The sequence below is a fragment of the Apus apus genome, chromosome 12 (assembly GCF_020740795.1).
Source record: "Apus apus isolate bApuApu2 chromosome 12, bApuApu2.pri.cur, whole genome shotgun sequence".
NCBI lineage: Eukaryota > Metazoa > Chordata > Aves > Apodiformes > Apodidae > Apus > Apus apus.
The window spans coordinates 20,318,673-20,458,457 of record NC_067293.1 but is presented as its reverse complement, the minus strand read 5'-3'; the positions used below and the strand labels follow the sequence as shown (position 1 = coordinate 20,458,457).

Below are 139,785 nucleotides of genomic sequence, written 5' to 3'. Positions count from 1 at the left end.
TTCTGGCAGGAATGAATGCTAAGCAGTTATAATAATATTGCTCATTGTCAGTTTTAGGCACCTCTGTAACACCCGGGCCCCAGGCAGAACTTGCCATGTGAGAAGGAGGCAAGGACTGTGTCCCAGGCATCAGACATGGGGGTGTCCAAGGGGGTGGTGGCAGAGGAGCCATGGGCAGGGCCCCCCACTGTCCTTGGGCTGCAGGAAGGCACCCAGGATGTGCACATGGACACACATGCAGCCACCACGGGTCACTGCTCCTCCTGTAAAGAGCTTGTTGAGCATCCAGGCTGGAGGGCTCAGGAAAAGCCTGGCAGGGAGCACCGCGGAGCCAGACCTCCAGCTCCCACCCTTTAAAGGATGAAAGCACAAGGGGAGGTGCCAGAATTCAATTTGCTCTGGCAGAGAGACACCTTCCCCTGTGTCCTGGCTGGTTTGTGCTGCTGCTGCCAGGGCGAGCTTGGACCAAGGAACAGAGACACGTTGGGGTGTGTCTGGTCCCGGTGACTCGCTGTGGCCAGAAGGGCTGAAGGTGGTGCTGGTGGGAGAAGGAACCACCAGCTCCTGCTGTCACCCCAGGTCCTGGCCTGGGTCCTGCTGTGGCTGCACAGGGAATCCTTTTCCTCTTGCTTCAGGATATGGATGGGGGGTGGGGGGTGGGTGTGAAGGAGGAAAAAAAGAGACCACTCAGCTAAATACCCTGGGTGGCATCAACCCCTCCTGGCCTTTCCTGCCCAGCTGGACAAAGAAGCTGTCTGGGGGATGGGTAAGGGATAATCCCATTCGTCTGTCAGGGAAGCACACAGACCTCTTTGGATAGAAGTTCTTCACAAGTCCTCAGCCCCACTTGCTTAGTTTGTGTCCATCCCCATTTTCACTCTGTTTCTGAATTTCCACATTCTGGACAGTCCTGAAGAAGCCTGAACACCACCCAGGAGGCTCAGCCCAGGGGCCTCCCAGTCTCACCAAGTGAAACTCACCATCCTGGAGACAGTCAAAAGTTTTCACCTAAACTGGAAGTGAATGGTGCATTTGTCCAGGCTCCTTAGTCAGTAAAATATGATCCTGGTGTTGAGAGTTCAGTCCATGCCAACCCCTCCACACCTCAAACCTCTAGCAAAAATTCCAGGTCTGCTCCCTGACATATCTGTCTTGGGCTGATTTTATTTTGGTGAGGTGATGGAGACCAGAAAAGAAAACAGGGTAGATGTTATTTTAGAGGAGATGGAAATCCTGCTGTCATCCAACAAGCTGGAGAAGACATCTCCCAACTTGTAGGTCTTGTTTTTGGGTAGTACATACAGAAATTGTTACTCTGAGCTATTACTAATAGTTACTCAGTGACACTGGAATTCCTGGGCATGGCATCACGCCCATGTTAACGCTCTTTCCACCATGCTGCCCTGAGCTGGTTGTGTTGAGGCCACCACTCAGGGCCTGCAGCCCGTGGCTGGTGTGCAGGAATGGGCTGTAAGCAGCAGCATTAGTCACACTGCTTCCACTTGGGTGGAGGAGCCTTGCAAAGCTGTCTCACCCTTGGAAGCATCTCCAGGGACTGGGTTGGCTAAAGTGTGATCAAAAGGTTCCTCTCAACTGACTCCTGCCTTGGATGGTGCCTTTTTGGGGTGGTAAAAACTTCTCATAGGCAAATTATAGGTGCTAAGAAACAGTCCTGCTCTCCTTCCAACAACACGCTGCTTTGCCTGTGACCTCACTCACTCTGTGACAGAGCCTGAAGGAACAGCCTGAAGATTTTAATCTCACCTCTAACACAGTTGTGCTGCATCCTTCCAAAAGCCGAGCAGCTCTGAGAGGTCTCCAAAAAGCCCCAAATCCCCAGAAGTCTTCTGCAAAGATGCTCAGGTTTAACAAGCATATATGAAAGTGCCATCATCCCTCCTGAAACAGTGAGGACTACTGTGCTACCAGGAAGTAAAAGTCCACCCCTGTGTAAGTCCTGGGGCACAGTGAGGCACAGATGATGCTCATCAGGCAGGTGAGGGCATCAAGGCTAAGGAGCCTTGGGCATGCTGCCACCCTTCTCATCACATCAGCATTTGGATGGAACAAGCAGCTCCTCTGCTGTCCATATTCCCAAGGATAGTCTGGGATCAGTGTGGGACACTGTAAATTTAATAGGCATTAGTTAGGAATAAAACAATCTCAGCAATGGATTTTTGTGGCTCCCCTGACAAATTTACAAAAATAACATATTTGTTTCTCTTGTCTTACTTTTTTTGCACCAAGGCCAAATCATTTCAGAAAGGAAAAAAAAATTAAATCAAACCAACCCAAATTTATTTTTCTTCAGGTTTTTTTTACAGTTAAAACCAAACAAAAATGCCTGTTGAATGTTTTTACCCTGCAGACTTTGCTACTGGGAAGCACCCAGTGCTGGTCTTTTCTATGGAATCCTCCACGAGGTCTCCTGACCTTGGAGCATCATGGAAAGGCAAGATGCAGTCTGCAGAGAACTGGGAGATCCCAGTGTGTGGGATCCTGTCTTCTGCCTAGTTCAAGAAGCACACCCAAAAAATCTGGAAGTGTAAGCACTTTGGTGGGAAGGAAATTATATTATTACAGGAGCTGTGTGTTGGGGGGAAAAAGAATCATAGACTCATAGAATAGTTTGGGTTGGAAGGGACTTTAAAGATCATCTAGATCCAACCCCCCTGCATGGGCAGGGACACCTCCCACTGGATCAGGTTGCTCCAAGCCCCATCCAACCTGGTCTTGAACACTTTCAGGGATGGGGCTTCCACAACTTCCCTGGGCAACCTGTTCCAGTGTCTCACCATCCTCACACTAAATAATTTCCTCCTGATCTCTAACCTAAATCTCTCTTCTTTCCATTTAAAACCATTACCCCTTGTTCACTCACTCCAAGCCCTTGTAACAAGCCCCTCCCCAGCTTTCCTGGAGACCCTCTTCAGGTACTGGAAGACCACTGTGAGGTCCCCCTTGAGCCTTCTCTTCTTCAGGCTGAACATCCCTAACTCCCTCAGCCTGTCCTCATCAGAGAGCAGCTCCAGCCCTTGGATCATTTTTGTGGCCCTAAAGAAAAAAGAAAAAGCAGAAAGAATCTCAGAAAAAAAATTAATGACAGTTAGATGTGTCAGGCTGTTAATTGTTTCCTGAGAAGAACTGGTGGAAGCTTCATCACCCAGGAAATGTAAAACTTTTCTCAAGGAAACAATGCAAACTGCTCCACAGGAACCAACTCTGTGATAGCCAAGCAAAAGACCCAGCAGCAGGTCTTTTCTACATTTAATTTCTGTGATGCATTTCTGGAATGCTGTCCACATGCCAAGCCACAGGAAAATCTTTGCACATTCCTAATGTAAAGAGTCCTTGCAGCAAAGTCCCAAAGCTTCAAGCTGTCCAATTCAGATTCCAGCAGCAGTGTAGGCTTTGCTCAGTGTTGAAAACTATTGGCTCCATGGTTATTTTCCATTCAGCTGCATCATTGCTTGGGTGAGAAATCCCTTGTAGAGGTGCAGCGTGGAGAGAGTATGGGTGTTGGATTCACTTCCACAGGGGCAGCTGAAACTTGGTTAAAGGCTGAAAGAAGCAAATTGACAGGTACCTCATGCACAGATAGGAAATACATACTCAGTTCCCCTTGTGGGACTGTCTTCCTTTATTACTCAAAGACTGCAGTTATTCATGAAAATGCCTGTGAATAACCCAGAACCTGAAAATTACAAAGGGCTAAAGGATTCCAAGAAAATCAAAGTCTCATCATGGGCAATTAACTCATCATTAAAGCAGGCTGAAAGAGGGCAATGATTAGAGCAATCTTATTTTGTCAGACTCCTTGAGCGTATTAAAGTTGACAAACTGCTTCAACAATTTGCATATAAGCTCAAGACAAGGTGGAGTGGAGCCGTGTGGCCATCCCAGACTAATCTAAAGCCTTTTGCACTATTTGTGTCTTTTGATGTGCTTTCCCTTCATGCTGTAGAATTCCAACCATCTCTCCCCAGTCTCAATCTCTCCAAGTGTGTGTCTGTGCTGTCTCTGTGTTCCTCTGGTCACTCTTTGCCCAGTGTGCAAAGGATGCACAGTGTGTATCTTGCAGCAGAAGTCACCTACGTAATTTCATTTCCTGGATAAGGATCTATAAAAAGCCACTTTCCTGGCATCAGGAAGCTCCCAAGCCCACCCTGTGCCCAGTGGGACACAGACACCTTGCTGCAAGGAAACCCTGCCACCTCTTTTTGTGAGACCAGTGACAGCACCTGAGTCCAGGAGCCAAGTGAAATATAAATTACAAGCCCTCAAAAGAGCAATTTTCCTGTCCCAGAGCAGGGGAATTGGATGCTGTGAGTTTTTCCTGTTTCCAGTGCTCAGCTCCTTTGAAGCAGGAAGAGGCTTCTGCCTCTGTCCCCCCCCTTGTTCCTTTGAATCACCCAACATTTCTGGCCACTCATGTGAGGTGCCACAGTTTTACCCTCTTGAAGAATGTGTGGTTTGCATTGGTCCACCCCTGTCACAGCCTGCTGGGGAGGGGAGAGGGGACCAGGAGGGGACAGAGGGCCTTGCTGGGCCACAGGCACAGGGCAGCCCCGGCACAGGGCTGCAGATGCAAGCGTCTCTTTTCCTTCTTTCCTCACACGGTTGTTTAGAACAAACCTCTGCAAAAGAGTAGAGATGCCTCCCTCACATCTTGTCTGGGTTTTGCAGTGGGGGCATACATGGAGCTGGATGGTGGCACCACTCACACACCCAGAGACATGGATTTGGGTGGGGTTAAGGTAAAACTCAGGGGTCCTGCCCTCTGCTGAGTTTCATCTCTCCCCACCCCAGGTTCAACAGCATCACCTTCTGTGGCAGCTCCATGGTGGCTCTGGAGAGCTGCACAGTGGAAACCATTTCAAGCTCCTGGGTGGCTGACACATGTACACCTCTTGCTGGCATGTGTTTTTTCTCCTACAAAGGCATTGTTTTGAAGTGCCATTGGAAATTATCTTGATTCTTGCAGAACATGGAGGAACCCCATCCTGTGCCACTGGCTATTTGAGGAGGAAAGAAGGAAAACAACAGCTCCAAGTACTCAAAATCTCTTGAGAAGTCACACATATCCCTGTCCCCTTTGCAGAGCCTCAGGCCTTGGTGTGTGTCAGAGCTATGGGGGGTACCATGAGATCAGAAGGAGGTCCTCAGGACCTAGAAACATGGCTTGGCAAATGACAACTCTTCATTTTCCTGCCCTGCTCCATCCAAACAGTCTCAACACTTTGTCCTGCCCTGGTCAAGATTCTAGTCTCATGTCTCCTAGAGAGAAGCCAGTCATACACAAGAAAACCTAAACCAGGACATCTCTCACAGAAGGAAGAGCTATAATTCAGATCTTCATGAATGATCTTTTATTCTAAACAATGAAATAGTTTCCACTCTTTGCTGTGATGAGCAATTGTACTTAACCCAACCTGCTCCCGAGTTTACTCAATGTCAAAGGCTCAGAAGACCTGCTTATCTTCTGAGCTTTTAGTATCCCTTAATGAAGGTGACTCTGTACCCCAAGCCACTCTCTCTTGCTTTATTACCCATCCCAGTAAATGGGAGCAGCAAGTTCTGAAGTATGGCTGTGTCCTGCAGCTGTTCCTTCATGTTTGTGGGGAAGGCTGAATAGTCACAGTCCAGCTCCAGTGGATGTATTTAGTGCTGGTAAAAAGAGTCTTCAGAGGCTGTGGAAGGCAATGGTTTTAGTACAGGTATATGGTTATGCCTGTGCAGCAGAGGAGCACTTGACACATCTATTTTATCTAACCAGCCAAGCAAACCTTGGCTGATTGTGCTGACTTCAGCTCAGGTTGAGCAGGTGACAGGCTGCATCAAAGTTGTAGCTGCAGCCCAAAGTCCTCTGGAGAAAGTAAAATAACTCTGATGCTCCTCCCAGCACAGGACTGCAGGGGCTACACCTTCACTATCAACACACCTCCTTTGTCCCGTACCTTCTTTACAAGCACAGTTTCAGGGGTGGTTTCACATCCTTCATGAGCAGCTCCCTGTGTCCCAGCAGAGATACAACCAGTCTCTCCTCCAGGAAGGTGTTCCTGGTTAGAGATAGGAAGAGTCACAGAATCACAGAATTGATTGGAAGAGACCTTGAAAGATCATCCAGTCCAAACCCCTGCCAGAGCAGGATCACCCAGAGCACATCACACAGGAACATGTCCAGGTGGGTTTGAATGTCTCCAGAGAAGGAGACTCCACAGCCTCTCTGGGCAGCCTGTCCCAGGGCTCTGTCACTCTCACAGGGAAGAAGCTTTTTCTGATATTTACGTGGAACCTCCTGTGTTCCAGTTTGTACCCATTGCCCCTTGTCCTATCACTGGACAACACTGTAAAAAGCCTGGCTCCATCCTCCTGACACTTGCCCTTAGTATATTTGTAAACATTGATGAGGTTGCCCCTCAGTCTCCTCCAAGCTAAAGAGACCCAGCTCCTCATAAGGGAGATGTTCCACTCCCTTCATCATCTTTGTGGCTCTGCCCTGGACTCTTTCCAGCAGTTCCCTGTCCTTCCTGAACTAAGGGGCCCAGAACTGGACACAATATTCCAGATGTGGCCTCACCAAGGCAGAACAGAGGGGGAGGAGAACCTCTCTTGACCTACTAACCACACTCTTCTCAATACACCCCAGGATCCATTGGCCTTCTTAGCCACAAGGGCACACTGCTGGCTCATGGTCATCCTCCTGTCCACCAGCACCCCCAGGTCCCTTTCTCCTACCCTGCTCTCCAGCAGCTCAGCCCCCAACCTGTACTGATACATGGGGTTGTTCTTCCCCAGATGCAAGACTCTACACTTGCCCTTGTTGAATTTCATCAAGTTTCTCCCTGCCCAACTCTCCAGCCTGTCCAGGTCTCACTGAATGGCAGCACAGCCTTCTGGTGTGTCAGCCACTCCTCCCAGTTTAGTGTCATCAGCAAACTTGCTGAGAGCACACTCTGTTCCCTCATCCAGGTCATTGATGAAAATATTGAACAGTACCAGTCCCAATACCGACCCCTGAGGGACTCCACTAGTCACCAACCTCCAACCAGATTTTGTCCCACTGACCACAACTCTGACTTCTTCCTTTCAACCAGTTCATGATCCAAGCCTTGGAGGGCAGGGGACACAACCAGCAAAAGGATGGATGTTCACATCCATCACTGGGTATAGAAAAGCAGTCAAGGAGCTGTCAGAGTGTCAGGTGGTTTTCTGAGGATGTGTGAAGGTGGTTTCAAAAGACCCAACAGCTTTGTGCTGCCTTGTTATGGGCTAATTTTATCCACTGGGGACTCACTGAAAGGGGCAAAAATCAGATGACAGCTGATCCTCTAAAGGAATTAAGAGAGCAGAATTCCTCCCGAGTTTCACCCAACACTTTACTGACCTCCTGCTCTAACACATTCCCCATTAGGGTTGCTGGTCCTAAGTCAATGGCTACGACACCGCTGACCAGCTCTGCACAGACAGAGGTGTCCCTGCTCGCTGAAGGACAACTTTACAGATTTTGTAAGATGATCTTTCTACGGACTGTTAGATCACTGATGCTACCTGTTCTGTGAAATGGAAGTTGAGAGACATTGTGTAACATCTGCCCTTTGATTTGCATCAAATATTGCAGACAGACCCCCACCTAGACCCTGAGGTACAGACCCACCCTCCAGGCACAACCAGACCTACAGTTCGTGGCCCAGGGCTTTTTAAATGGTTTCATTTTTTGTGGGTTTCCCCCCTCCCTTCTTTGCACTAGTGCCCTGCACTTCCTAGGATAGAAATTAGCAGGAGACAGATGAGCAGAAACATCTGTCAGCCAAATGGTTTCCCAAGACTGAAGCTCCAGTTTTCAGTCTATGAATGGCACTTTTCGTCTCCTGCCAGAGGGTGAGCCTGGATGGGTGCCCAGGAGTCAAACAAGAGCTGAGCAGAGAATGCATCAGCACAGCCAGTAATACAGGAAAATGCAGAATTTTTGTGGAATCTTCACTCTTTCCTGCTGGTTTCCTGCTTATTCCATGTGAGCAACAGAGACAGGTTTTGTACTGGAACCTGAAGCACAGCAGCTATTCTGGGATGACCAGGTTGAGAAAAATAGCCCAAGGATAACCCACTGCCACTGACCTGACTTCAACCTTCCTTGTGATGTATGATTCAGCTAACAACTGTTCTAATTTCCAGAAGCTGGGTCAAAGTTCTCTTTCTATTTTAGTTCTCCCATTGCTTTGGTAAAAGCCTGTCAGCCTCCAGCATGGGAAGGACAGGCAGGCTGGAGGACAGCATGGTGACCAGACCTTCCCACCTCACGCACACGAGCAGCTCGCCCTGCTGGAGTTTTCCCTTTCATGATTATAAAAGCTTCTGGGTTTTTGATATATGTTGACTTATGTGGCCTGTTAATCCAGGTAAACCTTGACCTGGAGATCTCTCAAACTTTTGAGATCTCTGAAAAATAACAAACACTTTTCAGTTGAGTTTTCTGCTGCTGAAGAATAAAAATTACGATGAATATTCACCAAGATATATCTTTCATTGTGCTTTAGACTTGGTACAGCAGTGAAATGGTGTGATTTATAGCAAATAAACTACATTACATGGTGTGAGCTCTGTCAGTGTGTGTTTTTATAAAGAGATTACGTTTATCTCAAAGCCAGAAGGCAACTTTCTCAGAGTCCTGACTGTATTTTGCACAGAAAGGAGGAAAAAAAAACCAACACAAACCTTATAAAAATACATCATACTGTAACTTTGGAATGGCTTACACTACAAAAGCCTGACCTACCGGAGAATACACCTCCATAAGACTAAATGAGTCTGTTTCTTCTGAAAGAAAAGCTTCCTTTCTTGTGAAAGAAAACAATCTGTGCCTCATTCCAAGAAGCAAGCAAACAAGTGAGTGCCAGAGGGATGGGAGGCTTGAGAAATAATTCACTAACCAACACTCTGTTATCATTATGGCTCAAATGTGATTAATTCCTGTGGAATTTTTTGTAATAATATTAGTCCTGGTGACCTCATTTGTTACACATGTTGCTGCCATTAGGACTCCAAAGTGTTAATGAAAAGATACTGAACTGCAAGCTCTCTGTGCTGTAACTGCTGTGCAGATCTCTGGATCTCCTCATCTGCAGCTGCTGCCCAATTCTTCCCCCTTGGCAGCTGAAGCTGCTGAAGAAAACCACTGGCAGTGATTCAGATGGTTTGGGGCTCAGGACTGGTCTGATGTCACAGCATGTTTAGATTTTGCTGCAGTTCCACTCACTGAGAAATCCCCACTTTGTTAAATTTTTTTTGTTTAATTTTGGCACTCTTTTTTTTTTTGCCATCTTTCATCACCCAGGTCAATTCTCTCCTCTTTTCCACCTTCTTACCACTCTCCTGATGGATTCTCCAGCCTGCTGACCTGGACTCTTCCTTCCATCTGCAGTCTGACTCTCACCTGAACTCGATTATTACAAAAAGCAGGAAATTAATTAAAACTGATTAAATCAGTTTAAAAATATCTTTTTTTTTGCCAAACCTATGAAGTGACCATTACAATTCCCTCTATACTGCTTAATTCTCATACATTTAAACAACATTTATCAGATACTTGGAGTCAGATGAATGCACTTTGCTGGAATTTGAGCTTTCCTCCTAAAAGGAGAGGATTCCTGTTTGGTGCCCAGGGCTGGGGAAGACCTTCTGACTGTGTGGTGGCAGGACTCAGGACTGCTGGGTGCTTCACAAGGTCTAGATAAATGCCCTGTAACCTGGTACCTTGAGCTACCTTGTTCCCTCTGCTCATTTGGCAGGCCTACTCTACAAGGTTGCTACACACTGACTTCAAAGAGGTTGTAAAACTCCTTTGGTGTCTGCATCATGAGATCCATTATCAAAGATCAATTTATTTGTCCTCCCAAGGACATTTTGTCCTGTTCCCTCAGTATGCTCAGCAAACATGACTCAGTGCACTTCCCTTGGCTTCATTTCATGTAGTTCTTTTTAATTTTAGCCTGTATCTGAAACCAATGGGATGAAACTGTGCAAAAGGACATTTAAGATTGCAACCCACTTAGAAAAATGTTGTAGCAGCAGGATCTGTAAAGCCTTGGCGGGAATTCCCAAGGTGAGGGGTTGGAAGTCCTGACCCAAATCATAGAATCCCTGAGCATGCTACCACTGATGCTACCTGTGATGCTTGAATGCTGTCATTCTGCTTGGAGAAAAGTCTCCTCTTGAGCATGTCCCATTCCTCCCTGGCCCTCTCACACAGTGTGCAATACTTCATTGCTCATGTTCTTTTGTATCAAAACAACCTTAATAGTAGGGCTGTTTTTGTGATGATTTCCACAAGGATATAAACACTACAGTGTTGGATTGTAGTGCAGCAGCTGTGGTCACTGAAAAAGAAGAAACAAAAAGCAGTGTAGAAAACCCAAGGTCTCCTGATGCTCTGGGATGTCCCAGTTGGCAGAGCAGAGTATAAACTGCATACTTCCCTGATCACGTCCCTCCAGCCTCAGTTGGTTCCCAGGCTGTGTCTCAGCTGCTGAACAAAACACTGCTAGCTTGAGACCTTAAGCACTGGACCAGTGATGGTCTGCCCTGCTTAATTATTAGCTCACACCCTGGCACTATGCTAGTCTTTACTAATAATACTCTCCAAAATTATGCCTGAACAGTATCATAAATGAGGAACCACTGCCAGGCAGCACAGGCCAGCATAGCCATACATGGGATGACACCTCTGCTCTGACAGGCTGCAGCCTGGGGTGTGCTCATCCTGTGCTTTGAAAGGAAGAAATTGCAAGAAAAATTCAGGCTTATGCCTCGGGACCACAAGGCCTCCACATGCTGGAGACCAGGGGCTAAGAACTTTGCAATGTGGACACAGCCAAATCCAGGCTACCTGACCTCTGGGCTCAGGGAACATAGAATCATGAAATGGTTTGGGTTGGAAGGGACCTTAAAGATCATCTAGATCCAACCCCCTGCATGGGCAGGGACACCTCCCACCAGCCCAGGCTGCTCCAAGCCCCATCCAACCTGCCCTTCAACACTGCCAGGGATGCCCAGCTTCCCTGGGCAATGGCCTCTTCAGTTCAGTGCTGTTTGCAGAGCTGGGTGCTCCTCACAGAAAATGAGTCTGGTCTTGGCTCCAGCATCTCCCTTGTGCTTGCCACATGCTTCCAGGTTTTTTTATGTAGCTAAAAATGTAGGAGAAGACCAACTTGCTTTCAAGCCTTGGTCACATTGTGTGTGTGTGGAAGTGTGTGTCTGACTAAAGCAAGAAAAGGTTTAAAAGACAAAAAGCCCCAAACTCTCAGGTCATGTGAAATAAGAATTTTTTTATTTTTTTTTCTATGGGAACATGATGCAAAAGCTTAAGAACCAGCAGCTGAAAGAAGAAAGTATCTGAAATATGCATTTATTTTATTCTTCCCATGTTTTGCATGTGAAAAATGCTACATATGGAAAGAAACTGGACAATTCTTCCACTTTATCAACTAGATGAAAGGAAATTTGAGGGGACCAAGCCCCACTCAGTATACATATATTTTATTGATCTCCAACAGGTAGATTGAAGTGAAAAAAATGTGGCCCTAAATAGAGAAACAAAATGTTTCAGTCCCTGAGAAAATGACTTTGCAAAACACATTTTCACTGACAAATTGCATCAGTGACAGTGCAACAGTGGGAGCCCAGGAAGGGGAGGTCCCACGTGAAGTGCAGATGATTCAGCTCAGGTGTCCTTGCGGAGCCATAATGTCTCCTCTTTTTGATCCTGCATCACCGTGATTTGCAGCTGCCTTCACTTTCTGCAGCCCTGCTGAGCCCCCGTTTGCACTTATTTATAGAGCTGGCTCTGCTCTCTCCCGCCTGGCTCCCCTCCCTCAGGATTTGAGCAGCTTGTGGGTCAGCTCGTTCCTCACCTCGCTTCACATCCTCTGTGCCCAGCACTGCCACCAGCCCCTTTCCTGTGGGACATTCCAGTGCTGAGCACTCACTGCCAGCACGACTGGCACTGCATCCGCACACTGGGTGCTGGCCGCGTGGCGAGGTCTCTCACTCACCCTTTTGCTCCTCAAGTTTTCCCTGTCCTGAAGCATTAGTAGCATAAAAGTTGTTAGATTGCTCATCCCACCTGGAAACACTCGCAAAGCTTGAGGGTAGGGCTTTTTACACGGGTCTGCAGCGAGAGGACAAGAAGTAATGGTTTGAAGCTTAAAAAAGGGAGATTCAGGTTGGACACTAGTAAAGAGCTCTTTCCTGTGAGGGTGGTGAGAGCTTGGCCCAGGTTGCCCAGGGAAGCTGTGGCTGCCCCATCCCTGGAAGTGCTGAAGGGCAGGTTGGATGGGGCTTGGAGCAACCTGGTCTGGTGGGGGGTGTCCCTGCCCATGGCAGGGTGGTTGGAACTGGATGATCCTTAAGGTCCCTTCCAACCCAAACCATTCCGTGATTCTATGGTTCTGTGACTGTAGCTGCCAGATAGTGAGAAGGACCTTTGGTAGGGTCAGGCTGAAGGATGCAGAGCTGTGTGGGGTGGGAAAGAAAGCAGAGGTGATTTCTGTGCATGGGCAGAGTTGCCCTGCTGCTGTGTGCCGGGCAGCTGCTGTGTAGGTCCTGTTCCCTGTCCTTGCACAGGCTGTTTGCTGTCACTTGCTTACAACTCCTAATGTAAGCTGGGAAAGTTGTGTGCACCTCTGTGTTTTGGGGTATAAAAGTGATAGAGGGATTCCTGCCTATGTCTTCTATTGAGGCAGTGATGGGGAGGGACCATGGATCACCTTTGGATGCCACACAGAGTATAATTCTAGAGGAGTTTTGCATGAGCTCCTGAAGAGGCCCGAGGAGGAGCCACCCAAATATGTAGGAAATCTGGAATCTTAAAGAGGAATCAGAAGGAGAGTAGTTACACTACATTTTGCAGTCATCTCCAATGGAGCCAAAGCTGGAAGACTTGACTCTGTGGCCCAAGCAGAAGGGAAGGATTTTCCAAAGGCCAGCTGAGGATAGGCAGCAGCTATGCTGCATCTTCTGGAGACAATTCAAGGCAAAAAGGGATCCAAATTTCTACATCAATGATGTGTCTAGCAAGGGAGCTAGGCTCTTAGCCTGCTAAGTTACATTAGGTGCCTGGCATCAGGCTGTGGCAGCAGTGGGAGTAAAAAGTTTTAAGTGTGTAAATTAGGAGCTGAGTAATTTAAAATCATCACTATATTTAAGATGCACTTTGTGGCCATGGAGGCCTGCGGCTGTCATCACAGTTCAGGGGTTGAACTTGAGGATTATTCATGTGATCCTGCACCCAGTACTTCAGCCATGCTGATTGCTGCCTTCTCAGCTTTGTGCTCGATAGCCTGCAAGTCCTCTGGGCCAGAGATTGCCCCCCCCCCCAGTCTGTTACAGGTCCTGACCACTCATGCAAATATAAATATGATTGCATTGCATTACAGTTCAGCAGAGTGATTGTGATAAATATACCCTTGCAGAAACTGAAACACAAGATGGATGAACTGCTAAGAGCAAGAGGAAGGTATTGCATTCAAATCTAATATGATAATGAATCCACACTGTGTGTCTGTCCAGTGATAGTACTAAATTAAAACTGCCTGCCTCTAGTTGGACATGGTAACAGATGGAGTTTGGGAGGAGGCATGTGCAGGAGAGGGAGGGTGCTGCAGTCCTGTTCAGGGCAGGTATTCTAAATATTTGGGGTATGACAGGCAGCTGTAGGCTTCAGAGAAAGATTTTAACTTGTAATTGCCATTAAGAACAGACATGGCTGAAAACAGGGCTGCAGAATGAGTCAGAGAAAGCGCTGATCTCCTGGTATCCATATTCTCCCTTACACACTCCCTGATGCACCTCCACAAGGCTTTCCCACTGGTTCTGTGACCTAAGAGACAGCAAAGACAGCACCATGGAGGGGATTAGGCAAGAAGCTGGTAAGGAAAGACCACCTCTGGTTACTTCCCCTGGGTGCAGTACCTGCATTTACCTGTTTTCTAGAAGCAGCAAAAACGTTTATTTCCTTCTGTACTCCCCTCCTGGCTTTTTGTCTCCAGACCCTAAAGACAACAATTTATTACTTGTGCCAACGTGAGCCGGGGAGCATTCGCACAAAAAGAACAGACTCTCCACTTCTGTGAGTTTGCTTTCTTGGAGTCCCTGTTGTCCTGCTGAGGAAGGCAGCTGCTGCCTGTGGGCCTGTAAAGCCTCCCCCTGCCTGGCTCTGGGCAGAGGCTTGGCGAGGGAACAGATGCTGAAGGAGGTGTCCTGTGCCCAAGCCTCAGAGCCACCAGCACCCCTGCTCAGACACCCCAGCAGCAGTGCCGGTGTCTGAGGGCACCTTGTGCTGCAGGGAGCAGTGATGGGATGAGAGATGAGGCAGGCAGCAGCTGTGATGGTTTTGATCACTGCTTGGTTTGGAGGTCCACAAGAACCAGGTTCTTCAAGATTACTGTAATTAGCAGGCCCTTCTTTGTTTTCTTTTCTTAATGCTGTCCAGGCAGATTGCTGTCGCTGACATAATCACAGAATCCTAGAAAGGTTAGATCTGGAAGGGACTTCAAAGATCACCTAGATCCAACCCCCTGCATGGGCAGGGACACCTCCCACCAGCCCAGGCTGCTCCAAGCCCCATCCAACCTGCCCTTCAACACTGCCAGGGATGGGGCAGCCACAGCTTCCCTGGGCAACCTGGGCCAGGCTCTCACCACCCTCACACTGAAGAATTTCCTCCTGATCCCTACCCTAAATCTCTCTTCAGTTTAAAACCATTACCCCTTGTCCTCTCACTCCAAGCCCTGGTAACAAGCCCCTCCCCAGCTTTCCTGGAGACCCCCTTCAGGTACCCCCAGAGCCTTGTCTTCTTCAGGCTGAAATAAAACCAAAGGTCATGTTTTAGCTGGTGGGAAGGCGATTCCCAAAGCAAAGAATTCAGAAGTGCTGCTTTTACTTCACTTGCAGTTATTCAGCTTTTGAGCTGCCTGAGAAAATCTCTCTGCTGCTGCTCCACGCTCCGCCTCCTGGGCCCGCCAGCAGACACAGGCCTGTGTTCGCAGTATTTTTACGTGGGCTTTAAAAATAAAACCCAGCCCCATCGACTGAAAAGTCCTCCTTGTACTTTCCTGACCAGCAGCTCTTTCCCTGGAGAGGCTCCGAGCCCAGGATTGCAAGGAATGTTCTCAGGCAGCTGCCACGGTACGGCCCCTGACGGAGAGGCCGGTGTCTGGGGCAGGGCCTCCTGGAGAGCGGGAAACGGCCCCGGGACCCCCGAGCGCCGGGACCCCGAGCCCCGGGACCCCCGAGCCCCGGGACCCCCGAGCGCCGGGACCCCCGAGCCCCGGGACCCCCGAGCCCCGGGGCCCCGAGCCCCGGGACCCCCGAGCCCCGGGACCCCGAGCGCCGGGCCCCGCGGGCGGCGGCAGCGCGGAGCAGCAGCGGCACCTGCCGGCGGCGGAGGGAGCTGCGGGGCTCCGGGCCGAGCAGCCGCCGCTGTCCTGGCTCCCCTCGTGTTGGAAATGAAATGCAGTGTTGTTTCTGCATCCTAGTGTTAGAAGCAGGGTGTTGGGGGTGTTTTTTTTATATATATACCCTAGTGTTAGGGAATAGAATAGTTTGTTGAAGAGAAGTGAGGTATCTGCAGGTTCCAAGGACACCTGGAGTGGTTTACGGTCCAAGCAGCTGAGGGACTGAATTGGGCTCCGTCTGGGGGATCCCAACGTGGAGCAGGATTTGTGGCCAAGATCAGACCCAACAAAGCCACCTCTATCTTGCTCCTCGGGGCAGGATGGCACCGGGGGGTACAGATCATTTTGGTGACTGGGAAGGCAGCCAAGGGGGCAAGAAAGGTCAGAATTATACCTTAAAAGGTAAAAAGTAACTTGCTGGAATGGAATGTGGAAACGGGGGGGGGGAACTTACAGGATAATTAGAAGTGTTGGAGATGCTGTAAACCCTGGAGTGCCCAGCCAGGGGGGAAACAGGGGAGGGAACTTTGTGTCAGGAATAGGCATATAAACCGTTATTCACCCGACTATGGGTGTGCCTGCTTGTTTAAGTCACCTGCTCTTGCCAGAGTGTAAATAAACTGTGCTTCGCTGAAGGACCCGTTTGGGCCTGTTCCTTGGCGCGACAGACGTTTCTCACACTAGTAACAAGCTTAGTAACCAGAGGAAAGGAGGCTGAGGGGACACCTCGGCCTCTACAGCCACCTGAGAGGAGGTTGGAGCGAGGGAGGGTTGGTCTCTTCTCCCTAGTAACGAACAGCAGGACAAGAGGAAACGGGCTCAAGTTGCACCAGAGGAGGTCTAGATCGGTTGTTAGAAGAAACTTCTTCACTGAAAGGGTAATTAAACACTGTAACAGGCTTCTCAGAGAGGTGGTTGAATCACCATCCCTGGAGGTGTTTAAAAGCCCTGTAGACATGGTGCTGAGGGACATGGTTTAGTACTGGTCTCGGTAGAGCTGGGTTAATGGTTGAGTTAGGCTATGGTTGCAGTCAATGATCTTAAAGATCTTTTCTAAGCAGAAGGATTCTGTGGTTCCCTGGCACCCTCTGTCTGCCTGTGCCCAGAGTGACATCCTCCTTCTGCAGATGACATTGTTTGTCTCAGCCACACACATCGAGCACTGACACTTGGGGCATGACAGCCTGGCAGCAGCTGGGCACAGTGGGCACAGGCTCTGGTCAGAGCTGGCCACCTTTCCATGTCCTCTGGTCTTGGCTAAAGTGTCTGTACTTTTCCCTCAGAGCTCCAACAGCACGAAGGTCAGAGGCGAGCAGGTTGTGTGGGTGTGCCAGGGCAGGCTGGTTTGCATGTGGGGAGGGAAGCAGAGTGATGCAAACAGTCCTGGGAAGCACAGGGCGCTCAGGGTGCAGAGCAGTGGGTTTTGGTGCAAGGTGAGCTCCCTGCCACTTTTCACAGACTCTTAGGGGCTGGAAGGGACCTCGAAAGAGCATTGAGCCCAGCCTCCCTGATAGAGCAGGATCACCTAGAACACATCACACAGGAACACGTCCAGGAGGGTTTGAATGTCTCCAGAGAAGGAGACTCCACAACCTCTCTGGGCAGCCTGTTCCAGGGCTCTGTCACCCTCATAGTAAAGAAGTTTTTTTCTGATGTTTCCATGGAATTCTGATGTTTATGTGGTGTTCCCCTTTCTTGCATCACTCACGCTAAATTTGGCTTTGTATCAACTAAAAGGTTACAAATCTGTAGGTAAAAGCTTAATACAAGGTATGTAAGCGATACACAGCAAAACAGCTTTAAAAATATTCATGCCCTATACAGCACTCCAAGAGCAGCTTTTTCCTTGCTGAAGAACCACATCTGCAGAGCCTACCCATCAGGCTAGAGATTTACCTGCTTAGAAAAGTGACCCTGCCTCACAAAGTTACCAAATCTGCTCCAGTTTTAAGACTCAATGTTCATGTTCACTCAGCCTTTGATAGGAAGCTGTGATACCAGGTTTGACCTTATCAAGAGTTGCTCTGTAGGCAGCCTACAGGGGCCTGTCTGGTTGTCTGCTGATACTTCAACCTCCTCAGGGGGATATTCAGTGCTTTGGCACTAATACCTTGCCCAGGCAATGTGCTCTGATGGGCAGTTTCTTGTCTCTCTTGGTGCCAAGTATAAGTTCACTGCCTGGATAAGGCTGGGGTGCTGCTAAAAATACACTTTTTATGTGCCTGGTTGGGTTTGTGCAATGTTCCATAAGGTGCTTTGAAATGAGATGTTACTTTGTTTATATATTTGAACTCTTCAGACTAAGAGTTTCCAAAGATCACTGGTGTTCACATCCTGGGATAAGACTAAGACATCAGGGTCAATAAAACCTCATTCCTTTCTTATGGCTGCAGCCACCTGAAGGAGTCTCTGATTCATACCTGACTGAGTAAAGAATGTCAAGCAACTCAGCTGCTCTGGCGAAGGGCAAGAAGTCCCCAATTACCACATGCTGGCATTTCAGCCTGTGTTCCTGCTGTAGGCAATATCCTCTGAAGCATTGCAGCAGGAAGAAGTGTGCTGATGGAATTTCACCAGAGTGGAAAAATTTCCTGCAATGTCTCAAGAGCTCCATCACAAGAGAGAAGATGTGCTGAAAATAGGTACTGGGTGCTGGAGATACTCTGGTTTGTTTGGTGGGTCTGTCCCAGTTCAGCTGTAGCATGGAGGCATCTAATATAATGAATAGTCTCTTAAGACTCTCAGAAGCAGAGATAGGGCTGCCCAGGTGACCAGGACTGCCATCTCTCAAAGTATGTCTCTCCTGGGAAGGGTGAAAAGCATTGCAGGCAGTCAAGGCAATGCTTATGGAACACAGGGCTCCCACTTTTACAGAGCTGGCAATGGTACCAACTCACACCAGTTTGTTTGTGCTTTTTTTGTCCTGCTGTGAAGGGGTCTGATGGAGCAGGAGAGGTGAGGTTTTGGGGACAATGGCTGCAAAGATCATCTGTGTCCAAATAGGAGAGGTTTGATGCAATGGTTACAGGGGTGATACCTGCAGTGTGATAGTGCAGGGACTGAGGCAGACACATGTTGTACAGCAAACCCCCCTTATATTTCTGTTACAATGGTTTTTGCAGCTCTGGCCTTGAGGAAGCACTTAATTGCCACAGAGGATGATGGCTGATGTAAATCCAACTGTCACTGTTGAGCAACACAGCTCACTAGCTGCGAGCTGGAGCCCAGTGGTCATGTACTTCCCTCTGACGATGACTTTGCAGGTGAAGGCAGGGGTGTTGAAATGCCCCCCCTGCACTCGCAGGGGGAGCGATGAGCTGCACATCTTCTTCCTCCAGGAAGCCCCAAGCGAAGGGTCCGGGAACTGCAAATGCCAACATCTTGGCTGGGCTGCAGTGGGAGTGCAGGACTGATAAACACCCTCTTGGTATTGTAGGGATTCCTGATACTGATGGTGTCAGGGTGTTCCTGCAGTTGTTCCTGAGGCTTAACTGAAGCGCAGAACATTTGCCCAGGGTCAGAGGACGGGCTGGCCACCCAACACCCTGCTGCTTGGAGCTCACCAGCAGCAGATGCTGAAGGAAGAATGGAAGAAGTGGGTAACTGGTATCTCTTCAGTGCAGGCCAGGCCTCCAGTTATCTGTGACTTGGGAGCCTTTCAGAAGTGGTGTCTCTGAACAGAAAAGGCCCGATGCATTTTTGTTCCCTGACTTCCCCATTGCCAGCAATGGCCCCTTGAGCAGTCTGAAATGACCACCTCAGAAGACCACTCTGCAAAGCTGCTTTTCCTAAAGTGTCCCCATGCAGGAGTGGGCCTGGTAGAGCTCAGAGACTGTAGGTGCAGAGCAAGAGCATGTGAGTTTAACACAGGCCTTTGCTTGCTGTGCCACGTAGTCATCAGCAGGGCTTTGTATCCAGGATGCTCATTTGATAAGATCTCCAGAAACTGGCAGCAGAGAAATGTGGCTAATAAATGTTTCTGAAAGTAATATGCAGAGAAAAGGAATTTAGCATGTTCTGTAAAAGGCAATGATCAGCATCAGAAGCACAATCACTCTCTGCCTTCATTATCTGTGAAAAAGAATGAGCACAATCCTGTCTTTTTAACACCTTAAACTCATTAATTTTTTTGATTATTAAAAAAATGTGAATTGATGGCTCTTTCTAGTATTTCGGGGCTGGATTCTGTTCTCAGGGACAATGTGTGTGGAGTAACTGTATTGACAGCAGCAGTGAATAAAGTGCAGCTCCATATCTCCTAATTTCTTTAAGACAAAGTCTCTCAGTCTTTCACACCCAGAGTAAGACTTTGCTCTTTGCCTAGTCACATAACAATATTATTGCAAGGGAAAAGATAGTCCTTTGAGGGAGTAAATATGGAAAATATGCTTTTATTTTTCAAAGATGTGCTGGAATGAAGGAGACAGATGGCTGCAATATGAGCTTATTTTGAGGCAAAACCTCTAGGCAGGGTTGTGATTCTTACTCAGCACCTGTGAACAGAGAATGGGTCTTGGCTGAACAGGGATGGCAGGGAAAGCAAAAGGAAGTATAATTTTCCTCTACTCATTTAAAAATCTAGATGTACTAATTAAGATGGAATAAGAATGAATCCAAGCTACCGAACCCACTTTACTTCTGACTGGTGCTATTTTTCTGCTTCTTTAGAATTACAATATTAACAATATTAACAACACAATATTAATTGTTATTCATTGTATGCTATTATTATTAATAGTGTGTGCTGTGTTTTTGGGTCATTCGATGGCTGTGACAGTTGGTGGGTTTTTCTTATCTGTCACTGTCCATCTGAAAAACAGCTTGAAACCTTCTGGTTTGTGTCTGTCTTTTTCTCTCACTCTCTTTTTTTTCTTAACCAGCAGTCTAAAATAAGAGTGACAAATGCATAATCAACCACAAACAGAAACATCCTCTGCTTGCTGGAGTCCAGCCTCTGACTCTCACCGCTGTGTGCCTGCCTGAAAAGGGGGCAGGAAGGGAGGGAGATGTCACAGAACAACTGGAAGGTCCACACGCTGTGTTGATTAGTTTTTTCTTTTCTCAATGAACTAAAGAATGGAAATGGAAACAAGGTGTTTGCAAGACTCAAAGCCCAGGTTAGCCAGCAAGGCAGGATTCAGCCAAGAGTGTCTTTGCCTAGAAGAACTAGCAAGCAGCAGACTAGCAATGAAGTCTAACATCCAGAGGCAGTCTGGTGGCAAGGATGCAATTCCTCTGACCTAACTTGCTGGCTGAAGAGGTTCCTCCCCAGTGCCCAGCTGCAGGGGATAAAGGCCAGGGTTGCAGGATGGTCTCCCCATTGAGCTCCTCCATCGTGCACAGCCCATCCTGCAAGGAATATTTGTATTTTTTTCTTGCACCATTGAAGGGGTTTTTAGTGCCTGGAGCTAAGCTGCAGCTGCATCAGCCATCTTCTAGAGGGAAGAAACCTGACAGCGCTCCCTGGAGAATCCAGCACTATGAGTGCTTCCAGTGCTCCTGGTCTCCCATTTCCTCCTGTCCTCCCCTCTCTCTGCTATGATCACCCCTGTGAAAGACCATCTTTGTTCTATTTTTCTGCTGTGTACATTCATGATAGGCTCACACTGGACCCCTCAGCTTCACCCAAACAGGACCTGCAATGCTGAGAAGTGTCAGAGTTCAACACCTGGACAAGTACCCCAGGGTGGTGTTTAGGGCTGACTGCTGGAGGGTTTGCTGAGGGCTTCTTCATAGCCCAGGGCACTGACACCCTGCTGCAGCTGCTATGCACAGAGACAGCTCAGGAGAAAGACTATTAGCAACTGGTTCTTCAAGATTTAAGCTGGAAACTATCCAAGACCCAAAGATGGAGGAAAACAACCTGAAAAAGATACTTAAAACTGTTAGCTGATGCAGGACTAAATTATATTCTTCACCTAGGAAGAGAACGTGAGGGTAGTGTTTGGTATTTTTGATGTATGACTCGTTTGTATTTGCATCTCTTCATACACTGGCTTCAAAACCAATAGCCTCACATCTGGATGCTGCTGAATGGCAGAACTGGGTTAGCTGAGCAAACTGAAGGGACAATCACCAATAACTGGAACTGGGCCTGACTTAGGGATGTATAGCTTTGATGGCTTCATCAAGAGGTTTAGTGGTGGACATGGCAGAGTTAGGGTAGTGGTTGGCCTCGATGATCTTGAAGGTCTTTTCCAACCAGAATGATACTGTGAAGAGGAGTATGTTGGCTTTGGAGATATTTGTACAATGAGCTGTCCCAAGGAAAAGTCTGCTGGCATCCTCTGAAGGTCTGCTGACTGAGAGACCAAACTCTGTGTTCACCTGGCCTTGGCTAAGCTGGTGTGGATGAATGAGTGCGAAGGGGCATCCATGCAGGATGAGCCTCAGCTTGTCTGTGTCCCATGCAAACCCGTTCAACCTTCTTCCCTTACTCCATGGCAGGAAAAAAGTCTAAGAACTTGAAACTACAAGGTTGGAGGACTTGCTGCCTGCTAATCAAATGGACTGCGTGACCCATTTTTTTCAAGTTGTTTTCCAAGAAAGTTTTGTGGTTTGGGGAACAGTTTGCAGAAACCTCTGTGACAGTATTTGTTGGCAGTCTGCAGTCTCCCCAGCTTCTCTCCCTTCTTGCTTCTTCTTCCCAGAACAAGCTGCAGAGCTGCCTGCTACAAACGTACTGACCAAACTAGCTCGGTTAGGAAATGTTGAGTAGCAATTTCAAGGCTCTTGCACAGAGTGGGGTAGTGTGGTGACATCTGCAAACTGCAGAGGAAATCTCCTTCACTGTGAAACATCCACCTTGGGCATCAATATTGGCCTATAGGACTGTGCAGCCATGAGATGCAGTGCAAAGCAGGGTCCTGGCTGGAGGAGACACTTGCTGCTTTTGTCACTGATTCTATTTCATGACTGGCTTTTGTTTTGTTTTTTATTAATTTTTTTATTGCCCTGGACATGTAAAATCAAAACTAATCTGTGCAACCACCCAAGGGGAGCATGAAATATCTAAAGTGCATTTTCCCATGTAACTCAGATTTGCAAAGCTTGCTACTCAGTGTGGCCAGATGCCCCAAAAGTGCGCAGAAGAAAATCACCAGACTTGTAAAGAGTCTCCCAAACTCCTGAGATCCAAAGGACCTGATTGTCAGGAGTCTGAAGTGTGGAGGCCAGGGATCCACATATTTTGCCAGATGACTGTTTTACCTACCAGCCTCTCTCCAGATTTAGTACTCCATGTTTGAGCATCTGGGTCTGCTGCTTCTCATAATTCATTTTTGAGATGCAGCGGCCAAAAAAGACCATAAACTGCTCTGACCTCCTGAATAACAAATGTGCTGCATTTCAACAGTCCACTTTAGAGCAGTATGGGGATGTTTGCCATGAAAATGAAGCCAGTCTTGCTCTGAGCATTGTGTTACAGTTCCTTCGGGGCAATTTAGTTTGTGGTGGAATGTGTTGACTGTTCTTCTATTCTTCTATTGTTGCTATTCTTCAGAAAGGGAGTGCTTAGTTCAAATCTTCTGTTCAAGTAGCAGAAAATTAAGGGTGATGCATAGTTAACTATAATTGGAAGGATCTCTGCTGGACATGGTTATGGGCTGAGGATTTTGGATCTGAATTTAGGTCTGAGCTTTTAGAAATTACAAAAGGTAGTAGTACTTGCTTCGGATGTTCTCAGTCATTCATGATTTTATAAATTCAGCCCTGACGTTCCAATAAGAGTGACCAAATGTTTTGGTTTTCAGCACTTTTTTTGCACTGCATCCTCACAAAGAATAGAAATAAAACATCTGCCCTTTTTTCTTTCCACAGACCATGTAGTTCACCCATTTCAGAGCCTTTGCGTACAAGTAGGAGAAAGAGAGAGTAAAAAAGAAAGCCTGGAAAAAACCTACACAAACTACATGAACAATTCTACTTCTTTCCCCTAGTTAAAACCCAAGTAAAAATAAAACCAAACCACCCAGGCCTTTCCATTCCTCTTTCATTGTATATTTTAAAGCACAGGCAGATGAAAGAGGAACTGGACAGTAACTGTATTCCTCATTATCTAACTACCCTTGAGCAAAAGGGTCAGGTTTTGCTTTTACCAGGAAGGTTGACCTCACTAGTGTCCACGTCCAGACTCAGGAGAAGCTGGTGATCACTCCCAGGGAGCTCAGTGTGCAGTTACTTGGAGGCCTAAGTGTTTTCCAGATCAGGGGCTTGGGCAGAGCTACAGGAACATAATAAAATATGTGGCTGCAGCCCAAGCATGCTGATAACGTAACTGAAAGCTGCTGGATGAATGCAGGCCCCAGCAGCGAGCACCAGAGGACTGCCATGTGGTTTGGCTGCAGAGCCAGCAGCAGTGGGGAGGCTGGGAAAGGAAAACCTGAGAGGCAAACACTGGGAAGGAAGGGCAAAAGGCAAGAGTCATACAAGAAGGATCCCAAAGTCTCTGTCATCCTGGTGTGGCTAGCTGATGACAAACATGCCTGGGATGATGCAGGCACAGAGGGACGTATTTTTAATGAGTCCTGGCCTTACAAAATGTGCTCTACATCATACTGCCCTAGAGAGACTAGGAATGTGTCTCTGGAGTTCCTGCTTTTGCTTCAATCAGTTTGGCTCCTGCATGACCAGCTGTACTGCTGGCTTGAGCACAAGCAGTTCCTTGCCCTGTGTTTCCAGAGCTGCATTGGCTGGTCTTGTGCCCAGATGGGTAAGGTGAAAATAGCACTGAGAGGATGAGGGGTGTGCCCTAAAGCACCTTGTATCACAGGTGGTCCGGGAGATGAAAAACAGTGGAACTTGCTCTGGTTATAACTCTAAACACAACCCTGGTCTTCACTTTTCTGCCCGGGCACTGCGGGTGTTGAGCTGTTCCAGGTCCTGGGACTGACGTGGCGTGGGTGGCTGTGCTGAGGGGCTGGCAGCGGCAGGAGCAGGGCTGGACACTGACTCTTCCACGGAGCAGGGGCATTGCTGCCTGCATCTGTGTCCAAAAGGGAGAGAAGCCCCATGGGAGACCTTGTGGAGCAAAACCACCTGCAAGGGTGGGAAAGTCAGCTCTCCCCCGCAAGCAGAGCCCTGCTTCCGCGGTCTGTGCGCAGCTGGAGGGGTAAGAGATCCCTGTGTGCAGAGGAGAGGAATGGGCCATTGCCTGAGCCAAAGCCTTTCTGGAGGCCTCTGTCTCCATGGCCCTGCACTATGGCCTCCCCACAGCTCCTCCACAGCCGGGTGGCCAGGCTTGGGGCAGGCGGTGCAGCCACTGCCCGGCATCCCGGCAGCCTGTCCTGCTGACCTGTGCTCCCTCGGCTCAGGGCGAGGGGCCTGCGGGGCTGCTGAGGTGACAGGGCTGTGTGGAGGGAAGGAGCCTCTTTCCCTGCTCCTGAGCTTTGCACCCCGGCAGCAGGATGAGGAGCGCTGCTTTCACAACTTGGACGTGTTGTCACTCACATCCAGACATTTCCTGTTATCTAACCTCAGCCTTATCTTCCCCATTTGCAGCTTCCTCTTGAAGGAGGAGCGGCCCCTTCAAAAACGAGATGTGTGCCTGGGCTGTGCCCCCACCACACTCCTCCTGCACAGACCCCGCTGCTGCCCCACGCCCCGCTGGCCCCACTGCCAGCCCACTTCCTCAGGCCAGGCTGGCCCCGCATGGTAGGTTTCAATCCCAATCCTGTCCTGCCCAGCAGAAGGGGTGGCTGGGGACAGGGGAGGAACAATCCCCCAGGCATGACATCCCATGTCTCCTCCAGGGGGTCCCAGGGGACCACAGGGGCTGGGACACCAGCCCTCCGGGTGTCTGTGTTCCTGGCAATGCAGAGGGCTGCCCTCCCACCCCAGCTTGAGCTTTGGGAGGACCAAAGCTAGCTTGGATTTGGGCTGTGTCCCCTCACCTGCCTGAGCCAGAAGAGCTTTTTGGTACCTCCCTTCAGGCACAGTGCAGTGGCTTTGGACGGGCGTGCTTTGGTGAGGGTGGGTGAGGGGATGGAAACACTGCTGATCCCAACCAGGGACTGAGATTCATCGTTGAGGATGAGTTACCCTTAATTCCAACAGCGACGTGTGCTCGGCTGCATGGGAGCCTGCTGCCCCTGGCTCGCACGCACACGCTGCAGATGAGTTGCTGGTGGGAGGGAGATTTTTATCTAAATTAGTCATAGATGAGACAGCACACACAGAGCAGGGGAAGTTGTGGGATGAAGGAGGGTTTTACCAGAGAGTGCCAGTGCCCCAGCCAGTGCCACTGTGTTCTCCAGCTCCTTTTCACGCTGTCACGATGGCTCCAGCATGGCAGAAAAAAGGTTCAGTGCACCCCCTTCCCTCCCCTTGGGCTTGGGGTGGGAGCAGCTTTGGGGACAGAGTCTGGTGTGGTGGGGCAGGGGCGGGGAGCTGTGGGAGGATGTGTGGCCAGTAGCCTCCAGGTATTGGGGGGTTTATTGGGCCCTTGCTGGGGGCTTTTGGACGAGCTGTGAGGTGATGGTTTCAGCATTCTGGCACATCTGCCACCAGGTCTACCTGCTCCCACAGCTTTGTCCAGCAGGGCTGGCCTGACTTGTGGGTCCTCCCAGAGCAGGTTTTCTCCTGGGCGCTCTTGGAAAGTCTGCCCAGGATTTGGGACCTGAACCTCTGTGTCAGGATGGGAGGAATTATTTTTTTCGCATTTTGGAGTGAATTTGATGGGTAAGCTGAGACTGGTAGGACAAGATGGAGTAGAAGTTTATCACAAAGCAGGGCTAGGCAGAGGGGACATCCAGCTTGGGCTGAGCCCAGAGGGGTGGCTTTTAGTCTTATGACAAAAGCAATGAAAAAAAATCAGTGTCCAGAGGGCTTCAGGGTTGTTGGGATGGGGGGGGGCTGCACAGATGGCAGTGCTGGGAACATGTGGCTGTTTTTGTTTCTTCCCACAGTTACTCAGGGACAGTCCTCCCTGGAGCACTTTCGGCTTTCTCTCACTTGGATTCTCTCTGAAGCTGGGACAACTGCTGTACGTGCAGGATCGTGGTTTCCAGGAGCTTTCCTGAGGATGGAGCAGCTGCTCACCACACCGCCTGGTAAACTGTAGCCCAAAGACAACTAGAAGCCCAAGGTGAGGTGGCAAGGGAACTCTCAGTCACTCTAGAGCCAGAGGGCATCACCTCCTGGTTTTAAGGAGTGCAGGGACAAAGGTGTCACACAGGCTGTTGCGCAGCTTGTGCTGGGAAGCAAGTGGTTTGAATGCTGCTGAGATAGCCCGTTCGCCCACATCAGCCCTCTCAGAAAGCAGAGCATGGCCTTGGCAGCAGCAATAGCTCCTTAGCCTGAAGTTGCCCCTGAAGCAGAGCTGGCATCCACAGAGCTGCTTGGGCTCCTGACAGCTAACGAGTAGGAGTTATTAATTATCTGGCTGCACCATTTGGCCTCTTGCTCTGTTTTGGTATTGTTAACTGTCTCATCCAAGTCAGCAGATGTGCTACAGACAGCTATGCTGGGGTGTATGGCCCAGCTTGCCTGTGATAAAGCAAGGCCTTTGGGCTTTGCTGAAGCCTGCCTGATAGCTGAGGTTGACCTTACTGAGCCAAATATTCTGACATTTGTCAGGCAAAGCTCCCAGCTTTATTAACATCCCAGTGTCAGCTGCAGGGGTGGGAGCACAGGAAGATGTTCTCTGGCTGCCTGCCACGAGCAGAGCCTCATGTGAGTCTGACTTTGTTATACCAAAGGCTTCCAGCTCCCAGGAGAAGCACACCTCAAGGTTACTGATGGCCAGGGTTTAAACAGACCCTGTGCTCACAGATCTGTGGGGATTCTTGCTTTCAATCCAGGCTACCATCTGGGTTTCAGTACATAGAAAATAGAGATGGCCTGGCTTCCTGTTCAAATTCTGCGAAATCTGGGGTCCAGCCTCTGTTTTGGAGCACTGCTGCTTGGCATGTGAAGACCATGCAGGCACACTTTTATGCATGCTGTAATTAGGTTTAGAGTCAAATCTCTCCAATAATTTTACTGTTTTGTTCATTTTGTTCATTTTTGTCACAAGTTGCAGAGCAGTCCAACAGCCCTGTAAAAATACCTGAGAGGTGACACGTGGCTTGGAGGGGGGCATTTTGTGACTTCGATAAGGGACTGACTGAAGAATGCAGAAAGAGCTCTGTTTTCCCCTCAGAGCACGCAGTTGATTGCTCAGACTGTTTTATAACACTGAGTTTCTACTTGGAAATACCCTCTTCACCTTGAAACCAGAAACTCTGACAATGACAAATCCATTCAGATCAGATATAATCATGGCCGGGTGGGGTAGCAAGCTCCATTCCCATCTGCTGATAGAAGTATCTCCACGGTGTGCCCTCTTCTTATCTGTTGCTCACAGCAGGATTTCAAGTGACTGTTGTTCCCCTCACAAAGCCACATGGAGGAATTATTTTAAGCTGCAACTGCAGAAGCAGTGCTGTCTTCTTCTTTCCTCTCCCCACCCCTCTCAAGGCCAGATCTTCCATGGTTAGAAATCAGCACTGAAGTTGAGGGAAGGCTGGGCACTGGTACCTGCTGAAAAGCCTGCTCAGGCTTTCTTTAGTGTGGCCTCCCCATCATACACTGATTTGGTGGAGAGTCCTTTTCTTTTACCCCTGTGCTCTAATGTGCAGTGTCTAACTCTCACAGAATATCATTATCAGGAAGAGACAGCATATCCCTGCTTTATTAACATCAGCAACAACTATCCAAACCATTCAGAGCTTGTTAAAAAACCCTTTTATTTTTCATGATACACCAGCGTTCCACATGGAAGGGATTTGACCATCTCACCAACAGACAGACTTGAGGCAAGGACACAGGTGTCTATGACCAGTCTGTTGCTAAAATCCACAAATCAGAGTATTTGGATTAAGAAAAGTTAACCCAGACCCTTGGCTACATGAAAACATTTGCACAATGGTGACAAAATGCTGGGAAGGCGCAGGTCCCCCAAGGCAGCTTGGCACCCCTCTCCCAGTGCTAGTGCCTGCCTGCTGCAGACAGCATCACTACAGTGGTACAAGACCTTCAGAGGGATCACAGAAATCCATTTTAATTGTGCTTGAACCAGTAAATCTTTTGCCAGGCTGATCTTCAATCAGCCTGTTAAGGCTGTTTTCTAATGCTCATAAAACACACGTGCTGCTTTTATCCATTTCAACATACTTTTTTTATCTACCATGGTTGAAATTCATTCTGAATTAGGAGCCAGAACAAAGAACTGTTCCCTATCTACATGTCACCAAAGGGCTCATTGGAGGGCAGGGGGAAGGTAAGCATTGCAAAGCCTTTGTAGCCACCCAGTCTAGAAACTGATTTTATCTTTAAAGCTGTAACTGTCCCCTTGCTGTTTAATCTTTTTTCACTCTCTGCTGGTTTTGGAGCATGTATAAAGAATATGTATTTGACATAACCATTTTTTATTTTCTGCTTTCACAAGAGGAAACTTGTCCTTTCTGGGTATATTTCTATGTGTGCAATATTAGATAGGCTCCTATGATCATCTGAATAAAATAGAGTCCCAGAAGTTAGAAAAGGGTTAATAAATTGCCCACTGTATGATGCTGTTAATATACTTCAGCTAAATTCTACTTTTATGTCTTCAGTGGTTTGCCTTCAAAAATATAATTAACAAACCCATTTTGATACTAAAAGTAATGCAGCTGCTTTCTCAATCTGGTGCTGCTGGTCATGTGAAATCAAAATCAGGGAACTGGGAAAGAAACTAAAAGCATCATGGTTTAAAACTTGGCTGTGCCTGGGCCTGGCCTGCAGAGACTATGAATGATATTTAAATAGTGTCACACAGAATGGGTTTAGGAACCATTGTGAATTTTTCCAGGAGAGTTGCACGTTATCAGAATTTAAAATCTGTTTTTAGACTGAAATTCTGGACGATCAACATCCAGGAAGGATGCAGAGCACAGTAATACTTGGCAATATCTTCTCCTGTGTATATTTAGTTACTTAATTTTCTTCAACTGCATTTCTGCATGTAATGCTCACTCTTGATAAAAGAATAGGGGGGACCAACAGCATGTTTTGGTCTTCGTGCAAAGGAAGAGTGTGTGTGTTTCTTGTGTGTTAAAGGCTGTATTATGTCAGAGCATGGGGGGTGGAGAGCTCCATTTATTGCAGGAGAGGCTTTTTCTTTGTGCTGGAAGTGAAGCAGGAGGGGGTTAGTTTGACAGCAGAAGGGCAAGTTTCACTTCAGTCCCAAAGAAGTGAATTGTTTCCCTGCATGGCAGTTTGGTTTTCATGTAGCATCGTGGCCCTTACGGCAATTCTGCCCTGCAGTGCAACCTCCTGAGCCTGTTTCTGCCAATATAAATTTGGGTTCTGGCAGGCATGGAGCCACCAACCTGTGTTAAATACAGAGGCCCTGTCCCGTGTTCTTTGGGATCTGTCAGACAGGTTACAACTGAGATAGTCACACATATAGAATGATGCACTTGGCTGAAGTACCTTGTGATACAAGGACACCTGGGTGGCATGACCACTTGAAAGCCAAATTACAGCAGGGACCCAAGTAGAAGATATTAACTGTGAGAAGCCGGAATAAGTTGTTTAAATTTAGGAGGTTAAAAATGAAAGCTGTGAAAAGCCTGTGAGATTATTATGCCCTTATCTGTATCCAATGCAAAATTGCTCTCCCATGATCCATTCCCTGGGTCTTTGTCTAGACATTGTGTGTCTAGAGGGACTTTGATCTTCCTGATGTTGTACCTGAATAGCATGGCAGAGTGCTTGCATGGACACTTTGTCAATATTTCAAGCTACTAGTGTGGCCATATGTCTAAGACAGAAGGTCAGTCTGCAGCTCTCAGCATCATTTTCAGCTCCACAGTCCTTCAGTCTTTGAATTAACTGGGTGGACACTTTATCCAGCAGAAGGCTGTGTCTGCTCATGTGGTTCCCACTCAAAGAAAAGCATTGGAGGGGAAAATACAGGAGGGATGAAGGTGGGGTTTGCTAACTAGAAAAAGCCTCTGAGGTTAACAGCAGCTTTCTTTCTGTCTCCATTTGCCCAGGATGGCACTCCAGCCAGGAGCCCTGGATGCCCAGTGAGAGCTGCAGTGCAGCACTGCGTGTATTTGACAAGCTGAGTTCGACACTCAGTGTTGCAGAGTGTCAGTTTGTCAAATACCCCAAGTGAGGCACCTGCTGAGCAACGTGACGAGGGCACCAGCTCCTTCCTCCTCCTCAAGCAGAAGCCTTCCTGGTGGGATCCTGCTCCTCTCCAAAAGCCCAGTGAGGTGTTGAGCATCCTGTCCCACCATCTCTGAGTGCTGGACTCTTGCCGTGTGATGCCAGGTTTCCCTCCCAGCCCAACTTCAGAAGTGCCTGTCTGGGTAGTCCTCCTCACCGCAAGCCTGCACAGAAACACTGCTGGTGCAGCTCATCTTCATTGTGGAAGCAGAGAACTTGGCCCTGGCTCCTTATTCTTGGCAGCTAAAGGCAATGCTATTTTCCTCCACAGCATTAACTAGCCAGCTGTTAGTTAATTACCTGCTCAGGTAACAAGAATTCTGGCAACTGCAATCACAACACTGTGGGTAAGGTCAGCATTACCATATAACAGAATCTTTTCTTTGGACATGTAGGAATTTTTCTTTTTTTAAATTGGAAATTGGAGTACAAATTAATGAGGCTGCTGATTAACTCCCCTGTATCCCATTAGCCAGTGAAAAATGCATGTTTGCTCAATCTGTTTTAAAATTAGGCCATGGAGTCCATTGCTTCTTCTTGAAGCCTTGTTTGGAGAAGCCACCTTGTTTTCAGATAGTTATTCCTAGTCAGCACTTGCAGCGAGGTTGCCTACTGCTTTTCTTGCATTTCTGCTCTTTAGTTCAAGTAATTCCCTCGAAATCATCCCACTTAAAGATCTAATGACTGGCAAGCATTTTTAATAACTTACTTGTAGCGTATCAGATCTGCAGCTTGAGATATCTCTGGGTGGGGGAGTGCCCGGCCCAGTTGGACAAATCAAAGTCTCTGAAAGCATTTAATGTTGAAAACTCAGAAACAAAGAAAAATACCAAGACCCTACTGACTTGCTCTAGGACCATCACCACCACCAGCAGCAATTTTTTCAATATTTAAGAATATCCATAAACTGTACTACTAAGCTTTTGGGGGTTTTGTTGCAACTATTTCTTGCTAAATATTTTTTGAAGAAGTTGGGGTTTGTACAAAGCTAGGACCAAGGAATGTATATCCTTGCCTAAGCAAATTGTGTTCTGCTTTTTGAATAGGTCTGATCTGTGGGGGTTATTGTGCCTTTCTGGACAAACATGGTTCTACTCCTTATGACTCACGCTCCCATGGTCTCTCTCAAGCACCTACTCATGACTCACAAACATCACACTGATATTTATCACTGAGGTCAGCTTCAAAAGAGAACAAACTCTATTATTTCAGAGTTTGTTTTGTCCCCTGTGGATCCTTAATGTAGGAGGGAGCTGTGTCAACCCCAACCCTTTCTGCCATCCCAAACCTCAGGGGTTCAACAAACCTAAACTCTTCTGCACCACGGCTAGACAAGTGTTAATTTATCCTCTCCATCACTGTTTTCTCATGCATTTCCAGTTTTTCCTTTCAGTTGAGTTTACCCCTCTGCTTTTTAAATAACCCCCCCTGCCCCAGTTCTTTATAGGTGATTGGGGGGAAGGAGAAGAAAGATAACCCCTTCCTCTCTCAGAAGATCAATTACCAAATTATGGTGGGACAAATTTCTCTGAGACTTCCTCTCCCTCCCTGTTGGGAACGGCAAGTCCAGAAGGGATCTAAGGCCAGGGCAAACCCAGCAAGTGTAAAATGCAGCAGGGCCCCTCCACTGTACATGTGCTTCCGTTGCTCTGAAGCAAGGGGAGCTGCAAGTCTCATGACATTGTGCTGGCCACTAGAAATAGCAGGGCTTTGGAGGCTGTGTAGCTTCAGAGCGGAAGCTGAGGTTTCCCTTCGCTGCTGGCACCCAGTGGATGAGTCGTGTCACCCCGTGAGGGACCAGCACAAGGAAAGGAGAAGTTATCTTTTTTGATGGTGATACAACACAGGAAAGCTCTCTGTGACTTTCAGAAGAATGTTCAGTTTCCAACAGGTACCAAACATGCAAAAAGTATAAATAAAAAAATAAAATAATCCCACACTTGCTCCACAGGGAGAAACAACAGCATTGGAGAGAGGCTTTTTGTGTTTCCACTGTTTTGCTGCTTGTGACCAAAACCATTTTGCTGCCCAAACTGGAGGCAATGACAAGAGGTGCATCCTGTCTGCTCCAGCTGGGGCATCTGCTATCCCCATCTTAACTCCTGTTGCCTTCTTCCTCTGCAGCTTCTCCCAGGCTTCAGGTCTTCTGAGGATTTCCTCAGAGCAGGTCAGTGCTTGGAGGAATCAAATGTTCAAGAAGTCATGTCACTGTTATGATAGTCAGTGACAGAACTTGGAGCTGGGAGCTCATCATGGCTGGAAATCTTGCATAAAACACTAGGTTGATTGAAAATGAATTAGGATGGCACTTGTTGGGGGGAAGAGAATGCCATGTCCTGTGTTTTGGGCCTGGATGTGCTGAGGTGAGGATGGGGAAACTGAGAAGTTTTCAGTTCCCTTCCCATGCAGCACCAACCTTGCACCACACACTTCTGCCCTGTGTGAGCAGGCCTGCAGCTCTCCCTTCCCTCATTGCTTTTGTTCTGCAGCCCCTGGGACTACTGACACCGGCTGCTGCTGCCCTGACCCCTGGGAGTGTCCGTGGGATGAATTCCCTCTCCCTGGCTGCAAAGCACCAGAGGCCCTCACGTGCATTTCAGATAGTCCCTGTACTGATCTTCCTCAGCCAGGGTGCAGCTCTGCTCCTCTCCAGTCGGGACAGGGGAGCTGCCAGGTCTGAGGGGACAGCACCAGTGCATGAGTTCAGAGACCAGTGCTCAGAGTGGGACAGGCAGCACAAGGACAAGCAGTGCCAGGACAGGCAGTGCTGCCAGCCTCTGCCTGCCTCTGCCTGCTTCCCCAGGAAATGCAGCAGCCTGGCACTGCATCCCTGCATGGCCATTGCTGTGTTTATGAAACCTTCCTACCACAGGCAGGAGACTTTTCTCTGATCTTGCCTGGTAACCACCCCACATCCTGAAAAAAAGTTTCATTGAAATTCAGAGCACTAAAGGTAAAAGCGAGGCTTTTCTTCCCAGTGCTAAGCCACAAAAAAGCTACATGAACCTGCTATTAGGCTGCTGTCCTGGGAAGGGATGAGCCAGGCAGTGGAGACAAAAGCCATGCAGGCCCAGGTCAGTGCCAAGAGGGATAGCTTTTGTGCCTCAAGGCTCATCTGCTTCCCCATGCTCCCCCTGGCTGTGCTGACCCTTTTAATAAAAGCCCATCACTCTCCCTACACATTTGCTTTTGCTAAAGCCAGGTGACATCCCCACTCCCTGCTAAGCCCTAGGACAGAGGGACACTGCCTGGAGGCATCTGGCAGCCAGGACAGAGCCGGGAAGCAGCACCTCAGCACCACCAGTACATGTAAGGTGCAAATGATTAACAATGAGGAAGGAAACCAGGCTGTTGAGCAACAGCTCCTATTGCAGGCAACACTCTGCAGCTGAGGGCAGGACCAGCTGAGCACACAGCCCTGCTACTTTTGAGACATCCTCAGAGTTCTTCCAACCTCTGACAGCAAGTTGGTACCTTAACACATTACAGCCTGCTGTGAGGGATCAGTTCCTAAATAAACTAGAACTAGCTGAAGCATCTGGAAGAAAAGTACTAATGGCAAAACTTCAGCCTTAAACGTGCCCAGCTCAAGCAGTGATGCTTCTAACCAAGGCACTGAAATGAGGGTTTTTCCACTGACTCCAGGCCTCAGCCTGATGTTGTCACTGTTTGGTGTCCTGTGTCTTACTGGGCTGTCACTGCAGCAGGAGGTGGCTGCAGGTTTGTGACTTTGCATGTGGAGGCAGCACCAAGACCTTGACAACCAGCCCAGGGGGCTGTGGTGAGGTGGATTCTTGTGAGGAGTCTGATGTGGGCTGACTGGATGCCTTCCTCCTGTCCTCTCCTCTTTAAAGGGAAACTCAAGCCAAACTTCCAAGTCAAACCATGGCCATGACTCTACCCCTGCCTGTTCTGCAGAATTAAACCAGAAGGCTGAGAAAAAGCATAAATTTACAAGCAACAGAAAAATGAAAGCACTGATGGTGAAATACCAAGGAAGTCAGAATTCACATGCAACAAGATCCTTTGAAGCCTTTTGTATTTGTGCTGGAAAAGAAAATACATTGCACTAGTCAAGCACTTTTCAAGACACAGTATACACGAGTACTCAGAGCATCTCCATAATAACATAGGTCAAAAAATTAATATATCTGATGTAACCAGACAGATTGACTCAGTCCCTTGCTCAGTCATTACTCCAAATGCCTCAAATTTCCCTCTATTTTATTATGCCTGTGGCCCCCACACTGTAAAAAGAACCTACTAACATTTCCTTCAGCACCAGTTCTACTTTTCCAGGAGGAAACTAGAGGGTGGTAGTTAGAGGCTCATCACCTACAGGCACATTCCCTCTTCCCCTATCAATGAACTCCAGTCTGGCAGCAAAAATCACACTCCCAGGCCACCCCTGCCCCCTCCCCCCACGGTCCCTTTATCTTGCTGCAACAAAAAAACCTCAAGGGCAAGCAGGATGTACCACCAGTATTCACTGAGCTGTAAAGTCCACTTCCAGCACAGCCCCTGGCTCCTCACAGTCTGGGATGTCTCAACAGGGGACCATGCACTTGTAGGTGCACCTTGTTGCTGTCATTGGCCAGCAGCATTGCACCAGCTACATCTTGGTTTGCAGGCTAAAAGCATCCGTGTTCCTGCTCCTTCAGATCCACTTGCCCTCACCTTGGTCTTTCAGGCTGCTCAGGAATGATTTGCTCTGTGAAAGTAGGTAGACAACCACTTGGCTGAGTGGCCTGCACCAATGGGCAGGGCCTCATTTGCCAGACTGACAAGGAGGTTATGCAGAAAAGAGTGAGGCTGCTGTATTGATCAGGGCAGAAGGCAAACAGGAAGAAGAGTTTCCTTTAGTAAAGTTCACTCAGTATCTGCAGCCCTGCATGGCTGCTCATGTGAAAAATCTGGTACTCTACTACATTGTTTCTATTTCATATTCCTGTTCCATTGCATTCACAAGGTTCTCATACTCAGGACTTTTCTGGCTGTACACGCTGTGGTGGCTGTTGTCTTTCATGGTAGACGTGTCATTAGGTGTTTCAGTCTTTGTCTCCCTGTGCAGGCTCTTAACAGGGACTTCCACATCACTTTCCAGCCTTGTGTCATCTGTAGTGCTGTGGCTGCAACAACAGAGACATTGTTGAAAGGGACAACAAAATCAGAATTCAGAAATAATTAGATTTACATCTTTGTCAAAGACAAGATCTAGCACTAAGTATGTGGAACAGCAACATTTACATTAATATAGTGAAGGTCTGGGAGGCTCTGAAAGACACTAGAAAATAACAAAAAGAAACAAATAAGAAGTAACAAATAACACAAATAAAGTAACAAATAAGTACAGATAAGTAACAAAAAGAAACAATAAGCAGTTACACAAAAATTCATAGTTAACATTGATACCATAAAATCTCATGACATTATCATATTATACTCAAATGTTACCAGCAGATTGTCTAGCCTTTAGAAAGTAACTACCAGTGGTAATTGGGAAAAATGGCATCGTGTGAGGCTACAGATGGCTCAGGCATGTCCCTGAAGGGGAAAATATTATGAAGGGATTAAAGGCTGAAATTAGGACAAGGTAGAAGATACATTTGTGTAACTGTAAACAAAGAGGAATTGCACCCAGTAATCCTTGGGTAAGCACTAGGATGTGTTCCCTAAAGAGAAAGGCGTGTATCAAAGGAACTTATGTCAAGGGAAGAGTTGAGAATTCCTGTCCTTTGTGATGTGAAATAATGGTGGAATTTACTCCAGAGACTAGTTTACTACAGAGAGCATCTGCAGGGCAGAGCAAAGCACCCAGAATCTCTCTCATCGCGGCCCACGATAGAACAGACCTCCCCTCGGCACCTCCTGCCCTGCGCTGGTGACGTTCTGGTGCTGCAAACTAAACGGACTGTCAAGGTACTCAGGTCCTCCCCCCGCCACTCAAAGGAACCTTTGGCTGAGCAAAAAGAGGCTTTTTGGAAACAGGCATCATTGTGATGCCGTCAAAGTTTTCTTAACGTCCTGGGTGAGAAAATTATACTCACAGAGCAACTTCATAGAGAGGTTCTGGAGAAAAAGCAGAATCAAAGATATACATCAACATGTTTTATGTGTCACAAGAAAAAAACCCAGCTACCCCCAGATATTCCCACCTTCAGGAATAGCCCTCCCCACCCTGGATCTTCCTCGAAGAGACCAGCTGGGGCTGGGATTGGAGCAGGGGAGGGGGAAGACGGAGGAGGAAGAGGTGGGGTAGAAGCGGGGGAAGAGAGGGGTGATGGAGCCCGCCAGTCCGCCCCGTCCCCTCGGACCGGGGCTGCCCTCCACCGTGTCCCCGTCACTCACCGTCCCCGTCGCGTCCCCGTCGCTCCCGCTCCTTGTCCCGCCGCCGGAGCAGCAGCGCGACCAGCACCGCCCCGACCGCGGCGCCCAGCGCGGCCAGGAGGGCAGGGGCGGCCCGGGGGGCACCTGCGGGGGAGAGCGGCCGGGTGACAGGGGGGGACGGGCCCGAGAGCTGCAGGGTGACAGGGGGGACGGGCCCGAGAGCTGCAGGGTGACCGCGGGGCGGACCCAGCCCGGGCTGTGAAAGTGCGTTAGACCGAGCTGATCCCGCAACCGCCGCCTGAGGCGGGAGCTCCGAGGGGCTGGGTCAGCGGGGGCGTTTCCAGCCCCTCTCGGGCAGGAACAAAAAGCAAACTTCAGGCAGTGATCGCACTCCGGAGTCTGCGGATGGGGGCCCGGAAGGGCAGCTCCTGCCTGGAGAAAACCCGGCTGGGTTTTTAGCGGTCGGACTCGATGGTTTTAAGGGTCTTTTCCAACCAAAACGATTCTATGATAAAGCGATGTTTGACAGGCTAGGGCTTTTTCCCTGCTACAGCCACGTTCTGTGTTTGGTCTGCAGACAGCGTTCAGCAACCTGCCCTTGCCAGTGCCAGTCTTGCGTTTCCCAGCACTCTCGGCTCACCTGCGGCAATGGGGGGGCCCTCCGGAGCGGCATCCCCCCCGGAGACTGTCGGCGCTGCGGGCAGACCTGCCAAGCCGAAGGGTGAAGGATGATGAGGCTGATGAGGCTGAAGGGGCTGCAGTGGGACGGCACCGATCCCCTTCCCCCCTCGGCTGGCGTCACTTCTGCTATGAAGCTGCCTGCCCCCTTTCCATGAGCACGGCTTGCAGGAGGCCTGTGGCACTCGGCTCCCCCACCCCCCCCAGCAGCCCTGGCCAGCAGAGTAGGTCTCCAGGCACCAGTCACTTGTGGCTGGGTACTGCATGGCCAGGGAATGCTTTGGCTTTGTCTCACTGGGGCTCATCCAGGTTCCCACAGGACCTTCTTCACTTTATTTCCCCCACAGTGACTCCCTGGCTGGTCTGGTTTGCCATTGGCAAGCCCCCAAGCTGGTTTTCTTGCCTCAGGTGAGCCCCTGTGGAGGCTGTGCCAGCCCCTGGTTTCTCAGGTCATGGTCCCACAAGTTCTGTCTCTGCTGCTGTACCAGGGAGGCTCCAACCCAGCTGCCCACACAGGGGGACAGGGTGGACCATTTCCATCCCATCTGCAAAGAGGACCTGCAGCCTGGAAGGAATGTCAGGTAGATTTGTCCCAGCAACCCTTCCCCTGCAGCCCAGAGCATCGACCTGTGGGCACTTGCTGGGGCTCCTTGCCTCGAGGAGCAAGGGGGGGTCTGCTGTGCCAGCCAGCCCCAGGGCTGGGCTGCTGTGTGGCTGGGAACTCTGTGGAAAAGACTGGTCATCAGACTGTGTCCCCATGCCCTGTCTGCAGTATGGGCAAGGTAGGAGCAAGACACAGCAAGGGCAGGAGCCATCCTGGTCCCAGAGGGACTTGGGGACATTTTCCTGCCCTCTGCCATGACCAGTCACTCCACTGCAGGGAGGACACCAGCCCCTTTGGTTTCCTCTCTGGGTGGCAGCCAAGAGACAATTAAAATTATAAGGCTGATTCTGCTATGAAAGAGGAAACTCCCCCATCAGCCTGATCCAGCGGCGATGAGGAGCTGGAGGCTCTAGGGACTCACCTGTGACCACCAGCTGGACGGTGTCGCTGCGCTGCGCCGCCCCGACCCTGTTCTCTGCCTGGCAGAAGTAGGTCCCAGCGTCCGAGGGCAGCAGGTGGGCCCAGGCCAGCTCGGCCTGGCTGCCCAGGGGCTGGGCTGTCCCCCCTGGGCTGCCCCGGAACCAGCGGTAGCGGATCGGCGGGGACCCACTGGCCACACAGGTCAGGCTGGTCCTGGCTCCCGCTGGCACCACCAGCCCCAGCTCGCCCGCCCTGACGACAGGCTTGGTCACTGCAACTGGAAGACAAAGCTGTGCTGGGGAAGGGCCCCCTCACCCCAGTTGTTGCTTGGCATTTGGGGCTCTCCTGGGAGGAGGAGAGGCAGCGCTGTCTCCTCACCTCTGCACAGGTCCAGCTCATCTCACATGTGCCCAAAGCCAGGTTTACACCAGCTATGACACCATATTTACACCTGCCCTGTCATGCAAGTCCCGCTCTGCTTGGTGGGTGCCCCCCTTGCAGAGAGACTGAGGATGCTGGGGAGGGGATACGGCAGCATTGGCCAGTACAACACCCACGTGCGGTCCCACTAGCTACAGAGATGCTGGCTACCTGCAGCCAAAACCAGATCTGGATGTCATCTCAAGCACCTCAGGTTCAAGTGGTCCTTGGAGTGTTCCAGATCAAGGTGACCCACCTGCCCCCATCCATTCCTACATCTCCACCGACGGAGAAGGGCTAACACAGCAAAGTAGGAGAGTGCCTCAACACCCAGCCAGGATTATGGTGTGAAAACCTGTTCCCACCAGCTGCTGCTCCTACATGCTCTGTGGGTTAGGCTAGCTACACAAGAGCAGGGATTTACCTTTGACAACTTTAAGCATAGTGGTCACATCCTTTGTTATCAAGCTGTTGTTTATAGATCTCCAGATGACTTGGCAGATGTAGTGTCCACTGTCAGGGATTTCGAGGTTCTCGATCAGAAGTGAGATGTCCCCTGGGCTGTGCTTTGGGACGCTGACCCGGTCTCGGAACTGGGACAACAAGATATGGTCACCAGACTCATCCCTCCGGAAGATGGTAGAGATGCTATAGTCCCTCTCTATGCTCCAGGTGAGCGTTTGCTGTGTGAAACCTTCTGAGGGCATGTAGGTACATGGTAAAGTGGTGGATGCCATCCATGTGCCCTTGATCTCATGGACACCAGACAGATCCAGGAAGGCTGCAGGGAACAACAGTTGAAGAGAAGAAATAAGAAAGCAGCAGAAGAGAACATCCTTAGGCAGATAGGAATCACTAGTTTGTGGAAGACAGCATGTGGGCACCTCTTAGATGTGCTGTGGACCACAGCCAGCCAAACCAGGGCCTGTCCCCACCTCACTGACCGTAAGGAAGTCAACAGTTGCTTTGACTTCACAGCTATTTTTATTGTTTCTCTCTGGACACTTGCCAGTTCTCAATTCCTTCTTGGTATGGAGAGGCACAAATCCTGCTCCTGGTGGCAGCATCACAGCTTCAGTCCTTGCAAGGCCTTTAGGAGCACCTTTTGCTCCTGCTCTCTCACCCCAGCCTTCACAGCCTGATCCTGCATCTTGGCTTTCTGCTCACACTTGCACATGATGAGTCAAAGAGCAGGGGCCTCCCCCCAGTGACACAGGATGCTCTGACAACCCCACTGGCAGTGTTGACTTCTACCTTCTATATGGAAGGAAGGGTGGGAGGAGGAGCTGTGTCCATGGGACAGCTGAGGCCGCTGCTGGGGTGAGCCTCCTGGAAGATTGTTTCTGACAGGGAGCTTTGGTTTTCCTTTACCAGCTGAGAGGGCAGGCACAGCTCTCTTCTTCACATCTCACATCCCAGGCAAACAACTCCTCGAGCATTTTTAAAGCTTTTCCATCTCTCTTCTTGCTCTTTTCACAGGCTCCCACTGATAAAAACTTCAGAAGGGTGGGAGCTATTTAGAACAGTGCTCAGAAATAGCCTCAAGGGTTTTGGTGCACTCAAGTTCAAGTATGTTTGCTATCCAGGGTATTCATCTGGACACAATTTTGTTTAAACATCTCCCCCATGTTGTCTTGCATTGCTGAGTGCCATGGAATAGCTGCTGGCATCCACTGATTCCCTGTGGAGCAGCTGCACTCTGTATGTGACCAATTTCAACAAGAGCTGATTGCAAGGAATGGGGGAAACTCAGAAAAATAAAAATCCCCAAAAGAATGTTTTTAAAAGATGTACTTACTCCCAGTGACACTTCCTAAACTGGGCTATAGTCTTCCAGACAAACAACATGAATTCTCCCACCAAAGGGAAATATAGCTGAACCAGGTAAAAACCTGAAGGGTCACATTAGAGATTAGATGATGATCAGAGGGATTTGTGTTATCTGTAAGGTGTGATAACAGACAAAATGTTGAACTCTCATATTATGGCCCATTTTCTGAAGCAGTTGAGCATCTTCCTTCCCAACCTGCCAGCACCAGCTGCTCTGGTGGCACTGAAGGGCCATGTAGGCAGGAGCCTTTTAGGCTCTGCTCTGAAGCACTGGACCTGGACCAGGAATGGTGGACTAAACCCAAGCTTTGCGCTTTAGCCTTAGAGACCCCCAGATCTGAGCTAGATCTCTTGGCCCCCACCTGCTTCACCCAGAGAAACACCCTGCTGAGCACTCCAATGGGCACAGGAGAAGAGGAGGCAGATTTTGTGGTAGCCAGCACATTCTTCCAGCCTCTCCAGCTGTCTGCCCACAGCTCCTCTGGGAAGTGCCTCTTGTAAGCACCAAATCACCTGAATTTAGCTGGACCGGGCTCAGCTTTACCTATGCCCCCTTATCCTGCTCCCCCTTTCCCCTCCTCCCCAAGCACGGGTTGTGTTCAGCTGCCTTCACTCACACTAAGAGGCTCAAGAGGCAGATCCAGATATCTGCAAAGCTGGTTGGTTTGTTTTGGTTTGGTTTTTTTTGGTGATGAAATGGGGAACATACTTCGACCCCTTTTTCCACATCCCAGGAGCAATTCTGTGCTTCCTTATACAACTTGTTGAAGCACCTTTCTCCTGTTTCCCAAAACCTTCCTATGCTGGTGTCAGTGTCATCTGTACCCTGGGAGTGGCACATGTGCCTCATGGGCGTATGAACTGAAGCAAAGATTCCAGTGTCACCTCTCTTAATGCATCTAGAGAGGCAGCAGCTCAGGAGAGACCAAGGGAAACCATGTGTGTGCTGACACCTGGTCTCATAGCTCCTCTTCCCAGGACCATGCTAGCAGAACAACCCCAACACATTATTCAATTCTAGAAGAATTAATGTTCCAGCTCCACAAAGACTGCTTTGTAAGTTAACATGCCAGAGCAGCATTTTTAAAAAATTAACACAATGTAGCTAAAAAGATTTTCCCTACCCTCCTAATACTCTAATTTTTACTCTCACACACTGAAGCATTTACTCACCGTTGCAGCTGATGAAAGCCATCCCAATCACCACCATCCACACTCCTCCTCCCACTGCCCAAGGCTGCAGCTCCATCCTCCTTTCCCTGCACTTGGCGAGAGACCCCCACACTCCTGGGACCAGAACACAAGTGAAGGAAACTTCCCTTTCTTCTGTCCTTTGTCATCTAGGATCCTCTTTTTGAAATATCACGAGTCCATTTCATTGCCAAGTTAGGTGAAGGGTAAAGGATGGACAAAGACATAAGGATCTTTCCAGTTCCATTTAATATCCTCCTGTCCCCACCCACTTCTCTTACTGTTCTCTTGACTTTTCTGACTAGAGATGCTTTTTATTGCTCTTCATAAATCTGTTTATTTTATTTTTTCTTTTTTCTTTCTTTTCTTCCACAGTTGCATTCACTTTATGAATGCAACTTTATGAGCTTTATGATGCCTACACAGTCAAGCACTCAGTAGCAAGTGAAAGGGAACCTGAGGATGCTTGTGACGCATGAACTGGATTCCCTCCGGTTTGTGGGTGATGATACCGCTCAGCAGAGTGCCCAGCATCTCTCTCCATTGTACCACAAGGGCTCAAACCTGGCATCAAGACATGGAAAAGCAGGAGTCTGAGTGCATCGACTCACCTCACACCGCCCAGGAGCACGAGGCAGAGACCAGCTGGTTGATGCTCCGTTCTGCTTCCGCAGTGTCTCCTGCTGAGGACACTCAGCTCTCACACCACATGCATGGACCAACCTCTGCAGCAACAGACTCTCCAAGGATGAGCCCGTTCACCTTCTCAGCAAGTCAGTCTGGGACCCAAGTGAGAAAGACAACCAGCTCTAGTTTCTTTGCCAAACAATATGAGCCTGGGACCAGAAAACTCAGGATGCCACTTTTACACCTTTTCTTTTTTTTTTTTTTCTTTCTGAAAATGTGCAGAGAAGACAATAAGAAAACAACATCCTGCTCCCTTCTGCAACAGAAAATTCCCTGCAAAAGCTCAGTTTTCCTACCAGCTGCCCAGAATTTGTGCCCCATTGCAGTACAGTTACACCCACCAGGGCCATGGAGAAGGTGCATGGAGAAATGAGAGGTTACCAAGCCAGAGTCACCCACTCTTCATGTTACACCATTTGCACCATCTGCTGAGCTCTGCCTGTTGCTGCAGGAAAACTTGCCTGTGGCAAGCATAGCAGCCTGGAGCAAAAAGCTGAATGTGGTGTGGTGAGACCTGGTGCAACACCTGCCTGCGAGGTTCCAGGCTACAAGATACCACCAGGTGACATCCTGCTGGGGAAGACCACACAGGCAGCAACACCACCCATTCTGGCTGAGCTAATCCTTGTTGCTATACTGGAAACTTGATTTTTGCTGCCTTTTCTTCTTGACTTTCTCACTGAAGCTACTAGCGTGGTACCAGGTCATACTGCCTGTGCCCTATTGCCCACTCTGACACCAAGAAGCCATCAGCTCTGTTTGAGTCCTGCCTAAAAGCAAGCAAAGACTTCTTAAAATTCAAGCAATGTCACTGAAGGAGTGGATGTGAGTCCATTTTCAGAGAGATTATTTAAAACCAGCCTTTTGCACACCTGGTCCATGACCGGCAATAGAAGTTTGTCCCAGCAAACTATTTTCTATGCAAAAGACTTTAAAAGAAGCTAGATTTTGGGGAACATGCCCTGGAACAAGCTGAAATCCCAAGCTGAAACTGTTGATGTGACTACTTTCTGAAGCAGCCATGTAGGACTTCCTGAAACAGAAATTATACAGAATAAAAAAAATTACTATTTAGCCAAAACAAACACCAACAACCGTGGTTCCTCAAAAGTGGTGGACATGACATCATTCTCTCCTTGAAGAAGAGATGTAGCTGCTAGTTTTCTCCTCCCCAAGTCACACAGTCAGCCCATTTCTTTTTTACCAGAGGGTAAGGTGGGTAATTAATCCTGCAGCCTGTCCCTGCAGGCACCCACCTTCCTTCCACACACTGGACATGACACACTCCCAAGCATAATTTCTATAAGTCTCACAGCTCGAAGTGACCAGCATGAAAGCCCCATATTCCCATTGCAATAAGTTGGTTTCTTGGATGGAGGTCAGGGGGGTGGGGTTGCTTCCCAGTACTGTAACACTCCTTTCCCATCCCCTCCCTACCAACACATGCAAAAACACCCTTTTTAAAAAAAAAACAAAACCAAACAAAATACCACCGCCTTTTTTAAAGAATGAGAACATTACTACAGAGCTCCAAAAACTGAAGCCTCATCTAGACTTGAAAGATGAAGAAACCACAATAGTTTCCCAGAAAACGTCAACACTGTTGATTTGTCATCACATTAACACACTGTTCAGCCATGATTTTTCTGTTGTTTTCTGGAAAACTCTTTTGGTGATAATTGCGTGCCTTGCAATACTCTTGGAAGGGTTTTCCTCCCCTTCTCTCCCTCCTGCTCAGGAAGGACTGTCAGCCTTCACTGACTTTTTACACTCTTCATAGAACAACTAATTTTCTTTCACCCCCTAACAATCTCATTTCATTAGCTCTGAACCTCACACTGGACCAGCAGCAACTCTTACATCTTCTCTTCCCTAAACTGTGGCTGCTACAGCCTACACACATCCTCCAACCCCACATCCAAAGCATACCCCAAACTCCAGCAGATCCACAATAATTCCTCTGCTCTCATGAAGGAGCAAAATTCCTGGACACACCCCAACACTCATGCACAGTCACCTTCACAGGCAAAATAGAGGGAACTATGAAAACATCTATTCAGTTTACAGTCATCAAGTTTAATGATTTTCATTTTTTCCTTGATGTACATGTTGACATTTTTTTCCAAGATACCATCACCACCACCATCACCACCAAAAGCTGCTGGTTTTTTGTTTTCATTTTGAAGGTTTCCAAGACCTTGACCACTCTCCACAACACCAGGGCTGCAGGGGACATTTCTTCTTCTTATACTGCTGCCCTAGGTAAGGTTTTTGGTTTTATCCTGGCTTCTGGCTTTCAGTGTTTCTTTAAGGGTTTTCTCACATCTAGGATACCCTGTGCAGCACTTCAGGTAGAAGGGAGGGATGGGAAACACTGATTTGCAGGCCAGCACTGAAAGGTGCTGGCGATGCTGAGCAGCCCTTGGTGCTGGTGCTGCTACCATATACGAGGCTGTGAAGGCAGATCCTCTGGTCACATAAAGCAGTCACCTCAGGACAGCCCTCCTGGCCTGGGGTCTGTATACACTGGCTTTCAGAGGGCTTTCTTCTACAGAGGTGGTGGCAGGGAGCTGAGGAAAGCAAAACCAGAAGATCTAGACAGCAATCTGCAGCTGAAGTTCCCAGAGAGGTTTGCATTTTCACTGCAGAGGTTGTTAAGGCTCAGAAATTTTTTTTGCAAGGAGCAAAAACTGCTTGTTGAACCCATTTTTCAGGGGCAAAGGTGAATAGAAAGATAAATTTTGCCTGGATACTCTTCAGACTGCAACCTGTGGAGCACAGTTAGTTCTCATGCAGTGTCCCCTACTTCATATTCAGATTCTTGGGTGTTTCCAACACATTCATATTCATTCTTTTGTGTATTTATTTCTTCAGCTCCTTTGTTTTTCATAGGCTCCACCACATAGTTGCTGTCAGTGCAGGAGATGGGTTCCTCATAATGACCTGTGCTTTCACACCTTGAAGAAGCTGCTCCTTTCAAATTATGGCTGAAGACAAAACACAATATGGAAGAAGAGTTGGAACCAGAGTAGAAAAAGCAACTCAACCATCAAGATTTTCAACAATATTATGGTCTGATTGAAACCCATGTAAACCTGGGCAATTGGATTATGACAGTGTTCTTGTCCTTTGCTTCCAGGTGGCAAGAGAACCTTGGACATTACAGCAAGCATGGCCTCCAGCCTAGAACAGTTTCAGAGGCAGCAGAATGTATGTAAGCAACACAAGAATTACCCCCATTTCTTGGAATGGTACAACCAGACAACGGATCTTTGCAAGATAAATATGTATTATATATTAAAAAGTGGTGGAGGAATGGTAAATAGTGAGCAGAATGCAACTCGCATCCACCACCTGGGTCCTAACATCTAATATCTTTAAAATGAAGGGTTATACTCACAATTTTACTTCATAGGTTTGAGCTGGAAAAGAATAATCAGAAATGTGTCAATAATTGGCATTTATATTCTCAAAAAATAAATGTCTGCTCTGTCTCCTTTTGATATAAGACAGAATAAAAAATAGGAACCTTAGAGATCATGATGGGTGAAATGAAAACAACCCATATCCCCGATGTAGCACAACTGGGTCAAAATAACTGGCCCAAGGTCAACGACCAAGTTGAGTTTAGAAACCAGAAGTTCCCAGTTCCCACAATTTTCCTACTCATTAGATGTTCAATAAAGAACAATTTAGAAAGTGGTTATTCTGGATTTATTTAAAAAAAAAAAAAAAGGCAAAAGGAGCATTTAATAATAACTCTTATTTGGTAGCATGGAGCTCTAGAAAGCTAATTAAAGGAACAAAGGGACATGGAGAAAATGATGGCCAAGACCCCAAACCAAGCCCTGGTGTGTTCTCCATATGCTGCCCAGTGCTGTTAGAGAGCAAGGGGCTCTAGAAAAGCCTTTGGTCAGGTGTTTGCTATTCTTACTGCAGCAAAGGCAGAAGCCTTCAGGAAATATATCCTGCATCCTTATTCCATAAGAAGGCCTCTGTAGATCTTCCACTACCCGTTTTGGGCCACACACTTCTCTATAGGCTCCTGGATGATGCAGGTGCCAGACAACAGCTCCAGCCCCATCCCCTCCAAGGTAAAACAGCACATTAATTTTTTCCAGAATGTTCCACTCACCATCCTTGGGCTTTCTAATGCAAACGATAAGGAAGATGACAAGGAAAACCACAGCACTGCAAGCCAAGGCGATCAGGATGACAGAGATCAGGGACAAGGGAGTCCTCTGGGAATCTAGGGCAACACAGCAGACTTGCACTCTGAGAAGCTCCCCAGGTCACAGCAGCAGTTCTGTGATGCCAACCACTTCCTGAGGACAGCAGCAGCCAGCCCTGCCATGTGGACGCAGGGCTGTGTTCTGTGTGCCTGTCCCTGCTCATCCCCATCCTGGCAGCACCTTGTGAGGTGGCTCTGATGGGTGACATTGTGCCCGCCAGACTCACTGCACATGTCTTGCCAAAAGACTGTGGCCATAAGGACAACTGGCAGAGTCTGCTGGTGCTGAGCATAACCGAGGCTGTGGGCTGGGCAGAAGAGCTGCACCACACCTCATGAAAGGAAGGGCCTTGGCTTTTTGTTCAAGGAATGAGAAGTGGCATTTGTAACAGCTTTAAACCCACTGCAGCACTGCAAGGCTAGAGGAGGTGCAGAAGCTCTGCTTGAGTTGCACACTGAGGCTTTTCTGCTCTTCCAGCTTTGACACTCAAAGAAAATATCAACATGGACTGCTGTCCAGGAACACAGCAAGAGCTCTGTAATGCTTCAACTATAAAGGCTTTTTCCCCTCCCTACCACCCCCAATAAAAACATCCAAGGTCTTTGAAAAGTCACCAGGAATCATCTACGTGCCTTGAGAACAGTCATTAATACAACTGGCAGCCAAAAGGCAGAACACTAATTTTGAGGCTGAAGGTACTGACTGCTGAGCAGCCAGGTTGGGTCCCTCATCTTGTTCTTAGCTTTGCTTTGCCCTCCACTTACTCTGAGTTGTGTAATTCTTTTCTGGGTAACCCACACCACTCTCGGGAGTAACTGCTGTTACAGGCAGATCTGCAAAACAAACAGGGTGAAAGGCTTACAGGGCATTCCTGGTCCTCATTTTAGCAACAGGAGATGTGGGATTTTAGCTGTAGGATTGGAAGAAAATGTCTCCATCACCTTTACAAGGCTGTGAAGACAGGAAAACTCTTGAAGTGAGAACTACAGAGATGCAAGAATATATAGAGAGAACATACAGTACTATATAAACACATTAGATAGAGACTATATATAATGTATACACACACTATATATACACAGACTATGTATACAATATATATATGTATGTCTACAGACAGACACACCTGTGATAGTGGTGGAGCCCCCTGGAGTCCAAGAGGTACCTTCAAACACCAGGTCTGTTTGGTTCTTTTCTGCAAGAATGGTCAACAATTGTCAACATTCTGGTCCGTGATGCTGATTGCCACAACCTACTGTGGGACTGGTGGGGCACCATAGCCTCATGTGAAACATAACCCAAAAATACGAAGTTTCCAGAAACTGACCAACCTAGTGTAGCCCAGGTCTGAATTCCCACATCCCACAAAAACAAGCTGTCCCTCAAAACAACTGTCCGTGGTAGGGTTTACTGTTTACAGACAGGTCTGAAGCAGCTTTTCCATCTCTTTCATCTGCCACTAGAGACACCTGTTCTGCCTCCCACTTGAGCAGCTTCATTCAAGACCAGAAAACAAGCAATGACACCAGTCAATGCATGGCCAGTCCCTGGGAACTGGGGCCAGTTGGATTTTGTCACCTACTGAGTTACCGCTCATATGTTCCTCATAGCCCAAATGAAGTTCTGCTGTCTTGGCTAAACTTGCTGAACTGCAACAGGCAGCATTTCACAACCAGAGAGAATTTCAAAAAGCCAAAAGAGGAATAAATGTGTTTTAACCCAAAACCAGTTTTGCATCAGACAGGTGCAGTTCCTCTGGAGAGGAGGAAGGGGGGTGAGAGCAGGGAATAAAAGAGGACAGAAAGGCAGGGATGAGGGGCAGTGCCAGGGACGAGGGGTGCTTCAGAGGGTGAAAGCATTTTGATTTCTTCTCTTTCAGGGAGGGGAAGCAGGCTCGAAGTTCTGCTCCACTACAGAAGGGCTCCAGATATTCTCCACCCAGCTGTGGGGACTCACCTGTGACCACCAGCTGGACGGTGTCGCTGCGCTGCGCCGCCCCGACCCTGTTCTCTGCCTGGCAGAAGTAGGTCCCAGCGTCCGAGGGCAGCAGGTGGGCCCAGGCCAGCTCGGCCTGGCTGCCCAGGGGCTGGGCTGTCCCCCCTGGGCTGCCCCGGAACCAGCGGTAGCGGATCGGCGGGGACCCACTGGCCACACAGGTCAGGCTGGTCCTGGCTCCCGCTGGCACCACCAGCCCCAGCTCGCCCGCCCTGACGACGGGCTTGGTCACTGCAACTGGAAGACAAAGCTGTGCTGGGGAAGGGCCCCCTCACCCCAGTTGTTCACAGAATCGTCAGGGTTAGAAGAGACCTCTAAGATCCAACCATTCACCCAGAAGAAAAAGCAAAACAAACCACCAACCAAACAACACACCACTGACCCCCCTCCCCCCATGCCCACCAGAGCATGTCCTGAAGTCCCACATCTATACATTTCTGGAATCCCTCCAGGGATAGTGACTCCACCACTTCCCTAAGCAGCCCATTCCAGTAAAGAAATTCTTTCTAATATCCAGTCTAAACCTCCCCTGGGGCAACTTGAGGCCATTTCCTCTAGTCCTGTTGTTACTCACAGAGGCCAACACCCACCTCCCTACAACCTCCTTTCAGGGAGCTGTGGAGGGCAATGAGGCCTCCCCTCAGCCTCCTCCTCTTCAACTAAACAACCTCAGCTCCCTCAGCCTCTCCTCACAGGACTTGTTCTCCAGCCCCTTCCCCAGCTTGGTTGCCCCTCTCTGGACACGCTCCAGCCCCTCAATGTCCTTCTTGTAGTGAGGGGCCCAGAACTGAGCACAGTGCTAGAGGTGCAGCCTCAGCAGTGCCCAGCACAATCACTGCCCTACTCCTGCTGCCCACACTATTGCCGATACTTGGTTTTCAGGGCTCTCCTGGGAGGATGAGGGGCAGCTCCCTCTCCTCACCTCTGCACAGGTCCAGCTGTACCTGCACCAGCTGTGCCACCCCCTACACTAGTCCTGCTCTGCAGGATGAGGCCTTATCCATTCCTCCCCCAACCACCACTTCCCAGGCAAGTGGAGATCAGACACCTGCTGGTGATGTTTGGTCAAAGAGGAGCAATGTAATATCCCAGAGACTTCCCCTCTGCACTGTGTGTGTTGGAAACATCAAGCCATCAAGCCAGGGACAAATTGGTAAGTGAGAGGCCACAAATCCTCCCCAGCTGCAAGTCAAAAGCACAGCATCATGGGCAGAATTCCTCTCTCTGACCTACTGCTACTTCTTGCTAGAGTTTGAAGCAGGTGGTCACTGCCTACTTGGTCTATTCAATCCCTAAAAGCCTTCCTGAGCCAAACCTTCCTCTCCTCAGCAGCTTCCTTCTTGGTTTTACCTTTGACAACCTCCACTTTGGTACTGATCTCTTTTACTATCAGGCTGTTGTTGTTGGCTCTCCAGGTGACCTGGCAAGTGTAGGTTCCCCTGTCAGAGATCTCCATGCTCAGGATGTGGAGAGACACATTCCCTGGAGAGTCCTTCAGGACACTGACTCTATCCCTGTACTCTGCCAGAAGGACATGGTCACCAGAGCCATCTCTCCGAAAGATGGTGCCGGAGTTCTGGTCATGTACCACAGTCCAGGTGAGTGTTTCCTGCACAAAGTCCTCTACAGGTACATAGACACATGGCAAGGTTGTAGGTCCTTTCCATACAGCTTTGATCTCGTTTGAGCCAGTCAGGTTCAGAAAAGCTGCAGGAAGAATGGACAAAGAAAATTAAAACAGAAGCAACTGTGGTGAAGGCAGCTCCTGGGTGAAAGAGCTGTGGTGAGATCATCAGCAAGAGGAATTTGCCAGGTGAAAAACACAGGCAGTGGGTCTGGGTGGTGAAAAATGGTCTGTTCAGGGATGGGCTAACAAAAATTCCCCATGCTGTGAGGAGGACAGATGGGAGATGGCTGGGACACGGCCATGAGCGTAGCCTGGTGCTCCTGCCTGCCTGGTGAGCAGCTGCCCATGGGAACACCAGGTAGAGCACAGGACTGGAATTGGTGGGTGACTGAGAGCTGAGGGAAGGAGCTTATCTGAAGCGTGAGTGTCACCACTGCCTGTCCCAGCTGGTGTCTGCCCCACCACCCATGTCACCCCCAGGGCTTTCCCAAGAAGAACCATAAGCTCACAGCAGACCACAGGTTTTATGATTTTCTCTCCCTCACTGCCTGTTTGTCCTTCTGAAGCAGACTGCTTTTCCAGGCTATGTTGAATTTAAGCAACTTAAACAACAGATCAAAGAAGTCCCAAACTTTAAATTTTCCTATAAAAATGAGGTCTATCACCTTTGTCCCAGTAAATCTTTGCCACTCTTAGGCCTGAACCTGTGCTTCCATAGACACCCCTTTACCCTTTTCTCCTGTTTTTCAGACCTTCTCTTTCCCAGGAACACAAGAACTAACCAGCCTGCAGTGCTTGGTGCTGGCAGTGCTCCCTGAAACAACCCTCACAATCTACCTGGCATCACTGGACTGGTGGGCAGGTTCCCAGAGCTTCCCTGTGCTGCTGCACTTCACAGCCACTGGATTTGCACCAGCCAAACCCCAAACCAGCAGCATGCAAAGACCTTGGCTTTGCCCATATTTCTATTCCCAAAAGAGAGCCACCCCTGTACAAACACACAGACCAGTGCCTGGCAAGGAACTGCCCCAAGCAGGAGAGCTGTCTGTGGACTCACCATGGCAGAGGAGAAGAGGACTCATAAGCAAAGCTGCTCTCACGAGCATCTCCATCCTTCTCAGGGTGCAGCTTCTTCCCCTCGAGCAGAACAGACCTGTTCCCTCCAGGTCAGGGCATCACTCAGGAATGCTTCCCTTTTGTCACTCACTTTGTCACCAAGAACTCAGGACAGCTGCTGATGGCTTTTCCTTCCTCTTTTTCAGAAAAGCAGAATCTCAGCAGTGACTGTAAGAGGTGTGGGCGGAGCAGGAGTCATCAGGGAGGGGGAAAAGAGGAAAGTTTACAAATTAATTACTTCTACTCTATTTCATATTTCCTGCTGAGTATGCTTTTTCGCCCTTCTGTTTTTTAATTCCACTTTTAAAAAAAATGTTTCTTTTCATTCCTAAGCACTTATTTCTTCCTCTTTTCCTTCCTGCATTGCTTTCTAAACAGTAAGTTTTAACAAACATTACATACACAAAGGTTTGAGATAGTTCTCTTAAGCAGCTGAACAACTAATGTCCTCACTATCCATTTCCTTACCAGCTTTTCTGTGAAACTCACCAGGGTGCTTTAAATTAAGATTCATGAAACACCCTAAATCTTTACCAGTGAGGGACAGAGGATCCTTGTAAGTCCCTCTAACTGAAATACTCCATATTGCTATATCTTACTTAAGAGTTAGGAATTCAGGTTTACAAACACTGAAAACAAATTATTTCCACAAGCTTCAGGCACCTGGTTTGACCACCCCCTCTGAATCAGATTGATCCTCCTTTCTTAGACACCAAATTAGCTGCTTGGTTGAGCTGATTAATTCAATTAAGAACACCTGCATTTCCCTGGAGTTTACTTTGGAAGCAGGGAAACAATGATTTGCCTAGAGAAAAAAAAGGAACTTAAGTAAGTCCTTAAGACTAAGACATTGACTTGGGTAAATGAGGGCTAAGACATTTTAGCAGACACCAGAAGGCTGAGATGAGCTGCATGCCTTAAATAAGGGGAGTAGGAGTCTCTTATCTATGGTGCAAAAGTTCTCCTTGGCTAAGCAGAGTCTAGCTGCAGCAGGACTGGAGGTTACCAACTCAACTAAGCTTCCTTCAGTTAAAAGTTCACTGTGAAAAAGATCTTGAGCCTTCATCCTGAAGACCCCAGCCCACGACCACCAGACGGCATCACGCACGCGGAATGAGACGGAGAAGATTGTAAATTATTTTTGGGAAATAATTAGCATAAGCAATGCTCATTCTGGGAATATAATGAACATATATCATGACCTCATGAATATTTATGATCTCGTTAAGGACGTGATTACTACCCCTTGTCCTATCACTATCTTCTCTGATGAAAAGCCCTTCCCCAGCTTTCCTGGAGCCCCTTCAGGCACTGGAAGGTGCTCTAAGGTCTCCCTGGAGCCTTCTCTTCTCCAGGCTGAACACCCCAGCTCTCTCAGCCTGTCTTCATAGCAGAGCTGCTCCAGCCCTTGGATCATCTTGGTGGCCCTTCTCTGGACCCTCTCCAACTGGTCTACATCCTTCTTGTGCTGAGGGCACCAGAGCTGTACACAGTATTCCATATGGGGTCTCACCAGAGCAGAGCAGAGGGGCAGAATCCCCTCCCTGGCCCTGCTGGACACACTTCTTGTGATGCAGCCCAGAACACAAAGTGCCTCTGGGCTCCAGCACTCACTGACAGCTCATGTCCAGCTTCTCATCTCCTCCCAACCCCAAGTCCTTGTCCTCAAGGCTGCTCTCCAGCCATCCTCCCCCCAGCCTGGATGTGTGCCTGGGGTTGTGCTGACCCAGGTGCAGGACCCTGCTCTTGGCCTTGTTGGACTTCATGAGGTTGGCATGGGCCCACCTCTCCAGCCTGTCAAGGATGGATCCCTTCCCTCTTGGGTGCCAACCACACCACACAGTTGGTGTTGTCAGCAAACTTGCTGAGAAGACACTCAGTCCCACTGTCCATGTCTCCAACAAAGATGTTAAACAGCACTGGTCCCAATACTGACCCCTGAGGAACACCACTCGTCACCTGCCTCCATTTGGACACTGGACCATTGACCACAACTCTCTGGGTGGGGCCATCCAGCCAATCTCTTATCCACTGAGTGGTCCATCTGTCAAATCCATATCTTGTCAGTCTGGAGACCAGGATGTCATGTGGGACAGTGTCAAACGTCTTGCACCAATCCAGGTAGATGATGTCAGTTGCTCTGCCACCATCCACCATCTCTGTAGCCTTGTTGCAGAAGACCAGCAGATTGGTCAGGCATGGCTTGCCCTTAGTGAGGCCATGCTGGCTGTCACCAATCACCTCTTTGTTTTCCATGTGCCTTAGCAGACTTTCCAGGAGGATCTTGCCGGGCACAGAGGTGAGACTGACTGGCCTGTAGTTCCCTGGGTCTTCCTTTTTCCCCTTTTTAAAAATAGGGTCTATGATCCCTTTTTTCCAGTCTGCAGGAACCTGACCAGACTGCCATGACCTCTCAAATATGATGGACCAGAGGCTTAGCAACTGCATCCGCCAGCTGCTTCAGGACCAGTGGGTGAATGCCATCAGGTCCCATACATTTATGCACCTTCAGGTTCTTTAGATGGTCATGAACCACGGTGGGGGGTAATTAATTCTCCCAGTCCCTGCTTTCACCTTCTGTGGCCAATGTGTTGAGGCTGGAGCACTTGCCAGCGAAGACTGAAGCAAAGTAGTCATTGAGGACCTCAGCCTTCTCAATATCCTGTGTTGCTACCTTGCCTGTTTCCTTCAGGAGAGGGCCTACACTCTCCTTGGTTGTCCTTTTCTGCCCAACATACCTAAAGAAGCTTTTCTTACTGTTCTTAACATCCCTGGCAAGTTTTAATTCTAGCAGGGATTTGGCTCTCCTAACCTGATCCCTAGCTGCTCAGACAACCTCTCTGTAATCATTCCAGGATACCTGCCCTAGCTTCTACCCCCTGTTAGCTTCTTTCTTAAGAAGCTCCTTTCTAGGAGTTGCTTACTCATTCATGCTGGCTTCTTGGAGTTTCTGCTTGACTTCCTCTTAATTGAGATGCAACGCTCTTGGGCCTGGAAAAGGTGATCCTGAAACATCAGCCAGCTTTCGTGGGCCCCTCTTCCCTCCAGGTTGTTATCCCAAGACACTCTCTAGAGTAGGTCCCTGAAGAGGCTGAAATCTGTCCTTCTGAAGTCAAGGGTAGTAAGTTTCCTGTGAGCCCTCCTTGCTGCCCTAAGGATCTTGAACTCCACCATTTTGTGTTCACTACAACCTAGGCTGCTCTTGAACTTAACTTGCCTCATCAGCCCTTGGTGAGGACAAGATCCAGGATAGCGCCTCTCCTTGTTGGTGCCTTGATTACTTGGAAAAGGAAGTTATCATCCTTGCACTCTAGGAACCTCCTGGATTGTTTGCCTTTAGCAATTGTTCTTCCAACAGATGTCAGGGTGGTTGAAGTCTCCCATGAGGACCATGGCTTGTGAATGCGAAGCTGCTCCTATCTGTCTATATAGTGCCTCATCTATATTATCCTCCTGCTCAGGCGAAGCATAGCAAACCCCCACTGTGATGTCACCTTGGCCTTTCTTCCCCTTAATTTTAACCCATAAGCTCTCTGTTGCCTCCTCATCATCCCCCAGGGAGAGCTCCATGCATTCCAGCTGGTCTTTGACATCGAGGGCAACACCCCCACCCCGTCTCCCATCTGTCCTTCCTAAACAGTTTGTAACCCTTCTTCCTCACCAACCACCAGCACCGCTTTCCTTCCCCAGCACAGCTCTTCTCTCTCTCCTTCTCTGCTCAGGTGTTACAGCTGTTTTTTCGTATGTTAATGGCAGAGGTTAATCTATTGTCCCTCTAACAGCTCCTTGGCTGGTTTGGAGCAGCTTCTTACCAGAGCCACTCCTGTGGCCCTTCCCCAGCTACCAAAAAACCCACCAAACCAAACCAAACCAGAACAACATCTAACCAGCTTAAGGTCTAAACACTTCTGAAAATATCCTACTGGATAAAACTGAGAGGTTCAACAGAGATTCTAGACATTTTGGGACCTGGTTTCACATGCTCCTCCCTTGTAGCCCTGTATTGATCGGTCAGAAACATTCTATGAGATGCAGCTCCAATCTGTGTTTACTGGAATGGGAAGACGCAGGAAAAGCTTGTGTGGGTTGTGGTGTTTGCATACTTCTTGGTTCAAAAGAGGAAAAGAACACATTAAGCTCAAAATAATGAAGTCCCTTCCTGGGGAACATGGCTAGCTGGGTGAGAATGCAGAAGCCTAAACTGACCTGGACTAAGTTCTAGGGGAACCTACCACCAGCAAGAGTACGTGTCAACCAGGAAGCTTAAACTCGAACTGCTCAACATGTACAAAAAAGGTGTATATATTTCTATTAACCTTTTTGGTTTTGGGGACAGTGGCAGGAGAAAGCTCTTGTCCTTTATGCAATGGGAGTATACACACCTGCATGTTAAGGTGACCCTTGGTAGCAACCTCTTGCTCCTGCTCTGGGGAGCTGACCCTGTCCTTGCCCTGCCTGCTTGTGTCCTGCAAATTCTCAGCACATGGAAGTGAAGGAGAAGAAAGTTTCCTTCCCCAGGTGCTGTGGTACTGGATGCTAAACCAGGGAGCAGAAGCTGTGCACCTTGCTGCTGGTGCAGGGAGAAAGGTGTGGGCTGGGACTCTGCACAGGCCTGGGCTGGAGGGTCCATGCTGCTCCCTGAGCCCTACTCCTCTGAGCTCCAGTCAGTGGTGGTATAGACACTATCTGATGGACCCAGGACCTTTCTCGCTGGGGGCGGTAAAGAACACTTACACTGGTGCCTTCATCTGGCCTCGTTGGCAGAGCCTGGTGAGAAATGGCATTTTGGGAAGGCAGGGAGGCAAGGAGAGGGCAGGTACTCCAGGCACCTGTGCAGTGACCCCTGAGCTGGCAAACAGGGGAAGAGGCATCTCGGTGTCCCAACCAGGCTGAAACACTAACTCATCTCCAAAAGGAAGAGAACTTTAGTTGCAGTTGGTTGTTACTGACACGTTTTCCAGAGTGCTGTAAAGTTTTGAGCAGGCAGAGTTCCAAGAGCCTGAGGTAGGGGGAAGAGCTGTCGGGGAGAACCAAGCAAGGACAAGAGCTGATGAAAGAGCCCAGAGCCCACCACAAATCCATTTCTCACTGACAGCCAACAGTTTTTTGAGCTAGTACATCATCACCTATGAAAAGCCACTTCATGTCATGTCCCCTCACGGCTCAGACATGAAGGCTGGCTCTGGGGAAGCCACAACAAACACTCCCAAGACCAGCCTGGCCCTACACTGCCAGTGGCAGATGGTCCATTTCCACAAGCTTTCATTCCATGGTATGTTGGATATGGGTTAATGATAAAACTAAACCTCCTTTTTTCTCAGGCTGACACCTCTGAAAACAGGTGCCAGGCTAACCTTAGCATTTCAGTTACTTCTGAACCAGCAGCAGATGCATCATGAGATCCCTCAGAGCACATGAAAGCTTCCCTTTCTATAAAATTCAGTAAACAGGTTTAGGAAGTATTGACACACACAGGAACACACACAAAAAGAATGTACAACAAACACAGTAAATGGTTTTGCAATTATTGAGTTTAATTACTTCAGCATGTGGGTTTTCCTTGCTGTTCAGCCTTCCCCTTGCCATTGCAATCTTTCTTAGAAAACTTGCATAAATAAACACTTTTCCCAGACCAGTACATAGACCAGACACAGATGCACAAGTTTTTATTTGCAAGTTTTTTAAGCCTTGGTTTCTTAAATTCTTAAGAGAGAAAGTGTATTAAAAAACTCAGGCAATCAGATCAAATATCTGATGGTGAGATGCACTCAGATCAGAGGACTCCATAATGGAAGAACATGATAGTAATTTGTAACAGGAACTACACTTCAGTCTAACCTGTTCAGGAAGTCAGAGTTACAGAATATCAGCCTCTCAGAGAACTTTGTTGTCTGCACTGTGCTGTCAAAACAGCACAAGAACACCAGAAAAGCCTAGTTTTTGCTGTTTCACTTTTGGACAAATTGAGGCCTTTGGGAAGAAACTAAAAATAAGTCAGAACCCAAGAAAAAGATGCAATTCACTCATTTCCCCCTCTCCCTTTAGCTCACAGAACCTTGAGACTCCTCAGCCCTTTGTCTCCAGAAGAAAACAAAAGAAAAACCAGAAAAGGCTGAAATAAGATGTCCGTGCAAAAGTTGGTTGAAAAGATACAAACACGAGGGGTCAAAAGGGAAAGAACAGTTACAGAAGCATGGGCAGAAAATGACACTGTGAAGCCAGTAGACATGTACACACACTCAGTAGCAAGATATTCCTCTGCAACTCAAAAGATTTGACAATGAAACACCAATTCAATGAAGTAAGGCCAGCATAGGTAAGGTGTTACCTAGTAGGTTTCAGAAAATCAAATTACCTTGGATTCTTGAATATGAAAGAACCCGAACTTAATAGTTCAGAAACGTTGGAGAGAACAAAATCTGTAGGTAGCCTGAATTCCTGAAACTGAAAAAATTTCCAAGTAATTGTGCTGGTAGGAAATATCAAGTGATATTATGCAAGTGGTTTTCTACCTGCCTTCTGGCCTCCTCTGGCTCCAAAGCTTCTGCATCCCTACAGCCAAACTCAGGTTTGTGTGGGCTGTGGCAGACTGATACCAACCTGGGGTGAGTGAAGGAGAACTTGCTCTCCCACTGACATCAAGGGCTGATGCCTGCATTACAGCTGCTCAAAGTCAGGGAAATAGTGTAGAGAAGAATTAAGGGGGAAGATTTTTTTATCAAGCAGACACTAGTTTTTGTAATTTGCTATCAAGGGACTCAGATGTAATGAGTCAATTTAGCTTTAAGATCCCACAAGCAGAAAATGCAGCAAGAAATCCAGTGTCCATATAGGGTCAAGTGAGCAAGTAGCTGCTGCAAACAAGAGAAATCTTAATGTCATGTCCTGTGTTGATGCAAGTTATCCCATGACTCCTTTTTTCCTCCCCTCTCATTTTAAGGACAGCTCCTGGACTTTGCTAGACTTGAATCAGCTCTGTCTAAAATTTCTGAGGACACATGATCTGTGAGCTAGGTGCAAGTTACCCTAGAACTGCCATGCAATGTGCATGAGAAACCAACATTACGCAGGGTGGCAAGCACTTCCTACCACAACACCTACAATCCGTGGCAATGGATGTGTGTTAGCATGTTAAAAAGGAATATTCCACAGTTAAAATGTAATTTTCCATAGGAAAAATGTTCCCTGTACCTAGCAGCAAATCTAGGAATACGAAAGTGATCTAAGCAGGTGCAGACAATTGTAGCCACAAGCTATCAAAAAAAAAAAGACACCTCAAATTAAAAACAAAATTAAAAAAAGGCTTAATTCCAAACAGTAGACAACCCACCTATTGAAACAGGCTCTCAGAAAGAGTAAAACCCATGTTGAAAAAATTAAACTCCACATTACTATCCAGCTAATAAAAAAACCAACAACAAACCAACAACAATAACAACCAAAAAAACCAGCTAAACTTTACAAAGAAAATACAAACAGATTTCCTCTTGTAATAAGGATACTGGATAAAAAGTTATGGAATACATTGCAGGATGTTTATGGGGAGGTTGTTCCTTCCCTCCACTCAGTGCCTTCACTCCCACCAGCTCTTGTTTTGAGCTTGTTTTCACCTCTTCCAGATGTGCTCTTTGCCTGTAGAAAGAGAACTTCCTTTTGTGTATAACAACATGGCACCTGGGAAGCAGGTGAGGTGAGAGGTCAAACTTCTAGACCTTCTTGAGCTCAAGAAGTTTCTATCTCAGAGGCCTCTTCTATGAAGTTAGCAACAGGACTGAGGAGCAAGAGTGGAAACAGTTTATACTCTCCATTCCCATCTTCTGAGAGGAGAGGTGGATCACCCATTCCCAGAGCATCCAGAGGCTCAGCCTGGCTTGCTGAAGCTGCCAATGGCAAGACAGTTCCACTGCCTGATGGAGGGTGAAGAGCAGGTTTCTCCTCTGCAAGGGGCAGCAGAAGGTCTTTGGGATCATCTGTCTTCTCTGCAGCTTCACTTGAAGGTAGCTCTTCAAATAATGAAAGCAGAGGATTGGCCCTGTACTGTATCAGCTGCATATCTGAGGGAAAACACACAGTTGAAACTCCAGGCTTTCTGTCACAGAAGTGTAGCCTCTTATTCAAGACAAGGAAAATTGGAGAGGCTGTTTCAAAACCTGTCTCACTAAAGGAACCCACGCAGCTGAGCTCTGGCAAGGCTGCACCCACAGCTGCAGGAGGGGAGCTAAGGCTCCTGCCTCTTTTCTGATTAGGGTCTGGCACCCACCTTAGGCCCCTAACACACTCAGCATGCAAGGGCAGCACTGAGGCAGGAAGAGGAGGAGCACTGCATCTTTGGGGCATTGTAGCCCATAGGAGATACTTCCACAAGGACATTTGCAGTTCTGCTCCCTGTGTGGCCCTCTGTCACGTGTAAGAAAAGGGAAACGGTTAACACCACCATAGGGCATAGGATGGGGCCTCTTAAGATTGAGGCACAGCTTCATCATCACCAGTGAAACAGCCCCAACTCTCTCGGCCTGTCTTCATAGGAGAGGTGCTCCAGCCCTCTGATCACCTTGTGGCCCTTCCCTGGACTCTCTCCAGGAGCTACATTATCACTGCTCCTAGATCTGCTGACTGACTTTCAGACCTCTGGGGCCCACCTGAACTCAACAGAATCCTCACTTCTTTGTCAGGCAGCCAGAGGATGAACAGCTCTCACTAAAATTAAAGGACCTCTGCTTCTGCCCTCAGCCTCAACTTCACCAAACCTTGTTCCCCGTAAATCTGTGTATTACACTGACTGATTCAGTCAGGCTGCCAAAGAGAGCTCAGCTCTATGCATTGAAGGATCTTTAGGGGGGAAAACGTCCCTGAGACAGTGAAAGCTCTGGCTCACTGCCTGTCCAGCTCCCAGTGCACTGAAGCCCTGTTCCCTACGGGAAAGGGGCGGGAAGTTGCAGGGCCGCCCACAGATTCGCCGCTGCTCCCGGGGCCTGGGGTGACTCCTGGAGCCAGGCCCTGGACACCTGGCCCAGATCTGCAGGGCTCCTCCGGGGCTAGGTCGACATCCCAGTCTTCTAAAAAATGTGAAGCCCAAGGAAGGAGATAAAGCCTCAACATGATGCAAAAATTCCATTTCAATACACAGTTTGGGAAAAGTTTGGAACTCTCAGTGTTCCTTCCTGCTCACCTTTGCTTCCTGCTGTTTCTCGCTCGCTCGCTCCCAGATCTTCAGTGCCCTCTGCCAAGTCTGCCATCTGAAGCAAAAGGGACAGAGATTTAGACAGGATGCTTAACAACAACCCCCACATCTTCACTGGCCAGCACAACCAAAGGTGAAAGGAGGGAAGAGGAATCCAGCAGTTGACCACTGAGCCCTGTTGCACATGAGAGCTGGTACATAGGAGCCCTGTGAGGAAGGCATGGTGACATATACACAGACTCCACTTTTTAAGGCCAAACAAGCTTCTGACTAGCAAATACTTATTTTGCCTTCTAAACCAGAAGCTTTGTTATAGTCTGTCCTGTGTGAATAGCCTCCTTAAAGATTCCTTCATCAATACAATTACATTTTGTAAGCACTGCTTGAACACAGCTGCATTACCTCAATTGTTGTTTAAGCTCTTATGACAGGGAAGTCCTAGTATAAATATGGTTTCAGGACTACAAAATAAATTACACTTACAAGGTTTTGGTTTTGTTTTTTTTAAACATGAGTTAATTTTAGGAACTGGATCAAGAGATGTAAATTTGCAATGAACTTTTTTATGCCCTCTGAGGAAATTCCATATTAGACATGTTCAGAATAAATACAGTATATTGCATTATATTTTTCATTTAGCACTTTTCCTTCAGTCTCCAGTCAGACTGAAGGCACACAATCTCTTCTGAACTGTAACCCCAGACCTAGTTATTATTTGGCTCAAAGACATCATGGGAATCCCTGAGGCTTGGAGAAACATGACAAGAAATTGTTCTCACACCCTTAAGATCCAAAAAAGGCAAGAAATTCTTGCCTTCTCATTCTGAACAGAAGGTACAGAAGTAATAGATGGGAATAAAAAAATTCTTCAGTACAGACAGCTGATTCAACAGACACCAATTTGTTTCCCTCTCCCTTATGTTCTCAGGTGTATTCAGAAAGCAAAGAACATGTTACTCAAAGCACAGTGCTACTTTAAATCAGCCACTGAGTGTGTTACTGTAGCTAGGAATGTAAGACTTGAAATTATCTTGAGAACCCTCTTAAATTCGTATATGCCAAGAGTGGTAACTGGAAACATTAAGGCAGAAGGATTAGATAAAAATTTCATCCTGTGCTATCAATCCAGTCCCTACTCTCAAACTGCATCTGTCAAAATTTAGCTCTCAACATGGTATTAACCCTCCCCATCACAAAAGCAAATCTTACTCTTACATTTTCCATACCAGGAGAAGTTTCCATCAAGCTCATATCCAGGGCTGGCAGCTCAGGATTAAGTGTCTGAAAATAAAAACAGATCACATGTCATATAATAAGGTTCTCACAGTGAAACTTCAGAGAGCTCCTGAAAGGACTGCAGGATCCAGCCCACCTCTCCATGCTGTGAAGCACAGGGATGTGGCTCCTCCACAGGCCTACAGCAACATACTTACAACCTGTGCCAGTAAACAGAGGTCACATGAGAAGAAAAGGACAGTGATCCCAGGTGTATGGCTGAGTTTCATTCCATAATTAAACACATAATCAGGATGTGATGATATGGGAAAAAGGCTTGAGAAGTGAGACAATTTTTTTCCCTTTTCTTTTCCCCTTGAGTTACGTATAACAAAAATACTACATGATCTGAATAGGGTTGTGTAGCATTCTGTCCATTACTATCTGCTTTTCAGGATTTCTCCCCCTTTTGCCCATTCCAACATAGAATAAATCAGTCAAATTTCATGGTGCAACCTAACAGGTACTGTTCAGGAATCAGAAAAAGTGGAAAGACACTCACATCGGTGAAGGCTTCGGAACCAAAGTTATACTGCTTCCCAGATAACATTGCTTGAAGCTCTTCAAGGCTGGCATCAATGCAATTAAGAAAATCCTGAATTTCTTCTCTAAAAAGACAAAATTATACAGTTCTGTAAGGAACAGTGGGGCACTTAGGGCCTTCTTTGGCACCAGGAGCCAGGTGGTCACAACCCAGAACAGCTCATTGACCAATGGATGAAGCTGTATTCCTGCCTCACTGCTCACAGCCCAACTCTACAGGACAGGGGCAAGTAAGACTGAACAGCAATACAGCAGTAGCCATCATGACAAAAAGCAGGTTCTCCTTCCACACCTACTTCCTTCTTCATTTTAATACTTTTGAATGTTCTCAGATCCCAGCCTACATACCAGTATCTGTTTAAACTAAGGTCTGATGGCCTTCACTTATAAGTGATCAGCAAATGGCTGGGAATAACATGGATCTGAAGAAAGGCTGCCTACTGGGAAACATCAGGTTGTGCCACATTGTCTGATCTAACAAGCACAAGTGAAACCTCTGCACAGATGAGGGCAGAAACAGCAAAACAACATCAGGCTACCACAGGTACAAGCCGAGACCCAGTTCTCAAACACAGCAGCACATGGAGCCCTCCTGAGCCCCAGCCTTAGGCTGTTGCTTGGTGGCACTTGGCAGCACCAGCAGCTGCCATGCCAGGGCTGATGTGCCAGACTGACCTCACCAGCTCTCAGACTGACATCAGAAGTCAGGCTCGCTCATCATTAGAGATGTGACAGATGAACTGGCCCTGCTTCTAGGGTATGATGGTAACACTTTGTTTTTCAAGACCCACCATCAATGGGGCAGAAAACTCACTTAATCAAAGACATTTAAAATCCTAATTCACTATGCTCTGCTAAACACATCCCCTAAAGCTTTGACAAGATCCCACAAGATGATGACAGCTTAACAGTTTCCAGAACCATGTTAATACCTGTCCAGTAATGGATCACTTTGGTTTCCAGAGTTGTTCTCATTCAAGATGGAGTCAATCACTGACACGGGGTCTTCTGGGGCACTCTGCTGTGTGGAATGGAGTTCCACTGCAGCGTTTCCCCTGTCACTGGATTTGCTGACTTCATTTGCATGAACTGATGGCATAGGTTCTGCACAATTTAACTCATTTGGCTGCAAGACTTGACGAATAGGTAAGCCAGGATCCAGAGCTGCCTGTGTCTCTCTAAAATGTGACCCAAAGAGAAATAACACACTGTTTAGCATCTCAAACCTTAATACCTAATAAGGTCAAGCCATTCAAGGGTTCAAACAATAAACTGGTCTTTAGAAAAAGATGGAAAGCGCCTTCCAAAAGGCAGGTGAAAAATCTCTTCTTACAGCTTACCAAAGGCAGCATAATAGTACATGGACATTAGGGAGGAGGGAAACTCATATCAGTGTCTCAGGAAATAGAAGATTCCAAATTTGTCCATATTACACTCTGGGTGTTAACAATTAAACAGGTTTTCCTAAGAATCTGAAGTCCCATAAAAGAATGTCTCCCCTTCAGTGACTCTCAGCATAATATTAGGGAGTGTAGCACTGAAACTGAAGATAAAACTACACATTTTGGTTTGTTTATTAGTAAACTATGCATGCATTCAGGTCCCTGTTCAGTCGAAAAAATTAAGTATGTGCCTATTTGTTAAACAGACAGAAAAGCCTCAGCAAACCAAACATCTAGTGCCAAGTAGCTCAACAGGCCTTCAGGCACTCTTGAGGAGACATGAGCTCTTAAAAAACTTTGCTGACCATGACATGCTGTAAAACTGTCAGCCTGCAGAGTAAAAATTCAGAGAGGCTCGTTCCTAGAATTCCATGGATCACTTACACTAACACAACTACCTAGGTAACCTAGGAGTAAATCCTTCCACACCCTTCAGGGGTACCTGGCTCTGCCACTGGTGTGTGCCACAGCAAGGAGGCCGTCAGGGGCATTTTCCAGAGTGTCTGTGATATCCCGAATTATGAGACCTGTTCCATTTCCATCCTCATCATCTGCATCATGTTCAGAAAAAGCCACCTGCAGGATACAGCAAACAGAACAAGTCAAGCAAAAGGTCTGATTTATGGATGCTGAAGCTTCATTCTTCTTGCAACTCCTGGTTCCTGCTCAGATTTAATCTCTGACTAGTCCCACCAGTCTGCATGATGTTACAGACAGAGCAATGCTTTAAAGCTGCCCATTCCAAACCCAAGTGCACTTCTGTGTAAGATCGGGGTATTAACAGTTGTAAGAAAGGCTTTGAGATCACTGTGTCTCATCCTATCCAGCCCCGTCTCTTTCCCTGGACAGACTTACAGCTTGGCTGCTCTCCACTGGGATGCGAACGTACTGACGACTGTACTTGGAGGGGGAGGCACCCGCGGCGTCCGTCAGAGACCTGGGGCAAAGCAGGGCTTTAGTACAGGACTCTGCAGCAAGAAACTGCCTTTTGGAAATGTTTTTCATGAAGTGTAATGCAGGCAGGCTGCCTTCTGAACATGCTTTTCATCTTGAGTAAGTCACATTGGTCTGCTTCACGAGTTACCATTCTTGGGAACAGTGCTCTTCCAAATGTAAAAGGTATTCTCTTTCCACCTCTTTTTCTTTAGCGGAGAGGAAACCTTTATTTCATGCTTTATTCAATTTCCATTAGCTTTCTCAAATTTGAACAAAAATACAAGTGATCAAAAGCTTCTTTAGACACTTTAAGAAAAGTATCTTGCTTCCAGAAGCTGATTTATCCCTAAAATTCACATCTGACACCGATTCGTGACCTATCCAGTAATTACCTTTTTCTTTTGACCCCAACAATATAATTTCCTCGCATCAAACTTAGTATAAATTGAAGAATCTAAAAGTGAAAAACAAAACAAACAAAACCAAGTGGTCAGCATAGCAATCCTAACATTGAATTATTAATTTAGAAGTAATACAAAATTAAGGAAATTGAAATTGTCATTGGAAATTCATAAGGAAATGTCATAAGGAAATTCAATTGTCATTGAAATTGATAGGTAAATTAAAAATCCATTTGTGTTTGTCTTAAAACTCAAAGTGTAAGTTACAAACAGCATTGAAAAATGATCCCACTTCCCACTTATCCAACTTCCCCAGTTGTTTTTTTGTCTGGGTTTGTTGTTTTTTTTTTAATGTAATATAACACCACAAGTCACTCGAGGATTCCAGACCAGAAACAGCTGAGGGATAAATCAGAGGAAATCAGTTCCAGTGCAGAAGCTCCTACAGTTTCTGGGTTCCAAGTTGACTTCTTGAGTGATCTAAGTCAAAGATCTTTCACAGACTCCATTCCATGTCCCTACCATCTCTTGTTTTAGGCTCCTGTTACCATGCACTGCCTCCAGCCCCACATTCACCCCAAGTCACCTGGATTTACTGATTTCTCCCCATGTAAGATTGACTGAGATTTCAAACAGATTGAAATCCTTTTCACTACAACTTTTCCTTAGTACTCTGCTCATGGTTCTTTGCTGAGCTATTTCTGGGACACTTAGGAACTGTGAACACTTTCTGTATGCTGAATGAATACAGCCTGTTCAGCGCTGTGTCATTTGTCATTCTACATAAGCAAAGAATGCCATCAGGTGTCACAGAGGCAGGAATAAGGATGGTAGCACTGAAGATGCTGCAATGGTACCTTAGACAGCAGCTTCTGTTGTTGACTGTGCTTCTGCCTTAGAACTGCCACTTCTTTCCACAGGGCCTTATTTTCTCTGCAATGCAGAATAAATCAGAAGACAGAGGATGAACAGAGTTTACTTTAAATGCTTTAGTTTTACAGCTTTCAAACTTTCACAGTACCTTGCAGGACCAATGGCAACATTACTTCCCTGGATAACTAATGATCAGTTAATCTGATCCACTAGTATAAACTCTGGGTTAAATTAACTCTATTTTCCATCAGGCAGGACCAAACACTTACTAATAAGGACATTCTCATCCTTTGCTGCTCCACCAATGATCTCAATGTGAAGTATTCTTGCAAAGCCTCAGAGACTTAGAATAAAGACTTGGTGTTTGGAAACAGGCTGAGTGTAACACAGACCACCTCAGAACAGTGAAAAGTTTGTGTTTGCACTTTTTTTGTCTCTTTTTTTTTTTTTTTTTAAGGAACAGAGGGAGTGGAGCCAAGATATCTCCTGAACTTTGGCTGATACCTGCTTGCATACCGATGATCTGAATGAATTACCAGCATCTCTACAAAAGGAACCTGAGGGAACAGAGATAAGGATATGCAAAGTCCACTTCCAATTAGAAAGAAAACCAAACACTAATTCTCTCTCCCTCACTCCCTCTCTCCTAACCCTGTTTTATGTTTAGAAAAGGAAACACTTTGATCTCCCTAAAAACTACTACAGGTGATGGCAACGAAAATGAAATCTCAAGACAGTCAACAAACTCCCATTCTTAATTTCTGGTCTGTTACCAAATTATGAGAACAAGCGAAATTCAGAATGCTGGGAGGGAATGGGGTTTCTTAGAAAAGAATACAGCTCCACCAGTTTCCAGTTCTAATGAATCCCACATGGAGAGTAAAGCTCCATTAGATATAAGCAACAGTCAGTGTGTAAGTGCCTCTGAAACAGACAGAGTCTACCTCTTCATGTTGGCCAGCCTGACATCCATGTTGTTCTGCTGCTCTCTCATCTCCTGGACTTCAGAAAGTACTTTGTGCAAATCCTCCGTACAGACCTTGAGATCCTCAGTTCTTACTGCAGAGACCTAAAATAGGACCAGGTTACACATGCTTTACTACCAACAGTGCCTTCCATACAGCCTTCTACAGAAACTGTGACGATAGTCTGCAGAACAGGTACTGCATTAGAAGATCAGGTTACACTAAATCTTATGTATTGCAAACCACCACAAATGCTACTGGTGACAGTCCTTAGGATGGTGCCAACTGTATGAAAAAAGCAAGATGTCAATGAAAATATGCAATTAGCATTTGGCACACGTAGCCAGTAGAGGCACCGTTGTAATTCATGATAAAGACCCGAGCACCGACTGAAAATGGCCTTCCCTAGCGGCTCCCCCTGGCAGCTCTGGTGAAGCTTGCCCTCTACTGTCAGAGTGAGACACCAGCCAAAACCAAACCACGACAGTGGAGTAAGAGCGGGGTGATCATATTCCTTTTGGGAGTGGGTAAATCAGACAGCACAGGAGTAACCAATTCCCAGTAAGTGACAGGGGTGAGGGGGCAGACGCACCCTACTCGATTTGAAATTTGTCCCACACAACCTGAACTGCTTCCTATACTAGTCCTTCCTCCTTTAACTCACCACTCAGTGACATTCCAAAATTATGGAGACTTGTCTCCAGAAAGTCAGAGTTCATTCTGCTGTTCTGTCCACAGCAGAATCCATGAATGCCACCTCTTCAAATGATGGTGAAAGAATCATCAGAAAGCAAAAAGCTCACTCCCTCCTCCCTGCACTTCCACATTCAAATGTTCCAGTTCCTCCAGCAGCTCTCTCTGTAGTGATGGCACTGAGGGCTAACACACAACTCAGGATTTTGACAAAGAGAGCTCTGTTTCATCACACATCTGTATCACATATCCAGGTTTTGTGGGCATAACATTAAACATCATTTGGCCAAGTACTGACCAGAACTGAGCCAAGTGCAGTTGCACCAGACAGCCACCAGCTGTCCCTTCCAATATACAGCATGCTATGGTTTCCTCTTATTATTCCACTGGATTGCAAGAGGCAGGTGAAAACGTCTGGGAATAGCCCCCTGAAGTGCCAGATAACTTCCATGCAGGCTGACTCACTAATCCCTTTTTCTCAAAGGGGAATGAGATGGTCAGAAATGGACCTAGGGTGCTATCAAATAACATCTCATCACTTCATGATGAAACAGAAGACAATTTTTATGTAATCACAGAACTACTAACCACATTCTTAACATAACCCAAATGTTTTACAAAGGATGGGCTGAATGACTTCTCTGTGTCTGCATTTTTAGATGCTTTGCAGACAATACTTTATGCTAAGGTACATGAGCTGTATCCCCAATGAAATCTACAGCTGTCTGATTTCTCTTCAGCACAGCACCTCTCAGTGGGGAAAACATTCTGCCCAAGTGCAAGGAATTGCTCTCCTGTTTCTAACTAAGTGATAGTGTCAGACTGGAGCAGACCAGCAGAGCTAACAGTACAAAGGAAGAGATACAGGAAGCCCTGTATTCAAACTTGCATTCCTATTGGAGGCTTGAAATACAGTTTACAGTAAGTCCAGCAATACGACTCCATTCCAGGCAGTAAAAGAGCCAGAAAAGCTAATCTACACTGAGCAAAAAACCACTAATATTTTCTGTGCAAGAAGTACTGTGTTTTGCCAACCCATTCAGTAGTTTCCTATGAATGTCCTTGGCACTAACCAGAGCTTTTGTCTTTCCATCTAGACTGCTCCACCCAGTGCAACACTCCTGGGATGCAGGATGCCACAGGTGAGCAAGCCAAGGCAAGTCAGTGATTGCAGCATCTGGGAAGAGCAGAGGCCTGAGCCCGAAAGGCAGCTGTACAACTGTATTTGTTACAAGGGCTTGCAGTGAGAGGACAAGGGGTAACAGTTTTAAACTGAAAGAAGAGAGATTTAGGTTAGTGATCAGGAGGAAATTCTTCACTATGAGGGTGGTGAGACACTGGAACAGGCTGCCCAGAGAAGCTGTGGAAGCTCCATCTCTGGAAGTGTTCCAGGCCAGGTTGGATGGGGCTTGGAGCAACCTGGTCTGGTTGGAGGTGTCCCTGCCCATGCAGGGGGGTTGGATCTAGATGATCTTTAAGGTCCCTTCCAACCCAAACCATTCCATGATTCTATGACTCTACAATTTAATCAATTGTGAGTCTGAGCAGAGACACTCAGCAAAGAATCAATCAAAACACAATTGTGACTCTCAAGCCTGTCCTGAGCTTTTATTAACTTGGGCAATGCAGATACCACATTATGATGTTCTAAAGATTCTGCAGTTCAAATGTCAACATGATGTATCATGATAGTCTCTTTCTCTGGCAGGCAGGATATTATGGGCTGCAATGTGCCAACAGAGGATAAATATCTGCAGAAAAAAGTCAGACAAGGCCTGCATGTACAGAAGAAAACTGGAAAGAGCTAATGAAGACGTAGCTCACTGTGGCAACCTGGTTTTGGAGGAACAGCATACCTTATGCAAACTTGTCCAATGAACTAATGAGCTTGTTAACTTTCAAGGAGCACCAAATGGGAATCTTTTTTTTTTTTTTTTACTTCTTTCACTTTGTGACACTTTCCCACCCTGCTGTCAGAATGGCAGACCAGAGCAAGCTGTAATTGTGTGTACTATGAACTCCCAATATAAAAGGGAGCTCTAGAAGCTGTGAAGACTGTGGCCCCACCCCAGTGCATTGCCAAAGGAGAGCAGGGTGTGTTGTGCCTAACAGCTGGCATGAGGAGGGCAAGTCAAGCCCTGGCCTGGCACGCAGGAGGGAGTCACAACGGCTCCTGATGCACAGGAGCCTTTGCAACATGGAATTTGTTGGCTGTAAAGTGTTTGAAACCTCCAGACTTGCTCATGATGAGCTACTTTTCTTAACAACGTGAAGTAAATACATGCTTAGACTGTACCTTGCGCTTGATGTTTTCCAGTAAGTGTGCCCTTCCTTGCTTGAAGAAGGGGTGCTGGAACTCAATGACTGAGCTCTTCTCTGCTGTCATCATACCATTCTCCAGAGCAATCACCTTCCTGAAACCATCTGGAGAGAGGAATTGACAGTCATTTTTTCCAGTGCAAAACTGACTGTTACAACACACAGCTAAAGGCTACTGAAATACCTACAGCACTACAGCTGCTGGGAGCAGAAGTTATGAAGAGCAGCCAAAGCAACTTTTCTTTGGTTCTCAATGGTTTGACTGCTCTGATATTCACACCTAGAGAACACGCCCATGATCCCATCAGATGACCTTGCAGGCTGTACAAACAGCACCCATGGCAGAGGCCAGCTAGTGTCCATAGGCAAGGCACTGATGTCCAAACAACCACAGAAGTTAGTTAGGAATGGGATTTATTACGTATCTTGAATAACATCTTATCCCAGTGGAAGCTGCAGAATGCTGCACCTTTGTGCCCATAACCCCAGACAGGTACACATCAAACCAAACACTGCCCTGTGCCACCAGCCCCTACAGAGCAAAGTAAGGAAAACAGATCAGTCCTCAGCCTGTGTCAACACATGGAGTACATTCTCCATACCAGACTGCCCCCATGAAATAAGCCATTGCCAGCTCTGTATTACTGCTTCAAGTACTACAGGGTAGATGCAAAATACAGGTGACAGACCCATTTGTATCTCTTCTCACTCAACTTTTTAACACAGTTCATGTATTTCAGTTCCACTGCATCCCAGCAGCACCATCATTAGAAAGCTTTACTGGGAGCTAGGATAGGCCCAGCAGGAAAAAAAGGCAGCCACCACGCTCAGTGTCTTCAGAGGAACATCTGCATGTACCCGTGCTACAAGCAACTGACACCAACAGCAGCATCCATCCCTGTCAAGAGGATAAACTTACACTTCCTCTCACCTCTGATACATCTCACCAGGCACCAGCTAGAGAGACCAGGCAAACCTACTGGCCAAGGACAGAGTTCCTCCCCCTTACTCTCAAAGGACATTCTAAACCAAGCAGCCCCACAAGTTTGTACTATCACTCAGCCCACAAGTGATGCACAAGTACATTGTACTACACCTCCGAATCTCCACCTTGCTCTAGCCCCTCTGCCTGCACCATTTGCACGGGTGTTACACAGTGGATGCGACATGATGCCCACAAGTTGAGCCCAGAAAACATAATGAACTCAGTCCAGCTTAATCCATCTGTGTGACTAACCTTGTTTTAACACAGCAGTGCAGGCAACAGCATGACCCAGGCAAGCTTTTTCAGGGGCTAGATGTGCACTACGGCCTCCATTCCTCTGGCTCTGCATAAGCTGCTGTTACCACTATCACCACCACCCCTGGAGTCCAGGGAACTCTACCCAGGCTTTAGGTACCAGCACATGGAACAATATTTTTACAGTAGTTGCTCATAAGAGATGAAACCCAGAAAATCAAGACTAAGCCCAGCCATGCTGTTATCCTTCTCCTATGCAACACAAACTCAAGATTAGAGTTCAGTTTTTCAGGGAGGAAAGACCTGCCAAGTCAATTGGTTTGTTTAAAGAAATTTAACTTGATACTAATGAACTTAGCAGAAAGAACAGCTGAGAACAGCTGATGCTTACACATGTTAAGCTGTCGTATGAAGCTGGAGATGTTGTTGTGTTTGAAGTACTTGGGGAGCAGCTCCTTGGCAAACCTCTGCTCATCCAGAATGCAGAAGTTCTCACCATTCTAGGAAACAAGCAAAAGTCACAGTTAGAGAGCGACAGTTAGAATTTCTAAGGTGTTGCACATAAATTAGGACCATCAACCAACAGAAATAGTTCCTACAACAGGGAAGGTAAAACACTTGGTGAAATAATTGTCCGAGTGCTTGGGAAGGTTTGAATCCAAAAATGTCATTACATGGAACGCTCCTGTGGAGGGGGGTGGGATTTAAAGGCCTCAAGTTTAGATCTTAACCCGAAGAAAAAGCGTTCTCAGCCCCCAGGGACCTGCAGCTCCGCAGGAAACACCAGCCCAGCCGGAGCAGCCGGAGCCGGTGCCACTAGAGGGCTTCGGTCCCGCGGCCAGAGCTGCAGCCCCTGACGAGCTCCTTCCACTATGTCACCCCTAAAAATAGCCGGGCAGCAGCGCGGAGCCCCCCGCGGCTCCGCCACCGCAGGGGACACCGCCACGCCAGCGGGCGTGACCCGGCCCTCGACTTCCAGCTTTAAAATCCGGTTTCTTTTCCTCTTTGGTAAACACCCGACCGAAAACAGAAAGGGGAGAATCCAACGCCGAGACACGCACACGCAGCAACCGCGCCAGCCCCCCCGACGGCGTCACGCGTGTTCGCTGGTGCCGCTGGGGAGCGGCAGCGGGGCGGGGGGCGGCGGGGCCTGGCGGGGCCCTTCCAGCCGCGGGGCCCTTCCAGCCGCGGGGCCCTTCCAGCCGCGCCGCCCCCCGCCCCGCAGGCCCCGGCAGCGCCAGCCCCGCCGCCTTCCCCGCCCTCACCCTGCTCCAGCAGATGACATCGTCGCTCTGCGGATCCTCCACCAGCGCCCAGAGCTTGGCCAGGAACCCGGGCACCGGGGGCGCGCCGGGCAGCGCGGGCCCTTCCCGCATCCTCGGGCCGGGCCGGGCCGGGCCGCGCTGCCCCGCACCGGGGGGGGCGGCTCAACGGCGGCCGTGACGCACGGGGAGGGGAGGGCACTGATTGGCTCGCTCCTGCCTGGCCCCGCCTCCCCCGCGCGGCGCATTTAAAGGGGCCGCGGCCGCCACCGCCCCCGGGGGGTTGCGGGGCTGCTCGGGGAGCGCGGCCCGCGCCCCGCGGCGCGGAGCCCGAGCGGGTCGGAGGGCGCGCCCCGAGGCCCAGACTCCGCGGGCGGGGCCGGGGCTGAGGCGCGGCCCGGCCCGGGGGGGCAGCCGGAGCGCGGCGGCGGGGCGGGGCGGCGGGGCCGGGGCTGCGGGGCGGGGAGCGGGCGGTGCGGGGCGGCGGGGCCGGGCCTGGCCGTGGGAGCGGCGGCTGCGCCCCGTTTTACAGCCCGGACTTTGCATCCCCGGCCCCTGCGCATCCTCGCTCCCCGATGTGTCCCCGCTGACGGCCGCGGCCCCGCTCCGCAGGTAAGGGCTGATCCGGCTCCTCCGCTCCCTTAGCGGTTTCCCCGCTTTGTTCTTCGGTCGTGGTTTTCCCGCGGTCAAGCGTCAGCCTGGGTAAAGCACAAGTTTTATAGCTGTCAAATGGACTGAAACCCCATTTTCTGTTCGTTCTCAACCCCGGTCCTCCAAAGGGGAGGCCTGGGAGCAAGGGTTCTGCTATAAAGTGGCAAAGTTCAGGGATGGATGTCATGCCAAGCTTGGGTTGGTTGGTTTTTCTCTGTCAAGGCATCGACGTGAAAGAAAAAAATAATTTTTTTTTACAAGAATTCAAGATTTTCTGTGTCCTTCACTGTGAGCTAGTAGAGTGGTGGTGATTAGTCACTGTAAAGAGACTTTGAGAAGATAATCAGTCCACCCTGCTGAATCATCATGGAATGATACTGGTTTGCTGTTTCCTACAATTCCCACAGAGGTATAAGCAGTGTCCTGTTCAACCTCCAGCCTGAGATCCTGAGGGGACTTTTGTAAAGCCTCAGTTAAGGCTGACCCAAAGATTTAATCCTGGAGTTTTTCCAGTGCTGGAGCATGTTCACAAGGCATTTAGATGGCCTTGAGTTCTGGCTGTGGCAGGTTTATCTGGTCGGTGTCCTGATGCTGTAGTGATGGGCTGTGCCCTGATGTGCAAAGGGGGACTCTGCCAGGCAGGAGCAGTTGGCTCATGCAGAGGGCTCTGTCTCACTAGACAGCTTTCACAACTAACTTTAAGAGTCACTGTTTGCCCTTGGTATAAAGTCTAAGCCTTGCCCTTTCTGAGGGTTTGATACTGCTTGGTGTGCAAAACCCCTTCACGTCAGAGGACATGGAGATCAGCCCATGGTGGCTCAACCACCAGCAGCCCCGTGCTGGGCACGCTTCCCTTCAGAGCTGCTCCTGCCTACCTTGACCTGCCTCAGGAAGAAGGCCACGTCTTGGGCTGAGTCCAAAGCATCCCCTTGCTCTTCCCACAGGGTGTGTGCTGACAGGATGGGAAGGGCTTTCCCTTCCTCCGTTGCTGTCACCACCGCCTTTTGCTGTTACAGGCTGTGTGTGTGGAACTGCAGCTTTCCAAGCTCCTTGCCTTGGAACCTCTTCAATGGCACAGAATGAGTGGTCAGTGTGGCTGTTTCACCTGCTATTGCACAGCTCTGGTTGCTGGAGCAGCAGGAGCAGGGAATGCAGATGGTGAGAGTCATGAACAGTGTGTGGCAGCAGGAGTGAGCAAGTGCCAGTGTCCCTGCACTGCTGGGATCACAGGGAAGGGGCTGTTCTGCACCTGAGTGTCTTCAGATATGTGACCAGGAACACAGCTCTGACCTTCTGAAGGGCTTGCTGCTGGAGCAGAGCTATAAGTGTTAGTGGAGCAAAAACATCTCAAGTTTGGAGACATCCCTACAGCCACCTTTTGAGAAGGGAAGGAGGTTTTTCCAAGCTGAGAGTTGCTTTCTCTCAACTGCTAAATTTAAGGACTGTTTGGAATCAGTAATACTTGATTATCATTAGCTTCTGAAGATAGTGGAGCATGTCTGAAAATCAGAAATACAGGTTTGGAAGTTACATGAACAGATATCTAATCCATGGCCTTGAATCCCAACTGTTAGGTGTTGGATGAGGTAAGAGATCTCTCAGGTGCTCTGGGCAAGCTGTTCTAATCTGATGGCATGCTGGTTGAAATCTTAGAGAGTATCTGGCTTTACTGCCAATAAACCTCATACATTCATGTGGCTGCTCCCAAAGACAGAGGAGAATAAATAATGACAACCACTGTATCAAAAAACCTGTCTGTGTCTGATGTGGTGTTATGTTGCCCTCTGCTTCTTTTGAAGTTGAAGAAAATGGTTTCCTTTAAGCTTTCTTGCTGGGTCACATTTTTCTAATTCTTTTGCTTTCTGTTTCTCTTTGTGAATTTTTTCTAAGTTGCTGTTATGTGACTCAGGAGCTGAGCATCTGTTGTAGATGACAACTTGATTATTGATTACATCCACCTTTGTTAGTTATAGGAGCAAATGAAGATTTTTAAGTGGGTTTGTATTTCGTTTGTCATTCATTTTAACCCTAAGCTATTTTCATATCCTTTAGTGTGATTCTGCTGGCCCATATTGCATCAATCTCTCCTTCATACAGGTAGTTCTTTGAACTTGTATTTACAAATTGTATTTTGATGATTTTGGACAATTCCTGCAGCTTGAAATACTCTTCAGAGTATTTCTGGTGCTTGTTTACACCAAGCTTGGTGTCAATCAGAGGTTTTGTGAGTAAGCTCTTTACTTTGTGATCTAAATCATGGGGAAAATATTTAAAGGAGCCAGACTAAGTAAAAAGCCTTATGCAGCCTATTTGAGATGCACTCCTTGAATTACAGAGAACCACTGTTGAAGAGCAATCTTTAAAGAAGTTAAAATTATTTCATAGTGACTAAATAATACTTCCTTCAGTGGCTTCATAGACTAGGGAGAACTTGCAACAGTTTAAAATACAAAAATACTTGCTCAGGATTATTTCCCTGAACTTTGTATGTGGTTCTGTAAGGGGATTTGTGACATCAGAGGCAGTGCAAAACCAGACACTTGAAATTCCAGAGCCTGTGCCACTTTCTGCTCAGGTCCCTACTGCCCAGAGAAGGCAGTTGCACAGCGTCTGGATTTACAGGTGCAGTTTCTGCTAATGTAGCACTTGCTGTGAATCTCTCTACCTCATCTTCTCCTGTGGGAAACCTTGCTGAATTAACAGTATTTTTTCAACTCTGTGGAGCAAAGCATCTGGAAGAGCACTACAGACAAAAAAAAAGGTTAGTGTTTGGTCAGCAAGGCATAATCTCCACCCGCCTTGTATGTTAATTTTGTTACAGAAGTGATTTCCTTCTTGTCTCAGAACCCATGGATGTTTGAATAATGATCCCAGCAGGACTTCAGCTGATTCCTTCCTACTGTCTCAAAATGTCCATCACCTTCAAACCATGTGGTCACATCCTGCCTCTGTTTCACTACCTTTTTCTTTTCTCCCAAACAGGTGTAACCACCAAAAAAGTCTTCACTTCAGGCTATGATGGGATTATTTTGGTGGTTGTTGCTGCTTTACATCCACGTGCTGTCACCCACATTTGCTGGAGGTGTCACCCGAGTGTATTACCTGGGGATCCATGAGGTGGACTGGAACTATGCTCCGATGGGAAAGAATGTCCTTGCTAACCAAAGCATTGAACAGAACCTGTATGTTTAGTTCCAGAAGAACTTGTTCTGGTGCTGGCTTAAAGTAGTAGTTTTAGGAATAATTTCATGCGAGTTTTCTGGGGCATCTAAGCAAGAGACACCATCTGATAGATGTCTGATCTTTATGGGCTTAATAGTTAACTTGTTTTATCACAGGAGCATAGAAACTGTATCAGTGGGAAAAGGAAGGGCTAGTTTAATGAAGCATCAAGTGAGCAGTGCCTGGAGGCTGAAGGGAAGCACAAACACTTTAATAGAACAGATTGTGCAACACTTTCCCTGGGGTTTCATTTTTCTTGGTTCCAGCTGGTGACCAGCTTCTGTGTCCTGAGGCATGATGACTTGGTGTACGTGACTCTACAGAGCCAGCTTGTTTTTCTTTAAATGCGGTTTCAAGCCCCTGGACTTAATGTAACTTCCTGCACAACATTTTAGGGGTTGTCTGAAAAATGTTTTTGTTGCAAAAGTAAATCTGGAAACTGCAATAATTACTCTGAGTCACTACAAAAACAGGTTTTGTTTTTGTTTTCAAAACACCAAGCCTTTTTCTTTGGTTGTTTCTTTTTTTGTTTTGGGTGATTTTGGGTGTGTGGTGGTGGGTGTTTTTGCATAGCTTTCCACAGCTTTTTGAAGGCATTTATGCTTTTTTCTTGCCCATCTTTTTCTGTGTCAATTGACTTGTATTTCTTAACCTGCTCTTGGTCATTTGCACCTCCATAATAAATAACGTTTGAGTTCATACATAGCTTCCAGAAAGAGCACAGCAGGAATAGGATGGGTTCACAGAAAAACATGAAGGTCTGTCAGCTTTGCTTGAAAAGTCTCTGTTCTCCAGAGACACTGAATAGACTTAAATTAGCTCATATAAGAGGAAGCCTCCTAAAACAGAGGATTAATAAAGATGTTTTTTCTTACTCCTACAGTGATTAAAAAATGCAGTGGGTTTTGTTTGCTGTCTCTCATAATACATGAAGAGAAGGAAATTAAATTCCAGGCTGTTAAAAGCAATTTAAAACCTGTTCTGTCACTGCAAGCAATTAGCTAATGGGACTTATTTGTATAGTGACTGCAGAAACTAAATTGTTAGTAATATGAAAATGTTGTGGTATTCGTATGAAAGCTAGAGATAGAAAAATACTTGAAGATTTTCTTTTATTGGGAAGAAATGGATCTGTGAAATGAAGTATGAATTAGCTGTGAACTCTCTGCTAATAGTGTCTGCAGGGATGACTTTGCAAAGGGATGAGCTCTTGACTGTGTAGGTAGAGCCCAGCCCTTCACAATTTTGCGTGGTAAGGACATCAGTGCTTAATAGTTTGGTCTCACTGGTTAATCTTCTGGAGATACCTGTTAGTTTGCCTGTATTTTAAGGCACTTATATTACTGCTGGGTTATCAATACTAGGTGGGAAGGAGGAGAGCAACCTCAGAGCTCATTTAGGTTGGTCCCACTAATACCTGGGTCATGATTCATCTCTTATCTACTAAGAATTAGCAGTAAAGAACAAATACACTCATGAACTGAACTTTAGTACTTGTATGAGTTTTTAACTCTGGAAGCTGGATACACACTGGCTACATACCTGCCTGACTTGTCTGCCATTCTGCAAGTAATTCAGAATCTGTTCTGTAGACAATTGTATTTTAGATTGTGAATTTTGGCCAGAAAGCTCAGGAGATACTGCCACCCCTCCCTCCCCCCACCTTTTGATTTAGCTGCAAGTGCCACAGAGGCATTGAAGTGAATTTTGAAGATCCCAATGAAGACTGAAGCAGACATGAGGAGGGCTTTGTTCTTCTTTGTGTCTTCACTTGTGGCTGTCAGAGAAGCACCAGCCTCTCCATTCCTGGCTGACACTGTTGGGCTGTGCTGTGTCCCCTCGTGCAGAGCTGGGGCCCAGGTCATGGCCAGGCATGGTGACAGTGTCTGACTGTGCTGGTGGCAGTGGTGCCAGGGTGCTGATGGTCCCCATGGTGTTTCATGTGCTCACAAAGCAGATAAGTTACATGTCATTGCTGCCTGTTCCTTGGGCAGGCTGGTGCCACACCACAGCCATCAGGGGTTTGGGAGGAGGACCTTTATTGGTAGCTTAGGGCATGCTAGGATAAAGCAAGGCAGTCTTCTGGGATGCCAAACCTGGTGGGTTTACCTGGGGAAGCTCTGTGTCATTGTCACTCTGCTGTCTCACCGACCAGCTGCGTTACCTAATGCCCGACTCATGGTGCCTCTCCCCTTTCTGCATTCGACAGCAAGGCCTCAGCGTTCCTCCAGCCTGGCAAAGACAGGGTGGGAAGCATCTACAAGAAATCTATCTATAAGCAATACACGGATTCCACATACACCACTGAGATTCCCAAGCCTGGCTGGCTGGGGTTCCTTGGGCCTGTCATCCGAGCAGAAGTGGGGGATACCATTAAAGTACACCTAAAAAATTTTGCTAGTCGACCGTACACGATCCATCCTCATGGTGTTTTCTACGAAAAGGATTCTGAAGGTAAGTCAGCTGCTGCTGTGAAGGACACAGACTTTTCTCACTGGGAACTGAGGAGAGGTGTCTGTAAAGCCACAGACTTGGTTAGCCCAAAGCTATATTGCTGGAAAGCAACTGCACCTGGTGTTTAGTGAAGCCACCTGATGCTGGGTTAGCAGGTTCATGGGCCTGGGAGTAGTTTCCCAGGCTGGGCATTGCAGTGCATAGCCCAGATTTCTTGAGTTTAGAAGAACCTCCAAAGCTTGCTAGTGGGAGAGTGGTGCAGAAAGTTTCATATTTGTTATTTAGAGTATAGGAGTTGTGAGTGTGAGGAGCTTCAGGGAGATCACGGGAATGGTGAAGGATGAGACCAAAGAACTGCTGTTTGAAGCAGCCCTGGAGCTTGCAGAGAGACTGATGGTGGCATATCACAGGGTTGAAGGCTGAGTAGCAACAGGCAGAGTAGGAACCATCTTTCTGACTCTGTGCTGACCTGTTTGCTGGGCAAGTTGCCTTACAGTGGCTCTGTGCCTCAGTTTCTCTTTGAGAGAATGATGATTAAATGCAATTTTAGTCTGGGGAGTTAGGCTTGTTTTGAAATCTGCTACCCAAGTATATATGTGCAGCCCTCTATTTAGGGAGAGTGGCTCAGTATAAGGTTACACATGTGAACATCTCTGCTCTTCTTGAATAGATGTTGTGATTGCTCAATTGTTCCAGGATCCCTGTATCCTGATATGTCCCCCCAGGATCAGAAGAAGGATGATGCTGTTTTCCCAGGAGGGAATTACACCTATACTTGGACTGTCCCTGAAGATCACAGCCCAACTGCTGATGACCCAAACTGCTTGACCTGGATCTACCACTCTCATATTGATGCACCAAAGGACATTGCATCTGGATTAATTGGGCCATTACTTACCTGCAAAAAAGGTAAAAACTCCAAGAGGAAGCAGCTGAAGGCTGCAGCTTCATCCTGTGAAGATTTTTTGGTGACTTGGACAAGGATAGATGAGGAGATACACTGGTGGGCAGCTCCCAGCTTCATGGGAAAATGCCGCATAGCTGGAGGAGACAGTATTGGTGTTCTAGCTGGGTTTTGGTCATTATGTTGTCTTTATGTCTTAGTGGCTGGGCAGGTGAGCTTGTAGGCCTCTTGATCTGAGAGCACTGCTTGAACCCATGTTAAAAGCAGGATTCTTGTCCAAGACCTAGATGGTGTATTAAAAAAAAAAAAAAAAAAAATGGGGCCTGTTTGATTTCAACAGGAGTAAGAACACTGGAGGTGTTGCAGTTCAGCTGCTTGGGAGTGAGAAACGTGCTAGCAGGGATGTATCAGAAAAGAGTCAGCTTGCTAGAACCCTGCAGTAAGCTGTGCTGGGGTGGTACAGAAAGCGTCTGTCTCTGTGTGATGAAGAGTTACTCTTCTGCTGTTGTTTTAATCCCTTGACATCTGCTTTTCTGTACGGGTGGGTGTTCATTCATCATTTCTGTCTCCTTAGGAATGCTGACTGGCAATTCTCAAAGACGCCAGGATGTGGATGTCGATTTCTTTCTGATGTTCAGTGTGGTAGATGAGAACCTAAGTTGGTACCTGGATCAGAACATTGCATCGTTCTGCATGGATCCAGGCTCTGTAGACAAAGAAGATGAGGAATTCCAAGAGAGCAACAAAATGCACGGTCAGTGTCACCTTTGTGAAGCCACTGACTCTGCCCAGCTGCTCCAAGGGTGTCAGGGCTCTGGTATATTCAAATGCACATTCTGCTGTTGTATGCCAGGGGGTGGGCAGAGGGGAAGAGGGAGAGAGCAGACTCTGAATTGTGTGTTAAGCAAACAATATCACATGGACAGAAAAGAGAAGTGTTATTTTGATTTCATCTTTGGCTCGAGTGAGCCTTTGTTAGTTTTTTGAGGATCTTGTTAGGAGTGACTTGTGTCCCAGAACAAGGAAGATGAGTTCTGGTTAGGTCCATCCTCCAGACATGTCTGTACTGTGAGCTGCTGGCAGGAGCTCTGAAGGGCCCTTTTATAATCTGATTTTTTGCTTGCTTGGTTTTGCAGCTATTAATGGTTATGTGTTTGGGAACCTCCCCGAGGTGACGATGTGTGCTGGGGATCACGTTTCATGGCACCTCTTTGGAATGGGCAATGAAATTGATGTTCATACAGCCTATTTCCATGGAGAAACACTCAATATTCGAGGCCACAGGACAGATGTGGCCAGCCTCTTCCCAGCAACTTTTATTACAGCAGACATGATCCCCCGTAACCCTGGGAGATGGCTACTGAGCTGTCAGATCAATGATCACATACAAGGTAAGGCAGAGGGTGGAATGTGTCCTGCACTCTGCAGCCTCTTTTTTTTTTTTTTTTTTTTTCCTCCAGGTGGGGTCCTGTGTCTTACAGTGTGGCAGGGGACAGTGCCTGGGACAGCATCCCCACTAAAAATGTCCCTAGATGGATGGAGTGATTCCTTGTCTTGTATAAATTGGGGTGAATTGATTATTAATGTGCAGGCCAGACTTATGGGGGTGACTGTACCAGTACCTGGTGTTCCATGTGGATCAGTGGTGCAGCCAGTAAGGTTGGTAGAGCTGAAAGTTGAGCTGAGGCAGTGCCTTGAGAGCTTTAGTCCCTGTAGAGGCACTTGCACGGCATGTGTGATGACAGCAGAAGGCTCTATTTGCTCTCTGTCCATGCTTCCATAGCCTCCAACATCCAAGGTAAGAAGCTCTGCTCACTAACACAAAAAACTCCTTGCTGTGGGACCCACCTAATCACTTTTTCCCAGCCATGTGATTTTTGGGACAACAGAGAGAAAATGGCCAGGTTGTGGAATTGGTAGGAAGGTGGAACTGTGTTCATGGCCTGGTCAAACTGTCTGAGAGGGGTTAAGTTTGTGTTCTCCACCTTGTCTGCCCCAGCTGGGATGGCAGCACTTTATGAAGTCCGGCCCTGTTCTCGACAAGCTCCAGCCCCCACCCTGGAGGGGAGGCTTCGGAAATACTACATAGCTGCCAAGGAAGTGCAGTGGGACTATGGACCTTCTGGGATCGACCAGAACAGTGGGAAAGAGCTGCATGAGGCAGGCAGGTAAGCCAGAGGCTGGTGGGCTCCCGCACTGCTTGGGGGTCTCTGCTGGGGAGGCTGCTAAACAAAATGTGGAATTTCTTACACAAGTCCATGGCTGCGTTTCACATGGCATTTATTCCTGGGAAGGCAGGCCATCCCACCTGGAAATGCAGACTGCTGTAGCTAGACTGTGCTGAGAGCAGTACTGTGTATCTGAGGGGACTTCACATGGGAGCTGCTGTGTTTTATCACCTCCCCCTCACACCAGGAGTCCCAGCTTGGGTAGAACACAAGCCACATGGGTCTCTGGGCTTCATTTCTGCTCGCTGTGCTTGACCTAGAAACAGAACCATGTATTTGAGCTATTAAGAAAGCATATCTTGCAGCAGACACGGGGTGGCAGAGCTAGCCTGCAGACACTGCTGCAGCAGGCAATTTCTAGGAAATCAAGTGCAGTGCCCTCAATGACAGCCTTGCATCCCGTGTGTCAGATGGTTGTGATAGCAGGTGGTGAGTGGTTTCCTGTTCAGGCTTTGGCTAATTGAAACAAAGATATTCCTCCCCCTTCATTCCCTTCCCTGGGAAGCTGTTGGAGGCAGCATGCCTCTTCCAGATGGAGGAGCAGGAATGCAGAGGGTTTAATGATTTACCCAAAGCCATGCAGAAACTCAGAACTGAACTCAGAACTGAAAGCTCCTCAGATCCATGAGCTGGCCTCTCCTGCAAGGCATGTTAAGCCTGTCTGTGTGTTTGGAGAGGGCGGTGGCAGTGGAAATAAATATCTCTTTACAGCTGTTTGGGGTTTTTTTTTTTTCAGATGTGATTGCACTTGTCCCCTGGGCTTCGAAGAACTGGGTGTTTTAGCACTGGTTTTCCATTCTCTGCTCTGCAGTTGTATCCACTGCCCTCTTTTGCACACCTTCTATGGAGGTGCTGCTCAAACCTGTGCCACTGAACCTGGCTGTTCCAGCTGGGAGAGGGCAAGGTGGCCAGAGATGTGGGTAGATGAGTCTGGAGGACAAAAATGCTGGAGAAGTGCTGTACTTGTTCCAGCCAGGGACCTGGTCTTTGTTTGAAAACCTGCTTGACTTGGAGTTGCTGCTGGAGTCACCAGGGGGTGTGGGAAGGAGGAGGAGAGCAATGGGACTGATTTTCATAGAAATGACCTGAGGTTTGCTTTCTGCATCTAGCCCTGCTGAGCAGTTCTTCAAGCGTAGCCGCTACCGCATTGGGGGAGTCTATTGGAAGGCCAAGTATGTGGAATACACTGATGAGAGCTTCCGTGAGGAAAAGCAGCGATCGGAAGAAGAGAAACACCTTGGGATACTTGGTAGGAATCCTCCAGCAACAAAAATCTTCTGTCAATGTCAGTGAGAAGGGTGCTGCTGTCAGGAATACCTGTCAGCTATACCTGTCCTCCTGTTCTTGGGTGCAGGGAGTGGCATGGGAGGTGTCAGGGTTGTAAGTCCAACTCCTCTGCTGGAGCAGGGTCACCTACAGAAGATCCCACAGGAACACATCCAGACAGATTTGGAATATCTCCAGAAAAGGAGACTCCACAACCTCTCTGGGCAGCCTGTACCAGGCTCTGTTACTCTCACAGTAAAGAAGTTTGTCCTTATGTCTAACTTGAACCTCCTGTGCTCCAGCTTGTGCCCATTGCCCCTTGTCCTGTCATTGGACACTGCTGAGAAGACTAGTCCCACCCTCCTGACACCCCCTGTAGATATTTATAAGCATTGATGAGATCCCCCTCAGTCTCCTCCTCTCCAGGCTGAACAGCCCCAGCTCTTTCAGCCTTTCCTCAGGGCAGATGCTCCAGTCCCCTCATCACCTCTGTGGCCTGTGCTGGACCCTCTCCAGTAGTTCCTTTCATGAACTGGGGAGCTCAGAATTGGACAGAGTGCTCCAGATGTGGCCTCACCAGGGCAGAGTAGAGAGGGAGGAGAACCTCCTTTGACCTACTGGTCACTCTTCTCAATGCACCCCAGGTGGCCACTGCCCTTGGTCACAAGAAGGTGGCAGTTACACTGAGGAGTGAGTGGGACACGGGATGGGCAATGGCAGAGGAGACAGAATCACTTTTCTGCCAGGGCAGTCTTCAGAACTTGGTAGTAAGGGCTGAGGGACACACTCTTGTATCTGTAACTAGAGCTAAGGTCACAGGAATAGCTCCTAGTTATGTTTTTGACTGAGCATCTTCAAGGCATGCTAAAAACTCCCTTTCTCACAGGAGGCTTCCTCTCCTGAGTGGACACTCACTCTTTTCCAGCGAGGTAACAGGGCAGGTGAGGAAGAAAGATGAGAGAAGAAAATGGGGAGTCTGCATAGGCAAATCAATGACACAGAGGGTAGAAACATGTGGGTGTGGTCCCATTCCCTGCATCAGCAGTGACAGATAATCTAATGACGCCAGAAAGGAGCAACAGCAATCCCAGCAGAGGCCCCAGGAGGGAGCACGTGGAGTGAAACATAGACTGGGAGGTGGGGAGGTGATAGTGGAGAGAGCCAAAAAAGTAGTACAGGCAGCTGAATAGAAGTTAAGTGGGGGGTTGTGCATAGTGTCAATGTCAGGAGCTGACAGTGTCTTAGTGGACCTTGGGAACCAGGACCAAAAAAAAAAGGGTTAGCATTACCAGCAGTGGCCACATTCCTATGGAAAGACAAATGACTGAGGGAAAACTCAGATGTGACTTTGTGGGAAGAAATTACAGGTACTCCTGGTAAACTAAAACTACTGAAGGATGAGTTAATGAAAATCCCTGGTCAGATGAACAAGTGATGTCTATGGGAGGAGTTACAGGAACTCATTTGAACTTGGTAAAAGGAGACTGGATAAAGTGGTTGGGATGTCTAGAATAGATACAGGGTCATGAGGGACTGAACTCCAGAGGAGGGAGCTGCTGGATGTGATGTGGTGCAGCATGGACATCCCATGCTGTGTGGACATGGGCCTGTGGCTTGTGCTACTGGTTCTTGCCCTAAAACACCTGGAGCCATGCTGTGAGGAAGGCTGCATGGTCAGTTGTTAGCACTGTTGGTTTTATTCCCCATCTTATGCTCTGTTAGCTGGGGTGAAAGGTGGCCTGGGCCTCTTTGGTTTGCCTGGTCACCTGGGAAGTTGCTCTGTTGCTGACATGTTCTCTCTGCTTCTTGTGTAGGTCCAGTGATCAAAGCTGAAGTTGGAGACACCATCCTGGTGACGTTTGTTAACAAAGCCTCCTGGCCTTTCAGCATCCAACCTCATGGAGTGTCCTATGGGAAGGCGTGGGAAGGGATGTGGTACCATGATGGTTTGTGGCTCCCTTTTCTCGAGTCATTCTAATGCTGGTGGTGGAGCTTCAGAGCCCCTGCCCCCTCTGTGCTGGGGAGCTCCTGCAGCCAGGATGGGTTGGATGTCCTGCAGGGTAGAAGCCAGCCTGGGCTGAGATATTGAGTATTTTAGTGACACAAGTGAAACAAAGCCCAGTATGAACATCCTGATAAGGAGATGTATCCAGGTTTGTGTAGGGACCTTGGGACTAGCCATGCCAATCTGTTTTCCAGGTGTGTCCCAGAACGGGGTCTCTGTCGCGCCGCTGCACAACGTCACGTACCGCTGGGCTGTGCCAGAGCATGTTGGGCCCACGGGCAGCGACCCCCCCTGCCTGACCTGGATGTACAGCTCAGCTGTGGATCCCATCAGAGATCCCAGTTCAGGCTTAGTAGGGCCTCTGGTCATCTGTAAGCAGGGCACCTTGGATGAAAACAACAAACAGGTAAAAGGGATTTTCCTCCCATGCTCTCTTACCAGGTAGTTTTCTTGTAGAGAAAGGAAACATCGCAAAACATTAAGGAATGTACCAAACCCCAGCCTACAACAGTGTGAGTCCAGGGGAGGTGAATCAAAGCCACAAGGCAGGTTCATGTTGGGACAGCTGGTGCCCAGGTCTCAGGTGGGAATGGCTCTCAAGGGCTGTCCTTGAAAGGATGTCTAGGCTCTCCTTTACAACTCACAGACAGACTTGGCTGAGCAGCTGTACCTTGGATGTGAATCTATAGGTAACTTTTTTGTCCCAAGGCTTGCACAGCAGGCACAGAGGCCTGTGGAATATTCATTGCAGTCTCAGAAACATGGAGAAGACATTTTCACTTACAGTTGGTTTGCTTCAGTGATACAATGCTGTGAGGTTTGGGTGAGGCTCATTCATCTTACAAGATCAGTTTTTTTTCAAGCAGGGCTGACTACAAAAAAGCATATTAAAATCCATGTTGGTCTTTATGCTTTTGACAAAAGAGGTGAAATCTGAGGGGCAATTGGAACTTCCTCTTGAAATCTCACTTGGGGTTAGTCTACTTATGGCAGTAGGTCTAGGAAAGGCGGTAAATTAACATGCTGGTGAAGTGCAAGAGATTAGCAGAGCCTTTTTGTGAAAAATAGCCTGGTGCCATCCTCCCTATCTTGTGTGCATCAGGGAGGGGCTTGGGAGCCTGAGCAGCTGCCAGCAGATCCTCCCCACGGGAGTTTGCTTTCAGTGATGGGGCTAAATTAGGAGTGCAGAAAAGATGAGCATGTTACAAAGGGTAGAAACAGGAATCTTCTGAGCAGAGGGGTGGTGAATAAGTACAGCTCCTATGAAGGAGCTGTTGTCACTATGAAACATTTGCAGGTGTTCAAAGTGTGTAACCAAAACAGAGACAGACTTGTTTGAGAAGGTAGGACAGAGAAAAATCACCCAGGGCAGCGATTTTTGGCTCCACAATCTTAGGCAACCCTATAATGAATGGTTAATTGGGAAGGGTGCACAGCCCCTCCTCAGGCACCCCAGGCTCTAGCCCTCTCTGCAGGGTGTCTGCCTGGGTACAGCTGAGCCAGGGTGAGAACCTGAACAACACCAGGGATGTTCTTTACTGGGGGAACACACCATGCTTTGGAATGCATTTCTTAGGAGAATTAATGTTTTCAATTATTTGAGGTAATAAAAAAATCCCCAATCCAGGTCTGTGGTTGGAGAAAGGAGGGGTGAGAGAGTCATCTGCCTGCCCTGTGGGCTGGGCCCTGATCTTGGGTCTGACTGGGACAGGTGGTGAAACCTACACCTGAGCACAGGGGTGGTGGGGGAAGGAGGCAATGACTGCATGTCCTGGGCTGCATTTTGATCACTTGGCTCATGTGAAATATCATGGAGAAATCCATAAGTGGTGCCTCTCGGGGAGTGGGAGAGGAACATTCAACCTGAGTAAAGGGAGAGAGCCCTGGCCTTCAGTGAGCTAGTCTTAATATAAAAGGGAGCATGAAAGCCAGGCAAGAGAGTTTTAAGGTAATTCATTGGTGCATTTTAAAAAATAACAGCCATCATTATGATTATATCTTAGAAAGGGATCAACAAAGAATTTTACCTTCTCTTCAGCGTGTTTGATGAGAACCTCAGCTGGTATTTAAATGCAAACATAAAGTACTATTTGAGAATGGAAGAGACTTCTGTGAAAAAGGATGATGGCTTCAAGGAATCAAACAGGATGCATGGTAGGGGCTGATGCTTTTCTGGAACCTGCAAAACATGGGGTCCTGATCACCTACAGACTCAGCTGGGGGGCTGGAAGGGCTGGGGGGAGTGTTGGCTGAAGTGCAAAGAGACTAGAGACAGTGGGTGGGATGTAGGACAAGCAGTGCAGCTGGCTCAGGAAGCATGTCCTGAGTGAATTCCAGGCAAGCTGCACTTTACCTGACAGGCCTACCCTGTCTCAGCTGATACCTGCCTCCTTTGCAGCCATCAATGGACTTATGTTTGGTAACTTGCCTGGGCTGAATGTGTGTGAAGGAGACAATGTGTCCTGGCATCTTCTGGGCCTGGGTAGTGAAGCAGATGTACATGGAGCTGTGTTTCAGGGGAACACCCTGCAGATGAATGGGATGCGGAGAGACTCAGCTAATCTCTTCCCCCACACATTTGCTACTGCCCTCATGCAGCCTGATAACACAGGTAAGTGCCTGCACATCTGACTGAGCAGCAGAGAAATGCTGTAATATTTGCTGCTGTGGCTGATTCTTTAGCACAGTGTAAACTTGTAGAGGATGGGTGTGATTTAGGGCCTGTTTGGTCCCATTTACCAGACCAGAGCTCCTGTCTTAGCATCTGATTCTAGAGAAGAGCAGGAGATACAGGATCTTGTCCCACACTGATTCTCTAGGCTGCCACTTGCTGTTATTGGTAGTAACAGCCCCAATGGACGTTGCTGCCTGTGACCTGTAGAAAGATGCAAACGTTTGGTTCAGAATAAAGTAGCAGAGTTGCCAGAGCTTAACTCCCCTCTCCATGACTTGTGGAGATTCACGTGCATGACAGACCCCAGTCTTCTTGGTTTGTGGCATAGGCACACGACACTGTCTCACTCACACAACGTGATGGCCTCAGCTGCCAGTTGTCTCCTCCCCCTTGGCACTCGAAGGCTTCATCTTTTACTTAACCAGCCCCTCAGCAGTGGCAGCACAGTTATGTCACTTTGTTTTTTTCACATCTAATAAGCTGGTTATTGTGTAAGAAAGCCTCCTGAGATGGTTTTTATGTAGGGCTTCATTTTGCAATTCCTGCTTGGTTTGTCTAACAACCCCTTTTAGTCTCTGCCAGTGGCAACCAAGCTCCCTAAACACCCAGATCTGCACACCTTGATGTCAGCCTGATCCCAAGCTCTGCATGGCAGGCAGTGCTTCCTGCCATCTTCAGATGTCTCATGTCCTTGTTCGTGCTGCCTCTTTCAGGGATTTTTGAGGTGTACTGCCAGACAAGCAATCACTACCAGGCTGGGATGAGGGAACGCTACTCGGTTTCCAAGTGTGGACGAAGGGATCCTGCCCCTCGGTACCGGGGCGTGCGCACCTACTACATCTTGGCAGAGGAGGTGCTCTGGGACTACGCGCCCGACCGCAGCTGGGAGAGGGAACGGCACAATCACTCTGCGGAGAGGTAGAGCCCTTCTGCTTGGGAAGGTCACCCTGGGGAAGCCTGTTGGCTACCATGGCCACCTGGCAACACGGTGCATGTGCCACTGCTGGTGGTGCTGTTGATGGGAACCACAGCCCCCCACGTTGCTGCACCCACCTTTGCAGCCAAAGCTGGTCTCTGGGAAAGCCATTCAACTAGTGACCCCCTGCTGCACATGAGCTGTTCATTCCCTGTGAGCTGTTGGGTATCTCTGAACTCATTCTGCATTTTTCAGCTATGCCGATGTATTTTTGAGCAACAAGAATGGACTGCTGGGCTCCAGGTACAAGAAAGTAGTTTACAGGGAGTACACTGATGGGACTTTCCAGACCCCCAAGGCCAGGACAGATGGTGATAAACACCTGGGGATCCTAGGTAAGGATATGTGCATCTTCCACTCACACAGCAATGGGACTTGGAGTCTAAAGCTTCAGTGGCTAAGGGCTGTCAACTAAAGGCCTCTGAAGTATTTGGGCATGTGCTATGTATGCAAGTGAGGAGAAATTCAGACTCTTCCCCAACCCAGGTCTGCCAGCTTTGGAAACAGCAGCAAAGAGGGGCCTTGTAGTAGATAGAGAAGACTGGGTTCTTGTGCCTACCTTCGTGCCGATGTTCTTTCACGTCTCAGGCAAAGTATTTTTCACACCAGTATTTCTTTGACTATCAAATGCAGATAACTGACTTCTAGAGACCAGTTGGAGAGATACAGGTGAAAATCTGTAGCTGTGAGAAATGCTTTTGGGGAAAAAAGCAGGCAGGCCCTGGGGAGTGGAGGAGCACCTGACCATGTCCAGTGGAGGTCTGTGGAGACTCAGCTCTTTGTGGTGACCCCAGGGCTGTAAGTGGTGCCGGAGCAGCAAGGCTGAGGCAGCATATGCTGTTCAAGACAGGCTGCAGCTCTGGTTTGTGACACTGTCAGGCCACATTGGATATTACACATTTTTTGAAACCAGCAACAGGGCATGATCAAGATGCTGTAAAATTTGGCAGAGCAGTGTTCAGAAATCAAGGCTTAGCTGTACTGTGCACAGTTAAAATGCACAGCAACTCTCATTTCCCTCATTCTGGAACTCAGTCCTGTTTTCCAAGACTTGCTTGGATTTGCTCTGATGTCCATTTCTCCTTTTGGGAGGCAGAGAAAAGGCAGAGAAGAGGGAGGGGAACATCATAAATGTTATGAAGTGTTTCATTTCTTCCACCCTAGAGATAAGACACTGGTCCAGGTTGCCGAGGGAAGTTGTGGCTGCCCCATCCCTGGAAGTGTTCAAGGGCAGGTTGGATGAAGCTCTGAGCAACCTGGTCTAGTGGGAGGTGTCCCTGCCCATGCAGAGGGCTTGCAACTAGATGATCTTTAAGGTCCCTTCCAACCCAAACCATTCTATGATTCTGTAAATATGTCTGAAGCAAGGATGATGAGACAGAGGTGGGAATATCCTCAGGAGATACACAGACAATTATTCTTAGTCTCAGAGTCCATTCTTCCTATCTCAAGGTCCTTTCCTGTGGGCAGAAGTGGGAGATATCCTCAACATTGTGTTTAAGAACAATGCCACAAGACCCTACTCCATTCATGCCCATGGTGTGCTGGAAAGGAAGACAGGAGAGCCACAAGCAGCAAACCCTGGTGAGTCACTGTCCTGTCCAGCCATGTTCCTGTACAGACTTGCCAGGCTGACTTTAGCTGTTGCTGGGGTGTTTCCTTCAGTAGCCTTGGATGTACTTGTTCTCATAGGGCACAGAACTGGAACTGGGCAATAAATGGTCCTTCAGGTTCACCACAGTTTTAGTGATGCTGTTTGTGTGGGAACAGTAGCCTGGGGATTTCATATTCTGCTCTGACTTCTAGGATAAATGTAGCACAAGCTTTTCTGTGTGCAGCCTTTTCCCTGCACCAAGCATGGTCTGTAGGAAGGAGGATGGCCATGACACATCACAGCTCAGTCAGCTCTTGGCAGCCCTGGGCTGGCTGCCCCCAGTGGGGAAGCCTGTCCCTCTTCTCTAGGACCTGTGCTTTTTGTGATAGAGACAGTATGAAACAGGAGAGATGCACAGTTGCTTGCCAGGATGCTGAATGAAATCCCCGATTTGTTTTGTGGTCCAGGTGCCAGTTTGTCCCACTTGCAGTGCCTTGCAGCTGGTGTGGTCTGTCTGAGCAGCAAACAGGTTTCAGCTGGGCCCTGTCTTTCTGAAGTGTGCTTGATAATATGCAAAAGAGTAATTTTTAAAACTAATTTCCATGAGAATCATCAATACACTTGAAAGAGAGGGAGGATCATCTCAAACTCCACCTGTACTGAAGACAGGTGGACCTTCTTTGGTTAGTCCAGTCTCAAAGGCTGCAGATGAGAGTTGTGCTGATACCAGCCGGTGTGTGTCCTGTGAGCCCCCTCTGCTGGGAAGAGGGGAGATCCCCTCCTGTCTCCCAATATTTGGGGGAGAAAGGTGCAATATCTCACCAAATCAGACTTGAATGTGCATTTTGGAGGCAGGATCTCCTGATTTGTTTTGCCTTGTGTGCTGCTCAGCAAACTGGCAGGTGGGTGTATCAGACTGATGTTAATGGTTCTTCTCTGTCACTCAGGTGACATTGTGACATACAGATGGGAGGTTCCTGAGAGATCTGGTCCAGGGCCAAATGATTCAGCCTGTGTTCCTTGGATATACTACTCCACAGTGGATCCAGTAAAGGTAAAAGAAGTTAGAACCAGAAAAGACCAGTTGGACCATTTTTTTTTCACCCCCTCTAGAAAATAATGTGAGCTGAATACAATTTAGAGATTGGCCCAGCTCAGAGGTAGAATTCCCTGGTGACATGTCCAGTGTTCTCCTGGCAGAGGAGATCCTCCAGATGTGTCCTGATGTTTGTAACATTTTTTTCCTAGCACAAACCTTCATTAAAAAAAAAATAATAATCCATTGTCTCCTTGACCTTCCTTCAGATATTTGCAGGATATGAGAACATCTCCCCATCAGTCATGGTTTCTACTGATGAGAGCCAGAAAGCTAATGTAAAAGGCAGAAATTGTCCAAAATTAGGCTCCATGGATAAAGCAGGAAGATTTGAGCACTGCTAGGATCGATTGTAGTAGCACTGATTTTGCACAGAAACAGCCTGGAGGATCCTGCAATAAACTGTCACATTCAGCCCAGAGATCATTGCCTTTTTATCTCAAGTTGCAAGTGCTTTTATAGCCACAGAATGGAGAATATTTTGATGCCATTAATATTTATGGCTTCTGGATTTGCATTCATAAGAGCATCTCTAGTCTCCATTCTTGTGCTTTGGTAGCTGATGCTCACCAATGAAAGTACTTGGTTGTTTTAAGTGAGGTGATGTGGGGAACAGAAAATACGGTTGCTAAAAAGCAAAGAACTCTGTACAAGGGGGGTGGGAGGGACTTGAGAAGATCCTTGACTCAGTTTTTCTCCTTCATTCTGATTAGGACATGTACAGTGGTCTCGTTGGACCCCTGAAGGTTTGCCGGAGAGGGGCACTGCAGCCTGATGGGATGAGGAAGGATGCAAAGAGGGAGTTTGCTCTGCTCTTTCTGGTTTTTGATGAAAATCAATCCTGGTACTTGGAGGAGAATGTGAAACGTTACAGTAAAGAAAATCACAAGGAGATCAACCTGCTGGATGAGAAATTTGTGGAAAGCAACAAGATGCATGGTAATGCCCATTAGGCACCTGAGCGTCTACCTGGGGTTGATGTTGACTCTGTGACCTCTCCAAGCAGTCAGCCACCCAAAACCCAAGAGCCTGGCTCCTGGTGAATGCCCTCATCCTTTTGTTGTCAGTCACATGAACAGAATTTAGGTGTCATTCTCAATATTGCAGCAGGTCCACAGCACAAGTCATTGATCTGCAGCGAAGGCTGATCATTATAGCTGTGCCTGTCAGGAGGAATTGCAAGATATGAGCCAGAGAGCTTAATCTCTGACTCAGGACAGGCAGAGAATCAAATGTGAAATTAACTTGTCAGACTAATTTCACTCTGTCTTGGGACCATTAGAATGTGTTAGATTTCAAAATCAATTGACTGAACTGTGTGGCTGCAATACACGTCTCAGTTGTTTTAACGGATCACTAAAAAGCTATTTGTGGTGTAGTAGGGTGAACACATTTTTCTAATTAGCATGTTATTTATGATAGATTTTCTCCACATTACATCTGGATCTATCTAAAGTGTTCTCAGCAAAGCAAATTCCTCGGCAGTTGTGGAGATAAGAGTAGTGCACAGCTGTTTACTGCTGGAACAATCCTACTGTACCATAGTGCTGGCTTTGTACAGGTGATAGGAAGAATCTCCAATGATACATGTCCATGAAGCTTTAATTGTTAACCCTATATTACAGCTAGTAAAACAAGCACACTGAATTTGAGTGCCTGTTTTGGGCTATGCAAAATGCCTATGGCAGATCATGGAGTAAAACACTGGTGTTCCTGCCCTCAGATCATGTCTCTGTCTTACTGCTGCCATTGTCATTTGAGCACGGAAGTGTCCTTGTGTGTGCCAGTGCATTCATCTCACTCTGTTTTGGTCTGTTTCCTGCATTTGCAGTCAAAGCTATATGCTTTCTGGCTGTGCTAATTAGTGTTAACACATGGCAGTGTTACAAGAGATCAGAGTGTAATGTGGCCAGCATAAGACACAGAATGGCAGGGTTGCCTCTTTGCAGGATTTACCCAGTTCAGCAAGTAAATTTATTCAGAGATTGATGTGAATATAGGTATGTACATATTTTCCCTTTTACTGGGCTAAGGAGGCTATTTTCATTTCTTGACTTCTAGAGGCAACCACCTTTGCTGGCTGACTGCAGGTTTTCAGCAAGAGGTAGTTTTTGAGAATTATTTGAGCTGAGCTGCAGCATGGCCTGGGGTGCAAATCTCTGCTTCTCCTCTCTGTTCACAGTGGACAAGTAGTTGAGCTGGAGAGAGACTGCCAGACTGTTGGGGGACTGTCACATAGAAGACACTAACTGCTGATGCACTGGTTGCTGTATGAGCTTTGTAGCATCTAACTTGCTCTGCATGTTCTTCCTTTGAGATGGTTCAGCATCTGTACCATTTTGGTAACAGCCATTTCTCTTTTCTCTGTCATTTACTGCACAGCTGTCAATGGGAGGCTCTATGCAAACTTACCTGGGCTGACCATGGTCCAGGGTGAGTGGGTGAACTGGTACTTGCTGGGAATGGGTCAGGAGATTGATGTCCACACAGTCCATTTTCATGCTGAGACCTTCATATACAAGGTAAGAATATCCTGCTGATAATAAAAACTGACCATCCAAACTAGGACTGTTGCTTGATGCTGAGGGGCTTGAACTTCTGGAATTACCCCAGGGTGATGAAAAGGGATTTCAGAGAACTGGGCCAAGTGCTTGTGGGATCAGGAGCACAGGTGGTCTTTTCCTCAGTCCCTTCAGTGGCAGGAAAAGCTGAAAGGACTAGGAAAACACAACTGATTAATGTATGGCTTAGAGGCTGGTGCTGTCGGATGAACTTTGGGTTTTTCAATCATGGAAATGTTTACAGGGCACCAGCTATGCAAACAATGGCATAGAGCTATCAACAAGGGGAAAAGGATTCTTGGCCAGGAGTTAGCAGGGCTCAATGAGAGAGCTTTAAACTAGACTTGATGGGGGTAGGGGGACAAAACTCCTGGATGGTTTGATTTCCAGGACACCAGGCCTGCTGGCATTGGATGGGAAGACTCTGTCCCACAGGGGACAAAGGGTACTAGGGCAGGAGTTAGCAGGGCATATTCACAGAGCTTTAAACTAGATTAGAAGTGGGAAGGGGTTGTAGCTGGGTTTGAACTAGTGGGGCATTGTTCTAGTATTAACGAAGACCAGAAGGCCTCCTGCCTCCCAAGGTGCCACCAGCGTGCTCAGTTTGCTCCCTGAAATGCCTGCACACCAATGCAGGCAGCATGGGGAGTAAACAGGAGGGGTTAGAAGTCTGTGTGGTCTAAGGGTTATGATCTGGTGGCAATTACAGAGACATGGTGGGACAGCTCACATGACTGGAATGTGGTCATGGATGGCTATGTACTTTTTAGGAAAGACAGGTCACTGAAGCGAGGTGGTGGAGTTGCTCTTTATGAGAGAGCAACTAGAATGTACCAAGTTCTGTCCACGGGCTGATGAGGAGCAAGTGGAAAGTCTGTGGGTACAAATTAAGGGGCAGGCTGGCATGGGTGATACAGTTGTGGGGGTCTATTACAGACCTCCTGATCAGGACGAAGGAGTTGATGAGGCTTTCTACAGGCAGCTGAAACAGCCTTGCAACTACAGGGTTTGGCCCTCATGGGGGATTTTAACTACCCCAATATCTGCTGGAAGGCCTACACAGCCATTCACAGTCTAGGAGGTTCCTGCAGTGCATTGATGATAACTTCTTAATGCAAATGGTGGACAAACCAACTAGGAGAGGAGCTGCTGGATCTTGTGCTCACCAACAAGGAGGGTCTGATTGAGGTGGTGATGGTCAATGGCAGCCTTGGCTGCAGTGACCATGAGATGGTGGAGTTCAGGATCCTGTGTGGGAGGAGCAGAATACCTAACAGGACCAGAACCCTGGACTTCTGCAGGGCCAACTTTGGCCTCTTCAATCAGTTACTAAGAGAAGTCCCATGGGACAGGGTACTAGATGGTAAAGGGGCTCAAGATAGTTGCTCAACATTCAGGGACCACTTCTTGCAAGCTCAGGATCAGAGCATCCCAATGGGTAGGAAATCAAGTGAGGGAGCCAGGAGACCGACATGGTTAAACAAGGAACTGCTAGGCAAACTCAAGTGGAAAAAAAGAATCTATGGATCATGGAAGAAGGGGCTGGCCACTTGGTAGTAATATAGGACAGTTGTCAGAGGATGTAGGGAGGCAATAAGGAAAGCTAAGGCCTCCTTGGAACTGAACCTTGCTAGTGAGGTCAAAGACAATAGAAAGGGCTTCTTCAAATACATTGCAGATAGAACTAACACTAGAGGCAATACAGGCCCACTGCTGAATGAGGTGGGTGCCCTGGTGACAGAGGATATAAAGAAGGCAGAGGTACTGATGCCTTCTTTGCCTCTGTCTTTACTGCTGCAGACTCTCCCCAGGAGCCCCAGATCCCTAAAGCCCCAGAAGAAGTCAGGATAAAGGAGGAGTTTGCTTTGGTAGATGAGGATTGGGTTAGGGATCAGTTCAGCAATCTGGACATGCATAAATTGATGGATCCAGATGGAATGCACCCACAGGTGCTGAGGGAGCTGGCAGAGGTCATTGCTGGCCCACTCTCCATCATCTTTGGTAAGTCATGGGCAACAGGAGAGGTGCCTGAGGACTGGAGGAAAGCAAATATCACTCCAGTCTACAAGAAGGGCAAAAAGGAGGACCCGGGTAACTATAGACTGGTCAGCATCACCTCCATCCCTGGAAAGGTGATGGAACAACTTATTCTTGGCACTATCTCTGGGTATATCAAGGATGAGGGAGTCATTAAGAGCAGTCAACATGGTTTTACCAAGGGGAGGTCATGTTTGACCAACCTTATAGCCTTCTATGAAGAAGTAACCAGGTGGATAGATGGTGGTAGGGCAGTAGATGTGGTTTATCTTGATTTCAGTAAAGTATTTGACACTGTCTCCCACAGAATCCTTGTAGATAAACTGAGGAAGTGTGGTCTTGATGGTCAGGTAGTGAGGTGGATCATGAACTGGTTGAAAGGAAGAAGTCAGTTTTGGTAAGTGGGACAAAATCTGTTTGGAGGTTGGTGACTAGTGGAGTCCCTCAGGGGTCGGTATTGGGACTGGTACTGTTCAATATTTTCATCAATGACCTGGATGAGGGAACAGAGTGTGCTCTCAGCAAGTTTGCTGATGACACTAAACTGGGAGGAGTGGCTGACACACCAGAAGGCTGTGCTGCCATTCAGTGAGACCTGGACAGGCTGGAGAGTTGGGCAGGGAGAAACTTGATGAAATTCATCAAGAGGAAGTGTAGAGTCTTGCATCTGGGGAAGAACAACCCCATGTACCAGTACAGGTTGGGGGCTGACCTGCTGGAGAGCAGGGTAGGAGAAAGGGACCTGGGGGTGCTGGTGGACAGGAGGATGACCATGAGCCAGCAGTGTGCCCTTGTGGCTAAGAAGGCCAATGGATCCTGGGGTGTATTGAGAAGAGTGTGGTTAGTAGGTCAAGAGAGGTTCTCCTCCCCCTCTGTTCTGCCTTGGTGAGGCCACATCTGGAATATTGTGTCCAGTTCTGGGCCCCTTAGTTCAGGAAGGTGAGGGAACTGCTTGAAAGAGTCCAGGGCAGAGCCACAAAGATGATGAAGGGAGTGGAACATCTCCCTTATGAGGAGCTGGGTCTCTTTAGCTTGGAGGAGACTGAGGGGCAACCTCATCAATGTTTACAAATATGTTAAGGGCAAGTGTCAGGAGGATGGAGCCAGGCTTTTTACAGTGTTGTCCAGTGATAGGACAAGGGGCAATGGGTACAAACTGGAACACAGGAGGTTCCACGTAAATATCAGAAAAAGCTTCTTCCCTGTGAGAGTGACAGAGCCCTGGGACAGGCTGCCCAGAGAGGCTGTGGAGTCTCCTTCTCTGGAGACATTCAAACCCACCTGGACACGTTCCTGTGTGATGTGCTCTGGGTGATCCTGCTCTGGCAGGGGGGTTGGACTGGGTGATCTTTCAAGGTCCCTTCCAGCCCCTAAGATTCTGTGATTCTATGATACTTAGAGAATCATAGAATCATAAAATCGTCAAGGTTGGAAAAGACCTTAAAGATCATCCAGTCCAACCATCCACCCTACAACCCCTAGCCACTAAACACCATGTCTACCCCTTTTTTGAACATCTCCAGGGATGGTGGCTCCACCCCCTTCCTGGGCAGCCTGTATCCATGCCTTGCTTCACCCAACTTAGGAAGGGGATGTGATCTTACGTACCCAAATCTGCCTCACTGAGTTTCTGTGTGGTGCTGATGTGTCTAGCTAACCCTTCTGAGGATTGGGCATTGCCAGATTGTGTTTGCTTTCTCAGCTGCAGCCCTAGAGCTGCTCTTTGAAATATTTTAGCTTTTAAAAACTGTAGTAGCGCTGACATGATCTCCAGTGATACTGGCATCATTTTGTTCATGCAAAGATAAACAGCACTGCACACTAACAGCCTCCCTCCTCTTTGACAGAATGGCAAAAGCTACAGAGCAGATGTTGTGGATCTGTTCCCTGGGACCTTTGAAATGGTGGAGATGTTGGTTGGGAACCCTGGGACATGGCTGCTTCACTGTCATGTGTCTGATCACATTCATGCTGGCATGGAGATACTCTTCACAGTCTTGCCCACACCAGGTAGGGAGCTTTACTGATTGATACCTGAAAACATCTGACTGTACTTGCTGGTGCTGCTAAACTGTTTGCATCACACTTGCAGTTCTTCATGGTATGTAAGACAGCCAGTTAATTGAGCAGTAATTACTTATATACTGTTACTTTAAGATCATCCCTTTGAATAGGGTAATACCTGCAGCTGGAATTGGTAACAAATTGGTTTCTGGGGTTTCCATTGCTTATATTATGAGCTTTATTTTAGCCTGTGTCTGATAAGTGATAAGTTCAGCCAGCAGCTAGTAATTATTCTGCCTGAGAGTGTTACCTGTAATCTAAATACAAGTCCTGAGGCTTCTCATTTCCCTAGGAAGCACTGGAAGGTGTGCAGTGAGTGACATTCTGTGCTAGGTTTGGCTGTGGTGGACTCAGTTGTTGTCATGGCAGCCCATAGGGTGCTGTGTGTTAGAGCAGTTACCAAAACTGAGCAGGTAACACCCTGTTTGAGCTCCTGGTGAGCAGCCTTGCACAGCATCAGGCTCTTGTTTCTCAGGAGGTTAAGGTGGGCAAGAGGAGGGGCACATCTGGGACAGCTGGCCCCAGCTGACCAAGGGATATTCCATGCCATGTAGCATCATGCTCAGCAATAAAAAACAGGTGGACTTTTTCCAAAGTAGCCATTGCTCAGGGACAGAGCATTGTTCTGCTGAAGGTGAGTGATTGCTTTTGCATCACTGGGGTTTTTCTGTGGTTGGTTTTTGTTACTTCACCTTCGCTTAATAAAATGTCTTTATCTCAACACACAAGTTGTTGGGTTTGTTTTTTTTTCTTTTCTTTTTTTTTTTTTTTTTCTTGCTTCTGGCCTCCCTGTTCTCTCCTGCATCTGGCTGGGGGCAAGTGAGTGACACTGCCAGCCAGGCTCAGCCCACCCCATGCTCAGCCTTGGATTGGGCTGTTCTTCCCAAGGCCTTGATGGGTGGTGTAACTGGAGCAGGTCTGCTTTTGAAGCAGGTGGTACAGAAACACTTGTGGTGTGATACAGAGCAGGAGAACGTGGACAGAAGAAAAAACCTGCAAGCCCAGGAAAGCCATGCTGCCTGTGGATCTCATCCTTGTTCTGACCTTTTCCTGCTCAGCCCAATGCTTTCTCACCCTCTTTTTGTTTTCCTTTCAGAGCCAGTGCTTGAAGACATAAACTACAGCACAGGTACGGTTGTGCTGCTAAATACTGGGTGTGTGGGGCAGAGGAGGGAGGGAGGTCTGATCTGTGCAGGTCTAAATCTGCACAACGAGGTGGGAGGAGCATGAACACCACTTAGTCTTCCCTCTCTCCAGTGGGACAGTGGGTTATCCTGAGGCCTGGTTGCTGGGGGATAAACAGGGAGGGTTCCAGCTTGGTTTGTTTATCTGTCCTTGAAGTATCTTGTGCTCTGAGGATAAAAATAAGGAAATGGGGCTTGTTAGGCCTGTTTGACCTTGTAAGGAGAAAATGTTTAGTGGCCTCACATCCTGTTGTGCTTGCTCTGTATGGATTCCTCTTCAGAGGAGAGTGCAAGCTTAGAAACTGGCAGAGGCTCAGAGGGTTTTAAAGGAGGGTGTTGCAAAGGAGGTGATTCTTCTTAACCTTTTCAGTCAAAACCCAAAGGGTTTTGATTAGTTGTCTTGTCTTCTTGGACTTCCAATGACTGTTCTTTCAGTTGTGGTATTTCTGGCTCTCTTTGGAACTATCCATTTCTTTGTTTCTCAGAGTTGCCACCCGAGGATGAGTCAGAGAAGATCGTGCTGTTTGGAGCCAAGTTGGCTCAAGGGCAGGTGGAGGCCACAGTCATAGGTCTGGCCACTGCAGGAACAGTGCTCTTCCTGGTTGCCTGTGCCCTCCTGGGAGTGGTCATCTATCTTGAGAGACAGAAGAGGCTAAGACGCAATCGAAGGTCCATCCTGGATGACGGATTCAAACTCATGTCTAAAAAGAATTCGGGGCTATAAAAGGTGTGTCAAAACTTTGGGTGGTGTGTTTGGAGCAGAGGCTGGATTGGTTGACCATAGCAATGATTTTGGGGCATCACTTCAGTTGTAAACTGTACTTACAGGAGCTAAGGAGGGAAAGCTGAAGTCATGACATCTTGATGTGCCCTCCTCAGTACTCTAAGGAAGAAATCTGTCCAGGAGAGATCAGAGGACCTTTTGAACTGACTGAAGACAAGTTGACAAGAATAAAAAGGTCCTAAAATACTACTCTTCCCCAAGAAAGAAAGGAGACACATTTTCTTCTCTCCAGAACACCACTTGGTCTTTCTCAGCAAACTAGCTTAGGCCAGATTCCAGTCTTGCTCCATATGCTAGACATGAGGTAGGAATTGTCTCCCAAAAAGCAGTCTTTGAAGGAATTAAGGGGGAAGATAATTGATTCACAAAAATGAAAATATTAAGAATACAAAAGAAAATGTTAATTTAGATTTGGATTGCTGTTTTTTGATGAGTAATTGGACAAATTCAGGGCAGTACATGTCATGGCCTGAGAGAGCTCTGTCAAGGACCATGGCAACAGCTGGGCCTCACCATGAGTCCTGCTGTGACACATCCTTCTGCTCTCACCTGTGGGCTTTGGTTTCAGGCATCCTGTGGCTTATGCTGGGAGAAGAAGCTTTTTTAAGTGCTGCAAGAGCACCCTGGTGACTTCCTGGCATGGCAGCTCCTCAGGTCCATGTGTGTGAAGGGCTGTACAGCTCCTTGTACAGCTCCTTGTGCAGCAGGGTCAGGGGTGCTGGGCTGGGCTGTGGTGTGGGTGGCTCTCTTCCTTTTAATACATTTTGTATATTCTCTCCAGAGTTGAGCTGTTGCTGTGTCATTGCTGGGAGCCAAGCCAAAGACCCAGCCTTGTGTGAGCTGGAGTTTGTGCTTGGGACAGAAAAATTGATGTTTTGTCTGGGCAAACGTGGCATTGGTGACAAAAGAGAAGGCTAAAGTGCTGGTGGAATTGAGCAGCATGGAGCAAATAAGCTGCAGCCTCTGGGGCAGGAGGTGGTGCAGCCTGAGATGAGGGCAGGGCTGCTGTGACGAGGGGCTGTGCAATGGGGCCTGAGCTGTTGGATGGCCCAGAATTGCAGGTGTTGGAGAGGCCTGTCCCTGCCAGGTAGATGCTCCTGGAGCATTGCTGCCTGCTGAACCCCCTGTGCCTAATGACAGTCCCCGTGGGGCAGCAGCTGGGGGACCCTGCTTGGAGCCAGGAGGGAATGGGGGCACTGAGATGCCCAGAGGTGCCCCTGGGTCAGGTCAGGCACCTCCTGGTGTCCCTCTGCCCTATGACTACTTGGCAGGAGCCACACAGGGGCTGCCTGAGTGAGCCCTTGACTAGCCCCAGAGCTCTGTAGCCACCCTGCACGCTGTGGTAGCCGTGCCCACACACCGGTCACATTGCCCCACATGTCAAATACCAAGTGGTTCCCTATAAAATACCAATCTCCCTGGCTCACCCACCCAATCCTCAGGAGCTAAATGTATGCAGGTTAGTGCTTACATATTTCTGTCCCTGCTTTTAAATTGGAAAGAGCATAAATGAAATCCTTTATGTCTGGCTTTTGGAGGCAATTAAAGCAGAGCCAGCTAAAGGGCTGTAAGGGACTGTTGTAGGCTAGTTAGGTATAACAGCAGTATTTTATTCAGAACAATAGTTATAACATACTTAATCATGCTCAATTCATGGTGGGTCCCTTCCTATTTCCAGCTGCCCTTTCTTTTGGCAATGGGGACGAAGCTCATTAATTTCCTTTCATTATATGTCATTAGGCCTGGTGAGGAGCTTGGGGGCTGTTGAGTGCTCTGAACATGGCTACTCTGCTCATCATCAACCCTGGTTCAGCTGCTGTTGCAAACCAGAGGTTTACAAGCCCGCCAGTCCTGAGTGAATTTTAGCAACTGTTACCAGTAGTAAGAAGCAAACAGGAGATGTTTGGGCTTTTTTTTTTCCTCGTTGGCTTGTGAATAAATAAAGAAATGTTCTCACCCCACACTAAGACAAAGGAGTTATTGTAAATATATTTACTTTCTTCAAGAAAGCAGAAAATTCCTGCTAAAATTCCTCCAGTGTAATGTTTTTTGGACCAAGTGGAGAATCAGTTGTTGAGGTCTCTGGTGCTGGTAGTTGGGACACTTGAGCCTTCAGTCTAGAGGAGGCCTGAGCCAAGTGGCTGTCTTGGAGAGGACAGTGTCCTCTGGTAAGCAGTTCCTCCCCAGACTGTTTTAGGTCATTTTCCTAAAACTTCCTGTTGTAGCAAACTGTGATGAAGAGCAGTTTATCAGCAGTTTCCCAACTGCCTCAAACCAGAGGTTGGCTCTCACAGCTGGTGGTGTGTGAGGAGGAAGGGAGATGTTTCACAGCCGTGGTGACTGACCTGGAGCCCATGTGTTTGCTTTGGCAAGTATCCTTTTGCCCAGTGTCCTACAACCTCCTGCTTGTGCTTCTCTCTGGTTGGCTACCAAGGAGGCACCTTCTCCAGGGAACAGTGTGGTGGGCAGGTGGGCTCCCCAGGGAGGCAGGGGAAAGGTGAGAGCTCCTAACTGAGCCGAGGCAGGGGACCAGGTGAGAGCTAGTGAAGGTACAACTCTCTTCCTAGCTGCTCAGGATAAGTGGTTTGCAGTGGTGCATGCTGAAGAGGAATGGAAGTGCTCAGGTAATCCCTTAGCAGGCCTCAGCTCATAGGGACAGAAGGATGGGAACACAGGTATGTATTTTTTACATAGTTTGCTATAAGAAACTTAGAAAAACCTCCACACAAAAAACCCAACACATCCCGCTTTAATACATGCTGCTACTATGAGTAGAACAGATTTATCTTCATGGAGGATCTGGGTTCCCAGGTTTTGCATAGGAGAAACAGAAGCAGTATTTCCTATCATATTCACTTCAGGTAGTGCTTTTTCTCTGCAGTTTTAATATTACCCTTCCTAGGCCCCAGTTAGATGTGATAAACTTTTCAGAAGTTAACCTAGAATGATCACTCACCTATTTAATGTTCCCCACACTCTTCCAGGCTGTCTTAGATGACTGCAAAGCTGACTTTCCCACTCACATGGTAGCAGCTGGATGTTTGCAGCATTGCTGAGATGGAAATTCCTGTATTAGTGCGGTCATCTTGCTTGGTAATGGGCACAATCACCACTATGTTCCTGTAGCAGGTGGGCAGTCGCCTCCCTGCTCCATGTCAGTGTACAGCTGATGTGCCTTTATGCTCCTACTCGTGCAATGGATGTGAGAGGTGTGTGAGTCAAGAAAGAGTAGGATGCTTTTTGGATGTGCACATGAAAGTATAAAATTGTCTCGATTTGTTTTCTTAAAACATGAAAGCTCCTGTCACATTAACCTGAGGCACACCATGAAAAAAGATTAATGCTGGTAATTGGTAGTGAAAGGGTCTGAATGTCTTTTGGGTGTAATGCAGTCTTTGGTTCTGAATTAAATAACGTGGCTAAACGTGCAGCCTGCCTTGTAAGATATAATCACCATGTGGACTGTTTAGTGGCTATAATTTTGTTGGTACAGCAAATTATAGGGATGATGGTAGGTCTGGAGCTGTGTGCACAACCACTGCCTGGGGGAAGGAGCTTAGCAGAAGAGCTGCCACCAGGTGAGCTGCAAGCTCCTGATCGGAGGATGGATCTGAGCAGGGAGAAAAACTGGCCCCAGCTCCTTCGTGGGTGGAGCCCAGGAACAGGCAGTCTGCAGGCACGAGGTACCAAACTTAGAATCACAGAACTATTCAGGTTGGAAAGACCCTTGGGATCACCCAGTCCAGCCATCATCCCTACTTTACAAAGTTCTCCCCTAAACCATCTCCACCGGCACCACATCCAAATGACCCTTAAACACATCCAGGGCAGCCTGTTCCAGTGTCTGACCATTCTTTCTGTGAATTTTTTTTCCCTAATATCCAGTCTAAACCTGCCCTGGTGCAGCTTGAAGCCTCTTGTTCTGTCACTAATGACCTGTGAGAAGAGACCAGCACCAACCTCTCTACAATGACCTTTCAGGCAGTTGCAGAGACTGATGAGGTCTCCCCTCAGCCTCCTCTTCCTCAGACTAAACATTCCCAGCTCCTTCAAGTGTTCTTCATCAGATTGATTCTCTAGGCCCTTCACCAGCTTTGTTACCCTCCTCTGTCTCGCTCCAGCACCTCGAGATCTCTCTGGAATTGAGGTGCCCAAAACTGGACACAACACTCCAGGTGTGGCCTCACCAGTGCTGAGCACAGGGGGACAATCACCTCTCTGCTTCTGCTGGCCACACTATTTCTAATACAGGCCAGGATGCCATTGGCCTTCTTGGCCACCTGGGCACACTGTGGCTCATGTTCAGCTGCTTGTCAATTAGAACCCCCAGGTCCTTTCCTGCCAGACACTTTCCAGCCACACTTCCCCAAGCATTAGTCTCAAACAACTGATTAATTTAGTCACAGACTATTCTGGTGGTGTGAGAACAGCAGGACTGGGCATGTGATTGATGAAATAGCTTTTACTGGAAATTAGCACTTGTGGTGTTAGAATTCAAAGTCTAGAAAATAAATTTGCTTATTTGTTCCTATTTTGGGGAAAGTGAATCTATTTCTTCGTAGGGGTTCTTTATAAGCTTCATATCCTTTGGTGTTCTTGAACTGGGTTTCATTCTGCATTCTTAAACCATGTTAAGGAAGGGAGAGGTAGAATAGTCATTTATCTCCAGTGAGCCTTGAAGAAGAGTGAGGGGGTGATTCATTCTGTTGGGAGAAGATAGAGGCAAAAATCCTGTTGTGTAAGGGACAGTAGTTACATGGATGTGGTCTGGCAGCATCTGATAGTTGCAGGAGAAAAGTTCTGTTATTCAGCGTCATCAAGAATAACATATTAGGTGTTATCTTTGTGCACAGAAGGATGCTAATGTAGTGGGAAGTCTTGGAATCTGTCACTGTAAGGAGCTTACAGAAAAGGAGCCTACAGGCTGCCCAGAGAGGTTGTGGAGTCTCCTTCTCTGGAGGCTTTCAAGACCCATCTGGACACATTCCTGTGTGATCTTCCCTGGGTGTTCCTGCTGCAGCAGCAGGGTTGGACTTGATGGTCTTCAGAGGTCCCTTCCAACCCCTATGATTCTATGAAAGCCTTGCCTGTAGGACCTTCCTGTTGGATCGTTGCTGTTTATATTTAGGGGTTATTTTCTTCAAATGAAAGCTTTTTTGCTGTAGAGACAAGCAAAGAACAGGCATCTGCCTTTGGTAAGGCTGAAGTGACAAGCAGAAAACAAAGCTCAGGATGGCAGGACAGCCTGGTGTGTTCCCATCTGCCTGAGGGCTCCTTTCACCCTGCCCAAAGGGGCAGCACTGGGAGGAGGTTCAAGGAGGTTGGTGAGGAGGCTCCTTCTCCACTTGTCAGTGCAAAGTACAGAAAAGTACCAAGTCAAACATAATATGCAGAAGAGGTCACTGATGTGGGCAGGTCCTGCAGCTTCAGTGACTCCAGGTTTGTTGTTCACCCACATCATTTCTGGATCTCTGCCCTCCCCACGGTTGAGAATCAGTGGGCTGAGAGATGCCCAGCTAGCTGTGGGTGGGCTTTTCAAAACCGAATGTGTGGCACAAGGCTGAGTGTAAGGATTGCAACAAGTCCAATTTACAGCCTCAGTTGTTACACACCAACCCCCTCAAAGTGGAGCAGCATGGTAGGTTTTTGAACAGGTGGTTCCTTAGCTGGGTTACATGTCCCTGAAAGCACCACAGGGCTCTGACTCCTCGTGAGTGGTGCACTGAGTGGAAAGATCCTTCAACCTTCTTTCTTCAGTATGTTGTGAAAGTACAATTCAGTAGGTTACATCTGGCATGAGAGCCCAGAAACTTTTCTTTCTGCTTCCTTTGTTCACTGTAACAGAAATTACTCTCTTGGAGACAGCAGTATCATTTCAACTGCACTCCATGCTGGATGTTCAGTGTCCTAGCTGTGGATCTGGGCAGGGGTGCTCATGGACACATGTTTCTGCACAGGCCAATGCACAGCATCTTACTGAAGCTGTTGTGTAGCCACACAGGAGTGTCCTCACGGTCCCCTCGAGTTTCTGCCAGCCTATGGCTGGTGAGTTATCTCCCATCCTGCACAAAAGTCTTGGGTATTTCCTTGGGGAGGTTCCCCCTGTCTGCCCTGCCACGCTCTGACATGGGTAGCTCTGGGTAAACCTGGGCAGGTGTCAGCAGTTCCCATTTCTGAAGGCACATCTTGTTGTTGAGCTGCAGCCTCTTTGTTTCACAAAAAATGCCAAGGCATGTTTCCTGACTGAAAGGTTTTGCTTCAATAAAATGGGAACAGGCATTCCAGCTCTGGTTTCTAAAAACCTAGGGGAGATTTATGTCAAAACTATGAAGTCTATTTCAAAAGGTGCTCACAGTGGAAAATGGAAATGATCCCTTCTGTTTACAAAGAGGTTTTCATGCTCCTGGAATGTTTCATTTGATTTTTACAAGATATGACTGAAAGTGTTAAAATAAATAGATATCAAAGTCAGGGATTGGAACAGGCTGCCCTGGGCAGTGATGGAGCTGCCATCACTGGAGGGGTTTCAAAGCCATGTAGATGTGGTGCTGAGGGACATGGGTCAGTGGTGGCCTTGGCAGTGCTGGGTTAATAGTTGGACTTGATGATCTTAAAGATCTTTTCCAACCACGATAACTCTATGATTCTAAGTTTTGAGACAAGTTCTTCCCCACTGTCTTTTTTTGCATTTCAGGAGATTTACCCAATCCTTCCTGTCATCTGAATCTTGGAGAGTGAGGGTGGCTGGTATTAAAAATGCCACCTAAATAAACCACCAGGCAGGAGGAACACAGTTACCTACTTTCATACTTGAAAATTACTTAAGGAACAAATACCTGATGTCCTCAAGGTCAAAGAGGTAGTAATTTGGTGAGGTGAGGCCTAGAGCCCACAGTGACTCAATTTTGAGTTGTCCCTCCCTGCAGCCATTGGCACAAACCAGGGCAGCTTTCTGGGACATGCCAGGAAACCCCCTGAGGCAAAGCTCTTTGAGCACTGTGGCTGCACCTTCCTGAAGCCACGCTCTTCCACCACCACCCTCTCCATCCACCTGGCCAGAGATGTGGCTGTGTCAGAATAGCTCCTGGCTCTTGGGTTTCTCTTTGTGGCCTTTAGAGATCCTCAGATTGGAGTTATTTTTGTGAATTAGGCTGGAAGAACCAGTCAGGATCCCTTGGCATGGCTAACTGCCAGCCTGAGAAGTCCAGTGTGTGATGGACCACCTCTGGGTTTTGTAGTCATGACTCTTATGCCTTGGTTAATATTCCAGATGCACAGATCAGAAATGGCTTCCTCAAGGGTGCTGTTCTCTACCTAGAACAAATGGAATCTGTGGGCTGGATGGTTTGGTGTGAAATTGCAAATTGGAGATGAAATAAATATGAGGTCTGTGGTTGATTTATAAGGAAACTTCTGGGAAATCTACTGGTGTGACAGCTGAGTTATGTGATTTCCCTTGGGTGAAGCTGTACAAAGGTTTGATAAAACTGATTGCAGTGTTTCATTAGCCAGCAAATTCCCAAAAGGGCCATCATCCATCAGAGCATCCAGTCACTCTCAGCAGTGATTCAGGAATTGAGACAAGGCCACATGTTTTACCCCTTTGAGAAACCTAGATAAATGGCTGTCAAGGTAAGTCATCATGTTCAAGTGGGTGGAAAGCCTGAAACTGGTGACAAGGCTCACAACACAAGTGGGGAGGGTGTGGGGAAAGGAGTCTTGAATGGTTCAAGGGTTCAACACAACAGGTGGAAATGCCCAGGAGAACCAGTTCAGTTAAAATAGTGGTTAATGCCTCCATGCTATAAGCCAAGGAACTATAAGGAAGCAGCTGGCATCTTGAGAGCTTGCACAAGACTTCAGGAATACGTTGCTACTGGCTTATTTTTCTTACAAGAATTTAAATAGAACTATGTGGTGTTGGCATCTCATGCTGTGTTATAAACAGCAATTTCATTCTTACCCAGGGTCACATCAGTGTTGCTGGTACAAAAAACATATCTTAAATTGGTGGATTTTGAATGGTCTGGTGAGAAGAAACCAAGATTTAAAATCCTTCTCTTTCCATTTTGCCTGTATTAGACCTGATCAAATCAAACCCCATCTCAAAAACAACAAACCAATAGTCTTGCAAACAATAGCTCAGTCATCATCAAATGCCTGTGTCCTGATCCTTACAAGTGCTGCAGTTGGGCTGCAGTCTCTGTCAGCTCGTCAGCCATGCAAGTGTGGTCCACTGTGACTTCCCTGTCCTTCCTTTCCTCTCTGGCTGCTTTCTGCTGTGTTATTTAACCCACTCTAATCCACTGCCTCGGTGCTGCCTGTGACAGCAGCTCTCCATGGGTTCCATGCCTGGGTGCCCACCAGGATGTGTCTTGCTGACTGCCTCTCCCAGGGTCTCCTTGAACTGGTTCCCTGGGTCATTTGTGACATCAGGTTTCACTGCCTCTTCTCCCTGCATTATGAATCCTAGAAAAACAGCATATTTGTTTTAAAATTATATTGTCATGACAATGTCACATCTGGATCTTGTAAATGTTTGGGAAGTGTATGTTGTTGGTCAGGGAAAAATGAGACTGACCCTGGTTAGGCACTGGGTGCCTGTTGGTGGCTGGACCCCTTGGCACAACTGTGAGAGGCTGGAGTTGGGGGAGAAGATGTTGGTTTTGATGGAACAGGGCACACATGCTCTCCTGGTGTTCAGTGAGTTCCTAAAGCCTGTGTTCAGAGAAACCAGGGGTGGTGACCTGTTCTGTGAATATTGCCCAGCTCTTGAGGATCTGAGCGCATTCTGTGAAAAAGAACTTTCTGCCTACAGGCCTGGCTTCTCCAGCAGCACTCAAACAATTGCTGGTTCTGACTCTCTCCCTTGGCCAAAAAGGAGACCATTTGTTAACTCTTGATGGCTGAGCTCTCAGAGCTCATCCAGTTGTCACTTAAGCTGAAAGTTTTCAATCTAGATTGGATTGAGGAAGCTCCAGGCTTGTTCATTTCCTGCTTTTTATCTCTATCCCACAGAACAGTGCAGATAATCAGGCATTTTTCTAATATGTCCCTCACTGCTTTCCAAACACAATGAGAGTTTGTTGGCTCACATAGTAATTCTGGCACTTGCTTTCCAATTATTGTCCCCTAGTGCAGAAGCCAGTGTCATTTGCAAATCTTCAGAGAAGCCTGCAGGTTGTTCTCAGCCCACAGGTGACTGCAAATGAGCATGTCAAAAGTAATTCCTTTTGCTAAGAGCTATGCAACAAGCCATGAGCCTGCTTTGATTTAACAAGTCTTCTCAAAGTTCCAAAGCCACGTCTGCTGGGGCTCTCTGCTGCCTTTTTCCCAGTCTGGTTGTGGAGCTCAAGTTCTAACAAGCTCTCCATGGGTTCTGGCAGCACTGTGTGTTTGTGCTGCTTGATAGTAAGACTGTCAGTTGTACAAAATACTTGCTAGCAAAAAGGTAACCATGGTGCTGGAATGTTCTGTTCCATAAAAAACATTCCCAGTGCTGAAGCCTACCCAGAGTCATCTTGCACAAACCAGCCTGTCTGGACCTCCCGGGAACCGGCAGAGGACCTGAATGCTCTACCCCAAAGTGATGGTTGCAAATTCCCTGGGAGGTTAAGCTTTGAGATACAGCTGGAAGAGCAGTGCAGGGAGGATGGAAATAAGGCAGTGTAGAGTCTGATGAACCACCTGGGGGTTCACCTGCCCCTTTCTGGGGTCTAGTCTTAGACTGCAAGATGAAGGTGATTGCCCAGCTTCTCATAGGCTAAAGATACAGAAGTTATTAACCTGAATGTAGGAGAGTCAGTGTGTTCCTGTGTGCTTTGTCAGAAAATAAATGTCATCCTGTGGAATGAAAAGGCAACAAACATTAACTGGGTTGGTTGTGCTGGGCCACCCAGCATCACAAGCAGGGCATGACTGCAAGTAGCAGAGCCCAGCTGGGCTCTGACCAAGTTCTTCTCTGCTTTATGTGGTAAAAGAGGACTTTTCCAGTAGGTCACCAACCTGTGGCATTTGGCATTTAGATGCTAAAACACCATGAAGATGCAGAAATAGCTGGTTTCAGTACTGCTGAGCAGCTCCCCCCAGCATTTCACAGCTGTGGATTGTCAGTTTGCTGTGGTGGAATGTGGCTGGTGAAGTGTTTAGAGCACAGGCTTGGGAGGCAGAAAACAGGGACTGAGGTGAGGGAAGGGCTGCAGGACAGAAGGAGGCTCCTGCAGGAGCCTTACTCAGAAATATTAATTGCAGTTTGTCTACAAGGCTTCCAATAGATGTGTATCTATATCTCAGAGACAGACCCAGATGTGTCTCTATACTAGATGACTCTGGTCCATGTCTGTTTGATCTCATGAGACCCCACCTGGAGTATTGTGTCAGTTCTGGAGCCCCCAACATAAGAAGGACATGGAGTTCCTGGAGAGAGTACGGAGGAGGCCACAAAGATGTTCAGAGAGCTGGAGCTCTCGAGACAGGCTGTGAGTTGGGGTGTTCAGCCTGGAGAAGGTAGAACCTTCCAGTGCCTAAAGGAGCTCCAGGAAAGCTGGGGAGGGACTTTGGACAAGGGCAGGGAGTGAGAGGACAAGGGGGAATGGATTAAAACTAGAAGAGGAGAGATTTAGGTTGGGTATAAGGAGGAAATTCTTTAGTGGTGAGACCTTGGCCCAGGTAGCCCAGAGAGGCTGTGGCTGCCCCATCCCTGGAAGTGTTGAAGGGCAGGTTGGATGGGGCTTGGAGCAACCTGGGCTGGTGGGAGGTGTCCCTGCCCATGGAGGGGATTGGAATTGGATGATCATTAAGATCCCTTCCAACTCAAACCATTCTATGATCCTATGATATGTCACAGCTCTGCCAGGTAGAGCCCACCCTGACTAGGACAAGCCACCACTGGCACAGCCTTATCCACAAAAGCTTTTACAAGGCTCCTGCCTGTCCATGCGCAGAGCCAGCACCTATGGGCCTGGGAGCATTAACCTTGGCTCTGTTTGTATGAAGTTCATGGCAGATCCCATCTGTCTGCTATGGGTTCCAGCCCTGGGTCACCCCTCTACAGACCTTTCTAATGTGCTATCCAAGCTTCTTGGTTGGTGCTGCTAGTCCTCACTAACAATCTGAGACATGTTTTCCATTGCTGTCAAAGCATTTAGAGCAGATACCAGCTCACCTTCTGAGTCCTGTGTTTCTGCTCTGAGGAGCTGCCAGCTCAGAAAACAAGAAAAAAAGGATTCTTGTCTGAGCTGCTAATTATTAACAGACTGACCAAGGTGGAGGGTAGAAATTTGGGGCTGGTTTTGTCTTCACTTGTTCTGTTTTTCTATAGCAACAAGGCACTAAAATAAAAATTCTAAACAAAATCTTTATGCAGAAGGACTTTGTTGTGGGGTTTTTTTCACACACACAGGGGTATTTTCAATGTTCTTGAAAATCTGGGCACCTTCTTGTGATGATTACTGCTTTACCTTCCAGCAATTCTAGCTGCTCAGTGTTCACTCCAGAAGTGTTCTGCACATGTCAGCACTTGCCAAGGCACAACCACAGATCATGGGATAAAAAGGCGGCCTTTGTTTGCAGGGCTTGTTGTTTTGCTTCAGGTTGACTCACAGCAAATGTTCCAATATGACTCAGAAAGAGCCAATATTTAATTGTGGAGACATTTTGTACCAGCATCTCAGGTTCAGCAACTTGGGATGCTGTTACTGATTACAACTTTGCACTAATAGCCCATTTAGATTCCCAAGGTTGTCTGGTCTTGGCTGAAGGGATTTAAAAAGCTGCCAGGCACAGAACCCTCTGCCCAGCTTCGGACAGATGTAACCTAGGGCTGCATTGCTTTGGACTGTCTAGAATTAAAAAATCATAATACCTTCTGGAGGTAAGATTTCTGTGCAAATGAGACACACCCTGGTGGCCAAGCCACATAAAACTTTTTTTTTGGCCAGAGTTATAGGTGCTGTTGTTTTCAGTGTGTGCAATGAGACATCCTGTTCCCAAGCAGATTATAATTTTTGATCTTTCATGGGGCTCAATTCTGGTAAATTTTAGGAAAACACAGACAATGAGATTGGTGTTCATTTCAGAGGCATCCGGATTAGAGCTAAAGACAAGAATAACAGTTTTCACCTCTAAGCTGCTCTTGCGAGTTCAGGTACATCCCTTTGTATTTTGTCTTGGTCTCTGGTCAGCACCTTTGAGCTAAGGTTGGACTCACTGTGTGCTCCCAGTGTTCAGCTCAGCTGAGCCAAAGCAGAGCAGTACAGGAGGTCCATAAATGCCCTTCCTGCAGGGTTGTCCTGCTCCTCATCTCTAGGGGGCCCAGGGTAGCACACCCTGTGCCCAGCAGCGTTCCAGCAGTGCCAGGCCCACCACAGCCTCTGGGATGAGAAGCTCCAGGGCTGAAGGCAGAGCATCTTGCTCTTCAACCCCCACCTTTTTGTTGCTAGGGCTGCCACTTGTGGTGAGGTTAGTGCAGGCTCAGCTGTTCCTGCTCTAAGGCCAAAAGAGAGTCCCAGGTGCTCATTTCATGGTGATGCATAATTAACTGACAATTTTATGAAAGAAGCCTTGCTGGATGGTAAGCAGTTCCTCAAGTGCTCAGGCTGCAGGAGAGCTTTTTCGGAGTAAAACCACATGGTTCTTGTTTGTTTGAAAGGAAATTCTTCTCTCTTCCATGAGCTTGAAGAGACCTAGAGCCTGGGACTGTCTCTGGAAGGTGTGTGGCTTGTGACTTTGGCCAGCTCTGCTCTTCTTCCTCTCTTGTTCCCCTTTTGTACTGACTCCAAAGTCACCTCAGACCTGCAAAGTTGTAATGAGTCAAACCAAATAACTGGAAAGTGATTGGGGAGAAACATCTCCAACTTAGATTATTTGTCTCCCCCAAGTCCCCCCACTGATTTCAGTGTAGCTGCAATTGCTGTGTGACCTGTAGGTGACCAAAGAAAACAGACTCTCAGAGAAGCTTTGTCTGCTTAGTGCCTGAGTCTGTCCAACTTGAGGAGAATTTCTTAATTTCAGAGATCGGTAGCAGGAAAGAGAAAAACACAGGAAGTTGCAGTCTGTGTTAGAAACCTCCCACATAGGAACTCGCCCGTAGCTCTTTGTATTTCTTTTTAAATTCTGGCTGTTAGGGAAGGGATAATACAATCTCAGACTTTATTTATTTGTCTTCTGCAGTCCCTTCCTTTCAAGCATTTCTTCCAAGCTGAGAGAGCCTCCTAAATTCCTAGACACAATTGTGGTCTTTGGAGGAAATTACTTATGATGGCTGCAGCCCCAGTGGCATCATTTCTGTTTGAAATTCATCAGTATTAAAGGAATCAATTCTACTACCTTAAAAAATGGTTTCTGGAGGCATATTACTCCTTGTCAGACTTCATCATAAAGCAAAACCTTTCAGACAGTTTGGCTCAGTTGCTTTTTTCTTTCCCTGCTGTGTCCTTCCCTGCACCGATGGGCTCCTGGGCTCAGGGACTCAATCATTCACCTTTTAAGACAGCCCAGTCAAGGGAAAGAAAAAACTTTCTCTGCCTTTCACAACACGTGTCCTTTATCATTACTCTGGCTCCTTCCTGGTCAGCACATAGTTCAGAGGTTGCTAATGGGTCTTGCTGAGCTGTCTTCCTTCTGATTCATAGGGAACACAACCTGAAAAATGTTCTTGTCCCTTACTGTTTTTAGCTGGATCATGTGCAAAGGAGCCTCTTGGATATTTTGGGGGCTTTTTTTGGATCTACACTCTTGCAGCTCGTGTTGCAGATAAATAGATACGTACAGGTGCTACCTGTTATTCTTTCATTTTTCCAAGTAACTCTTGAATACTTGCATCATGGAGAGAAAAACAAGACTGAATCACTTCTGCTCTGCTGATCATTACTAATTTACAGTATTGCCAAGAACTCTACATTCCATTTTTTTTGGAATTAAAAAAGAGCTTCAATAAAGGTTTTTAAGGCAGAAGTGATTTACTGGAGAAAAGTTTGAGATAGGTGGAGGAACTGCAGGAGTGACTGGTGGATACAGATCTGCCCGGTGCTATCCGTGACTCCAAGCAGTGCTGGAGTTGGTGGTGATGCTGGGGGTGGCAAATGGAGACAGGGCACTGATGTTGTGGTCAGGCTTCCCCTGAGCTGCAGGATGGGGTGGGTAAGCCCCATCCCTTGGAAGCAATTTTGGGCCTGCAGCCCATTGCACATGGTGGGTGGTGGGAGGAACTTGCCCAGCCTTTCATGCTCTGCTCTTGGCAACACTTGTACAGTAGTTCTTACAAACACCCCGGGTCCTTGTGCCTGTGCCTTGTCACCATAGCAATTGCTGGTGGGACTTTGGAAATCATAGAATCACAGGGGTTGGAAGGGACCTCTGAAGATCATCGAGTCCAAGCCCCCTGCTGCAGCAGGAACACCCAGGGCAGGTCACATACGAACATGTCCAGATGGGTCTTGAAAGTCTCCAGAGAAGGAGACTTCTGGGCAGCCTGTCCCAGGGCTCTGTCACCCTCACAGGAAAGAAGTTTCTCCTCATGTTGAGGTAGAACTTCCTGTGTTGTCACTTGGTGCTGTTTCCCCTTGTCCTGTCACAGGCACCACTGAACAGAGACTGGCCTATTCCTGACACCCACACTGCTGATATTTGTAGACATTAATAAGGTCCCCTCTTAGTCTTCTCCAGACTAAACAGCCCCAGGTCCCTCATCCTTTCCTCATCAGACAGATGTTCCAGTCCCTTCATCATCCTCATAGCTTCCATTGGACTCTTTCCAGCATTTCCCTGTCCCTCTTGAACTGGGGAGCCCAGAACTGGACACAATACTCCAGATGTGGTCTCACTAGGGCAGAGTAGAAGGGGAGGAGAACCTCCCTTGACCTCCTGGCCACACTGTTCTTAATACATCCCAAGATGCTATTGGCCTTCTTGGCCGCAAGGGCACATTGCTGTCTCATGGGTAACTTGTTGTGCACCAGGACTCCAAGGTCCTTCTCCATGGGGCTGTTCTCTAGCAGATCAACCCCTAATCTCTATTGGTGCATGTGTTTTTTTCTCCCCAGGTGCAGGACTATAGCTGGCAGGGATGCTGGTGACAACACTCATTCTTATACCAGAGAACATCTCTCTCTGTGCAGGTTCTGCATCTCCAGCTGGGCTGGGCTCAGAGATGGAGTAGGGGGAGAAAGGGGCTGGGAAAAGCCAGAAACATTTGCTCGGGTGCAGAAGTAACACCATGGGTCTTATTTTAGTTCCTGCAGTTGGTTTCTATCTCTCTCAGGAGATGCCTAGACACAGGGTGGCAGCCAGAGAAATTCAGCTGGGATATTGTTAACAGCCCCTTAAAAGCAATTGCCCCTTCCTGCTCGCTGTGACCACATTCTGCCCAATTTTTCTGCAGCTAACAGGCCCTTTTTGGTGCTCATCACCAAAGTAAGGAGCACTGAGGTAGATCCTGCAGCTTGCCAGCAAGCCTATTTGGAGCATGGAGTGTGGGAGATGGCTCTTGGGAAAGGGCTTGTCCACCGAGGATGCCACATTTCCCTTTGGCAGCCTGCAGGAGAGCCAGCTTTGCCTTCTGGGGTGCATGGTGCTGGGTTTCAGGATGTTGAAAGAGATGTGGGATGGGAGATGGCCTCGTGCAAACTGCATGAAGTTCATCAGGCCAAGTGCAAGGTTCTGCTCCCGGGTTGGGGCAATCCCAAACACAAATACAGGCTGGACCAGTAATGTGTGCTGGGAACCCAGAAAGCCAACTGTGTCCTGGGCTGCATCAAAAGCAGCATGGCCAGCAGGTCGAGAGAGGGGATTCTGCCCCTTTACTCAGCTCTTGTGAGACCCCACCTGGAGCACTGTGTCCAATTCTGGAGCGCCCAACATCAGAAGGACGTGGAGCTCCTGCAGCAAGTCCAGAGGAGTTGATGAAGATGATCCAAGGGCTGGAGCAGCTCTGCTCTGGGGACAGGCTGAGAGGGGTTGGGGCTGTTCGGCCTGGAGAAGAGAAGGCTCCAGGGAGACCTTAGAGCACCTTCCAGTGCCTGAAGGGGCTCCAGGAAAGCTGGGGAGGAAGTACAAGGGGAGGACTTGTAGTGAGATGACAAGGAGTAATGAATTAAAACTGGAAGAGGCAAACATTAGGAGGAAATTCTTCACTCTAAGGGTGGTGAAACACTGACCCAGGTTGCCCAGGGAAGTTGTGGCTGCCCCATCCCTGGCAGTGTTGAAGGGCAGGTTGGATGGGGCTTGGAGCAACCTGGGCTGGTGGGAGGTGTCCCTGCCCATGCAGGGGGGTTGGATCTAGATGATCTTTAAGGTCCTTTTCAACCTAAACCTATGGTTCTATGTTGGGGTTCATGGATCATTCAGGAATGTGAATGCAGCTCCTGGCCTTTAAAGGGAATAGTAAATGTAGGGTTTTTTTCTTGAAAGCCACAAATGTTAGTGATTGCAGCTGGGGATGTGGCAATAATGTTAAGGAGATAAAGCAGTTGCTAATTCTGCTTCTCTTGGAGCAGCGATGAATGAAGGGCAGTTGGAAAGAGGGAAAGGACTGAAATCAAGAATTTTTTTTGTAACAAGAATGCAAAGTGATCCAAGCTGGAACAGTCATCAGGATTTCAAAAACTTAAACACTGAGGTATTTGAAGAGAAAAAGAAAAATGTTCCAAAATTAGTAAGAGCCATGGAAAGAGACCATGACTCCTGTAAGGACAAAATAATCCAGTGGGAGATGTAGCAGGACACTGCAGCTGAGCACGCCAGGTGGAGGTCAGGAGCTACCTAGGTGTGAGCTGCTTCCAGAGCTGACTCCACCTACCTCAGACAAGGTAGTTTTCCACTTCTCACTGTTGTTCTACCCTGGCTTTCCTGCCTGAGGCCCTGCTCCCTGGGCAGGCTGTGTCCCACCTCCAGCTCCCTCACAAGCCCCTGGTGCTCTGGCAGCAGTGACGCTCGGTAACCACAGTCTGGCTGAAGAGGCTGAAGTTGAAAATGTTGTTTTTTAAAGAAGTATTGCTTTCCTAAGGGAAAAAAATATATACTTTGTAATTTTTTAAAAATAAAATGTTGTTGTGTTCGGGTTTTTTTAATTGAATGGTTAACATTTATTGTCCACAGCTAAAATTTCAGATAGGTATTGCTTACCCTTACATTTTGGCTTTATTCCAATTTTCAGTGAAAAAATAGCATTTTCAGAACAGGAATCTAACCTGCAGGGCACTGCCTGTTGTCTGAGCAAGCAAGCTGCTGCTGCAGGAGGGGTTTTGCACTGTGTGTTTCAAGGCTAATGCCATCCTTGCCTCCAGGGAGCCTTCAGAAGAGTTTCAAGGCTTATTTCACTTTTACTTTCAAAGAGGATTTTATCTTCTCATCACTTAGTAAAGGAACTGGGCTCTCAGTTCCCAATTGCAAATTTGTAGCTGCTAGAAAACTCAGACTAGGTTTTTTTGTTATTTTTCAGAGGAGTTTTCTTCAAACTAAGGAGAAAAAGGCCTGACAGGAGCTCCCACAGCAACTCGCCTGCCTCTGCCAACAGGACTTGGCTCCAAAACAGCCTCTCTGGCTTTTCCTCCAGGCATTGAAACCTCTGCAAAGGGGAAAAAAAATATATTACATGCACCTGGCAAGGCTCATTTCCACCTCCTGATGGGCTGTGATCAGCAGCTCCCATCATCCATGATTACTTCCTCTGAAGGTCTTGTCTCCACTGTATCAATCAAATCTGCCTTGTCAAGAGCAAAGCTTCAGGGTTTGCACATCAGGTTTCATGCCCTGAACCGATAACGTGCTTTGGTTACTTTACCTCAGTTTTACTTCACGGCTGTTTGATAGTCACGGGAAATAGGAAACCACAGGAAATTTTAGAATATAATTTTGTATTTTCTCAGTGCTTAGAATGATGTGCCAATAACCCACTCGGAGTGTTTTGCTGGGGCTGACCTCTCTGTGCTCTGGCTGGTCTCTGCGGTGAGGCTGGCACACCCGATTAGAAATAATTGCAGCTGCATTAGAGAAGTCATGGAAAAGCTGTCAGGTACATTTGTACCCAGCCTTATAAAGGTGGTTGGCCAGAGCTGGCTCCCATTCCTGATTTGGGAAAGTCTCCCTCTCCCTGCAAGGGACACGCATGGAATTGGGACTGGTCTCTAGGAAAGGACCTGAAGGATCCCTCGGAGACGAGTCCCCTCTCATAAATGCTGCCATGTGTCTAGGGCAGAAGTGTTTATTTGGCTATAAAGTGTGATAACTTGTACACATCCACTTCTCCAAAGACCTCTGAAGCAGGGAGCTGGTCCAAACAAATGCACACTCCTCTGGGAAGAAATTCAATGGAGAGGCTTTTGCTTTCACCAGTAGTCCTGTTGTCCCCAGAGCTGAGTCAGTCACCTGCTGTGCAAGAAGCCAGTCCACACACAGAGTCAAGGGATTTGCTTTTATATCCGGTTCTGCCCAGAACAGGGAGCAGGGGAGTGTTCCACAAAGCAAGCTCCACTTCCTGAAATGCAAGTGCTACTTTTAGACCCAAAAAGGTGAGAAAGAACTTGATCTCTAACATTATTCTCTCACTGGCACACACAATGGTTCACTAATCCCTCCCTTCCACATAAAGTGCTAATGCTCAAGAATGTCACTGTGCCTGCTCGAAGAGTCGGGGGCTTTTTGCTAGTGGGGTCCCTCTAGCCAATGGGTGGGTAGTTTAGTATGCTAATAGCTAATTAATACATTAATGGTATGTTAATATAGTGATCTACTTGAGAGAGTCCGAGGAAGGCTACAAGGATGATGAAGGGACTGAACACCTGCCTTAGGAGGAAAGGCTGAGAGACCTGGGGCTGTTCAGTCTAGAAGGGAGAAGACTGAGGGGGGATCTAATTAATGTCTATAAATACATGAGGGCATCAAGAAGGCAGGACAAGCTCTTGTCACTTGTGCCCTGTGATAGGACAAGAGGCAATGGATTCAAACTCAAGTATAGGAAGTTCCATCTCAACATGGGGAAGAACTTCTTTACTGGGAGGGTGACAGAGCCCTGGGACAGGCTGCCCAGAGAGGCTGTGGAGTCTCCTTCTCTGGAGACTTTCTAGACCTGTCTGGATGTGTTTCTGAGTGATCTGCCCTAGTTTTTGGTCCTGCTGTGGCAGGGGGGTTGGACTGGATGATCTTCAGAGGTCCCTTCCAACCCCTGACGTTCTGTGATTCTGTGATCTCTGGAGGTGACTTAGAGAAATTAAACTTCTACTCACAATGTAAGGACACCACTGACAAAACTTTCAGGGTTAAATGCAGCTGAGATGCAGAGAGCTTGTCCCATGGTAGTTTCCCAAGCAAGCCTAGTCCTTGGCAATGCTAATGAGCTTGGTGTGCTAACTGCAAGAGTAATTACACGGAGAGTGGAGCAGAGTGGAGACACCACAGCCACTCTTTGTGATAATAAAGGAAGATACATAATCTATCATAAAACTGATAAGCTGCACATTTGATGTCCTGAGCCAACAGTCTGTCAACTTTCGATGGAATGCTGTCCTCAGAGTAAACTTTGCTCATTGTAATCTCATTATAATATCAAAAGACACCTCCATCCCAAAAACTGCATCTGTTGCCTCGAGGCTCCTAGGAGACCTCATAGCAGCCTTCCAGTGCCTGAAGGGGCTCCAGGAAAGCTGGAGAGGAACTTCTTACCAGGGTGTGTAGTAATAGTACAAGGGTTAATGGTTTTTAACTGGAAAAGGGGGGATTTAAGTTGGACATTAGGAAGAAATTATTTAGTGTGAGGGTGGTGAGACCCTGGCCCAGGTTGCCCAGGGAAGCTGTGGCTGCCCCATCCCTGGCAGTGTTGAAGGGCAGGTTGGATGGGGCTTGGAGCAACCTGGGCTGGTGGGAGGTGTCCCTGCCCATGCAGGGGGGTTGGAAGTAGATGATCTTTAAGGTCCCTCCCAACCCAAAACATTCAATGATCCTATGATTCCATGAATCAGACCCTGAGAGCTCTTGGACATGGCCAAATTCCTGAGTGTGGCCGAGAGAGTTCCCAGGAGGGACAGGGCAGCATTGGTGCCCTATTTTTATTCTCTATATCACTTATGTTCTCCTTTATGTGATTTTTTCCCCCAAACTTGATTCCTCCCCAACCTGATTTTACTTTTTTCAATTAAAAACTGCCATAAGTCCTGTAGAGATGTGGAGGCTGCAAGGGGCTGGGATGAGCTGTGCCTGGGGGGTCTTGCCTCCCTTGGCCCCCCCAGGATGGAATGTGGCCATCGTCCAGCTGTGACAGCCCTGGGGATCTGCTCTGGGAGACAAAGGGTTGCACTTCTCTTAAATGAAGAAGGGTTGTGCTCAGTTGAATTGCTGGTGCAAAAAGTAGCAAACATACTTGAGTGTTTCTTTGCACAAAATGTTAGATGGGTTTGCTGCAGAACTGGGTGTTTTAGGTGTTTCAGGATAAACATCTGGAGTGCTGGGTGCAGCCCCTTGTAGTTAGGTTTGTAAAATCTGGTCCACAATAACACAGCATTTGGATCACAAGGTCATATTGTTCCTCAGCACATCTCCAGTTCACTGAGGATGCTTCTACAGGATGCTTAAGTGTCAGTCTTTGCTGGTCCAGCATATCCAAAAACCCATTCTCAGCTCCTAACTTGAGCATCAGCATCCTGGGTAATCCCACACAGTTTGCCTCATCATTTGTCTGCAAAATGATAATTGTATTTCACTACGTCCCAGGAAAGCTGTGAAAATGAAAGTACCATTCAGTACCATTTCAAGTACCATTTCAGAGACATGTCTGATCTGGCAGATCAGACAGTCCATACCCAGCACCTTGCTTTCGTATTTTTTCCCCACAAAAAAGTATTTTTTTTGTCTCTGTGAAGAAAAAGGCACTATAACTGCAGTGCTTACCTCTAGGCAATCCATTCCTAGATCACAGCACTAAAGGAACTGTGCTCCACCCACTCCCTTTGTGCCTGAACATCTTCTCATTACACGATTCATTTATCTCTTTGTTTACTGGTGCTGTTTCTCTCCAAAAGTGAGGAGGTACAAGCTGCTGTTGCCCAAGCCCTGCCTTGCAGCCTGGCTGGGGGGGCTGATGCACCCCAAACCGGAGCAGACAGCAGAGCTGGCAGTCTGCACTGGTCTCCAGCTCAGACCAAATGGAGAGTGATGCTCTTCAAGTGATCTGCAGGATTTGTAGCCTGAAGCTGGCCCTTTGGCACAACTGGGAGCATTTGGAGCACTAGGCAGTGTAATTCTCAGCAACGTGAAGGCAAAACCTGGTGGGAGAGCAGATGGAATGGGTATGAAAGAAGCACTTTGCTGTTCCTGGGAGCTCAGATGGAGCAGGTTCAGCTGGCTGTGAACAAGGACGTTACAACCTGCTCCACTCAGCTCCTTCTTCACAGAAGCAGAATCTCATTTCAGTTGAAGATAATTGGCTGGAATAGGTTTGCTTTTCCTCTGAAGCTTGCTCTGTCTAATGTGTTCTCTTAATAATGGTCGCTTCACCATCTAAAACCACTTGCAAGCTGGGCAATAGAAGGAACTTAAAATTTCACATGCTTTAAATAGGCAGTGCAAAGAAATTCATCCGTCAGCCCAATGAGCTGGGGAGAAAGTTTTTGTGGCAGATTGGCAGTGGCTGGGTGTGAACTTCTGGGGAAGGGTGTCCTGCAGTCAGTCCTGACCTTGGAGGGTCATGTTCCTGAGCAGTCTGCTGGGTCTCCTTGTGGGAGAAAATAGGTGTAAGTATTTTGGGAAAGGAGTTTGGGCACTCCCATGCTGAGCTGAGTTTCAGCTTCCCCTGTTGAGGAATCCTTCAGTAGGAAGAGCAGGTTACTGGGAGCCATACAGGGCTTTGCCTCCCCCCGACTCCCTCAGGAGTGAAGGATCAAAGGGTTCAACTGTCTTAAAATTTTTTCCTCAGTTTTGCGGCCATCCAGTCATAGGCCACTATCAATGGACTGTCCAGGCTGGTGAATGTCTTGTGTCCCACCCAGTTAGCACCAAAGGCATCAGAGTAACCCTGAGAGCAGGAGCATGGGAAGAGGAGTGGTGGGACTGAACTGTATCTGTTTATTTCAGCGTATTTGAGGGATAATTAGTAAAATCAAGTACATAAACATACCTTTCACTCTGAGAGTGGAGGCTGAAAGAACCTGAAACAAAGAAGGGATCCTGTAAGGAGCTGCCTACCAAAAGCCTCTATTCTTCACTGCAGTTTGCTGATGTTGGAGAACAAAGTCCTTCACCTGCAGCACGTCTCTCCACAGGTTGGTGGTGCAGGGTGAGAGGCTGGCAGTGGGTGATGGTGTGTTACCACAGGCAACAGCAGCCCTGGAGCTCAGTGCTCCCTGTTCTCCTCCCTAGCAAGAACCTTTTCCTTTCTGGAGAAAGTCTCCACCAGTTTACCTAACACTGTCTATGAGGCTGCCCCCAGCACCAGGCTGCCCATCCCCTCCTAAGAGCCAGAGACATTGCCAGTAGCTCCCTTGGCCAATGCTAAACAATTGAAGAGCTTTTGTTGAGTGTCCACATCATTAAACATGGCATTAATTGGACTCTGAGACAACACAGCAGACACCAGTAGGGTGTGTAATCATTTGCAGGTGATACCTGCAGGGATCTTGTTTGGGTCTGAGTTGAATCACTCTGACAAGAGATGGGGGGTGCTGCATTGGCTGAAAGGGCTCCCAATTTGGGGCTGCACTGAGTAATTTTAGTGTTTACAATGCAAGGATCAAACTGCAAACTTGCTAGACTGCCTAAATAAACCTTATCTGCACCAAACACACCCATCAATATTATTGCCATAGAGCAGATATGGAAGGAATTAATAGTCAGGGAATGTTTCTAATTTAAATGTTAGCAGCTGTTATTTCAGAGTGGCAGTGTTATGATTTTGCCTGCAAGTCTGCTCTCAGTAAGTTGAACCATTTTATAAAAGCTAGATTATATCTGCAATGGCTCTTACATATCGAGAGGGAATGCAAGAGAAGGCCTGTGGTGAGTAACATTGTTGGGGGTGAAGGAACACATGGAAAAACCAAGTGCTGTGGGACCCCCCTGTCTGGCTGTGGGCCCCATAGCAGTGGCTGCTGGCAGGACTGGGGGTGCTGAGGGTCACTGGCCTCTCCCTGCCTGCAGACCTGGTCTGCTGTGGGCTTCACTATTGCCTTGACATGAAGCTGTGCTGCACAGCAAACAGCCCATAAGTTAAATATATGTGATTTTGAATTGTTAGCATCTATCTGAATTACAGAGTTGCTTTATTTTGGTTTTATTGGGGCATTCACTTGTTTATCACTGAACATGGTTTATTGGTTAAGTCTTGTCATCGAGTCCATTAAATGTCCTGCAAGATTTCTGTGCCTGTTCATCCCACATTTTCTGAGTCACAAAAGCAGTGCTAGTCATTGTAAATGAAGAGGAATACAGTGTCCCCGGTGCATTAGAGCCAATACAAAAAAAGAACAAGTTCCCAGATCCTGGGTCTCAAGGACTGTCCAAGCTGTTATTTATAACACACCTTTTGAGCAAAATCTAGCGACTGATGCACAATTCTGATTGTGTCTGTTATTTATCAAACATGCATTTAAAACAGAAAAGTGTAAACTGTTAGCTCCTCTAGGGAACAGGTATCTTTCAAAAAGCTGCCTGATGCAATGGAGATTAAAGAAAGACAGGCAGAGACACAGACAAGGAGGTAAAAAAAATACCTTTGGAGTGTGATAGGAACTTTTGCATTAGGAAAATGTTTAATGTAATTGCCTCATATTATCAGCTTTTCTCATGAATATGAAGTATAATAACCTGCAGGGACCTTTAGGGACAATTTTATTTGGCTTTGCTAGCTCAGTACTCCAGTAATGAAAGCATTTTCTTTACACCTTGATGGGAGCAGACAGGGACAAGCATTTTATTGTCTACACCTCCCAAGACTGTGTAACACAGCCTGGGGAGACAGGCTCCATTACTGTAATGATTTGTCTGATCCTTAAGTACTGTCCACTGATGTATCATGTTTTTAGAAGCCATTTATTTAAAATTCGCTTCAATGAAGGTGCAAGAATGAGCAGCCTCGACCCTGGATACTTTTGTATTCAGTCCAGGGGAGCCGGGTGCTGAGTGCTCTGCCCGGTGTCGGTCCGAGAGCAGCAAGTCCCTGCGGGCAGGTCGGGCAGGGGCCGGGGACCCCCCGGGGGCTTTAACCCTGCGCTCCTCGCCAGGGATGGGAGAGAGACCCGGGGGGTATCAGGGAGGAAACTCGGAGGCTGAGATGACGATGGTTTAATAGCTAAAGCAAAAGCTCTGTGTGCAGGGAAAGGGAGCCAAGGAGTTCATCCACCCATGGCGCTGCTGTTTGCTCCTGCTCTTCACCCGCCCCTGGCTCGGTGTGCAGGAGCCTTCCCGGACCCAGCAGCACCCTGGAACTTCTCATCTCCAGGTGGCATTTTGATTTTTACATTGTCCCCCATGCCACGGGAGCGCCAGGAAGGGACAGGGCCAAGCACAAAGCTGAGAGCTCTCTGGAGGCAGAAATCCTCAGATACTGTCTGACTGCTAAAACTCGGGAAGGGAGAGAGAGAAAGATGCTGCGAAGTAGCAAAGACGCTTCAGCCCATGTGGCTGCGGTGCTGGGTACCCAGAGAGGAGGAGGAGGGGAGGGAAGATCAAGGCACACCCACTCTCTCAGCCTTTTGCTGCTCTGCTGAATCTGCACATGTCCGGCTCTGCCACCGCCGATGTGTGGGGCTGTGACACATCTCGGGATGAGCCGGGGACACCATTGGCTCCGGGGCGGCCGCGTGTCACCCGGCAGGCTCTATATATCCAGGGAGAGCAGGGACCGCTCCAGCTCCTCGCAGAGCTGCTTCACTCTAGTGCTCATCGGTACTTCAAGGATGGAAAGAAAAGGAAAAAGCTACCCTTGCTGTTTTGATCCTGACAAGCTCTGCAAACTCTTGGAAAACAGAGACCTGGCGGATGAAGGACTATGTGGAAACCAATAAAGCAGATTTCCAGGGAGAAGTTGTCAGAGAGATGCAGCACGGTGCCCAAAAGGAAATGTTCACTAGGATTTCTTCCTAGGTGCAGTGAGAAGGTGTTTGGGCATCTGGATCAGCTGCTGGACACAGGACACAGGGGGCTGGAAAAGAACAGCAGCTGGAGAGTCCCTGGAGCAAAGCTCTCATGGAATCAGCACAGGAAGGACACATTTGTCAGCTTTCTTCTGTAGTTCACAGCAACAAGGCAGATCTTTAAAATACCATTTTGAATGTTCCCTCCTGCAACCCCTGCCTTTAGTGCCTGAGCTGCCAGGGACGGGGGCAGAGAGGATCACGCAGCCTGCCCGGCGCACGGGCAGCACTGGGGCTTTGCTGGCCCAGCCATGAACAGGCACTCCTGGTTCACTCTGCAGTACATCTCCAAGCCTTTCTGGAGAGCGGAGAATCACAATGCAACCAACTTCTTCTCTGCACTGTATGGCTTCCCTAACCAATCCTTCTTCCACAGCGATTTGGACCTGGAGGACCTGGGGGACTTTGGCAGTGGGACTAGGTATGAGGGCGAGTCCCAGAGCAGGACAGTGAAGGCCTTGCTGATTGTGGCCTACTCTGTGATCATCTGCATCTCCCTCTTCGGTAACCTGCTGGTGTGCCACGTGGTGATCAAGAACAAAAGGATGCACTCGGCCACCAGTCTCTTCATCGTCAACCTGGCCGTGGCTGATGTGATGATCACCATCCTGAACACCCCCTTCACACTGGTGAGCACCCACCCTCTCTGTGTGTCTGTCCAAGCCATGTGTGCTGTGTCTGTATGTCTGTCCCAGCTGTGTTCACTGCATCTGTCCATCCAAGCAGTGTGTGCTGTGTCTGCCTGAGCAGTGTATGCTGTATGTGTGTCTGTTCATGCCATGTGCACTGTGTCTGTGTCAGCTGTGTTCACTGTGTCTGTCTGTCTGTCCGAGCTGTGTAGGCGGGCACTGAAGGGGCCAGCAGCAGGCTCACAGAGTTTCCTCTTGATTCCCTCCCTCTCACCTCCTGGACAAGCTGCAGCCGTGCCCTGTCTGTACCCCTCTTCTGTTCAGTTCCCAAATTACGTGTTTGAATTCACCCTTTCTTAAATCGATCCTGCGTCTTTGGTGGGATTTCGCTGCTTGATGTGATGGGATTTGCAGCCCGCGATCTGTTCGAGGCGGGGAGGGTGCCCTCTGCTGTGTCTGCACAACAGGCGCTCCTCAGGCACAAGCAGTTAAGTAACCGCGATCCCTTTTAGGATTATCTTTGCACCAGCTTCAGCGAGTGAGCAAATTGCTGCTGTTTCAGTGTCAGAGTCATTATTGCTAGAGTCGCCTCTAGGGGGAAATTATTAAATTAACTGAAAACATATTAGCTAGTCTTGACTCATTTTCTGTGTGGATTGACTTTTGTAGCAAATGTGCCTTATTTCAAATTAGCTTCATATGCTTCCAGAGTGAGTTACACTAATTTGGAATAAATATTGCACAGTCAGGAATAAGAAGGGAGTGAGACAATAACTGCTATGTGAAATAACCTCCCTGCAGAAAAGCCACAAGATGTGACAACCCTCTGGGAGCCAGGAGAGGTGTCCAGAGGCCCTGACACTGTGGTGGTCCTGGTGGGGCTCTGACCAGCTCTGGCCTGCAGAGCACACAGGACACGGTGGCAGGGATGCTCCACAGACTCAGAGTTGTTACCTCACTATTTTCAATGCCCTCAAAGATTTTTTTCTTCCATGACTTTGTCTCTCTGAGTTGTGAAACCATGTGAATTTCAGCATCCACAAATTGGAACATGCAGCTGTTTTTAAGGAGGCAAGTGGCAGTTCTTCCCTGCAGAGCCTCATCAAGGGGTTGAGCTAAGATTTCTTTACATTTTCCAGAAACACTACAGGCAAACACACACGCACACACACACACACACATAGAGCACTACTCAGGGGGATTTGTCTGTTCTGTATAATAAATCTCACCTCTGTTTCAAAGGCTCTTGCATAGTCTGTTTCCCCAGAAAAACAGTATAATGCATCTACAAGGCATAAGGAAAGAGTATTAAAGAATTCCTTCCTTACCATACTCCAGGGAAGCCTGTTTGCTTCATAGTGCCCACTGTTCTAACCCTGTTTTGCTGCTCTTCAGGTGAGGTTTGTGAGCAGTACCTGGGTTTTTGGGAAGCTGATGTGTCACGTAAGTCGCTTTGTCCAGTACTGCTCCGTCCACGTGTCCGTGCTGACCCTCGCTGCCATCGCTCTGGATCGGCACCAGGTATGTGAATCATAGGATCATAGAATGGTTTGGGTTGGAAAGGACCTTAGAGATCATCTGGTTTCAACCCCCTGCATGGGCAGGGACACCTCCCACCAGCCCAGGCTGCTCCAAGCCCCATCCCAGGCTCTCACCACCCTCACGCTAAAGAATTTTCCCTCCTAATGTCCAATCTAAATCTCCACTACTTCAGTTTTAATCAATCACCTCTTGTCCTCTCACTTTGTAAAAAGTCCCTCCCCAGCTTTCCTGGAGCCCCTTCAGGCACTGGAAGGTGCTCTAAGGTCTCCCTGGAGCCTTCTCTTCTCTAGGCTGAACATCCCCAAATCTCTCAGCCTGTCTGCATAGGAGAGGTGCTCCACATGACACACATTGCCCCCATATTTGCTAGAAAATACAGCATTTTTCCCCCTTCAAATTCCAGTACCTGGAAACCTGCATTGTCTTGGGAATCAAGGAATGGAAGGCAGAACTCTGGCTTTCATAGCAGTGGACAAAAATCCCACGTTTTTCTAGAGCAAGGGTGATCTGGCACTGGAACAGGCCCCAGAGAGGCTATGGAGTCTCTGACCTTGGAGAGGACCCAGCTCTGGGCAGCCTGCCCTGATGGCCCTGCCCTGCACGGGCCCCATGACCAGGTCACCTCACAAGTCCCTGCCCACCCCAGCAGCACTGCAGAGCACAGCCCCACAGGCATGCTGGAGTATATTCCGAAGTTCAAACACCAGCAGCCAATGCATTTTTTCAGCATTTATTTACAAAGAGTCACAGTTTTTTAGGATTGTCCTGTTATTTTGAGGTGCCTAAGACTGGAAGTGAGGACTGTGTTAGCATTTGCAACCCATGGTGAGAAACTCTCCCCGTCCTCCTCTTGCCCCAACCTTTATTTTGGTGAGCACCAAGAGGAAAACCTTCCAGCCAAGCAGAGGGTGGGCACTGAAAAGCAACTTCACATGAGAAATGGTGTGGTTAGATGAAGTTCAAAACAATAACAGATTCCACTCTGGTCTTCTTGGATGTGTTCCATCTGGTGTCAGAAAATTACACTGACCACCAGAGTATACATGATCCATTTCTGGCTTTTTTTATCACAAAAATTTGGTAGTCTGCCCATTCTGTGTGCACCATTGAAGCTTCTGAAAGAGAAGCGTTTTGGTAATAAAGATTCCTTTTAATAAGTAGACTCTGGGTTGATTGCAAAGCATGGCAAGGTATAAGGAAGTGTTTGGTTAATTAAGAGCAAACACATTACCTGCCTTTAAGTTCAGTGGCATAGTTTCCCCGGAACTGGAATCAGCCAGTATGGCCCAAGGAGATAAAAGTAGAAGGAAGATGTCACTGAGCATAGAGAAATCAACACTTGACTCTAAAAATATTGCTAGTTCTGAGAGGTACCATAGCAGACAGATGCTCTTGGGGAGCTGTGGAAGCTCAATTAAGCTGATATTTAAAATGAGACTAGAAAAGACATGCATGAAATACCAAAGGCTTCATCAGGCAAGACATCATTGGATGATGTGATGGGTCTATTTTTAATTAGTGTTTCATTGCCTAATATGATAATCCATAGTGCACATAACTCATCAGATACCTAACCATCATAATCTCTGAAGCCAAGCTGAAGGGTGACACTGAGTGTCTCTCTGCTTGGGGCACTGGGCCAGCAGTAACAATACTTCCACAGCTCCTGGCATTTTCCAGCCTTGATACTTTCCAAAGTCCTGTAAAATGGGTCTCTCCTTTCTGCCTTTTAACACCAGGGGATGCTGAGCTGCTGCAGCACTTCAGGCTGCAACAGGAGCCTCAAAGAGCCACCAAGAATTTGTCAGACTTAGTAGCAAACACACCTGGACTGGTTGTGCTGTAGCCAGCACTGCCCAGACTACACCGTGACTGCCAGAGAGACAAGCTGGGCAGTGCTATGTTGGCCGAAGATTATGTTCAGCCCTGGTGCTCAGCATCTTGTTGCTGGGTCTTGCAAGTCCACCAGATGTTGTGAGCACCACGGCTGCCACCCGTGTTGGAGACTTTGTCTGTAGTCATTAGACTTCTTGTCCTCCCTGGAGTACAAGCCACAGCAGCCTCTTGGGTTTCAGCTGGTGCCACACTTCATGTCCATGCTGAGCGTTCCTTGCTGCCTCGGAAAGCAGACAGGATCCGGGGGAAACCCTTGCTTCTGGACAGGGATAAAGCAAAGATGCATTCTTCTTTTATTTTCTAAAGTGTGCAGCTTGTGTTTATCAACTGAGGACACTAAATCCTCAGGGCTGGTTGTTCCCTGCAGGTCATCATGCACCCCCTCAAGCCACGCATGTCCATGGTGAAAGGAGGGATTTGCATCATCATCATCTGGGTGATGGCCAGCTGCTTCTCCCTGCCTCATGCTGTGTATCAGACTTTGACAAGATTTTATATCGGGTAAGACATTTCCACACTGCTCTTTTATATGACATATGCAGCTTGATCAAAGCCCCACAGATTTGAAGGCACACACTTCTCATCTGTGTTATTAAAAACAAGAAAGTGTGGTGAAATAGGGAAGTCTTCCTTCTCTTGGACTGGGCGGTGTGTTTCTCCCAAAAGGACAATGAAAATCAATGGAATTGCTTTCAGGCTTGTTTGTTAGTTGATTTTAGCTCAGAGATTCAGCTCTGTTATTGGAGGCAGGCAGAGAAGAGGGGTTCTCTTTGTCGTTAGAGGGCACAAATGCAGTATGGATTACTTCTTTCTTTTCCTGGAGCTGTGTTTGAAACACCTTCACTTGAGGCCAAAGCTTAAACTTAAAGCAAATTTTTCCATTGCAAGTGGCACTTGTCCATGTTGCGTCTTCTATCTCTGCCTTTACTGAAACTTGTGCAGAATGTCTGAGGTGTTTGTCTTCCAGGTGTTGTGTGCATCTGGTAGTAGGACTGACAGTTCTTTCTGTATTTGATCTTCAGGAACAGAACCATACGCATGGTCTGCCTCCCCAGCTTCCCTCCTCCTGCTGATCTTTTCTGGAAGTATTTGGACTTGACTACTTTTGTTCTCTTGTATGTCCTGCCCTTGCTTGTGATCTCCATCACATATACCATAGTGGCCAAGAAGCTCTGGCTGAGAAATGCCATTGGGGACCTCACCATGGAGCAATACTATGCTCATCAACGGAAGAAGAAGATGACTCTGAAGATGCTGATGGTGGTGGTGGTTGTGTTTGCAGTGTGCTGGTTCCCCCTGAACTGCTACGTGGTGTTGATCTCCTGCAGGGCCATCCACAGCAGCAACGCTCTCTACTTTGCTTTTCACTGGTTTGCCATGAGCAGCACTTGCTACAACCCCTTCATTTACTGTTGGCTGAACGAGAGCTTCAGGTCTGAGCTGAAGTCTCTGCTGTGCGTGTGCCGGCGGCCCAGCGGGTCTCAGAGCCAGGCCCTGCAGCCCGTGTCCCCGCCGTGCCGGGCTGTGTCCCCCCCATGCCAGCCCCTGTCCTCCCCGTGCCAGGCCATGTCCCTTCCGTGCCAGCATGCCTGGGCCAAGAGCTGCCACCATGCAAGGGGCAACACCTGCCAGAAGGCAAGGGCCTCCTCCCAGAAGAACTCAGCCAAGACAGACATCTCCAGTGTTCAGCCAGTTGTGGCAGAAAGCTGAAGCCTTCCTCCCACAGCCAACAGCACCGTGTGGGAACTGCAGAATCACTGGATAAATGGCATGCGAGGGGATTGCTGGGGACTGTCTAGTCCAGCCTCCTGTCCAAAGCAAGAGCTCTTCAGCATTCAGTGGGGCTGGTCAGGACCTCATCCAGTCAGGTGTTTAGAAACGTGCAGTGATGGAGTTCCCACAGGTGGGCTCCAGAGGGAGGGACCTGCTGAGTGAATTTTTCATTGGAACTGTCAGCAAAAATTAAGATAATTTGTAAACAGCACAGAAAATATTCCATAGGCTGAGTGAGGGCACCCACACTGCTGGTGCACGTGCCAGCTGGTGCACACAGGCTGGGAGCAAAACCAGCACCCAGAGGGGGCAAAGCCTTGGCATGTGGAGACCAGGGGGTGCTGGCCAGGAGGCACCTCTTGTGCTGACACACCTGGGGCTTCGTTAGAGTCTCTCAGTGTTCCAACAAACACATCATTTTATTTTCTAAGAAAACTGCTGTGTTTTGACACTGTCAGTTGACTTTTTTTAGCATGAAGTCTAAATTATCTTCTGTGTCATTAATATCTTATTTTTATCAGTCCTCAGGAGCTGTGTCCTTGATGGTGCCAGCCTGTCTGTCTGTCCTGGATTGAGCCCCCACAGCAGTGACAGCTGAACCTGGGCTGGAACCCCCACTGTAACTCCATGTGTTGGGAACAGAGATGCAGGTTTTAAAACCAAAAGGCAGGAGACAGGAAAAGCTTGCACTAAATAAAAGGGTTCATTTGTAAACCTTTATATACTCCCCTGCTCTGTAAAGCTGAGCAGCAATAAAAATGTGCCACAGCAATTGCCCCTGATACCAACCCTCAAGTTCCTGCTGCTCTTGGTGGTGATAGAGTGGTCAGGTCCCTCAGCCAGGGTAGGGTCCCTCAGCTGTGGTAGTGGGGTCCCTTGACCATGGTGGTGGTGTCCCTTGACCATGGTGGTGAGGTCCCTTGGCCACAGTGGTGGATTCCTTGGCCAAAGTGGGTTCCCTTGGCCATAGTGGGGTCCCTTGGAGGTGGACAAGTGGCCCCATGCCCAGCCCAGGCAGCTGCAGGTCTAACAGGTCAGGGTGGGAGCTGGCTCCAGCATTTTGGCAGTGGATTTATATCACCAGTGAGAAATACCCAACATCAAACTGGTGGCTGTAAAAATTCACCAGTCACAATTTTCTCTTCCTCAGAAAGAATAACCAGCTTCTTTATTCACATCCATTCGGTGCTGGTTCACCCTGTGCAATTGCAAAGGGTTTAGCCTCTAAAGACTGTGAAAGGAAAAGTAGTCCTGTCCTTCCTATGCAAAATGACACAAACAACACTTGCACAGCATGGCATGCCCACTCAGGACTGGCAGTTTGCAGCAGGGGCAAACCTGAGTGAAAGACTATTGAAATTTGGAAACCAAGATGCTTTCAATAGGTACAAAACTGTTAACATGTGACCTGAGAACATATTTGCAGCTAAAAAATAAACTGTGAAGCTGAGGGAAGAGTAAGAGTAACATGAATCTTGCTTCTTCTTAAGATGGTCATGGGAAGGGGAGAGGCCAGAAGCACCCCAACAAGGAGTAGAAAGCTCCCATGGCTTGAGACACCACAAAACCCTCCAGCGTTTCCACTGGCAGCGCTGTGAGGAAATGCTCCCCTTCCTACAGGCGAGTGGATCCATCTGGCTGGAGAGCAGCCCTATGGAAGGGGACTTGGGGGTCTTGGTGGACAGCAAGCTCAGCATGAGTGAACAGTGTGCTGCAGGGCAAAGAAACCAACAGGAAGCTGGGCTGCAGCAGCAAGGGCATCAGCACCAGAGATACAGAAGTCATCACCCCACTCAGATATGTTTCAGACCATACCTGGAGTATTGAGCTGAGTTCTGGTCCCTGGGACAGGCTGAAGAGGGCCCAGAGAAGGGCCACAAGGATGATCAAAGGACTAGAGGACCTGCCATATGAGGAGAGGCTGAGAAACCTGGGTTTGTTCAGCCTTGAGAAAAGAAGGCTTTGGGGAGACCTTATCACCATGTTCCAGTACTTAAAGGGTGGCTACCAAGAAGATGGAGACTCCCTATTTACAAGGAAATGTCAAGGGGTAACGGACAGAAGCTGTTCCTGGGGAGTTTCTGATCAGACTCCAAAATAAAATTTTTCACCATGAGAACAGTTAGACACTGGAGTAATCATAGAATCATATCAAAGAATGGTTTGGGTTGGAAGGGGCCTTAGAGATCACTCAGTTCCAACCCCCCCTTCATGGGCAGGGACACCTCCCACCAGACCAGGCTGCTCCAAGCCCCATCCAACCTGCCCTTGGACACTTCCAGGGATGGAGCAGCCACAGCTTCCCTGGGCAACCTGGGCCAGGGTCTCACCACACTCACACTAAAGAATTTCCTCTTCATGTCTAACCTAAATCTCCCCTTTTCCAGTTAATCCATTCCCACTTGTTGTCTCACTACAAGCCTGTGTAAAAATCCCTCCCCTGCTTTCCTGTAGCCCCTTCAGACACTGGAAGGCTGCTATACAGTCTCCCTGGAGCCTTCTTTCCTCCAGGCTGAACATTCCCAAGTCTCTCAGCCTGTGCCCAGAACAGAGCTGCTCCAGGCTCTGAGCATCATCTTCATGGCCTCATCTGGACTTGCTGCAGGAGCTCTACGTCCTTTCCAAGGGAAGTGGTGAATTCCGCTACATTGAACAGTTTTAAGGCTCAGCTTGACAGGGTGCTGGGCCACCTTATTTAATCTATAGTGATACCTAGAAAGGTTGGACCAGATGATCCTTGAGGGCCCTTCCAACCTGTCATCCTGTGATTCTATGACTGCTCATTCCTGAGCAGGGCTGTGGGAGTGCCCTGTGGAAGGATGCACTTAGGAGAGGAAAATGAAGTGGAAAAATCTCTTTAGAGAGCAAGGACCCACGACTGATGTATCTTCTCTGATTCACCTACAAGAAATGTATTTAACAGACTTTCTATGCGGGCTTTGCCCTGGGAGCCTTTATTTTTTTGTGCTAAGAAAGAAGCATCAGTGGAGCTGTGACCAGAGCTGGCATGGGGGAGGCAGACACCCAGCCTTTCATCTTACAAATAAATAACAGCACAAACCTGATTTTACCACTAAGTTGGGTTTTTTACTGTCTGTAAGACTTGAAATTCATACCACTGCAAATGGCATTTCCATAATGTAACTGTCTGGAGGGTTTCTGCAAACAAGATGCCTCTTGTTAAAAAACAAACCAACCACAAATCCAAATACACTATTGTAAAGGTGAGTAACTGAATGAGATGTCTTTTCATTCAAATGTTCTTCTTTTTACATTGGACAGATTCCATGACATTAAATACAGTTCACATGTATGTCCCAGCACCCTCCCAGAGAGCTGCTGCAGCTCTGGATCAAACAAATCAAACAGGGGCTGTTCTGGCTGCTCAACTCTTTCAAGGATGGCAACTTGGGTCTGGCTGCCTCTGGCCTTTGCAGGGCGGGAAGGGCCAAGGTCATGGCCACAACCTGCCTGTGTGCCCAGGGTGGCTGTGCAGAGATGTCCCTCCCCTGGCCAGGTTTCTGCACGGGGCGCGTTGCTCCCTGGTGGAAAACGTTGGTTTCCCAACTGCACATCCTGCATGTCACACAAACTGTGCTTTCTTCACCAACAGTCTGCAGACTGGCAATGCTGAGCTGCCTGAAAGAAATATAATTGCCTTGAGGTGACTGTGAAAAGCTTAAATTAATGCAAAAGTCTGGCAAACTTTGCCATCTTTATATGCAACCTTCTGCTGGATGTGCTTGCTTAAATACGAGCTCTGTTAAAATTTCCATGTGGTTGTAATACAACAAGATTTGATTCACCAATGTTTTTTGGAGGCTGATAATAGCCCAATAAAATATCTGGCTTAGGAACTCCTCTCTCTTGTGAGTTTTGTGTAACTTTTAAGTTTTCAGAGGGAGGTATTCCTTTTACAAGAGGATTAACAAGACAGCATAGACTGCTGCTCCTGACAGTCTCAAAGCCTCCACCAAAGCTTATGTCTGCATGTGTTTTGACATCTTTCAGCATAAAAAGCCCCTTGTAAAAAGCAGAGCTATGATTACCCAGGTGAGGAGTCAGCTGTGGACGTGTGCTGACTGTAAAAATTCAGCCCCTTGCAGTTCAGCTCAGCTCAGTTCCCTGCAGCACATGGTTGATCTTGGCAGCACTTCTCTTTGTCTCAGGCAGGAGTATGGGCACATCTAACTTGAATTCAATTCTTCCTCTCCAGTAAACACTTCAATGAGCAGAAGCACAGCCCAATTTCTTGTGCAGTTCTCTGAGTGCTCCTGCTGGGATCTGCAGCGACCTTATGGGTCCCCTGCCCTCGCCACCAAATAGTGACGTGGGTAGGGACCAGGTGATGAGGCCAAGCACCACCCTGCAACACAGCCAAAGAATTTTGTCCTGGTTTTTGTCCTAGAAGGTGGTTCAGGCAGAACAAAGGTCAGTCCCTTGCTGTACGACCTTGGTGCAAAGCACAAAGATGGGAGGGCCACCAGGAGCAGCACAACACACCCCCCATCCCAGCTGGCACTGAGGATGCTGGACACAGGTGCAGCTGGGCATGGGAGCAGCCAGAGCCCCTGGTCCTGCCGCCCAGGCTGCTGTCGTCTGCACCTGGGGCTGGGAGGGAATAGGGACTCCAATTCTCTGGCCTCTGTCTTCTCTGCTCCAGCCAGGCTGGGGAAGTGAGAGAGGAGCAAATGCCTTTGGTTATGCACTTTGGTTCCTGCACTTTGGTCACAACAACCCCATGCAAAGCTACAGGCTTGGGGACGAGTGATTGGAAAGCTTCATGATGGTGAAGGACCTGGGGGTGCTGGTTGACACTGCCTGAACATGAGCCAGCAGTGTGCCCAGGTGACCAAGAAGGCCAATGGCATCCTGGCCTGCATCAGGAATAGTGTGGCCAGCAGGAGTAGAGAGGTGATCGTGCCCCTGTGCTGGGCACTGGTGAGGCTGCACCTCCAGCACTGGGGGCAGTTCTGGGCCCCTCGCTGCAGGAAGGATGTTGAGTTGCTGGAGCATGTCCAGGGGAGAGACACCCAACTGGTGAAAGGTCTGGAGAACAAGTTCTATTAGGAGAGGCTGAAGGAACTAGGATTGTTTCATTCGAAGAAGAGGAGGCTGAGGGGAGACCTCACTGATCTCTACAACTTCCTGAAAGGAGGTTGTAGGGAGGTGGGTGTTGGCCTCTTCTCTCAAGTGAATAAATGACAGGATGAGAGGAAATGGCCTGAAGGTGCTCCAGAGGAGGTTTAGATTGGATATTAGAATGAATTTCTTTATTGAAAGAGTGGATGGACAGTGGAACAGGATGTCCAGGGAGGTAGTGGAGTCGCCATCCCTGGAAGTGTTTGGAAGAAATAGAGATGTGGTGCTTAGGGACATGATTTAAGCACTGAATGGGTAAATCAGGTTATGGTAGGGGGATTTAGGTTATGGCTGGACTTGAAGATCTTCAAGGTCCCTTCCAACCAGGATGATTCTATGCTGGAAGCAGCAGCTGCCATCCTGCTCAGCAACCAGCATGCCTGGGTTGTAGCTCAATATTTTATAGCATCTGACACATGATGGTGTGAAATGTGCTGTGAATCCAGAGCAAGACCTCTGTGAAAGAGGTTCCATGAAAATGATTTATTTTCCACTTGGAAATAAAATATAAGCTCTTAGGAGTGTAACTCAGTGAAGAGTGGTGTTGTCACGCAGCACAACAGAAACACCCGTCATTCTGAGCAACATAGCAAAGCAAGTTTGGCACTAAGTAACTTCTTTTCATACGGAACTGTCTTTTCACGTGCCACACCACATAATGCTGCAGAATCAACCTTAGTTCTTTTCTAGATAATTCTTACAAATATATATATATATAATTCAGAGATGTAAAAATGCCATTGCTTCACACAGAGCCTTCTTCTTCCTCTGACAAAAGCTAAAAGCAGCAAAAGCTGCTTCTTCCTCTGCAGCCTGACTCAAAGGTCCTCAAATTCCACAGCTGATTTCAGGCAAGTCTGCAGGAGCATCTGGCTCTGCAGAGGAGGTGTTTGCTCCCCAGCATGGGAGGAGAGGAGGAGAGTGGGAGGAGATGCCCTGGCAGCCTCCCAGTGCAGGATGCAGAACCGCAGCCTGGGGCAATTAGTCTGGAACTGGCCCAACTAATTGGGTTCACCTCACAGCACCAGTAGAATCATAGAATCATAGAATGGTTTGGGTTGGAAGGGACCTTAAAGATCATCTAGCTCCAACCTCCCTGCATGGGCAGGGACACCTCCCACCAGCCCAGGCTGCTCCAAGCCCCATCCAACCTGCCCTTCAACACTGCCAGGGATGGGGCAGCCACAGCTTCCCTGGGCAGCCTGGGCCAGAGTCTCACCACCCTCACAGGGAAGAAGTTTTTCCTAATGTCCAACCTGATTCTCCCTTCTTTAAGCTTCAGACCATTGCCCCATGTTCTCTCACTACACCCGTGTAAAAAGCCCTACCCCAGCTTTCTTGTAGGCCCCTTCAGCTGCTGGAAAGTTGCTACAAGGTCACCATGGAGTCTCTTCTTCTCTAGGCTGAACAACCCCAACTTCCTGAGCCTGTCTTCATGGGGGTGATGCTCCAGCCCTCTGATCATCTTCGTGGTCTCCTCTGAGCATGCTTGAGGAGTACTATGTCCTTCTTAAGCTGGGGACTCCAGAATTGGACACAGTACTCCAGGTGGGGTCTCACCAGAGCTGAGTGGGAGCACAAAGCATTTTGGTTCTCTCCTAATCAAGACCAAATGCCCTTGTTTTGAAGAACAGAAAGATATAGGAAGAGAGAGGTATTATATGTAAGGGAGAGGACAGGGGAAAAATATCCATGTGTGGAGGGTCATTTTCATGTTTTCAGCTGTGGTAAGAAGGCATCTGAAGACTCACTGGTAAGGCTCCCTACCGCCCAGACATATGGCTGTAAATGCATCAGGTGAATAACCTAAATTTAGACCCAGTTTAGGATTATTGTTACTACTAAATAATCCAGTGCTAGTTATGCAGGAGATAAGCTTGCCACTGGACTAATAATTAGCTAGTTGTATAATTATTAAGCTGGTAAAACTAACAGCAACTTTGCTACTGTGGACTTTGTTTTTTGAATTTTTTGGTCATGGACTCATTCAAGAAATGAGATTCAAGATTAAAGAATTCTTCTTACCAATAAATGTACCAGCTCTCACGATTATTTGCACAGAGCCTGGTGTCCAATAAGGCATTTGACAAAATGAGAACTTTGTCTTTTTTCTTTTTTTTTTTTCCCTAGGAGAATAAGATTCTCAGCTTTATCAAGTGGGAGATCCTCATCGGTGGCATCTGTGCTGACCTGTAAACTGTTCCTAATTATTTTTCATTTTTCATATTCTCCTGACAAGAAGTGGACAAGAGTGAATGGGATTTGTCTTGACATTCATCTCATAGAAATCTGGCGTAAAGGTGGTTGCTTAAAGTCCCTGAGGCTGCGTGTTGGCAGGGCCGCTCCTGGAGCGCCACCAGCAGGAAAGCTGTGGGAGGGTGTCTTCAAAAAGCAAGGAACCACACGAATACGAGCCAGGAGGGGATGGAGCTGCTGGCATCCCGGGACAGGTCTGAGGAGCTGGAGGTGCTCAGGACAACATGTGCTACACTGTGTCTCATCTCTCACCCACAGTAAATCCAAAGGCCTGAAAGAATGGAGCCTATTTTTCAGCTGGAATGTCCCCCACCGAGGTCCTGACATTACTGAAGGTCTTGTAATTCTTTCTAAGATGAGCATTACCAACACTGCTCCTTTATTTTACTTCCAGAGCTGCCCTCCCCTGTTCCAGCTGACACCTCAGCTCAGCTGCATGTGGCTTATTGCTCTGTGGTTTGATTTGCTTTATTCCAGAACATGTCCATGAGGTATGGAACAGGCTTTTGGAGTGAGAAAACCCGGTTGCACTGATTGCTGCCACTTCAAACATTACTTACCCCCCTGTAGTAACTTGGAAGCAGCTTCTGTAGGTTTTGTCCTGCTGCTTCAAAGCTCACTCAGCACCTTCCCAAAGGAAGTTTTACATTAAATAAGCATGAAAATACAGCAGTTCTCACCTACACAAGAGCTTCCATGAAAAACCCAGAGCTGAGATACTAGTAATTAATGACTTTTAATTATTTTAATAAATTATTTTTAAATTATTTTTTTTAAAAAATAATTTAAATTAATGATTTTTAATCAGAGCCATCGAGAATCACAACA

The 139,785-nt window shown here is 47.8% G+C and overlaps 5 protein-coding genes across 16 annotated transcripts; 2 read left to right on the top strand and 3 right to left on the bottom strand.

Annotated features, from left to right (window-relative positions):
- Positions 1-34,669: 34,669 nt before the first annotated feature.
- On the bottom strand, positions 34,670-42,235 carry LOC127389690 (V-set and immunoglobulin domain-containing protein 4-like). 3 transcript variants are annotated; one of them, XM_051630428.1, is made up of 7 exons: positions 42,100-42,235; positions 39,521-39,877; positions 38,678-38,953; positions 37,615-37,680; positions 36,996-37,118; positions 36,695-36,716; positions 34,670-35,776 (listed from the first exon to the last, which is right to left on the bottom strand). In XM_051630428.1, the coding sequence occupies exons 1-7, from the start codon at positions 42,173-42,175 to the stop codon at positions 35,572-35,574; spliced, it is 1,125 nt and encodes a 374-aa protein (XP_051486388.1). In that variant the 5' UTR covers positions 42,176-42,235; the 3' UTR covers positions 34,670-35,571. The 3 variants fall into 3 exon arrangements, 2 of the variants coding, with proteins under 2 accessions (XP_051486388.1, XP_051486389.1); XR_007890698.1 differs by having other exon boundaries at positions 35,700-35,776; positions 35,895-36,716; XM_051630429.1 differs by lacking the exon at positions 36,695-36,716 and having other exon boundaries at positions 35,582-35,776.
- A 2,670-nt stretch (positions 42,236-44,905) lies between these two features.
- On the bottom strand, positions 44,906-51,904 carry LOC127389689 (V-set and immunoglobulin domain-containing protein 4-like). 3 transcript variants are annotated; one of them, XM_051630427.1, is made up of 8 exons: positions 51,716-51,904; positions 50,382-50,738; positions 48,993-49,268; positions 48,163-48,231; positions 47,801-47,869; positions 46,940-47,053; positions 46,205-46,226; positions 44,906-45,791 (listed from the first exon to the last, which is right to left on the bottom strand). In XM_051630427.1, exons 1-8 carry the CDS (start codon positions 51,768-51,770, stop codon positions 45,593-45,595), a joined length of 1,161 nt encoding a protein of 386 aa, XP_051486387.1. In that variant the 5' UTR covers positions 51,771-51,904; the 3' UTR covers positions 44,906-45,592. The 3 variants fall into 3 exon arrangements, 2 of the variants coding, with proteins under 2 accessions (XP_051486387.1, XP_051486386.1); XR_007890697.1 differs by having other exon boundaries at positions 45,718-45,791; positions 46,205-47,053; XM_051630426.1 differs by lacking the exon at positions 44,906-45,791 and having other exon boundaries at positions 46,053-47,053.
- Positions 51,905-57,287: 5,383 nt separating this feature from the next.
- LOC127389613 (heat shock factor protein 3-like) lies at positions 57,288-73,062 on the bottom strand. Its single transcript, XM_051630272.1, has 13 exons — positions 72,908-73,062; positions 72,034-72,142; positions 70,380-70,507; positions 67,370-67,494; positions 66,410-66,485; positions 65,544-65,605; positions 65,071-65,152; positions 64,658-64,791; positions 63,706-63,951; positions 62,733-62,838; positions 62,171-62,236; positions 60,944-61,010; positions 57,288-59,828 (listed from the first exon to the last, which is right to left on the bottom strand). Exons 1-13 carry the CDS (start codon positions 73,016-73,018, stop codon positions 59,497-59,499), a joined length of 1,644 nt encoding a protein of 547 aa, XP_051486232.1. The 5' UTR covers positions 73,019-73,062; the 3' UTR covers positions 57,288-59,496.
- Positions 73,063-73,343: 281 nt separating this feature from the next.
- Positions 73,344-118,125, top strand: HEPH (hephaestin). Of its 8 annotated transcripts, none has more exons than XM_051629981.1 (22): positions 73,344-73,516; positions 76,538-76,737; positions 78,987-79,231; positions 79,928-80,140; positions 80,710-80,889; positions 81,272-81,526; positions 82,135-82,303; positions 83,473-83,612; positions 85,444-85,575; positions 85,829-86,040; positions 87,638-87,788; positions 88,033-88,245; positions 89,022-89,226; positions 89,480-89,619; positions 90,737-90,868; positions 91,826-91,932; positions 92,688-92,913; positions 94,357-94,496; positions 98,420-98,582; positions 99,733-99,765; positions 100,306-100,547; positions 118,042-118,125. In XM_051629981.1, the coding sequence occupies exons 2-21, from the start codon at positions 76,571-76,573 to the stop codon at positions 100,542-100,544; spliced, it is 3,462 nt and encodes a 1,153-aa protein (XP_051485941.1). In that variant the 5' UTR covers positions 73,344-73,516; positions 76,538-76,570; the 3' UTR covers positions 100,545-100,547; positions 118,042-118,125. The 8 variants fall into 8 exon arrangements, 7 of the variants coding, with proteins under 7 accessions (XP_051485941.1, XP_051485940.1, XP_051485938.1 ...); XM_051629980.1 differs by lacking the exon at positions 118,042-118,125 and adding an exon at positions 100,649-104,034; XM_051629978.1 differs by lacking the exon at positions 118,042-118,125 and adding an exon at positions 75,608-75,652 and having other exon boundaries at positions 100,306-104,034.
- Positions 118,126-125,970: 7,845 nt separating this feature from the next.
- Positions 125,971-135,401, top strand: LOC127389479 (G-protein coupled receptor 83-like). Its single transcript, XM_051629984.1, has 4 exons — positions 125,971-126,348; positions 127,744-127,869; positions 130,154-130,287; positions 130,809-135,401. The coding sequence occupies exons 1-4, from the start codon at positions 125,971-125,973 to the stop codon at positions 131,494-131,496; spliced, it is 1,326 nt and encodes a 441-aa protein (XP_051485944.1). The 3' UTR covers positions 131,497-135,401.
- The last annotated feature ends 4,384 nt before the right edge of the window (positions 135,402-139,785 follow it).

What these genes read in the sequence shown, in the direction of transcription:
- LOC127389690 (XM_051630428.1), bottom strand. Translation starts at nt 42,175, where the DNA reads ATGGAGCTGCAGCCTTGGGCAGTGGGAGGAGGAGTGTGGATGGTGGTG. An exon ending in GGCTTTCATCAGCTGCAACG is followed by an intron (nt 39,878 to 42,099) that starts GTGAGTAAATGC and finishes TGTTCCCTGCAG; the next exon opens with CCTTCCTGGATCTGTCTGGT. An exon ending in CCTCTCTATGAAGTTGCTCT is followed by an intron (nt 35,777 to 36,694) that starts GTGAGTATAATT and finishes CTGTTGTTGCAG; the next exon opens with CCACAGCACTACAGATGACA.
- LOC127389689 (XM_051630426.1), bottom strand. Translation starts at nt 51,770, where the DNA reads ATGGAGATGCTCGTGAGAGCAGCTTTGCTTATGAGTCCTCTTCTCCTC. An exon ending in CGTCCAGCTGGTGGTCACAG is followed by an intron (nt 48,232 to 48,992) that starts GTGAGTCCCCAC and finishes CCATTCTTGCAG; the next exon opens with AAAAGAACCAAACAGACCTG. An exon ending in GGGCTCCACCACTATCACAG is followed by an intron (nt 47,870 to 48,162) that starts GTGTGTCTGTCT and finishes TTTGTTTTGCAG; the next exon opens with ATCTGCCTGTAACAGCAGTT.
- LOC127389613 (XM_051630272.1), bottom strand. Translation starts at nt 73,018, where the DNA reads ATGCGGGAAGGGCCCGCGCTGCCCGGCGCGCCCCCGGTGCCCGGGTTC. An exon ending in ATGTCATCTGCTGGAGCAGG is followed by an intron (nt 72,143 to 72,907) that starts GTGAGGGCGGGG and finishes CTTGTTTCCTAG; the next exon opens with AATGGTGAGAACTTCTGCAT. An exon ending in CATACGACAGCTTAACATGT is followed by an intron (nt 70,508 to 72,033) that starts GTAAGCATCAGC and finishes TCCTCTCTCCAG; the next exon opens with ATGGTTTCAGGAAGGTGATT.
- HEPH (XM_051629981.1), top strand. Translation starts at nt 76,571, where the DNA reads ATGATGGGATTATTTTGGTGGTTGTTGCTGCTTTACATCCACGTGCTG. An exon ending in GAAACACCTTGGGATACTTG is followed by an intron (nt 83,613 to 85,443) that starts GTAGGAATCCTC and finishes CTTCTTGTGTAG; the next exon opens with GTCCAGTGATCAAAGCTGAA. An exon ending in CATGCAGCCTGATAACACAG is followed by an intron (nt 88,246 to 89,021) that starts GTAAGTGCCTGC and finishes TGCCTCTTTCAG; the next exon opens with GGATTTTTGAGGTGTACTGC.
- LOC127389479 (XM_051629984.1), top strand. Translation starts at nt 125,971, where the DNA reads ATGAACAGGCACTCCTGGTTCACTCTGCAGTACATCTCCAAGCCTTTC. An exon ending in TGAACACCCCCTTCACACTG is followed by an intron (nt 126,349 to 127,743) that starts GTGAGCACCCAC and finishes GCTGCTCTTCAG; the next exon opens with GTGAGGTTTGTGAGCAGTAC. An exon ending in TCGCTCTGGATCGGCACCAG is followed by an intron (nt 127,870 to 130,153) that starts GTATGTGAATCA and finishes TGTTCCCTGCAG; the next exon opens with GTCATCATGCACCCCCTCAA.